Source organism: Talpa occidentalis, unplaced genomic scaffold (genome assembly GCF_014898055.3).
Source record: "Talpa occidentalis isolate TD23 unplaced genomic scaffold, MPIMG_talOcc4v2.1, whole genome shotgun sequence".
Classification (NCBI taxonomy): Eukaryota; Metazoa; Chordata; class Mammalia; order Eulipotyphla; family Talpidae; genus Talpa; species Talpa occidentalis.
Window position 1 is genome coordinate 81859799 of NW_026555331.1, and position 144179 is coordinate 82003977.

Sequence of the window (144179 nt, forward strand, 5' to 3'; positions counted from 1 at the left end):
TGCAGTGCGGGTTCAATTCCCGGCTGGCCAGGGAGATTCCCACATGGTGCAGCAGACCTCTCCTGTCATGCCCGCTGCTCCCCTCAGCAATGTATTTTGGTCCTTCTGCCTGTTCTGCTCCCTTCTCTATTTCTGGTGAATCCTCTCACCCTCCCATGCCTCTGGCCTATACCCCAGCTCTTGTATAAAAATAAATAAATCTTTAAAATAAAAAAGCAACAACAAATGTGGGCAAGGATGTGGTGACAAAGGAACTCTCCTACATTGCTGATGGGAGTGCAAACTGGTCCAACCACTGTGGAAAGCTTTGTGGAGGTTCCTCAGTCTACTAAAAATGGAGCGACCACATGACCTGGCTATTCCACTCCTAGGGATCTACCCAAAGGACACAAAAACATGAATTCAAAAGAACACCTGCACCCCTATGTTTATTGCAGCACTATTTACAATAGACAAAACCTGGAAACAACCCAAATGCCCAAAAATGGATGAATGGATCAAGAAGATGTGGTATATATACACAATAGAATATTATTCAGCAACCAAAAAAGATAAACTCATGCCATTTGCAGCAATGTGGATGGAGCTAGAAGGAATTATGCTCAGTGAAATAAGCCAGAAAGAAAAAAGAAAAATATCGGATGGTTTCACTTATAGCAGGAATATAGGGGAACCAAATAAGACATCATGTAAAAAATAATAACAGTACAAAACACAACAAAGCAAAAATGGACAATTATAAATCAGAGACATACTGCAGGGGAAGAGGAGGGAGAGGGGTCTGAGGGAGGGAGGGAGTAGTACAGGGGACTGAGGTGATGGTGCATGGGTGCCTTGGGGAAGGTAACTCTATGGGGACTACACCTGAGGAGGTGGGGGGAAGCAAATATTGTTTAAAAAGGTACAATGATGTAAAAAATAAAAAAATAATAAAAAAATTAAAAAAAATTTTTTCTTATTATCTTTCCCTCCTTCCAGTGCTCAAAATCTGGAAAGGCTAGAAGCCAAGGTGAGCACTAGCTGAGAGAGGGAAAATATACAACTTTCAATAATTATTATCTAGGGACCGACACTCTAGTTTCTGAGTCCAGGCAGTGTTTTGGGCTTTTGGAATGCTTATTATCTAAAACTGAGTAGAAAATGTTGGAACTCTAATTCAGAGATGAGGAAAAGCTTCCACCATTGAAAAGATTTAAAGAGATAAAAGGAAAGAAAAAAAAACATGTTTTATTAGGTCTCTTGCTTAGGGTTTTTCAATGTAAAAGTAACAAAAAAATTTACTTATATGCAAACCTTACACCAACTGCATCCTATAAAGCTTCTGAGAATAAACAATTTATTTTTTCACTTAATATAGATACATCCTCTCTTTTGTTCAATTACTGATACCTCTTTTTGCTTCATCAGAAACTCTATGAGGGCCTCCCTGGTGGTGCAAGGGGTTAAGTCCCAGAACTATCAAGCTATAAGCAGTTAAGGCAGCACTGATTTGATTCCAGGCCAGGGAGCAATCCACATGGCGCAGCAGACCTCTCCTGTCTCACCCGCTGCTCCCCTCAGCAGTGTATTTCAGTAGATCCACCTGTTCTGCTCCCTTTTCTGTGTCTAGTGAATCCTCTCAACCCCACACCTCTGGCCTATGCCCCAGTCCTTGTATGCATAAATGGATAAATCTTTAAAAAAAAAAAGACTTAAAAACTGTACTTGAATATGCTACTATAAACATTCATTTTCTTATTCTGAATTATAATTCAAATTAAGAATTCTATTTTACTATAAGTGATTATTGCTTTACGAAATGTCATTAATAAGCCACAAAAATGGTTAAGTAAATGAGAATCCCGAATACCAACTTTCCTGATGTATGAATATTCTTGTTTTGGACAAGCAGGAAGCATCATTATCAAAGATACTTCTGGCCATTTGAATTTTAGATGATCAAAAGAAAGTATAAAAAAGAGAGCAATCAGGGGGCCTTCCTGGTGGCACAAGGGGTTAAGGACCGCACTATGAAGCAATCCACTGCCTCTGCAGCACCAGTTCAATCCCCAGCCGGCCAGGGAGCAACCCACATGGTGCAGCAGACCTCTACTGTCTTGCTCACTGCTCCCCTCAACAGTGTATTTCAGTCAGTCTGCCTGTTCTGTTCCCCACTCTGTCTCTGGTGAATCCTCTCACCCCCCACACCTCTGGCCTGTACCCCAGTTCTTGTATGCACAAATAATTAAATCTTTAAGAGAGAGAGAGAGAGAGAGAGAGAGAGAGAGAAACCAATGACTCACAGTGTAATAGAAGCCCCTTAAAAAATTTATTCCTCTAGTATAAGAGGTCTACAAGGAGATCTTAAAAAGTGATTCAGCTAATTCTTAGGATTTCTATAACTATTTCTAAGAAAGTAACCTTTCAATGATATCCTTTAAACTAAAAATGGGGTGCACGAAGAGCACAGAAAAACCATGTTTAATAGATGTAAGTTTTCTTCATTCTCTATGAATTCTGGTTTGCTTCTGAATTAAACATTAAAATTTGTTTCTTTCTTCCCTTAACACCACTACTCTAAAAAAATTAAATAATAAATAAATAAAAACAAAAACACAACTACTCTGCTTCATTTATTTTTGCTTAGTTAGTCCAGAAATCACAGCAGTGTCCCAGCACATAATTAAGTGTGGGACAAATCAGGAACTCAGTAATTGTTATATGAAAATATGAATGAATGAATGAATGAATGAATGAATGAATGAACGAACTGTAAATCCTTGGGAATAAAAGCATTACAATAAATCTACTTCCTTTCCCTTCACATAGATCTGTTTTAGACAATTAATTATATAGCATAAAACCCTCATTTTGACAAGGCTACATTTTAATTTAAAGAGATGACGAGTTCGGCTGGTATACAGTCCTATTTATTAACTAATTTATCATGTAAGAGAACTTGATTTAATTGTAGAGTGCAAGACCCCATCTTAAAATGGGTCTCAGAGTCACAGTACTTTGAATACCATGAAACTAAAAGAATATTTTGTGTTACTTTTGGGAATTTAAGGCTAATGTGTGAAAATAATTCTGTTTCCCACTTAAGGTTATTCATATGTCATAGCGTTAGCAATCTAGCTTTCGTCTTTCTTAAAAATAACAAATATTCAGAAAGTATCTACTGAGTCTGAAGCCTGAGCAGATGGACCTTATGAGGAAATATGAAAAAGGAAAAGATGTAGGCATCCAAATAGTTGGAGATGGCGATGTACGTAGATTTTTTTTTTTTTAAAGAAAACGATCTTTTCAAGACTGAGGTGGTAATGAGATATCAGATGGAATGTCGAAGAAAAAAATTACTAAAGGTTTCCGTCTGGAACATGGATATGATGGTTGGAACTATAGCAGTTACGCTGAGAACGTAGGAAGATCTTCAATACACTGATATGATCAGATTTATATATTTAACAGGTGAAAACCAACTCTGAAGATAATATGGATAAAGGGTTATGGTGAACAGTACTTTTGGGTCATATTACTTTCTTTGTATATGACAACTGATGAAGCCTGATAACAACTGGATTATAGAATTAATAAAATTAAAAATTATTATAGAATTAGATAGATTATAGAATAGATTATAGAATTAATAAAATAATTAACATTAGAATGAATCCTAAAGAAGCTCTGTAAGCTGGCCCTTCTGTTGTACTAAGGATACTAAAATGGTCCCTCTGTTTCCACTTATTTTCCCCACTGAAGTTTTCCTATTCTAAAGATTGAAATTTTTTCAGTAGAAAGTAGGATCTTTTATCCACTCCACATTAGAGATTAAAAAAAACCAAAACAAAAGTAAATGCACTGAGATAGTTAGCACACTGACTTATACTCATGTCATATTATAAAACGCAGGCATCAAATCCATGACTGAGACCCAGTTTGATAGGTACTGTGAAATGACAACAGAAGGGGACTTAGTAGCTATAGCAAAAAGTAATTTTAAGTGGAAATGACGGATTGCAGAAAAGAAAGTTTATGTATGGGGCCTTCCCGGTGGTGCAGCAGTTGAGCCCGCAGTCTCTGTAGTGCCGGTTCGATCCCCAGCCACCAGTGAGGGTCCCACATGGTACACATGGTGCACAGACCTCTCCTGCAGCACCTGCTGCTCCCCTCAGCAGTGTATTTCATCAGTCTGCCTGTTCTGTTCTCTGCTCTGGCTCTGGTGAATTCTCTCACCCTCCAGTGCTTCTGACTGTACCCAGTGCTTGTATAAATAAATAAATCTTTAAAAAAAGTTTATTTATGATAAAAACAAGCTATTATTTTAACATTTTGTCTTTGGGGTGGCTCTAGCAGAGGAACTATGGAGAGGAAGAATTTTGTTAATTAGTACTAGCAAATCCAATTTAATTATTACCTCTTGCTAATCTATAATGGTCATAATAAAAATTGTAGATGTTGAAACATCAGAAATTAATCTCTTAGCAAATGCTGAAGTAAACTACCTCTTGAGCAATATATTAATAGCGACAAGTGGAATAATATAAGATAATAAAAATGTTTATGGTTCTCAATGCAGTGCTGTACTTTCATTTATATGTTGTATATGAAACTTCCTAGAATGTGAAAATAGTTGTTATCGCATAAAAAGAAACCTGATACTCACGTATCCTAGCTTATTTATTTATACACTTAACCTCCGTCTTTCTCACCTGGCTCCAACTCTTAGTTTAGGTCTATGGTCCTAATATTATAGGAAACATCTACCCTACAACATAGATGGAGCTAGAAGGGGTAATACTAAGTGAAATGAGTCAGAAGGAAAAAAATAAATACTAGATGGTGTCACTAATATGTGGAATATAGAGAAACCAAACTAACGGTCAGATAAAGACAAACTTAAAAACTAACACTTGAAAGCTGACTATGGAACTGAAGCATCCAGACAGGAGAGGAAATGGGGGAGGGATAGGAACAAAAAGGGAAGGAATCACAATGGACTGTGATGGTGAACTATGGATAATTTGGGTGGGTGCATTATGGTGGCAGGTGCACTATGTTGACAATACCTTATGGGGGTATTACCCTAATCAAAAATAAATTAATTAATTAGAAACATTTGCCCTAAATGGATATGAATTTATTCCTAATCTTTTTGGGCTAAGTTTTGATATGCTAGAAAAGGAGGGAACTAATGATGCCTGTTTAGGAAGAAAAATCACATGAGAACTTTCTTTGTGGGCCCTCGAACATGAGTGTTTGATGTGGCATGAAAGGGGTTGGCACTTGCAGGAAGTGAGTGAACACCAGAAGGAGCAGTATGAAACTGATGACAGACTTGACCTTTGCAGTTTCACATATGAATCTTCTATCTTGGTTATGTTGACTCCTCTTAGGTAGAACCAAAAGCATGGTAGACAAAATGTGGGAATCTAAGATGAGAAGACAAAAGATCAATTTAGTAGTCTACAGAGCAGAGAATCAATGTAAACAATTTATGTTTTAGGCTGCTGAGAAAATTAAACACTACAATATCATAATATATTAGAATTGTTAATTCTAAGCACTGTTAATTGTTAATTTTTAGGCATATTAATGAACACACACTCAAATGTTTATTAGATTAAATGTAATGGAGTGTCCAGGATTGGATTGAACAGATAAAAGTTCCATCCAGTTAATAAAGTCTAGTTTAGTTAATAGTATAGTTTAGGGGAGATACCATGATCATGGAGGTGATTTTCCCAGGGCAAGGCTTATCCACTGCACTCTGGATGTGCTGACCCCTGCGATTTCCCCAAATGTGGGAAACTCGACTGCATAATTTGTGGTAGTGGGGGATTGTGTTTGCGCTCTCCCCTGGTTTGCTAAAAATAAAAAAAGAAATAAAATAGTATAGTGCACTGGTTTTGATAAATGGTTACATAAACTGTTAACATTAGAACAAGCTGAGTAAAGGATGTATGGGAACTCTTCGGGTCACCTTTAATGTTTTTTGTAAATTTAAAATTTATTCCAAAATAAAATGTTTAAATTTTATTGAAACAACTCTAGTTGATAATTAAAAAAAATTGAAAACAAACAGTTATGTCAATGGCTCATTTAAAACTATCATAAATTTTATGTAAAATTCTTTAGTACCACTGACATTAATGGTTTGCCTCTACTTTATCTTCTGAACAACCATGAAGAGGGCAGTCTGTCTTCTCAGTGGCAGATGGTATTACTTTCTTCTAATAGTAACTTCTGCATCAAGTCTTTGTAATACCTTGAGTTATTTCACCTCATTCATTTTAGTCACACATTTTAAGGGGAACAATTTCCAGTTTCATGTTTTTTTACTATCTGGAAACCAGAACTGTAATAAATATTATAGGTTCTGACCAATGTTTTGTTCAAGGAAAATATTATGTTTTCTCCTTTGTTTATAGCACATAATGTTCCTCAATATTTTGGGATGCTTTTATATCAATGTCTCATTTATCTTTTATTTGCTATTATTTTCTCCATCTATTTATTATGGGAAAGAAAACAATTTGGGCTTGTAATAAGAAATAAATCTTAGAAAATAAATAACTTGGACTGAACACTATTCTGACATAATACAAGACCTAGTAAAGATAGTAATCCAAATGGCAAGGAAATATTACCAATATTTAGGCTAAATATCAACACAGTAACAATCTAATGTGTTGATTACGTAGTACATTTTGGATTACAAAATAAAGCCTCGCTCAACAACAAATTTTGGTGAGGATGTGGTGAAAAAGGAACTCTTCTACCTTGCTGGTGGGAGAGCAAACTGGTCCAACCACTATGGGAAAGCTGTGTGGAGGTTCCGCAACCTGCTAAAAATGGAGCTACCACAGACTGGGCAATTCCACTGCTAGGGATCTACCAAAAGGACACAAAAACATTGATTCAAAACACCACCTGTACACCTATGTTTACTGCAGCACTGTTTACAATAGGTAAAACCTGGAAATAACCCAAATGCCCAAAAATGGATGACTGCATCAAGAAGATGTGGCATATATACACAATAGAATATTATTCAGCAATCAAAAAGATAAACTCATGCCATTCGCAGCAAAGTGGATGGAACTAAAAGAAATTATGCTCAGTGAAATAAGCCAGAAGGAAAAAGAAAAATATCGGATGGTTTCACTTATAGCAGGAATATAGGGGAAGCCAATAAGACAGCAGTGTAAAAAAATAATAACAGTACAAAACACAACAAAGCAAAAACAGACAATTATCAGAGATATACTGCAGGGGAGGAGAAGGGAGAGGGGTCAGAGAGAGGAAGGGAGGAGCACAGGGGACTGAGGTGATGGTGCACATGTGTGTTGGTGAAGGAAACTATGGGGACTACACCTGAGGGGGTGAGGGAAAGCAAATATTGTTTAAAAATGCACAATGATGTAAAAAAATAAATAAAAATGAGAGATTTTTAAAAAATGATGAAAATTTAGAAAAAAATTTTAAAAACCAACAAAATAAAGCCTTGCTGATTGGTAGGAAGGTTTAGCAGCAGAAAGGAATTAAGACAGAGAGGGACAGTTTTCATATCATGTATTTTCAAGTAATCACTGACATAAGTAATGGAAATGTGAAAAAGATTCCAGAAATTAACAGTCTTGGTGGTTAAGAAAGACTGGTCGTGTAGTGCAGCGCCTCCGAGTCTGGCTGTAGACATTTGTCCCTGAATGAGGACCTGCGGGGAGGAATTGAAGACAGTGGACTGAGCTCTCTGGCCCTGCTGGTCCTGAACAGGCTGAGGAAAGGCCATCTCTAATTCTCGCAAAAACATACTTTCAATGAGAGCAGGATAAAGACTCATCTACTCGACTCCAGGAAGCTACTCTTTAACAAAAAGTTGAAAGTCAAGTTCCCTTTCCTACTAAACATAATGAAATTCGTACAGATTTCAGCTCCTAACCATTCGTATTATTCGTGTCTTGAGTTTTAAATTCATTGCTTTTACTAGAGATACGCAAAACTAGCGAATTTCCGTGGTTTTTATGCCTTTGGTTTACAGTCGGAGGTTTTTTTTTTTGTTTTGTTTTGTTTTTGCTTTTTGCTTACTCTGCATTCACTGAAAGACTAGTACTTTTGGTTTCCCCAACCAGTATAAAAATTCGTCCAAGGAAGTTCAGGCTCCAGTGTTGTTCACTCAAAATGGTGGTTTCTACGGCAACCACATTGCATCCCATCGCCCCTAGCCTCGCAGCCTGTCGGCATCTTCGCAGAATTTTCCGCTTTTTAACTCTAAACAGAGGTCGCTTTCTTCCACCTCCCATTGGACACATTGCACTGCGCACGCGCCAGCGGGCCCCTTGCAAGTGCACTACACGGCGCATGCGTCCGTCTCCGTAGCGCGCATCCCTGGGAAAGTAACGTCAGCAGCTGGAGATGACGTTAAAAAGCCGCGCGGGGCTGCTGCGTGTGCAGCTCCCACGAGAGGGACTCCTAGCCCGTCGCTGTCATGGTACACTGCAGTTGCGTGTTTTTGAGAAAGGTCTGTGACCAGTGCCCCTCGCCCTGCGACCCGATGGCGGGGTGTCGGGAGCCCCACTTGAGGGCTTGGATTTGTCTTCGTTTCCCTCTCTCCCCACTTTTTCTTCCTTGAGGCCTCTTTCTTGCTTGATTGTACCATAATTCTCTCCTCTCTGCCCCTCGCGTCGTCTGACTTGTCCTGTGAGGGGCGCCAATAGTATGGTTAGGACGGGTGTTTGGCTGGGGTAGGGGTTGAGATTTTTCAGGAGAATTGTGCGTGTGCACGTGGGATGAACAGCTGGGACAGCTACCTGTCGTTTGTTTATATATGCGATATGGTATACTTAGAGTAAAGCTAATTTTTCCTCTTGATTCAAATAATGTACTATATCTGTAGCCCGTTCTTACTGTTTTCCTCCAGTGCATTGTTTTCCAGAGTTTTCTAAAAGACGACTTTTTCATCAGTGAACAAAAATATGTCATTCGCTAGCCTCACAGGAAGTCAAATTTTTTTGTGTGTGCAGTGCTGGTTTTAAGAATCGTTTCTGTAAGAAATTTACAGCTGCTTCAGGTTTTGTTTTGTTTTTTAATTCTTTAGAAACCTATTGGAAATGTTTTTTGAAACCTACCAGTGTCATAGTTTTGACACTGGTAAAAGCAAGATTAGATATTTTTAAGTTTGGTTCCTAAGACCTCCGAATCTCATGAATCTAGAGCAGTATAGAATGTGTCACACTGAATGGCTCTTTAAAAATAGAAGTGTTCTTTTTATCAGAGGAAAGGCATGGTAAAATTGTACTTTGAGTAAAATTATACTTTACCTAACTATTTTCCAGAAAATAGTCAAAAGGAAAGGGACTTGTGAGGTAACTAATTCTCAGCTAAAAAATAAATTACTATTTCTTTGTGAATAGGTAATGAAAAATCGCTTGTGTTGCTTTACTGCCTTGAACACTCTCTTCCAATCAGTGTTGTTTGCCAGGAGAGTTTTATCTCTTCACTCTACCTGTGATGCATTTTTGATCTAGCCTCCCAGACAAACATAAGTACTTCAACCCAGGGAAAAATATTCTAGTTAGCTCTCAAGTTCATCTATTATATATTATTCCCATCCTATTTCCTTACAACACTATTTCATGACTGCATTTGCATACACAAATGGAAACCTACACTTTGCATCTTTGCTGTATTCTTATCCTGTCTACTGCAATCTCAGATCTAGACTGCCTCAGAATTACCAATGGAATTTTAGCCAAATATGCTTGCTGGCTTGACCCACCTTCATCACCTTTTCTTATCAGAAAGGTCAGTGGAGTGTATGTATTCGGAAGAAAGTTCCCAGATGCTTTTGATACAGCTATCTTAAATGACAAAAAAAGTGAAAATTGTGAGTTTTGAGAGATTATTCTATAAGGGATTTTGTTGGTCTGGAAGGTTCATACATAGGATCTGGGCCTGCAAGAAGTTCTTAACTTAATGAGGGAAACAGAAGTAAATACTAAATCCACTATGAAACGTAAAAGGTGTAATAATAGAGATACAACTCTGCTGCTGAAAGAATGCAGACAAGTCACCAATAAGTGTTGATTATTGATTAGAGGAATTAAGGAAGACATTAAAGGGCCTCCCTGGTGGCGCAAGGGGTTAAGATGCAACCTATGAAGCTATCTGCAGCCACTGCAGCACCAGTTCGATCCCCAGCCAGGGAGCTACCCACATGGTGCAGCAGACCTCTCCTGACTCACCTGCTGCTCCCCTCAGCAGTGTGTTTCAGTTGATCTGCCTGTTCTGTTCCCCACTCTCTCGGGTGAGTCCTCTCACTCCCACATCTCTGGCCTGTACCCCAGTTCTTGTCATGTTAATGTGCTGTGTTTGACATGACTATTATCCTTTCAACTAATACGTTAAGAAATTAAATACAGATCTTGCTCTCAGTTGTTTTAGACAGTTAGGCTTCCATCCTGTTGGAGATGGCCAACGTTTGATTGAATATCTCATAAATAAATAAATCTTTTAAAAAAAAGAAAGACATTAGAAAATAGATTTAGGAGGTTTTGTGATAGAAAAGAACAAATGGCATTGTAAGTAAAGGAAGAGCACTGAGTAGAGTGCCATGGAGACATGACAGTAGAGCAAAGAGGAAGAGAAGAAGGAGGGACTCAATGAATGAAAATGAAACTAGAAGGGTACATTAAAAGCTTTGAATAATACTCAGAATTTTATTTATTTATTTTGAAAGATTTACTTATGCATATAACAGCTGGGGTACAGGCCAGAGATGTGGGGGGTGAGAGAATTCACCAGAGACAGAGTGGAGAACAGAACAGGCAGTGCTGCAGAGGCTGCGGATTGCTTCATAGTGTGGTGCTTAACCCCTTGTGCCATCAGGGAGGCCCAATACTCAGAATTTTAAACTTTCTGTAATAAACAGCAAAAAGCAAACAAAATACATGATTGGGTTTTGAGTAAGGGAGAAATATAACTGGAGATCAGATCCATTTTCAGAAAAATAGCTCATGCAGCAGAACAAAGGATGTATTGAAGAAGATATGATTGAACTAAAAAGACAAGTTAGGAATTAATGTTATGGTGAAGATACTATGGCAGTTGTACCAGAAAGGAGAGCTAAGCCTTCACAGAAAGAAGCAGGTTTGTTCAAAGATTCCATAGGTGTTCTCAATGAATAGATAAAGTATGTTTCCATCATTTGAGAGAGCAATAGGGGAACAATTTTACCTGGGAAAAGTTTGTTTTTGTCATGTTAATGTGCTGTGTTTGACATGACTATTATCCTTTCAACTAATATGTTAAGAAATTAAATACAGATCTTGTTCTTAGTTTTAGACAGTTAGGCTTACATCCTGTTGGAGATGTCCAACATATTTTTTTTTAAAGATTTATTTATTTATTTATTTATACAAGCACTGGGTACAGTCAGAAGCACGGGAGGGTGAGTGAATTCACCAGAGCCAGAGGAGGGAGCAGAGCAGGCAGAAGGACCGAAGTACGCTGCTGAGGGGAGCAGCGGGCGGCAGGAGAGGTCCTCCAGTGGCCGGGGAGCAGCCAGGGATCGAACCGGCGCTGCAGAGGCTGCAGGCATCTTTGCAACCCAGCACTCAACTGCTGTGCCATCGGGGAGGCCCGTTGTCCAACATATTTGATGGAATATCTCATCGAGGTGATATCTACTGCTACAGGCAAAGAACACCCACAGGGAGAAAGTCAAGATTGAAAAGTGGGCCGATCACAGGGACATTTGGATAAGTAGGACAACTAATATTTTTATCAGAGGTCAAACAGGAAGTGACTATAAATTTGGCTACAGAAAGTGACTATTGAGGGTTTTTTTAAAAGGAGCTCAGTGACAGCAAAGAACTAGGAAGGAGTTATAAATCTGGAAGCACGTTTGATATACAAATATTCTCTCTTTATCTCTCTCTTTCTCTCTCTCTGTCTTTTCAGTATGCAAACTTCATCGATAACCTAAGAGTTTTCACCAGGGGAGGAACTGGTGGAATGGGTTACCCTCGTTTAGGTGGAGAAGGTGGAAAAGGTGGTGACGTCTGGGTTGTTGCCCACAACAAAATGACTTTAAAACAACTTAAAGACAAATACCCTAAGAAGCGATTTGTGGCCGGAGAAGGAGCAAATAGTCGGTAAGCATTTACTGAATGACTTTTGGTTTTGTAAAATTAATCTCTCCTGGAGGACAAAAAAAGTTGGAAGCTAAAATTGGTAATTTGAAGTTAATTCCTTTGTTTGTAACTGGGCAAAAGTCTGCAATATTTGTTTCAAGTCTAGTAAAGATAAACTGTAGGTAGAAAGAAATGTTTTAGAGTTTTTCGCTTTAAAATTTTTTTTTTTTTTAAGATTTATTTATTTATACAAGCACTGGGTACAGTCAGAAGCACGGGAAGGTGAGTGAATTCACCAGAGCCAGAGCGGGGAGCAGAACAGGCAGAAGGACCGAAGTACACTGCTGAGGGGAGTAGTGGGCCCGGGAGGAGAGGTCTGTGCACCATGTGGGACCCTCGCCCGGTGGCCGGGGATCTAACCAGCACTGCAGAGGCTGCAGCTTCGCAGCCCAGCGCTCAACTGCTGCACCACCAGGGAGGCCCGCTTTTAAATTTTTTATTCTCCCAAATGTCCCACTTCCAACTAAGATAACAAAATATTCAGCAGCATCACCTGCTGATAAAGGAATCCTTGTAAAAACTAAAAAAAATTTCATTTGAGTATTTTTGTTTTATGATTATTATGATTAGAAACATTTTATTGGGGGCCTTCCTGGTGGCGCAAGTGGTTAAGATGCAACCTATGAAGCTAACCGCAGCCACTGCAGCACGAGTTCGATCCCCAGCCAGGGAGCAACCCACATGGTGCAACAGACCTCTCCTGACTCACCTGCTGCTCCCCTCAGCAGTGTATTTCAGTTAATCTGCGTGTTCTGTTCCCTACTCTGTCTCTGGTGAATCCTCTTACCCCTCATACCCCCTGCACCTCTGATCTGTACCCCAGTTCTTGTATGCATAAAAATAAATCTTAAAAAAAAAGAAACATTTTATTGGGCAAATTTGAGAGCCCTGTGATTTTTAGAATTTTAATAGTAAAAGTATTGAGTTCAGAATGTTATTTTTTTTATTAAGGTAACATTGGTTTACAACATTGTTTATGATTCAGAGATATAGGTTCACATTTCTTCAGATGTATGTTACCAACCCACAGCGACCACCAAACCACTTATGCTCTTCCATCATTGTCCATTGGGCCTGTTATTATTATTATTTTTTTCATTTTGGTGTTACGGGTAGGAAAGAACAGAATTTTTCATCCTGAAGTAAAAACAAAAGTTATTTTACTATTTGTTTTGAAAGGTAATGTTGCTGTAGTTCCAACCTCATTCTGTGTTGCAATTATTTATAAAAGATGGTGTATAATTTCAAATTTTTTTTTTTTAAATGTCTGGGAGTTTTTTTTTTTTTTTTTAAGATTTATTTATTTATATAAGCATTGGGTACAGTCAGAAGCGCGGGAGGGTGAGAGAATTCACCAGAGCCAGAGCAGGGAGCAGAGCAGGCAGAAGGACCGAAGTGCACTGCTGAGGGGAGCAGCGGGCGGCAGGAGAGGTCTGTGCGCCATGTGGGACCCTCCTCCAGTGGCCGGGGTGCAGCTGGGGATCGAACCAGCGCTGCAGAGGCTGCGGGCAGCTTCGCAACCCAGCGCTCAACCTCTGCGCCACTGGGGAGGCCCTAATTTCAAATTTTTAACAAAGACTTAAATAGTATGTTCTCTGTGGGATTTTGTATTGCATATTTTAGAATATAGAGACAAGACTTAATTTTCATTCTTATTTGTTATGACTGGTGAACTTTGTATTAAACTACTTTATTAAAAATAATTACTGCTTCAGTCTCAAAATACCTTTAAGATATTTTGAAATAATTGAAATAATTTTAAAATAATTGAAGTGGTATTTGATTATTATGTCAAGCATTTAAGTCAGTTTAGCTGGGACATGGTTTTATGATGAACAAAAGTATTCTGATGTTAGTAGATGTTACTAGTTATCTGAAATTAATGTTTTCCTCAGCTACCTGTATTTTGAAAATGGTGCTTGAATTAAGCTTGAAAGGCATAAAGGACTTTGCTAGAAGTCAAGGCAAGAAAGGTTGTGTTGGCAAAGTGTGTGTGTGTGTGTGTTCACACATGTGCTCCCTCATGCATGTACATGCACAGTACATATTTATATATGACCTGGATTAAGATGGAACATCCTATTAAGTGAAATTATAGTGATTTCCAGCATAACCATGGTACAAGCGGAGTGGCATTTTGTGAAATAAAGACATTGTAGTTGGATCACGAAGAGCCTGATACACAATGTTAAAGAATGTTTAATATTATCTTAGAGTAACGGGGAATATTAAAGGATTTTACATAGGCAACTGACATTAAATAAATTGGTGTTTTAGAAAAATCACTCTAGAGATGGCTAAATAAGGAGTAATTAGAGGTGATTGAGACTGGAGATGAGATCACTTGGTGAATACTGTAGTATTTCAGAAATACTGATAGTCTGGATTAAAGTCTACTGCGTATCTTTTGGGTCTCATCTTCTCTAATTATGTGTTTGCTGAATTCCAGCTATACTGCCTTTTTTATAGTCTTTTATCACTGGTATTTGTCTTTTATCATTGCATATTTCTTCATGTTATTCCTACAGTGCTTTTTCCTCCACTCTGCCCAAATGGAACCTATTTATCCCTTAGTTCTAAGCTCAAGACTGCTGATTTCTCTCACCTAGGTCAGAATTCTCATACCCACCCAAATATATAGGCTCTCCTTAATAAGACTTGCCACAGTTATTATTTTATATTTTTCATCTGTTTGATTAACATCTGTTCCCCTATGAGACTACTATAACTTTCATGAGGGCAGGGAATGTATTCATTTTAAACCTTTTATGTCATACATCTAGTACATGATTGGCACATAGTAAGATACTCAGTAACATTAGTTGAATGAATGAATTGGATTGACACAAATGGATGGATTCAATCATGTTAGAAAAGTAAAATTTAGTGAATGATGCAGTATTGGAGAATGAGAAATAAAGGTTGACTCCTGGTTTGACTTGAGTAGTGCTAATTTGATAGTACCATTCTCTGAGAAAGATCATAGAAAGAAAATGGCAACTGGGTTGTAGAGTAAGGGTGTTTAAGGGAACTTTGGACATATCCAGCAAGCCCTGGAAATAAATGTTTTGTGGTTTAGAGTATGGTCTAGTTAGAGTCATGGTATTGTTTATCATATGCATGAACCAGGGGAAGTGGGTTACAGAGGAGGAAGGGGTTGAGTGTGAAATTCTGTTATTCACCAATATTTCAGGGGAGGAAACAGAAGGGATGAAGCAAAATGTAGAGCCAAGAGAGACTTGGTGTTGTGGAAGGTAGGGGAGGAAGAATTTGAATTTTATTTGTGTTGTGGCAATGATCTCTATAATCAAGTGTACAATATTTTTGTTAATTATGAGTTACCGCGACTTTGTGGTTATCTTGGTATCTTAAATCATTACTTCATATTATTTTCTTTGGGATGTGATACTCTAAAATAAATAATTAGGGATTATTTTATTTTTCCTCTACTCTTTGACTATTTAACATCTGCATTAGATGAGTTGGTCAGTAGTATTCTTGGTGAATCATTAAACTTGCTTGAATATAAATTATTCCATTTAGTGTATTGTTGTTATTTTAATTTGGCTTAATTTTTGTAGGGTTAGTGCACTAAAAGGCTCCAAAGGAAAAGATTGTGAAATTCCTGTACCTGTGGGTATCTCAATAACTGATGAAGATGGTAAAATTATAGGTAAGTGTACTTTAGATTCTGAGGTCGTGAAAAATTGGACATTTGGGGGAGTAATTTTTTTGAGTTTTGAATTTTTTAAAAAAACATTACCCTTTCCATTGCTAACTTATAAAAGTGCTTTTTAAAACTTTATATAAAAGTTATTCAAAATTAACTGCTAGATTCAAGATTTTTTTTTAAAGATTTATTTATTTATACAAGTACTGGGTACAGTCAGAAGCGCAGAGCCAGAGCGGGGAACAGAACAGGCAGGCCGACAAAGAAATACACTGCTGAGGGGAGCAGCGGGCACGGCAGGAGAGGTCTGCGCACCCTGTGGGACCCTCGCCAGTGGCTGGGGATCGAACTGGTGCTGCAGAGGCTGTGGGCAGCTTCGCAGCCCAGCGCTCAACCCCTGCACCACCCGGGGATGCCCTCAAGATTTTTTTTTTAAAGATTTATTTATGCATGCAAGAGGTGGGGTACAGGCCAGAGATGTGGGGGGGGAGAGGATTCACCAGAGACAGATTGGGGAACAGAACAGGCAGATTGACTGAAATACACTGCTGAGGGGAGCAGCGGGCAAGCCGGGAGAGGTCTGCTGCACCATGTGGGTTGCTCCCTGGCCGCCCAGGGGATCGAACTCATGCTGCAGAGGCTGCGGATAGCTTCTTAGGTTGTGTCTTAACCCCTTGCACCCAGGGACGCCCCTCAAGATTATTTTAAAGATAAGAGTATTTACTGGTTTTAAAACACTTAACTAGTCTTTTTCAATCACTTAGAAACTTGTTTTTCCAGAGTCAAACTTTTAATAGAAACAAATCCTATTGTTTAGCCATTTGGATTTGTGAATTGGAATTTTCTGGTATCTATTTCTGCAGCAAAAATCACTCATGATTACTTCCACTTACTAACATTTGTGCTAATCTTTCTTTTTAAAGGAGAAGTCAATAAAGAAAAAGATAGACTTTTGGTAGCTCAAGGAGGTCTTGGTGGTAAATTACTTACAAATTTCCTACCAATGAAAGGCCAGAAACGAATAATTCACCTTGATCTTAAACTGATAGCTGATGTAGGTCTAGTGGGGTAAGTAGCATTTTAATTTTTATTTTAATACTTTTGGAGAGATAGCTCATGAATAGGAAATTAATGGAAGTAGTAATTTGGAAACAACTTTATTTTATGGAATTTGTGCATTGTGTATTTTGAGAATATATGTCGTTATTTTCATATTGCCAACATATAGTTTCATAGCTACTACTCATTTGCCAAAGATCATAGTGATCGAATAGACCAGTAGAAATGTTAAAGAATGAATAAAGAAAGAAAAAAATCAATCATGTTTAGTAGTGTATGAAGAGAATAGACCATAACCGGATGTTACGGAATAAAATAAAAAACCCAAACAGACCACATCAAGAAGATGTATACAAAGAAAGAGAAAGGGAAAAAGTAATCGAGAAACTTTACAAGTATTAATAGAGGTAATGAGTTGTCATTAATCAGATGACTAAAGGCTGTTACAGATGTCTCAAATATCAGACTTACTCACTATTGATCACTGAGTTGGATCCTGCTATGACTCTTTCCCTATTGGTCATGTTGTGCTTAGGATCTGTCTATTTGTGGTACTGCATATTTTATGATATTGTCCTTTTCACCTACTTCCATTCTTCCATCAGTGTTGTTTAGCTGGAGGGCTTGTAGTGTTGACACCAGCTGGAGTAAGTTAGATAGCATGACATGTAGTAAATAAAATAAGGAAAAACTTCAACATTACATTTCCCCTTCCCTGCCCTACTGCGTTACACAAGTCATCAAATGGCAGGTCTAAGGAAAAGGTAGAGAAAATTGCCTTATTGCTGCATTATTCCAGACTGCCAGATCTATTTCTTGTCTTCCCATAACTTTTCTTCTAAGCTCTTTTCATCTCTTTTTTCCTCATCATCTCTCTAGCCTTCCTCACCTATCTTATCAGCATTGACTTAGTCCTCAGCGTGACTCCATTCTAGCTCAAGTTTTTGTTTTTTTTTTAATTTTTTTTTTTTTTTGAGGGGAGCAATGGGCGAGGCAGGAGAGGTCTGCCACACCATGTGGGATTCTCACCGGCCGACCGGGATCAAACCCGTGCTGCAGAGGGTGCAGACAGCTTCACAGTGCGGTGCTCAACCGCCTGCGCCACCAGGGAGGCCCATAGTTCAAGTTTTAATAGGGAAAGATGGGATCCTGGCATTCAAGCTTATCATTCACATTTAATTTTTTCCAATAAAATATGATTATGAAACAAACATATCGGTGATGTAATACTACATATTTTTCAGGAATATTATGAATTTAATAGGATTTTGTGGATAAGACTTAGAATCCAGCCATTCACAATCTCATTTGGTATAAAAATGTACTTCAAGTTCCCGTGGGGATGTCTTTACATGCTAAGAAGAGCCTAGCAAGGCTGAGAAATAAAGGTGATGTTGACATTGGGGATTCCATTGAGACTATTTGTGTTAGCATCTCAAATCCTCTGAAGGCTGCCTAGATAGTCTTAGTTAAGTTATATGTTCTTTCTATATCTGTTTTCTTATCTTTAATGGTGGTTGGAGATAGTTCTCAGTTTAAAATGTTATTTGATGAGTAAGATACGTTTGCAACATAATGCATGCCTTGGATTTATGAAAGCTTAGTGAATAAAGGGTGGCTGCTGTCATCATTATATTGCCAATCTTTTGGAGATTACTTGTCATGAACTGTTAAGCTTTTCAGAAGTGAGTTTGAAATTATAGTCAACAATAAACGAATCAAAAATTTATTTTTGTTTTAATGTTTTTTTTTTAATTTGTTTTTGTTTTTATTGATTTACCATTGGTTTACATCCTTGTTAGTATTTAGAACTATAGGATCCCCCTTTCAGGTGTTGTCTCCATAGTAAACTCACCCCCAAAGCACCCATAGTCCTTCCATAGTCCATTCTCTCTCCTCACTCTGATGTCACCCCTCTTTCTTTTTCTCTCACTCTCCTCCTTTATCTCATTAATTGCTTTATTTCTGATGCCTGCTATATTGCTTGTAACAAGTCAGTGTTCACTTATTTGTTGGGTAAACTTTTTTTTTAAACTATAATTGACTAATATTACTTTCAGGTTTACAACATAATGTCATATTGTATATATTGCAGATTGATTGCTACAATAGCCTAATACAGCCTACCTTAAAATGTGGCTTTTGTGAAATTGGCCAGAGACTCTGCTGCTTGTGGCACCAATGATTCAATCAGAGCTTTTCCTGCTTCTCTGTGACCTGAGGTTTCCAGTGGGAGCCCTCAGTGTATATCCATATGATTGCAAATGGGAAGATATCTTTTTGTTATGGCTGAATAATATTGTGCTCTGTGTGTGTGTGTGTGTGTGTGTATAAATAATCATATTTGCTTTATCCATTCATCCCCTGATGGACAATTATGTTTCATGTCTTTGTATTGTAAATAATGCTGCAGTGATGGGGATACTTACATACTTTTAAGTTAATGTTTTTGTTTTCCTCAGATAAATGTCCAGAAGTGAAGTTTTCTGGATGATATGATAGATCTATTTTCAATGTTTTTGAGGAACTATCATACTATTTTCCATAGTGGCTACACCAGTTTACATTCCCATTTGTTGAGTAAAGTTAATGAAAATATCTGAATGAAATTTAGAAAGTCATGTCTTAAGTGACTTCCATTCCTTGTACTTTTATTCATGCATGGTTGGCCTTTCATGCATGGTTGGCCTTTAGTAATCAAATCAAAGCTTTTAAAATGAGCATATATTTTAATCCACTATTTCTTCATTTAGAATTCGACTAAGAGTTTAAAGGTATGAGTAGAGGTTCAGGGATAGTCACTGCAGTGTTTAAATTTTTTGAAAAAATATGAAATAACAATTGTCATTTGCAGAAAGAAAAAAAATAGTTGCTTATTAATCCTACCTCTCTTTGGTAGGATCATTATATGTCTTTCAGCTGTATGGACATTTTTTGCAACAATCTATATAATAGCAAAATAGCCTAAATGCCTAACAACAGGAAATTAGTTGAGAAGATTGCAGTGCAACCTTAAAAGGTGTTCAACTTATATCATTCGATTTAAAAAAGAGGCCAACCATCTTTCAGGAAAAAAAAAAAAAAAGAAACAATCCTGAATCTGATCAAAGCTTTATATCTTACTGATTTATGGAAAATCCAGGACAGAGGAACACATTAAATGACATCAAGGGGTGCCTAAAGAAAAAAACAGATTGTAAAAGAGAAACTCTACGGGAAAAATGACCCCATTTCTTTAAAAATAAAATTGCAAAGAAAAACAAGATGATTGGGAGGCTATGCCAAGAGAAATTTAAGAGACAAATCCACCAGTCTAATACATGGACCTTATTTGGGTCCCTATGCAAATAAATTCACTTTTAAAAGCTGTGTTGCAATTGTATTAATATCTGTTGAAATGGGGTCACAGCTAAGTGGGATTCATTAATGTGTGTTCTCTAGATGCATCTACCCCCTTTCATCAACAGAACCTTTGTTTACATGCTGTTTCTTTTGACTAAAAGATCCTTGACTATCACTGTCTGTCAACTCATATTTATTCTTCATATCTCAGTCCTAGCATCACATTCCCCAAAGAAGTCTATGTTTGTGTATGTTTGGAATTGTCCATTTTTTTAAACCATAAAACAATATGAGTAATAGCTGTCAGTATTTTGCTAAAAATAGCAAATTGCAAGTATTTTTATTTTTTTTCTATGATACTTAACTTTTTAAAAATATAACTTGAATTATTTACTTTCTCAATATTGAAACATCTTCAGTGTTTTAGTATTTCAGTACTGAAATGAATGTCCAGAATGAGTCTTCCTAGCTTTTTCATAAACCTTCTTTATGTTTAAAATTTTGAAGTTTATTTTATATTTATATCCTACTCTTAATCCCAGAAATATTCAGGTCATTAAACCTTTCCTGTGAAATGTTTTGAATTCAGACATAGCAAGTATTAATAATAATAATGATACTTATTTACATAATTTTATTTTTTCATTTCAGATTCCCAAATGCTGGAAAATCTTCTTTGCTAAGTAAAATTTCTCATGCAAAACCTGCAATTGCAGATTATGCATGTAAGTGTAACTTGTATATTTTAATGTGTAGAGGTAAATTTTAAAAGAGATCTTTTTCTGAATATGAAAACTCTGAGGGTAACCTTAGTTTGAAAACTTCACGGATAGTATACATACATTGCCAATTACCTTTGACACCTCTGTAGCCCTCAGCAAAGCACCTACTGCTGGTTAGACACTTTGTTGCCTTAGTTCTCTGTTGCATAATCATTTATTTGGTTTAGCTGTGGTGTTATGAGCACCTCCCTTTATCAAGCAATGTGATAAATAATAGGAAGGCAGAGGTGAATTCTGTCATTCATTTAACAATTATTTATCTCTGATACCCACAATAGATTCTGGGGTTAGAAAGACTGATAAGCAGGAATGGATACTATTCTGACTTTCATTGAGCTTACAGACTAGTGGCAGAAGGCACATATATCATAATGAATATAAGGGAATATGATTCTATTAAAGTACATAGGTTATTGCTGTACATTTCTTTGGGGAACTGTGATGCCACGGGTGAGATAGGAAGAATAAATATGAGTTAATCAGTAACAGATAGTGGAAAGGTCCATTATAGGAAAAGAGGTGAAAGGTCTTTTATAGGAAAAGAATTTCACAAAGATTCTGTGGTGGCAGTGAGTAGATTAATGTGTCTGGGAACATGAGGAAATCAAGATGAGACTGGAAATGTAGGTAGAGACCATGTCATACAAGCAATATAGGTTGCATTTGATTTTATATCTTGTTTTTTCAAGTAACAGTTACCTGTTTTTATTTTTTTATAATTTAAAACATGTTTAATTTGGGGGTTACATTTTTGCACATGTTGTACTCACCCTCCGCCATGCCACTAGTTCCAATACCCACTCTGCTACTCTCCCTCATTGCCTTTACCTTTCCTCTGTTCACTCTGGTAACCATTAAATTTTTTCACTAAGTTCAAGATTATTATATCTTATAAGCAGCTGATAACCTTTTAAACAAGGGATAAATGATTCAATACACTTTTCAAAAAGATCTCTCTGCATATGAAAAAGAAAATGGATTGGCGTGGGACATAAGTGGGTCAGAGTAGAAAAGATAGTAAACTTGTAATGACTAGATTAAGTAGGGAATGATATGATAGAATTTCTGTAGTCATTAAACAGGGAGACATAGAATGATGTCAACCTCATAAGTAAAATGAAGGCATTCTAAAATTAGATTCTAATGAATTAGAGTTAATTTTGCACTTATAAATATTGTGGCTACTATTTATTGTTATAATGCAGGAGACTCCTGAGAAGGGAAAAAGAAGCTAGTAATAAGTCCCAAGAAGACTAGTGCAGGATTGGTGAGGCTTAACGAAACCGAATGAGAAAAGACTCAAGTGTTTCTACAGACCCAGTGATAGAAAATTAAATTCTCATACCCTGACATCTTTATCATGCTCTTTGAAATGCAATAGAGAAACTTTGAGACCCAGTAACTAATTAGACCTAGGCCTACAAAAATTACAAAAATATATTTGTCATTAAACCAAACACAGTTTTAGCTTCCATTTCAATAAGTGAGAACATAATCTGAATTATTCACAGAAAAGTGATACTGTTTATTTTATACATAATGCATAAGAAATTTGAGAGTTAATCATTCTAACCTTACCTTTATTGTTGTTTGTATTTTTTTCCTTCAGTTACAACATTAAAACCTGAACTTGGAAAGATAATGTATGAAGACTTCAAACAGGTAAGTATTTTTAAAATAAGATCCTTCAATAGAAGTAAAAGTACTTGCTTTTGGTATTTGAATTTTGTAATATTCAAATGTTTCTGTGGTGTTAGAGGGAAAGAAATGGCAAGATTTTATTTTATGATAAGTGAAAACATGATCAAATAAATTCTGCTGAGTGATAATGAAAAATTTTCATTATAATGAAAAATCATATAATAAACTTTTAAAAAAATGTGTTATTATTAAAGTTAAATTGGTTTATAATACTGTATATGATATAGGGATATAGATTCACAGCTCTGCAGATGTGAGAGAGCCAGAGCACTAATAATCTTCCACAGTAGTATACTGGCCCCTTACACCCTTGGCTCCCTTCCATCTTTCAACCTCAATTCTATAGTCAGATTTCTAGGTTTGTTTTGGTGTCCTCCCTGTTTTCTCTGTATTCCACCTGGTATTTGTCCTTCTGACTTACTTCACCTTTCATAATCCTTGCCTGGTCTGTTCATGTTGTCAAAAATGGCAAGATTTCATCTCTTTTTTTTTTTAATGGTTGAGCAATATTCATTGTGTGTATATACCACATCTTTTTAATTTACTTGTGTTTTTGGACAGTTAGGTATTTCCATAACTTTGCTATTGTAAATAGTGCTGCAGTGAACATAGGAGTGCATGTATTCCTTCAAATTAGTGTCTTTGCATCCTTTGGATAGATACCAAGAAGTAGAATTGCTGGATCATATGGTAAATCTATTTTTTTAATATTTGAGGAGCCTCCTTACTGTTTTTCCATAGGAGCTGAACCAGTCTACATTCCCACCAACAGTAGATGAGGGTTCATTTTTCTCCACACTATCACCAACACTTGTTTCTGGTAGTTTTGGCATGGAGCATTCTCAACAGGTGTGAAGTGCTATATCATTTAGTTTGGATTTGTATTTCTTTGATCATAAGTGATGATGAGTATTTTCCATATGCCTGTTGGTCATCAGTATGTTGTCTTTGGAGAACAGTTGGTTTTCTTTTGTTGAGTTGTATGAGTTCTTTGTAGATCTTTGATATTAGTCTCTTGTGGGATGTATGATGTGCAAATATTTTCTCCCATTTAGTAAGATGTCTTTTCATTTTAATGATAGTTCTTTTACTGTGTAAAAGCTTTTTAATTTGATATAGTCCCATTTGTTAATTTTTCTTTTGTTCCCCTTGCTATTGTAGGCATAGCTCCAAAGAAATCTCTGAAGCCAATATTTCAGAGTAATTTGCCTATGTTTCTTTTTCTATGTACTTTATGGTTACAGATCTCACATCCTAGTGTTTGATCCATTTTAAATTAAAATTTTTGTGTATGCTGTGAGGTAGTGGCCTCGTTTCATTGTTTTGCACGTACTCTTTGTTTTCTCAGAACCATTTGTTGAAGAGACTCTCCTTCCTCCATTGCATATTCTTCACTCCTTTGTCATAAATAACTTTCGTTATAAGTTGGATTGACTTCTGGGCCTCTCAGTTCTATCCCTTTGGGCCGGATGTCTCTTTCTATTCCAATACCATACTGTTTTGATTGCTATAGTTTTATAGTGTACTTTGAAGTCTGGGTATATGTATTTACCCAAATGAGTGGAAAATTTACATCCATACAAAAACTTGTACATGGATTTGTAGCAGCTTTATTTTACAAAAACTTGGAACCAAAGTTCCAACTACCAAAACTTGGAAGCAACCAGACATTAATAGATGAGCGGATAAACTATAGTATATCAAGGCATGTAATAGTTAGCACTAAAAAGAAATGACCTGTTTAGTCATGAAAAGACATAAGGAATTTTATTTTTAAAGATTTATTTTATTTATTTATACATACACAAACTGGAGTCTCGGCCGGAGGTGGGGGTCAGGGGGTAAGAGGATTCACCAGAGACAGTAGGGAGAACAGGCAGATCTTCTGAAATACAGTGCTGAAGGGACCAGTGGGCAAGACAGGAGAGGTCTGCTGTGCCATGGTTCAGCTTTGCTTCCTGGCCTGGGATCCAACTCATGTTGAAGTGGCCGGTGATAGCCTGGTAGCGCTGAGACTTAACCCCTGCACCACTAGGGAGGCCTCCGACATGAGGAATTTTAGATGTTTGTTACTGAGTGAAGTTCAATGTGAGAAGGCTATGTACTATATGATTCCAACTATACAACATTCCGGGGATCAAAAGCAAAGCTAAGGAAATAGCTAAAATATCAGTGGTTGCCAAGAATTGGGAATGTATGGAATGAACCAGCAGAGCACAGAGGAGTTTTAGATTAATACAACTATTCTGTTGTACTGATACATAATAGTTGATAAATGTTCTACATTTATCAAAACTCATGGAGTACACAACACCAAGAGTGAAACCGTAATATAAAGTATGGACTTAGGATGATAATATGTGTCACTGTAGTTTCATTTTTTTTTTTAAGAAGTGGGGTACAGGCCAGAATTGCAGGGGGTGAGAAGACTCACCAGAGAGAGCAGGGAGCAGAACAGGCAGATGTAGCAAAATACACTGCTTAGGGGAGCAGCAGGCGAGGCAGGAGAGTTCTGCTGTGTCATACGGGTTGCTCCCCAGCCTTCCCAGGATCAAACTCGCACTGCAGAGGCCATGGACAGCTTTGCAGTGCTGCGCTCAACCCCCTGCGCTGCCAGGGAGGCCCATTGTAGTTTCATTGAATCCTATGACAAAATTCAAGAGATGAAAGATTTTTATTTGATTATAATAGTGACATGACAGTAAAAAATATGAAGATCTCAACAGTTACATAGAATATTAAGTAAAATGTAAACATAGGATAATATGAATATAGAGAATAATATTTAGGGGAAAGGAGAACATTGTAATTCTTAAATCAGTAGAGAACTTCCAAGGAAAATTTCAGGATGTGAGATCTCTGTTGTATACACTGCTTTGTCACATAGCTACAACTTCCTTTGAGACTCAGAATTCCTTGTCCACATAGGGCAGTGAGTGTAGAGCAGTGCTTCTCATTCCTTACTGCACATCAGAATTATTGGCTTAAGAATAGTAATGATAAATGAAGCTGAGTCCAGGGATTTGAGACCTTATCTCTTGTGGATAGGACCCTGGGGATCAGTAGTTTATAATAAAGTTCACTAGGTGATTCTGATGTATAGTGAGATTAGAAAACCAGTGTAGAGTGATGGTTAGTAAATCTTAGGATCTCCAAAAGGAATTTTATTTTATTTATTTTTTTTAAAGATTTATTTTATACAAGAACCAGGGTACAGGCCAGACGTGCGGGGAGGGTGAGAGGATTCACCACAGACAGAGCGGGTAACAGAACAGGCAGACTGACAACGAAACACACTGCTGAGGGGAGCAGCGGGCGAAACAGGAGAGGTCTGCCACGCCATGTAGGACCCTCACCAGCCGGCTGGGTTCGAACCGGTGCTGCAGAGGCTGCGGACAGCTTCACAGCGCGGTGCTCAACCACCTGTACCTCCAGGGGAGGCCCCAAAAGGAATTTTAGAATGCTATATGCTTTACTTTTTTAAAAAATTTTATTTATTTATACAAGAGCTTGGGTATAGGCCAGAGACGCAGGAGGGTGAGAGAATTCACCAAAGACAGAGCGGGGCGTAGAACAGACAGACGGATAGAAAGCACTGCTGAGGGGAGCGGTGGGTGAGACAGGAGAGGTCTGCCACGCCATGTGGGTATTTCCCTGGCCAGCTGGGCATGCTGCAGAGGCTGCGGACAGCTTCATAGTGCTGCGTTCAACCTGCTGAGCCATTGGGGAGGCCCTATATCCTTTACTTTTTAAGAATGGTCAATAATAATCCTCTTGGTGGAATAGGAGCAATGGTGTGAAAAAATCAATTACACATTAAAACTTAAAAATTTTTTTGGCAGTATTTTATTTTCAATTATTTATTTTTCACATCATTGTTCATTTTTTTTAAACACATTTATTTATTTACGCATACAAGAGCTGGGGTACAGGCCAGAGATGCGTGGGGTGAGAGGATCCACCAGAGAATAGGCAGACTGACTGAAACACACTGCTGAGGGGAGCAGCAGGTGAGACTGCCTAGGTGAGAGGAGAGGTGACTGCCTAGGTGACAGCAGAGGAGAGATCTGCCTCACCATGTGGGTTTCTTCCTAGCCTGCCGGGGATCAAACTCGTGCTGCAGAGGCTGTGGATTGCTTCATAGTGCGGTGCTTAACCCCTTGGGCTACCAAGGAGGCCTCATTGTTCATTTTTAAACAATATTTGCTTTCACCCTCCCCCACAGGTGTAGTCCCCATAGAATTTCCTTCACCAATGCACCCGTGCACCATCAGCATAGTCCCCTGTGCTCCTCCCTCCCTCCTCCTCCCCTGCATGATGTCTCTGGTTTATAATTGTCTCTTTTTGTTTTGTTTGTTTTGTATTGTTACTGTTTTTTTTTTTTTTTACACTGACGTCTTATTTGGTTGCCCTGTATTTCTCCTATAAGTGAAACCATCCAATATTTTTCTTTCTCCTTCTGATTTATTTTACTGAGCATACTTCCTTCTAGCTCTATCCACATTGCTGTGAATGGCATAAGTTTATCTTTTTTGATTGCTGAGTAATATTACATTGTGTGTATATATATCACATCTTCCAGGTTTTACCATATTAAATAGTGCTGCAGTAAACATAAGGGTACAGGTGTTCTTTTGAATCAATGTAAAACTTAAAATTTAAAGGTGAAAACTATAGACCTAATTTTTAAATGAACTGAACTAATATACTTATAAACTTCTAAGAATTTAGATTTAAAAGTTGAAAATCGATGAAAAGATCATTAAACAAGATAATTTATAGAATTCCAAAGAGAATTTATGTGATCAATGAATGTTAAACTAATCCCAAAAAAACTGTTGTATTAATAAGTAAAAATGGGACTCATTTCTGTGAACAAAGAATTTTGATTTTTAATACATTAATTTTGTTCTAAAGGTATATTGGCTTTACCAAGATGTTGTGGTAATCACAAATTAGGGACTGTTTATATTTGAAATATGAAAATTTGATAATATGATCATGGTTGTGGTTCTCATATATTCTTTTATCAAATCATTTTACTTTGTATTAGATATCAGTGGCTGATCTTCCTGGTTTAATAGAAGGAGCACATATGAACAAAGGAATGGGCCACAAATTCCTGAAGCATATCGAAAGAACCAGACAACTACTTTTTGTTGTAAGTCATATGCATACCAATGTAATGTTCAAATGAATATGAAAATCAATGAATTTATTTTTCCTAGATGCCTTTTTTATAATAAGATTTAAAGTAGTAGCATATTTTAGTCCATTAAGTCTGTTTAGATGGGGAGTCAAATACAGTAAGTAATCTTTATTTATAATAAAAGGATGGATGTGGAATTTTTTATTATATCAGATGTAATTTTGACCATACTAGTCAAGGTTTAAATCCTTAAGGTTTTTGACATACTGCGATATTGTATAGTATCTTTCTTTGGCACTCTAGTTACATATGAAATTGTTTGTATCAGTGTAAATTATCTATACTGTTTTCTCATTTTATTAATGATTGCCATTTTATCAGAAAAATTCTCACTTCAATTTCTCTGATTCATTTTGAATTTTTAAATTAACAATATAGATTAAGAAATGGTTTTAGCTTGAGAGAATTAAGACGTTTCAAACATAGAAATGTATAGCTGTTCTCATGTTAAAGACTCTTTCCCTTTTTTTAGGTCGATATTTCTGGTTTTCAGCTTTCTTCCAAAACTGAATACAGAACTGCCTTTGAAACCATAATACTGCTTACAAAAGTAGGTCTTCTGTTTCATAAATCTTTATGCTGCATCTAGTCTAGTATATAGACAAGTAGAACTATATGAATTAACATGTAATAATTAAATATATACTCCACCTCCTTTTTTTTAAAGGTTTAGTGTCAATTTAAGAATTATCTAAACTTGCCGTTTTTAGATTCTCCATACTCACTTGCTCCTCAAATTATTATAATCAGTAAAACCCTCCAATTTAAAAAATCCCTTCTCAGACTTTATTTTGCTTAAACTTTGAGACAGTGGTTATTTCTGAAACATTCTCCATTCCTGGTTTCATAAATTGGTTTTACTTCTCTATTTTTCAATCTACTTCTTAAGCAGTTTTCTACTCACTCTTTAAGTAGCTTTCAGATGCTGTTCAGACTACTGACTGTCAAATCATTGTCTGATAACCAGATTTTTTTGTTGTGCTTTAGACCCACTTCCTATTGGGCATCTTTAATCGGATGTCTCATCTGCCCCCTCAAACTTAATATATATAAAACTGAACTCATTACAAAAAAATTTTTTTAACTCTCTGGTCTCTCCCAGAACTTAGTACTGAATATGGAAGCCAGAAATCTGGGTGGTGGTCTTTCCTTCTCTCTAACCACTTCAAGCCCAGTCAGTTTTATATCCTAAATCTCTCTGAAATCCATCTACTTGTCTTCATTTTCATTATTATAATCATTATAGTAGTTGTAAGTCCCTTCTGTCTGATCTCCCTACTTCCAGTCTCTCTTCTCTAATCTGTTTTTATGTGGCAGCTAGAACAACCTTTATAAAAGAGCTAAGATGATCTTTGTTCCTTGCCTAAAACACTTCGATGGTCCCCCATTGCTATTTGGTTAAATTCTAATCTGAACATGGTTTATGTGGTCTGGCAAGGTTTGTGCCTGCCTGGTAAATCCATCTCCACTCTAAATTCTATTATTCAACCATATGATTACTGTCTAATACACTTCAAAGCAACTTAGAGGTCACTTACCTCTAGGACTTTGTATATCCTATTTTCTTTTTTTTTTTTTTAAGTTCTTTTATTATTATTATTTTTTTTTTATAGAGGCATGTTTTATTTATTTTTTTGTTTGTTTTGTTTATACATGCACTGGGTACAGTCAGAAGTGTGGGAAGGTGATAGAATTCACCAGGACCAGAGCAGGGAGCAGAGCAGGCAGAAGGACTGAAGTACACTGCTGAGGGGAGCAGCGGGCAGCAGGAGAGGTCTGCACACCATGTGGGACCCTCCTCCGGTGGCCAGGGAGCAGCTGGGGATCGAACCAGTGCCGCAGAGGCTGCGGGCAGCTTCGCAACCCAGCGCTCAACCACTGAGCCACCGGGGAGGCCCTGTATATCCTATTTTCTTTGACACTTTTTGCCCATTAGAATAATAGTGCTGGGCTGGGCCTCCCCTGGTGGCACAGCGGTTGAGCGCTGGGCTGTGAAGATGCCTCAGCGCCGGTTCGATCCCTGGCCACCAGGGAGGGTCCCACATGGCGCTACAGACCTCTCCTGCCGTGCCCGCTGCTCCCCTCAGCAGTGTATTTCGTCAGTCTGCCTGTTCTGTTCCCCGCTCTGGCTCTGGTAGATTCTCTCACCCTCCCGCGCTTCTGACTGTACCCAGTGCTTGTATAAATAAATAAATAAATCTTAAAAAAAAATAAAAGAATAATAGTGCTGGGAACATTTATGTACAGGTTTTATATGAACATGTTTTCATTTTTCATGGGTATCTAATACCTATGGAGTGGGATTGCTAGATAATATGTTAACCATGTGTTTGACAGAACTGCCAAACTAGTTTTCATTGTGGCTGCACCATTACCCCATTTTACAGCCCCACTAGTATGAGGATTCCAGTTTTTCCACATCAATGTTACCATTTATTATTATCTATTTTATTAATTTTTGCATTCCTGGCGGTGATATTGTGGTATTTCATTATGGTTTTTGATTTTCTTTCTCTAGTGACTAATGACAATCATCTTTTTGTGTGCTTATCAGCCATTTGTATGTCTTTGGAGAAATGTCTGTTCATATTCTTTGCCCATTTTTTAGTTGGAATGTTTGTCTTTTTGTTGAATCAGATACATTATTTGCAAATATTTTCTCCCATTCTCTGAGTTGTCTTCTCACTCTCTTTATGATACCCTTTGAAACTCAAAATTTTAAATTTTGATGAAATCCCATTTATTTTTTTCTTTTGCTTGTGCTTTTGGTATTTTATCTAAGAAACTATTACTAAGCACATGTACTTTCTCCAAGAAAAATATAGGTATAACATTAGACTGTCATTATTCACTTATGCATTCACTTATGTACTTAACAGACGTCCACATTTGACTCTAGGTACAAAGTCATAACTATTTCAAGATGTCATGTGAACTAAAATATATTAACATATGAACTAACTAGGAAGCATTTTCTGAATTTCCTTTGTTAATTAGTTTTGTGGTTGTTGTTGGAGATGCGAGTGGACTCTAGATTACTCTGGTCTATAAAGTAAAGAAACACATTACCAAGTAGGTGATTTATATAAATATTTTAATAAAATTATTTGTTTTTTTCTCTTTTTTATTTAAAGGAGTTAGAGATGTACAAAGAGGACCTTCAGACAAAACCTGCACTTCTAGCAGTTAATAAAATGGACTTGCCAGATGCCCAAGATAAATTCCATGTACTGATGAATCAACTCCAGAATCCTAAAGGTAAACAATTTAATGAAAACTTGCAATGTACCGAGAATGCTAAGTTCAGTAATCAGTGGAAAAGAAAACTGACAGTTGCTACTCTTTAAAAATACATATGTTTAAAGAAAGAACACATACCATTTAAATAACATTATAATAATTCTCAGGTTTCAAAATAAATCATATGAATAGTAAGAGGAGACAAAAGAAAAATTAATTTGACTAAGGTTAATCTTCATGAAGAAGTAAAACTAAAAATGGACTCAAAAAATTAATGGGGGGGGAGCGCCTCCCTGGTGGCGCAAGGGGTTAAACGGCTGCACTATGAAGCAGTTACAGCCAGGAAGGTGACCCACATGGAGCAGCAGACCTCTCCCGGCTCGCCTGCTGCTCCCCTTAGCAGTGTATTTCAGTAAATCTGCCTGTTTTGCTCCCCATTCTGTCTCTTGTGAATCCTCTCACCCATCACATCTCTGGCCTATACCCCAGCTCTTGTATGCATAAATAAATAAATATTAAAAAAAAAAGTTAATGGGGTTTGAGTCAGAATTTTTTAAAAGTCAGCATCTACCTGTGAAGTCTTTCACTTTAATGCATATCACAAGTTCTAGAACTTCATTCCCTTAGTACACCAGAAATTTAAAAACAGAGTTAATAGTTCCAACTTGTATCTATCTTTGCAATGTGAGCTCTCTTGATCTCCAAAATACACAGATTTTCTAAAACTTCAAAACTGGAGTATCTGTGTATATGTCACAATGAATGATAGATTCTGTTACTCCTAAGGGATTTATTTGTTTGAAATTCGTTCCTAAATGAACCACTTTTTGTAAAGGAACTTAGAGGGATTCTCCACAGTTTTAGATATTGACCTTTGCAGAACACTATCCTCTAGTGCTGATGCTTTCATTTTTCTGAGATTAGTAGATGACTTCGCATTAAAATGAGGAAAAGTAGGATGGTAAATGTCTAAAGTGTTTAAATGGTACTTTCTCCAATTTAAAAAGTAATTTATCTCTTTTTATCCTTGGCAATAAAACTGAGGAAAATAAATTATAGTATACTAGGACTAGAAGGTGACACCAGAAGATCCTTTCTTCCCTCAAAATCTTTCCCCTATGTAGTTTACGTATTGGGGCTGTCCTTGAGTTAATAATTTACATTGAGACATAAATATTCCCTTTAAATTATGTTATATTAAAGTCATTGGATCTGTTTGCTACTAGGTTATGCAGAAAAGGACCTTTTCAGTTGAGGTAGCAGAAGGGAGGCTAACTTAGAAGTTTGTAGCTATTCTGGATTGTCAGCACCCACAGTGATCAGTGATCGTTCCTGATTAGCCTCTGAATTTCCTTTGGAACATATGAATCTCAGAAATCAAGCTCCATTTTGGCTTATTTAATCTTTCATTTCAGCCTTTTCAGTACATATTTTAACCCATCCCATCAGTATGTCATCCTACCTCCTACCACCTTAGTGTCAGGGTAAATGAAAAAGTAATATAACAGCTGTCAAGCTTTGTGGAGTGATAGATTGGAGTCATCTGAAATGAACTGCCCTTGAAATCTCTCATACACTTTCAATTTTAGTAGGACTCCTTTCACCAATGTTAAGTCTGTCCTTGAGGGCAGTTAAAGGCTATCAGTATATTGAAGCAAGCTAGGACATGCCAAATCATGAATGATATTATTTTTTTTTAAGATTTATTTATACATATAAGAACTGGGGTACAGGCCAGAGGTGCGGGGGGTGAAAGGATTCACCAGAGACAGAGTGGGGAACAGAACAGGCAGATTGACTGAAATACACTGCTGAGGGGAGCAGCGGGTGAGTCAGGAGATGTCTGCTGTGCCATGTGGATCACCTCCCTGGCCTGGAATGGAACTCATGCTGCAGTGGCTGCGGATAGCTTCATAGTTCTGCATTTTAACCCCTTGTACCACCAGGGAGGCCCCGAATTATGTTATTTTTATAGAAAGATCCTTTAAGAGCACCTATGTTGCCTCATTTTATTGAACTCTTCTCAAAAGCAACATTTATTGTTTCTATGTGTAAATCATCTTCTCTGATTCATATTTTATTTATACTTAATTTGGTTTTAAATATCATAATTTAACAAATATTTTGCAATCAAAAAAGATAAACTCATGCCATTCACAGCAACATGGATGGAGCTAGAAGGGATCATGCTCAGTGAAATAAGCCAGAGGGAAAAAGAAAAATATCGAATGGTTTCACTTAGAGGAGGAATATAGGGGAACCAAATAAGGGATGGGGGGGAATAATAATAAAACAACAAAACTAGCAGGCAACCATAAATAAGAGACATTCTGTGAGGGTGGGGAGGAAGAGGGATCGAAACAGGGGAGAGAAGAACACGAAGGACTATGGTGATTGTTCACAGGTGATTTGGTGGTGGGACTTCTACAAGGAATACACAATGATGTAAAAGATATAAATTTTTAAAAAATTGTAAAAAAAATATTTACTAAGCATCTGTCATGTGCTAAGAACACTAGCTAAAAGGTAAAGATATGAGTATTAGAGAGAAGGAAAAAGGGAATTAAAAATCCTAAATTTCCCATTCCTTGCAGTTTTGACTTATTTTCAAAGAAAGTGAAAATCAACTTAGTTTTGTATTCTTTGTTGCAGACTTTTTACATTTATTTGAAAAAAAATTGATTCCAGAAAGGACCATGAAATTCCAGCATATCATCCCTATTTCTGCAATTACTGGAGAAGGAATTGACAAATTGAAGGACAGTATAAGACAATCACTGGATGAGCAAGCTGACCGGGAAAATGATTCATACCATCAGAAACAGTTGCTTAATTTACAGACTTCCAAAACAATATCTTATAGTGAGCCACCATCAAAGAGTGCTACTACTAGTTCCAGAATGGATATAATTTAAAATTATTAAAAATGATATTGACATTATGTTCATTTGAAAGTTTTTCCACAGACATATTTTTTTTTTAAAGGTTAGTTACTCCCGATCTTCTGATATACATGCCATCGTTCAAAAACTACTTTTTGAAGTTGTTCTGTATTTAAGTGTATTAATAGTAAAAACCTGAGTGCTAAAAAGGAGTTTATAATTTTATGACCAATACACCTATAATAAATATCCTCCAATGTACTTGTACTAAGATATGTCTAGTGAGATAATTTCTAAAAATTATATAAAAGAATTCCCCAAATATTGTTGGAATGAGCAACTAGCTTTTGTTGCCTAGTGGTTAACTCTCAGCCCTGTCATCTCTATGGCCTGAGTTCTATCCTCACCCAGAGAGCTAACCCACATGGCACAGCAGACCTATCTTGCCTTCTGCTCCCCACTCTGTCTCTGGTGAATCCTCTAACCCCCTGAACCTCTGGCCTACACCCCTGTTCTTCTATGCAAAAGTAGAAATAAAAAAACACATAATAAATACTCAGGAATTTGTTTATTCATAGGTGAAATCTTTAGAGCACAGATCCAAATTCACAGTATGATGTATTTTAATATAATACTTAAGTGTCTGGTGGTATAAACTTGTAATTCATGATGGTAAATAAATCTGATATAGCAAGCTCTGGCACTTGGTAAAAAAGTTGTTATACATAGTGTACTAATACCCTACACCTCAGTTAAGTATTACCTAAAGTATATAATTTGAAAGATAAAAATGAAAAAGTCTTGCTTAAGGATATAAGGCAACTGACATGACCTTGAAAGGTTTATTTTAAAGTAAATCTTTAAGATTTTTAAATTTCTTTTTTTATAAAATAAAAAAGGAATCCAAACTTTCTTATTTTGTTTGCAATAAAAACCATCAACCTTTAGGAACAGCTACATAGAGTATACTTCCAATAACTAGGAAATACAAACAATGGGACATTTTAGTGAGTTACATAACAAAATGCTTCATTTAGTTTTGGGGTAGTAACTTGGGCATTATTGAGGAAGCATAAGATAAAACTCCTCTTAAATCCCAACACATATCTATCATTCTTTGTCACAGCAGAAAATTAGATTATGGTGTCAGCATTTCAGAAATTCACCTGATCAATCTGTCCTCATATTGTTACTTGATTATATTTAGGAAATAATAGAAATGAAAAAGAGAAAATAAATGACATATGGATACTATGATCAGCACAGATGTTCAAATTCCAAAGCACTTTGCTTACTCTTATTCCTTTGTTGTAAAGCAGAAGCAGACTATTTTAATCCCTTGTAGTTCCTGCTATCAAATGTGAGATCCATGCTAGCAGATCCCTGTGAGCAGCTTGCTGCTCTGTGTACAGGGAAGACACTCAATAAATACCTATACAATGGAGAAAAATACAAGTACAAGAAAAGCCAGAGATTTGGGAACTTGAGATGGGAGATGGGAACGGGATAGAAAAAAGAATAAATGAAAGTAAATAATGCACATAAAAAGTCATTTTGGGGACCTCCCTAGTGACACAAGCACTGCCTTATGAAGTGATCTGCAGCACCAGTTCGATCCCCTAGCCGGCCAGGGAGCTACCCACATGGTGCAGCAGACCTCTCCTGTCTCGCCCGCTGCTCCCCTCAGCAGTGTATTTCAGTCAGTCTGCCTGTTCTGTTCCCTGCTCTGTCTCTGGTGAATCCTCTCACTCCCACCCCCACCCCCGCATTTCTGGCCTGTACCCCAGCTCTTGTATGCATAAATAAATCTTTAAAAAAAAAAAAAAGGAAAAAGTCATTTTGTTATACCAAAAGAAATTTATGTCCAGAACAGTAGTGATATTTTTTACTTAATACTTTACAAAAGGATGAATACTTGAATATTCTTATGCAAAGCCTTCCATAGCATTAAATTCCAAAATAATTATTAATCTAAGCAGCATTAAAGAGTAATTTTTAAAGGCTCATTAACTTGCTATTATTTTGTTTTAAAAAACCTGAAAAATGTTTAAATAATGAACTCATTTGGGTAAAGACATACAAAAATTCTGTAAGAACATAAACTATCACCAGTGGTTTTCTTTGGGAATGGTGAGAGAACGTAATGCAGATAGTACTTGCTTTTTACAATGAATATGTATATTTTATAAAACTCACTAAGAGAAAATGTCTAATTTGTAAGTTTTTAAAACTGAGGCAAAAATTTAAATTGTATTCTCTAAATATTTAGAGATTGGTAATATTTATGTAAATATTTAGATGATTGGTAATACTGCTTAAAATTTGGACTTCCTACTTATTCTTCTTTATTAAAATATGAGATAAAGTAGGTTGTAAGAAAATAAGACATATATAAGTGCTGCAAAGCAGGGAAAAATACTTAAGAAAAATATCCCAAACTGCAAATTGCAAACATCTATCATCTAGTTTCCATTATATATCATTAGTGATCTTAATTATCACTGAACATATCTTCAAATTTATGATTTTGCATTTTTTTTTTCAAAAAGGGGGACTTGTTATAAATTTAGTAGACCCAGGGACAAGAAAGGAGAGGTCTGCTGCGCTCTGTGTTAGCTCCCTGGATGAGGATCGAACTCAGGCTATAAAGGTGACAGCACTGAGACTTAACCCCTAGGCCACCAAGGAGGCCAGCTATTATGTGTTCTTTTTATGACATATATCCAATTATTCCTATATATCATTCCTTTATGTAAAATAAAAGTTTTAAATGGAAAACAAGTATTAGTTCATAATTGGGGAAATGTTTACTTTCATAATGGAAAAAAATCGGGTCAATGGGTATTTTATTTCAGATTTCATTCAACTGTCTTGTAAAATTATGTGTTTTCTTTTAACTCAGTATTCATTTTCTTTGGGAGGATAGAGGTCAGATCCCGTTGAATGAGTTAATAAAAGCTACAGATTTTTTTCTTGCCAAAAATGAGCAACAATGAAACAGGGTTTGCAAAGTTCCCTCTAGAAGTTTTTACTTTTGTCAAAGTACATTAAAAATGTTTCAAAGTACCAGCATAAGTGTATTTACAAACTATAACTTAAAATTAGCAATAATATAAGTCATAAACCTACAGAGTTTAAAAATATGCCATTTTGTTGAAAGCCAAAATCATGAATTTAATGTGTATTTTTAAACCTTTAAGGGATATCTTGTATTTGGTGTAAGTCTGTCCTATTGAATAGGTTAGTAAGATAAGTCCATTTCGTTTGAGTACATGGTCTGTGCTGATAATCAAAATAGCTACCATGGTAAAGTTTCCATGTGCTGGGCATTGTTAGGACTTCAAATATGTTGTCTTTTAAACAATGCACTATGGTGCCTCTTAGTTATTTTTTAAGTTGAATGGTGAGTACATGAGGTTTTTAAAAAACCTTTTTGAGAGTGTAAAATATTTTTGTTAAATATAATTTAATTAAATTATAAAATATATAAATTTTTTATTAAAATATAATTAAAGAAGATAATCTTTGTCTTATAGGAATTTATACCTTAGGAATTAAGACAATTAAATGAACATTAACAAGGGGTTAAGCACCGCACTATGAAGTAATCCACAGCACGAGTTCGATCCCTGGGCCGGCCAGGGAGAAACCCACATGGTGAAGCAGACCTCTCCTGTCTTGCCCGCTGCTCCCCTCAGCAGTGTATTTCAGTCAGTCTGCCTGTTCTGCTCCCCACTCTGTCTCTGGTGAATCCTCTCACCCCCCACATCTCTGGCCTGTACCCCAGTTCTTGTATGCATAAATAAATAAATCTTTAAAAAAATTAGTTGATGAAAAATAAGCATCTATTTTTTTAAAGGATTTCAGAGGAGCATTTTGTTTTTTTCTGATTGGCGCTTAACAAGTAAAGAAAACGTATTAGAGGACTTTAGCATCAAGTGGGTGTCAGAAGCCAACTGAAGGTAATACGAAAGCAAGTAATAGAAATGAGAAAAGCGAAACGAAAAAATGTCTATTGGGAAGTTGTAGTATTTCCCTGTAGATAACTTCAGGAGTAGCAGATGGGGTTATTGCCTTCGTTGGCTATCATAAGGATGAAAGAGCCAGAGACAACTGAAACCACCATTTCTAGCCATAATCAACCATTCATGTTAGGTAGTTCTAATTTTAAAATGTTATAAATTCTCTTTATATGACAGTTGTTAATTAATAGTTGTTAGGTATTTGGAAGACTGCACAGGAAGTAGTCACCTTTGTATATATTATTAATGTCTTCATAATAGAAATTAAATCTTTGGGATGCCCAGATACTAAGCTACATGAAGCACAGCTATTATCTGAATCATGTACTTTGAAATACTTGGAATTTGAAAAACAGGATATGTAGTTTATATTCTAACTAATTTTGGAGCAATATATGGCCAGGTACTTATTTTTCTTTTTGTAAGCTCTAAGTGCATTGAAAGTTGAAAGCAAAGGACAAAAGCTTCCTTTATTCTTTGCACATATTTGAGTATATTTTTCTGAAATTGCCAATATCTTCTGACTTCATTTTCTTAGTGGTTGTCAAACATTATTTTGGGCATTATTTCTATGTAGAAGGTTTTAAGAAGACCATGGTATAATTTTCTTATATTAAGAAAAAGGATATGATTATAAAGCTAAAATATACCTTCAGTTTTATTTGTATATGGTTTGCTACAAATTGAGGGAGATTGGATGGATTTGAAACATGATTAAATGACAGTAAATAAAAGCCCCTGGCCAACTGAATCCTAATGGTAGGAAATAAATGTACTATATAATAATTGAGCCTCAATTTTAAAAACAAATCTCTCCATGAACTGGCACTACTTTGGAGTCAAGAGAAATTGTAAGAGCAATATAATGAGCACACATGGTTTTTCCTATAAACATACGAACCAGAAAAACTCATCTGCTTCAAAGAACCATTGATGTAACACCAAAATTGTAATACATTTATCAGAAGTTTGACATACAATTTCTCTTTAAAAACTGGGTGGGAAATAGTGGTGGTGGGAGAGGAAGGGGTAATTGACACAATGAAAGACAAATTAAAAACTGAAAGCAATTATAGGAAAAAGTCTTCAGTTATCCTACTTTATTCCAGTTCTTTTGTACAGTCTTTCCTCTTTCCCTCCCTTCCTCACCTCTACAGTAACAACTTTATTAAAGATAGAAACATACATTGTCATTCCACCTATTTTATAGAACGTAAATTTCTAACAATTTTTAAAGTGACATCTCACTCAGAACCTTCTTCCCTTATTTCCTATGCTAGTTTGCTGTGCTCACAGTAACAAAGTATCACAGACTGGGTACTTAACAACAGAAAGACTCAAAATAGCCATTGCTGGATCTTAAGGTGTAAGGGGACCAAGGAATACAGATGTTCTTAGACAACTGGAGAGGGTAAATGCAACCTCCAACAAAAAAAGTCCTTCTGACACCTTGATTTTAGCCCACTGAGATCCTGCCAGGTTTCTTACCTCTAGAACTGTAAAATAATAAATCTGTGGTGTTTTAACCACTGTTTTCAGATTAGTCGTCTCTGTTGAGAAAAACTGGAAAGCCAGGATTCTTAATTGCTCTAAAGTCTTCCTTAAGGTAGTTCTGACAATGATATTCTAATGATAATCTAGCCCCAATAGGGGCACATAAGTATTTCATTCCATCTGCACTATACCAAAGACAGGCTAACCACAGACAGAACTTGATCAAAAAGTCTAGAAATAGGGTTGTCTTCCCTTCCTTTTGGAACTGTTATTATTTTTGTTGTTGTTTTTTAAAGATTTATTTATTCATGCATACAAGAACTGGGGTATAGGCCAGATGTGCGGGAGGGTGAGAGGACCCACCAGAGACAGAGCAGGGAACAGAACAGGCAGACTGATGAAACACACTGCTGAGGGGAGCAGCGGACAAGGCAGGAGAGGTCTGCTGCACCAGGTGGGCATCTCTCCCCAAACCCACCCCCACCCCCCCCCAGTCAGGATTGAACCGCACTGCAGAGGCTGCAGGACAGCTTCACAGGGCTGCGCTCAACTGCTTGCGCCACCAGAGAGGCCCTATTATTTTTAAAATTATAGTCAACTACATCTATATCCCAACTAAAGTCTGCTAATCAGGTAATCAATGTTTGGGAAGTAAATTATGAAATAATTTTGTACATAGTATTAGATTCAATTCAGTTATTTTAGATGACCAAACTGAATGAAATTCAGTGCTGATCACTCTGTGACTCAGGAGTCACATTGCTATCACGCATCTGGTATTCCCAGAAATGACCTATAGCCCAAGGCCTATATGTGCCCAAATATCCTCTTACCACTTAATGCCCTCCTCATTATTACATTTCTAGGTCTAACTTTAGGATCATAATGTTTCTGACCCTACATAACCTTACAACCTCTGAAGCATGGTAGATAAGAAGATGGCAATAGTGGACAGAGATCAGCCTTTCTCCCTTCCTTTTTCCATCACGAACAAAGAGTCTCATTGTTACTGGAGCATCACAAAATGAAAACAGTGTAGTGCTCATTTGTGTCAGATACTGTTGTAAATATCACTACGTAAAATTATGCATTTTAATGCTCACCATAATTTTTTAATGTAGAAAATTATCATACATGAAATACTGAGGTACAGCAGCTTACTTAACTTACCTAAGGTCATACAGGGACAGACTGGAATAGGAGTGGATGCCATTCTTTACTCTTGGTTAAACTGTGATGCTTTTCTCAAATTCTATTAAAAAATTCAAAGGTATAGAAAGTTTGAATAGTACAGTGAACACCAATATAACTATGGTTACTAGACTCAACTATTAACATTTGCCACATTTACTTTTATCCCCATGGCATTTGAAGTTGTAGACCTCATGCCTAATAAAGAAAAAATAGATCTAACTTCTGAATTCTTTATTTTATTTCAGATATTCAGAAATACAGGATATCATGTTTCAAGAAGCCAACAAAGAAAGGCACAGGACAATTGAAATTTTGAGGAAGAGTAAATTAAAGTTAGTTCAAATAGTTAATAGCTGGCTATGTGCTCTACTTGACACTTCAGCTATATTAAGTGTATTTTCAAGCAAAGTCAGTAATCTAGGTAATCTTACCATCATTTTATTTTTTTTAAAGATTTATTTATTTATGCATCCAAGAGCTGGGGTACAGGCCAGAGATGGTGGGGTAGGGGTGAGAGGATTCACCAGAGACAGAGCGGGGAACAGAACAGGCAGACTGAAGAAATACACTGCTGAGGGGAGCACTGCGGGCAAATCAGGAGAGGTCTGCCTCACCATGTGGGTTTCTCCCTGGTCGGTAGGGATCGAATTCGCGCTACAGAGGCTGCAGATTGCTTCATAGTGCGGTGCTTAACCCCTTACCCCACCAGAGAGGCCCTATTCGAGAGATAACTTGCCCCCATCCTACTCGTGTTTAGCAGACCGCCATGTAAACCTAGGCAGTCTGGTTGTAGAGTTTGAACTCTTCGGCTTTGAGTCCCCTTAAAAACTTCGTGTGTATGTGGGGGAGGAGGGCTTTAAGGATGTTTGCTAACCTTCTTCTAAGTAAATCACTCTTAATAGGAAACATTTACTTGGGCTCCCAACTTAAGAGTAGTTTTAGTTTAGTTTTTTTAACTTAAATATACATATTTAAGTTAAATATATATATATATATATATATATATATATATATATATATATATATATATACCCCAAATGTGGACGGGAACAGAAGGCGCAGGGGTGATAGGGTCGGTGAGCAGCGGGGAGAGAAGGGCGCGAGGCGGTCGCAGGATGTTGCCAGCGGCTGGTGACCCCGGGCATTCTGGGAATTGTAGTCTTCCAACCATCCAGGCCATTCCCGTTTAGGACCTCAGGGGAACCTGACTGCGCTCCCAGAAGCCTCCGGTGCGACTCGCTGGGAACGCACTTCCTGGGACGCTGAGGAGGAGACGGCCGGGCAGCTCCTCAGTGTGACCGCGTAAAATGCCTTGGGTGTGAGAAGCAGGTAGGTGCGGACCAGGTTTCTGGGTCTTCTGCATAAGTAACTGAGGATTTTGTGTACAATTGCTAACCCCTGGGAAATCGGGAACGCTGACAAATGCTGACCACATTTGTGGACGTGAAAATTGAGTGAGGCGATATTTGATAAAGCTTTTAAAGATTATTTTCTACACAGGGTAGGGGAATGTCAGGAGGGCTTGCTGCAGCGGCCGGGGGCCGGGGGCTCGGTGCCGGCTCTGCTTTGTGGAGCTGCTAGTTGCTATTTTTGAATCAGTAGCTGATGATGCTGGTTGTGTAATGATGACCTGCTTGCGGTTCAAACCACTCAGTGTTGCAGGGATGAGCTTGTTCTGAGAGCGGTTGCCGCCTTTGTTGCCGTCTCTTTCCGTGGGCTCTGACCAGGAAAGTTTTCCCCCCTTCTCTTTCTGCTGGCTCGGGTGCTCCTACGGACCCTGCTCGGAGGAGGAGGCGACGGAGGGGTGCGGCTTGCTCTCGAAGCTTGTTTCTTTTCCTCTGAAGCCCTTGTTTTGTAGTACAGCCCTGGGATGGGCCCCTCAAGTTAAAGAAAGGCCAGACTCAGTGACCCTAGTTAAAATGATTGCTCTGAGATCCCATTGTCTGTTTTTAATTGTAAAACGATTTTCCTTGACTTTGGAGTGAGTAATTAATTATGCTTGATACCAACTCAAGAAACACTTTTGGGGCAGGGGCTCGATTTAAATCTCTTCTGGGGGACTGTTGTGGACCTTCTACGTAATGATCATAATAGGGCTAGTGATAAACGCCTTAATCCAGGAAGCTCTCAGATGTTTACAAGTTTTCATTCTCATCCTGTTCATTTGAGATAAATAGTATTTGAAGAGGAAATTACTGATGCTTAGAAAAAGATACATGAAAACATTTAAATGGCAGGTTGAGCCATTGGTGGAGCTATAAATTTAAAAAAAAAAATTCTAGATGCAAATTTTAGTATGCACAGTGGCTATATCAACTTGGCCTAGTTATGTTAGTATCCTTTTAAGAGGTATAAAAGAAGTATAATGAATTGTTTGTACTTCCAAGACAACTAATTGCATATTGTTTCCTTGGCCCTTTTTATTCTTTCACTATAGTCGAGAAATTAATTAAGTATTGATCATTTATTCCAAAACAATAAATTGATTTTATCCTTATCCCTTCATCTTTCAAACCACAAAATGAATGATTTTCTCTTTTTATTTTACGTATTGGCAATATGTGAATTTAAGAATAAACTGCTTTTTCATTTTAATTTACTGGACATCTTTTTTGTATATTTCATTGGTGTTAGATAATTGGTGATTATCTTGTCAAAGTCCATATACGTTAAAGTGGAGTTTTTAGAAAAGTGCTATAGTAACTTGGGGGTATTTTTCCTATTTCTTTAGACCCAGAACATCTCTACTCTGTTCAAATATGCATATATTCTTCTAAATTGTTAAGAGTTGTCTTAGAACTACCGAGAACCTCAAAGAGTAAGTATGTATTTTGATTCTTTCTTATTTCCCTTTCCAGCCATGTGTCAGACAACACATTTTTCACTTTTTCAACAAAGTTGTTTTAGGACGCTTTCCTTGTGAGTGCAATGATTGATGACCTATAGATTCTAAGAAAACCCAAGTTACGGCTAGAGGGTATCTTTTTGAAAATACTTCTACTCATTATTATATCTTTGGTAACATGTAGTTTTATACCAAATTTTATCCATCTGCTTCTCTGAAAGTCATTGTAGAAACAGATAGTCAAATGAGAAATGTGAAGTGCTTGTTTTGAAAAGTCCTTTTTTTAAAAAAAAAAAAGATTTATTTATTTATTTATACAAGCACTGGGTACAGTCAGAAGTGCGGGAGGGTGAGAGAATTCACAGAACCAGAGCGGGGAACAGAAAAGGGAGACCAAAGAAATACACTGCTGAGGGGAGCATTGGGTGTGGCAGGAGAGGTCTCTGCACCATTGGGACCCTCGCCTGTGGCCGGGGATCAAACCGGCGCTGTAGAGGCTGCCGGCAGCTTCGCACCCCAGCGCTCAACTGCTGCGCCACCAGGAGAAGCCCTGAAAAGAGTCCTTATTTGAACTTGGTCAGTTACTGCTCCAAGGAGATTGCTCTGTCATTATTATATGACCGTGATCATCTGTAATTGCTTGCTTAGATATCTAGAAGGAAAGCATGATCCTAGCTAAAGAAAGTAAATAGCCTAATAATAATTATTACAAACTTAAATTTCTGACCATATCTATTTAACAAAGGGCTTCGCTATTCATCATCTCACAACTACTTTGGGAGACTTTTTTTTTTTAATTTTTTTTTAATCGTAATGTCTTTTTTTTCATTTATGCAAGAACTGGGGTACAGGTCAGGGGCGTGGGAGGGTGAGAGAATTCACCAGAGACAGAGTGGGGAGCAGAACAGGCAGACAGACCAAAGACACTGCTGAGAGGAGCACGGGCGAGGCAGGAGAGGTCTGCTGCGCCATGTGGGTTTCTCCCTGGCCAGCCGGGACTCGAACCCTCACTGCAGAGGCTGCAGACAGCTTCCCAGCGCCGTGTGGGAGACATTTTTTACGGATGAGAAATTTGATGTTGAGAAGACATAGGTGACTTGTCTAGTTTGTAAATAGTAGGTGATGGCTGGCAACAGAGATTCTGGTGTCCTGGGCTACAAAACCAAGCTACCTCTGAAAGGGAAACAAGCCCATACATCTATATGTAAGCCCCAGCTCAAAGCTGTCACGCAGCTAGTGTTCATGAGTATGTCTCAGATTTGTAAAGATGTTTTTCAGCCTTGCACATTTACAAGGCTGAAAAGGTTTCCATATGGGAAAAGATTATTACTTTTCCCCATTGCTATTTTTAAAATGAAAATAAAAATATAAATAAATTATTTGGCTTTGTAAGCAAAAATTAATTTGATATGTTAACCACTCTCGGTGAAAAGGGTATATCCAATATGTAATGTACCTAATAAATTGAACACATAAGAATGAACCATCATAATAGATCGATTCTGAAAGTTAGCCAGTGATGCCAAACCTAGATATGTATTCGCAGAAGCATAGTCTGTGTGTAAATACATACTAAGAATGGCCCTATCTTTTTTTGAGAAACTTCTGGAGGAGGAAAATGAACACTGTTTATAGAAATGGAAGAGACTTTGGCCAATAAAGAATAGCAAATAGCTATTCTTTAGGAATTCTAAAGAATAGCATTCCTCTAGAAGCTATTTGGAGGCTTGAGAACATGGGATATGAATGAGTGAACAAAATCAAACATAACTTTCTGTATCCATACTATGTTCATGTGGACCTTCTTTTGGTTTGTTCATTCATTTACAAATAGTTGTGGCCTTCTGTGTGCCAGTGTTGGACACAATGGGAGAGAAAAAAAACCAACAGAAGGCTCTCTGTCCTCATGGAATTCAGAGTCTGGTAGGAAAGATAAACACTGAACAAGGAATTATAAGCATAATTGTTGCTACCAAAGAGAAAGTACAAAGACGTTACCAGAGCATAAACCAGGGCAGAGGAGAGATTAAGGGCCAGGGAGGAGAGGGGAAGTTTAGAACCAGCTCCTTCCCTTTCCCCCTACCCCCCTTCCTGAATGTTAGTTAAACAAAGAATGAAATGGGATTAAAAATATTCTAGGAGGAAGAATGACAGGAGGAAAGGCCCATAGCTAGAATAAATGTAGAAAATTTGAGAAGAAAAGCAGCATGTCTACATAGACTGTAGTATGTGGGTAGGAGAGTGACATAAGAAGTTTGAAAATTTGCCAGAAACCAGATGGCTGGGTTTAGAAACAGTGGAACGGATTTTAAACTTTATTCAGAGGGAAATAGGAAGCCATTGAATATAAGTTGAAGTGATAGTAAAGGTGTTACAGGGCAGGGAGAGGGGCAGGCCAAACCCCACAAACCTGCCTATTCTAAATGGGTTATGCCATCTGCCGCATCAACACAAAACATATGAGACTTTAATGGGAAGGAACTTTAATACAACTAGGAAACAAGACAGGAAAGGCAAAGAATCTAGTTTCTAAATGAAGCACCCAAAGTTACCCGTCCCCTCGTGGGTAAAACTCCATCCAGATGGGATTGGCCCAGAGCAAGGCCCCAAAGCCTGCCACAAGTCTAAAGCATCTTCTAGTGGGGACCCTCAGAAAAGGGTCAGAAACAACCAGACAAAGCCTGGAAGGAAAAGAGCAAAATCAAAATCAAGATAAAAACTGCCATTGTCACCACCCCACAGATCTCACCCACATCTGTGTCACCCAGTCTACGACCAAAAGACAAGCGCAATTTCTTCACGTGTCTAGGCTCCAGGCGCCTCCTCCAGGTCTCCCTCTTGCTCTCCATCCTGCTTTCTTCCTTCCTCAGTCTCCTCTGCAGCTTTGTTCTCTCCCTGCTCAGCTCCACCCTCCATTTGGGTGGGGCAGGAAACCTGGAACCTCCCCCTTTCCTGGGGACCACCCTGTTACAAAAGGATCAGGTTTGCATTTGAAAAAAATTATCCTGGATTCAAAATTAATTGGCATAGAGCATAAGTAGAGGTCTTTTACCCTCTCAGAATGAACAAATCCTAACCTGAGAGTCAGCATTATCTGACTCTCATTAAATATAATCTGTCTCCCAGTTGTCCCTATAAACTGTTACTTCATTCCTCTAGTGAGATATATGACTTATCATTAAATTATATGTGTGTAGAGTTAAGAACAGGAAAAGTAAAAGCAAAAGAAAGTTGTAAAGAGCTAGCACATTACTTCCAGCATCAAGGTTGAAATTTAGGTAAAGTGTTGAGGTTAATTAGTATTTCCTTTCCCCAAAATGCCAATATATCCTTGTGGATTATATAAATAGGACTGTTAGTCAACCTTTGGGCTTTTCTGCTTAAGCATAATAAGCAAGTTCAGGGAACAGATAGAACACTTGCTTTGATTTAATAAAGGATACATTTGAACACACTTGATACTGAAATAAATATTAACCTACCTCTGTTCATTAGTACCCTTTGATAGACTGTCATCTAAGAACTACTAGAATTTATAATAGTAAAGTTATCATCCTGATCTTGTTTCTCATTCCATTTACAATGTAGGAATCAGAGCTACAAGGCAGCTTGACTGCAGAAATACCAGTTACAATGGTAACTCCAAGTATTTGACTCCTACCTCTGAAAACAAAAAGAAATTGTGCTTGGGTTAGGACTCTAAGTAGGTTAGCTGAATGAGTTCTGAAGCTTTGAAAGTAACAAGAACCTTTTTCTTTTGTCTTCCAACTTGGATCAAATCATCATTCTCTTTCATTGTTTAGTCTTTTTCTAATCCTGTATTGATACACTTCTATCAGGTATCTTATTGGTTTGCTTTGCTTACTTAATATATAATAATCACTTGATATTTGGTAGTTATGTAGCTGATACATTGCCAGCATTTTGAGTTTGCATAGAAGAGCATATTTTTTTCCTCAGTCTGTTAACACATTGGGGCAAGATCCAGTCCCTCTAAGTGTCCCTCCAGGCTAAACGGTTTTGCATGTACTAGATACTCAGTAAGTACTTGTTGAATGACTGATTGCTTAGAAATATCTGCTTCCTTCTCCAATAGTCCACCTTTATAAATTGTCTACCTTTGTGGGTTACTGTGGTCTTGAATAGGGTCCAGTACTCATTTATTCAAATATTCCTAGGATGATGTGTATGCCAGGCACTAGCAAGTTGTTTACAGTGTATTGGGAAGACGGGAAGGAGCAAAATCCAACATGAAGTTGAATTCTAAGCTTATCGTCATTAGTACCTTTCTCAATGTAAACATTCTCAAACCTGCACTATAGTTTCTATTGCTGGACCAAGATGGTTGTTCACTAAAATTAAGAATGTTGATCATTTACTCCTGCCCCCAGTTTGCATAAAAAAATAAATTAGGACTATAATTTCATTATTTTAAGAGTTTTTATCTGTCATTTTTTTAAACAATTGCTATTTCTGAAAAAATTGACAGAAGAAAACATGATAAATAAGTAGTAAAAAATAATTAATAAGGAAACTTTAGAACTACTGTGCCTAAGTTGAGAACTTTTAAAAATGACATTTGTGGGCCTTCCCTGGTAGCGCAGGCGGTTGAGCGCCGCGCTGTGAAGCTTCCGTAGCCTCTGCAGCACTGGTTCAATCCCGGCCTGCGGGTGAGGGTCCCACGTGGTGCTGCAGACCTCTCCTGTCGCGCCCACTGCTCCCCTCAGCATTGTATTTCATCAGGCTGCCTGTTCTGTTCCCCACTCTGTCTCTGGTGAATCCTCTCATCCTCCCGTGCATCTGGCCTGTACCCTGGTTCTTGTATAAGTAAATAAATAAATCTTTAAAAAAAATGACATTTTTGCTTAAACTCTGATTTTATATTCTACACGTGTATATGTATATATCTATCTCTGTATAAAATATGTAGTATGTACGCATGCCTGTATATTTTCTGCTAGCAAAATTGTTCCTTTCTTTATGATTGGATTAAATATTGTTTTCTAGAGAGCATTGTGTCTTCTCATTCACATTTGAATTTGTTTGAATCATGTCTAAACTCAGCTTCCTAGTATTTTGGTCTTTTTTCAGAGCTCCCAGGAATTCTGTTCTACCATTTTAGCAGATAATATTTGACTCTGCAAAGGATGATGGATTCTTTCAACAGATGAAATAAGAATTTTCCCAACCATGCCCCTTTGTCATGATCTGACTAAAAGAAGTAAATGTGTTAACTCATTGAAGTAGTGTGTCTGTTGCCTCATAAGGTGCCTTGGTAGAGAAAATACATTTGAGTGGTGTTTGGAAAGTGCATTTCAAACCCTTGAAGAAATTAAAACTAAATTAGGCACTAATTTTCACAGTTTGTCATGTACAGAAAAAGAATACAGTCTTTCCATTTGGAATGGGAGAACAACCTGGCTACTTTTTTCCTTTCCCGTGTAACATAAGCATTAATAAAAAGAGGTTGTCATTACTTAAAAATCTCTGCATTCATCTTATATGAGTGTTAGTAAGATAATAACCTGAGAAGCAGTCCTTTCATCTTGAATCAGCCATGAAGTAGTGAGCAGAAAATTTCAGGAACACTTGCTGTCTTCTTGTTCTTCGGAGAGGAGTCCATTTATGTTTAGTAACTTTCCAGAGCTCCTGGTATATAGGGATGAGATCAGGTTAATTTTAACTTTTCTTCAAGATTAATTCAATGTTTTCTAAACAGCAGTTTGCCAAGTATGCCACGCCCTGAGCTGGTCACATTTGTATTACACTCGCACTGTGCTAGGCATTTAAGTACCTGACATTATATTATTTCATTGAATACTTAGAACAACTAATGAGATAGGCAGTTATTCTCATTTTGCAGATGAGAAAAATAAGACCCAGAAGTTCTGTAGCTGACCCAAAGTCACTTGACTCATAAGTGTGGAAGTGGGCATTAGAACCCTGCCCTCAGCCACTCACAGTCCTGTAGGGCCTTTTGTCCTGCACCTTTGTCTTTTACGAGCCATCTTCCCCTCTGTTGTGTGCTCTCATTTTACATTTACCTGAGCCTTTATATTTATGTTGTATGTACTTGATGGTCGCTTTGTGCATTGACTCTTACCATCTGGGTGGCCACTACATGAAAGTACTTGGTATATGTGTGTTGAATGAGTGATTATTGACAACTGAGAGCATTTTCAGATGTGATGTTAAGAGAATTTGAAATTAATTTGGTTGTTCTTCTGATTCACACTGAGGAAGAATATGCTTGGCTAAATATGCTTATTTGCTCTGTGACCCCGTCAGTTGTACTGAGGGTATGCGTGTGCACCTGTGACCCGGGGTCACATGTGGAAGTGTTTATGTACATTCTTCTTGCACATAGAGATGAAACTAGAAGCAGGATTTCCTTCCTTGTATTGATATTTCATTATTAGTAGTATTGTCAAGCGGCACCACGCTTTCTACTCTCCTATTGTCCCCTCATGATTTGTCCTTTTGTGTATCACCTCTAGTCTGACTGACAGTACTGCACCAGCCTGCCTGCCATGGGCTGTCGGGATGTCCATGCAGCCACTGTCCTCTCCTTCCTGTGTGGAATTGCCTCAGTGGCAGGCCTATTTGCAGGCACTCTACTTCCCAACTGGAGAAAATTACGACTGATCACATTCAACCGAAATGAGAAGAACCTGACTGTTTACACGGGCCTGTGGGTGAAGTGTGCACGATACGATGGAAGCAGTGACTGCCTGATGTACGACACAACTTGGTACTCATCAGTTGACCAGCTAGACCTGCGGGTCCTCCAGTTTGCTCTGCCTCTCAGCATCCTGATCGCAATGGGTGCCTTGCTGCTCTGCCTGATTGGAATGTGTAACACGGCCTTCAGGTCCTCTGTGCCCAACATCAAACTGGCCAAGTGTCTGATCAATAGTGCAGGCTGCCACCTGGTGGCTGGGCTGCTGTTTTTCCTGGCAGGTACTGTGAGCCTCTCCCCATCCGTTTGGGTCTTCTTTTATAACACCCATTTGAACAAGAAGTTCGAGCCAGTCTTTACATTTGACTATGCAGTGTATGTCACTATCGCTAGTGCCGGGGGCCTCTTTATGACTTCCCTTCTGCTGTTTATCTGGTATTGTGCATGCAAATCTTTGCCTTCTCCCTTCTGGCAGCCATTGTACTCCCATCCTCCCAGTATGCATACTTACTCACAGCCCTATTCAGCACGCTCCCGCCTCTCTGCCATTGAAATTGACATTCCAGTAGTTTCACACACCACCTAAAGGGGATATAGTTAAAGAAAACTTCTTGTAGCCTCACATATTCCTTGTGCAAGGAGCTATTTTGGACCTGTATACATTTTCTTTTCATTTCTGACCAGTCAATGAAGCCAAATTTGTATGTCCTGGTAGAATGAAGTGCTGCTAGTTTTTATGAGAAGTACATTATTTTCAATGTGAATCATTCCTTTTATCTTGCTTCTTACACTAGAAGGATTTTTAACCTTCATATTGATTTATGATAAGTTTAAGTGGAAAGGTCGTTCGTCTCCACTGAGGTTGTTTAGAGCAACAGGGTTAAGTCAGAAATGATGGCTAAGAGAAGGTATTGTCCACAATCTTTGTGACTATTTCAGAATATGTAGTGTACTTTTTTCTATAATACCTTAAAACTGGAAAAAATGTAATTTCAGCTATAAGAAATTTCTGTCTGGTAAGGGTAATATTTTAACATTAATCAGTCTGCCAGTTTAAAGCTATAACTTCTCTCTTGATCTAATTGTACTAAATAGGGTTTGATATTTTGAAGATTATTTTCTTCTGTGAGTTCCTTATCTTCTACCTCATGACAGTGTTTTAAAAATAAAACGCATTTTAAATGATGTTAGAGAATAAGCCTAACATTTTAAATATCTACTACTACAACTAATACTTAACACAATTTTAAAAGCTAATGATTCTATAAATTGTATTATTGGAGTTAAAATATGCCAATATAAATTGGTGCTTCCTCTGAGGCAGAAAAGTCTTTTTTTCCAGATGTAATCTGCCAAGTGGTACTCATGTCCATATCAAATCTCTTAGTGACTAAGAGAAATAAATAAAGAGGCCGAAGAAATTCATTTTCTTTTAGATAGTGGTTGGGGGCAGACATCTGTTCTTGAGTAACAACTTCAGAGGAACACTCTGATGACTGCCTTTGGAGTGATGGGTGAAATAAGGCAAGACTTTGCCATGACCACATTCACCATTGATTCACTTCCTGCCCCCATCACAGATTATTTCCTGAGCATTTATCTTTGCCCAACACTTTAGTAGGTGCTATAGAAGATATATGAAGAAGTATGAGATCTGGTCCCATCCAGTGAGCAATTTTAATCTAATAGAGATCATCAAATTCTGTTATCTGACATGGAACTGTCTGACTTCATTGGCATCTGGTCTTAATTTCTCAATCATTGATGCAGTAACGTATTTCAATTATAGAGACATGACTTTTTGGCAGCTGACTTATTACACAATACCAACGTTATGCTGTGACTTAGAAGTTTAATTCATTGGATCCTACTTTGTTATTTGAACACCTACTTTAACTGTTTTAATAATTCTATGTCATATTCATGAGAATGGGCAAAAGTGATAAGGAAATTAAATTGTTCATTTTTATCTGTGAAACTGATGTATTAAAGAGGGAAGAGTATTTAAAATCTCTTTTCTAATGGGGTAACATTTAGTTGAAATCATGTTAACACTGAGATGAAGCTTAGAAATTCAGGGATATTGGATATTTTATTAATTTGAGCTGCTTAATTGATGTAATTTGTTCCATATATTCGTAAGGATTTTGTTCTGTTAACCATTACAGATTTCACAAATAGCTAGTTGCATGGTAAACAGATTATGCTTCTTTTGCAAATCTGAATATGATTCTAATACTTTCGTAGATGTGATACTTTCTCCCCCCTAATTCCAACACTAGTTTGTGTATATAACAAATAAATCCATCTGTGTAACTTTGACATGCCATCAGTAGAAAGCATGCAAGGCTATGGTGATTTCTTACTTCTAGCTTCTGATTTCTATTAGTTCTGTCCCTTTAACTCTTCTTAGAAAAACTTGAGTTTTGATCATCCCAAGATGATGGCAGGTAGGATTTTGAGATTAATATTAATTTGCCCTCTTCACTAATTTTAGTTCCCTCTCTCACTTGATTTGTCCAGAAGTATCAAGAATTCCACCTTTCTCCTGTTCCTTGTATAATCAATATTAAAGAAAAGTGGATTCAGCCATTAAACACTAGACATGAGATCATAAATATTAATGTTAAGCTCTCCCTGTAGGAATCTTTTGGTTCCTAATCCATAGCCTCAAATTCATATTTATTAGGGATTTGCTTGGAAAAAGAAACAGAGTTTCCCTTATTGTCTTTAATATTTCAGATTTGCTGTCAGCAGCTTTCTTCAAGGCCATCAAAGGAAAGCAAGTATTTATAATTCTTTTTAATAACTTTTGAGCACTCAAGATCAAGCTATTCTTGTGATGGGGTAATAATCTTTTTTTGTTATTACAAGCCTATTAATATTAAGGGCCTTTTACAAAAGCCAGCTTGGAAAACAACCCTAAATGTAGTGTGATGTACCAGATTTGGTTTACCCAGCCATGAGAGGAAAAAAATCCTAAGTTTACTTTACTTGTAAATATACACTATAACAGATTATATGTTTGCTGTAAACCACAATGTAAAACCTCACTGTACTGTACTGTACAATGTAAAACTAAACTGCACTGTACTTCTTGATGTTTATTAAAAGATGTATTTTTACAAGTTTCTGTTTCTTCATTTTCCATGATGTTTTAAGGTGAAATATTTTGAGATATGTTTCTCAAATATATGTAAATTGAAGAAGACACAGTCTCATTTAAAGTCCTCAAAATAACAATTGGAAAAGAGTTGGAAAACACGAATTTACTATTCTAGTACCATTCTAAGAGTGATCCTAGGTATTCACTGAATCATTTTAATCACAAAAAAAAGCATTGAACGAAATCAGGTGTGTTGGATTTACCTCATCAACGGGGTTTCCAATGGTCTATGATCTTGGAGAGTGGGAGTTCTCAGTTGGTTAAGTAGCAGGACCTTTCTTGCTCTTGAGCTAATCAGGAAAAGTGGTCCTGTCAGGTAAGTTACCTCAAAGTTTTTGAAACCTGGGAGGAGCTTTTTAGTTCTTGGGTTATAGGAGTGCGTAGTTCTTATATGCACTTTTCACTGAACCCATGGCTTTTTGACAGTGCCATAGATGTCAGAACCTATGTTGCACTGAAAATCTGAAACTGCTTCAGGATAGGCATCCCCAGCTGATTACACTAACACATCACAATCCAGAGTCAACCCCTTAGTTGGGCAGGCTCGCTGAGAGTGACTAAATGCTAGGGAATGTCTTCATCCTAACCAAATTAACAAACTGATATACCAAGAAGTACAGATTACTTGGAACCACTATCTGAGATTAGTTTTCAAAAATACATCCTATACATAGCTCCTTGGAGAAAGAGATTCCAGCGCTGGGATAGAAAAGTACAAGTACTTTCTTTTTCTAGAAAATAAAATGCTCAAAGATGATAGGGCTTACTGTGTTAATATAAAAAACAGGAAAGAAAAGCTGTTTTTTTTCTTTTTTTGAAAAGCAATTTCTTATAGTAAAATGCCAAATAATGAAAAAGATGGATTTAGGAAAAAATTAATAGAACTAAACTAGCTGGTCAAAGTTTGATGAAAAACAATGTATTAATCTCAAAATACTGCTCCACAAATGAATTACTAATTTCAGGAAAAAAATAGTAACTTGTAATGGATAAACATTATTAATAAGAAAAAGTAACATCATGTACCTCCCGATAATAGGCATTGAGAAGGCCACACCATTGCTTTTGTGGTATTCTATTAAAACTACATAGACTGAGACTAATCTTGAGGAAATGAGCAGCTTGTCGGTTCCATGTTTTTTTTGTTTTTGTTTTTGCTTCCTTCTCTGTCCTGATCTTGCTACCTCTTCATTTTTCTAAAAAAGCTTTAAAAACTTAGTTTAAGTTGGCACCAAAATAATTTTTAAGATAATACTTCTAGGAGGTATTTTGAAGAGATTGTGTCAGGTCTACTGTCCTGAAAAAGGGAAGATCCCCTCAAAAGATGTCAGTCAAGATCGCCGAACCAGAAAGTTGGTGGGATCTTAATCAACTGTCCTGTTTCCATTGGTCAGCAATATTTTCAATCTTAAAGCATGCTGACAGGTTGACCTAAGGGCTGCCTCTCTTCTTCCTCCCCTCCCCACCTTGGAGGAAACTTTCAAGGAGAAAGTCATTTCTTCCTGTTCTGCTGGGTGTGTCCACACCTCATCCCAGAAAGGTCCTGTGTCAGTGCCATAGCCTGGAGAGCCCTTTAAGCCTTACTGCAGGATTGTGGAACTAGGTAAGAGTAGGCTCAACTGTGTCCTACCAAGCTGTCATCTGAATCTGCTATCAAAAGGGAGCTTGGAGTTGTTGGTTGCATTTTTGTTGGAAATACGCTAATTTTTCAAACCATTCTGCTCAGAGAACTTCTTCAATAAACTGTCCTTATTTTGTGTGACTAGAGCCTGTATAGCCAGAGTACAGTGATCATAATTTTGAGTGGTTCTCATTCACCAAAATCTTTTATAGAAGGAATATATGCTCATGTTTCCAGGGTTTTGCTTTGTTGAAATAGGTGTAACAGCTTCTCTGTAAGAGAAAAGGCATTATTGATATATATATATATATATATATTAAGATTTATTTATTTATTTATACAAGCACTGGGTACAGTCAGAAGCGCGGGAGGGTGAGAGAATTCACCAGAGCCAGAGCGGGGAGCAGAGCAGTCAGAAGGACCGAAGTACACTGCTGAGGGGAGCAGCGGGCGGCAGGAGAGGTCTGCGCGCCATGTGGGACCCTCCTCCGGTGGCCGGGGAGCAAGCCGGGGATCGAACCGGCGCCGCAGAGGCCGCGGGCAGCTTCGCAACCCAGCGCTCAACTGCTCTGCCACCGGGGAGGCCCTGAAATTGATTCTTAACTGAGCTCCAGCATTGCTCTGTCTTTCTCCCTGCTGTGAATATATCTTGTACATGGGCAACAGAATAAATACAATGAAAAACAAATGTGACCTGATCTCCTCCCTATTTAAATATTTCAATGACTTCCTCTCAGAAAAGAGACCAAGCTTTGCTTTGTGCCTGAATGGAAGATCTTGTTTAGTAATATACGTGAGTACATCAAAGGCTATAGTACTAGGAAAAACAAACAGCCTGCTTGGCTTCATAGAGCAACAAAAGAATTGTCTAGAAGATTTTTCTTACTGTGTCCATAGGTATTCAGTCTTAGTGTTATTGACACTAACAATATCTTATAAGTCTAATGTGTAATAGAATCCAAATTCAATAAAATAGGAAAGATCCCTTTTCAAGTGACTAGATTGGTTAGCATTCCTTATTTGAGGAATTTCTGTTTCATGTATGAAGGAAAGAATGGCTTGATGAATGTGGTAGTTAACTTCTAAGGTGACCTGCAGATATTCCTACCCTTGTGTGGTTCCGTCCCACGTTGGGCAGGGTGCCCAGTGTGACCAATAAGAATTCATTGCCAGGGCCTCCCTGGTGGTGCAAGGGGTTAAGTCTCAGCACTGTCAAGCTATAGCAGCCACTGCAGCATGAGTTCTATCTCCGTCCAGGGAGCTACCCACATGGCGCAGCAGACCTCTCCTGTTTTGCTGCTCCCCTCAGCAGTGTATTTCAGTGGATCCGCCTGTTCTGCTCCACACTCTGTCTCTGGTGAATCCTCACATCCCCCCCACCCCCGCACCTCTGGCCTAGACCCAAGTTCTTGTAAGTATAAATAAATAAAAATAAATCTTAAAAAAAAAATTCATTGCCAAAGTGTGGTACACTAATCTGAAGTATGTGTGTTGAGAGTAGGAGATACGAAAGATAGGAGCTTACATTGGTAACAGAATTCTTTCTAATTTTGGTTAGGTTGTGAGTGACTGCTTTTGTTACCAGAGAATTAACTGAATTATCAAAATATATGAAGTTTGGAATAGAAATTAGATACATTTACAATCAAGTGAATCTGATATAGTGATTATGTTGTTGTTATAGCATTCATTCCTACAAAAAGGAGAATATTTTTACCTAACCAACTGATTATTTTTTGGACCAGTCCTTCAGAAAGAAAGACTGATAGTTTCCCAGGTGGAGAGGAAATAGTTGATTTTAAAGCGCAGAAGGCAATTGAGCTGACAAGCAACACCTCCGTATAGTAAAACAAATAGCAAGATAAAAAGCCCGTGGCAGCAGTTGTGAGATGAGGATTGATAGAGGGAAGCTGAATTGTATTGCTGTTTCAGTGCAGAGAATTTAATCTGATTGTTTTCCCACCACTTGACCTAAAAAGGGGCCAAACTGGGCAGCTTGGGACTTCTAGAATGGAGCAGCCTAAAGATACTGAGCTCCTTGGTGGGAGAATAAAAGAGATTCATGGAAGAAAATGTGACCTAACTGGGGGGTGACATAAAAATGGGAGCCTGAAAAGCCAAACCCTCCTCTTCTTAAGTTGCATTTAAGTGCAGAAAGCTGTAAACGCTCAACTAGAGTAGGGAGAGATTCGTACGTTTTTCCGAGGTAAAACCAGAATGCCTGTGAAATTAAGCTAGCTTTCACAGGGAAGAGAGCAGGAATTAAGGAGGTCCTAATACCATGTGTGGTAAATGAGAATTACCAATACAGTTCAGCTCAAGTCAAGTGAAATTCTATGCCTTTTGAAAAAAAAATAGTAGGAAAGAATGAACAAGAATGCCATTTATTCAGAGAACAAAAGTATGTGTGATTAAAGAGGTAAAGGAATCAAACTTTTAGGATGCTCCGAAGAAAAATGGCAAAGGAGAAAAAAAATATCATCTCATGTTTTATTTAAAACCCTGTTATTGTCAGTCACACATCAAAAGACTGGCAGCCTGTCTTTCTGTGTTTATGTATTTGTTTTTGTTTCTACAGATGTCTCTGAATTTTTTGTTAAAAGCAGTCACTCGCACTGCCAAGAGAAATTAGCAATGCTTCCACAGTGGCGTAGACATGACTCATAGCACAGACAAAGCAGAAGCTCTCCTCCTACCTCAATTCCTGCTGGATCTGTGCTTTTGGAAGCTTTTGTGACTTGAAGGCAGGAGACTGTATGATCACACAAGGCCTGTGACCATATGATCACACAAGGCCTCTGAAAGGCCCTGCCCTTGGTTTACTATTCTGTGCTTGCTGCCTTGAAATTCTTAATAATTATTATTTTTTATTTTTTGATATTAATTTTTTATGTAATTATTCATTTTTAAACAATATTTGCTTTCCTCCAACCCCTCAGGTGTAGTCCCCGTAGAGTTTCCTTCACCAATGCGCCTGTGCACCATCACCTCAGTCCCCTGTGCTCCTCATCAGTGTGAAAAAATAATAACAGTACAACTACCTCACACCATGCACAAAAACCAGCTCAAAATGGATTAAAGAACTAGACATAAGACCTGAAACCATAAAATATATAGAAGGAAATATAGGTGAAACACTACATCACATGCACCTCAAAGACATCTTTACAGATATCTGAAAAGTGAAGGCAAAGATAAACAGCTGGGACTACATCAAATTAAAGAGCTTCTGCATAGCAAAAGAGACAATAACAAAAACAAAGAGAAACCCCACCAACTGGGAGAACATTTTTGCACACAACGCTAATGATAAAGGACTGATGACAAAAATCTACAAAGAGCTGATGAGACTCAACAAACACAAAGAAAATAATCCCGTCAAAAAATGGGCAGAAGAGCTAAAAAGAAACTTCTCTGAAAAGGAAATGCAAATGGCCAACAGGCATATGAAAAAATGTTCAACATCACTTGTAATCAGGGAAATGCAAATCAAAACTACCATGAGATACCATCTTACACCAGTGAGAATGGCACATATTAAAAAAACTAGCAACAACAAATGTTGGCGAGGGTGTGGAGAAAAAGGAACTCTTCTGCACTGTTGGTGGGAGTGCAAACTGGTCCAACCACTATGGAGAGCTGTGTGGAGATTTCTGGACCTACTAAACATAGAGCTTCCATATGATCCAGCAATTCCACTCCTAGGTATTTACCTAAAGGACACAGAAACATTAATTCCAAAGAGCACCCCTATGTTTATAGCAGCACTATTTACAATAGCTAAGCTTTGGAAACAACCCATATGCCCCCCAAAAATGACTAGATCACGAAGATGTGGTACATATACACAATGGAATATTACTCAGCAATCAAAAAAGATAAACACATGCAGTTTGCAGCAACATGGGTGGAGCTGGAAGGGATCATGCTCAGCAAAATAAGCCAGAAATAAAAAGAAAAATACCGGATGGTCTCACTCATAGCAGGAATCTAGAAAATCTAAATAAGGGACCAGGAAAAAGAATAACTATAAGAAAGAAAAAAATCAAAATCAACAAACAACTATGAACCAGAGACACTCTATGAGGGTGGGTGGGGAAAGGAATGAATGGGGTCAAAATAAGGGGGTTGCAATTGTTTTGGGAATATAAAAATAAAAATAAATTAAAAAAAATAATAACAGCACAAAACACAACAGAGCAAAATTGGACAATTATAAATCAGAGACATACTGCAGGGGAGGAGGAAGGAGAAGGCTCAGAGAAATTCTTAATTTTTAAACAAGGAACCCCGCATTTTCATTCTGTGTTAGGACTTCCAAATTATGTAACCAGTCTTGTACGAGGGCACACTGGACAAAGCCATACACTTTGAAGGCAGGCAGATGTGGGACTCTTTCCTAACTGCTGCTTATTTGCTATGCAGTGAGAAAATTATCCTCTGAACCTCAAATTTCCGTCTGCAATGAGGAAAGTGCTGTCTACCCTGAGGGGTTATTACTGTGAGTATTAAACATTGTTGTATAAAGGAATGCAGATAAAATACCTAATAAAGGATGCCTGACTTCACTATGATTGCTATTCGAAAAAGCCAAGTTGGGCCTCCCTGGTGGCCCAAGGGTTAAAACACAGCACTATGAAGCTATCCACAGCCACTAAAGCGCAAGTTTGATCCCCAGCTAAGGAACTACACACATGACACAGCAGACCTCTCCTGTCTCGCCTGCTGCTCCCTTCAGGAATGTATTTCAGTCAGTCTGCCTGTTTTGCTCCCTACTCTGTCTCTGGTGAATCCTCCCACCCACACCTCTGCCCTGTACCCCAGTTCTTGTATGCATAAATAAATATTTTTAAAAAATCAAACAAAAAAAAAAAAAAAACAAAAAAGCCAAGTTCAGAATCAAATCACAACTGATGTGTAGTTCTGGTCATAGAAAAAAAGTATCTTTATAAAAGCACATCTCTATTTTTGTTTTATAGCTTAAAGGTCACTTACTGATATACATTGCCGGTGCTGTCACTTTCACCAGGATCCACAGTAAGACAGAGTCATAGTAGAGACTAATAAAATTAACAATATTCTTAAGTAATACCTACTTCATGTAGTTCTGTTCTTCATGAATCTACTTCAAAGAGGAGGCCAGTGAATTTCCCTGATTGTTCCAATTATGAGGGTAACCAGATTATAAAATTTAAAAATAGCTATATTATTGTGCCCTTTCTGATAACCCGGGCCAAAAGGTTTTCCCACTGTTTCTATTACACAAGCAGCCAGACCCCTTCTCCGGTTGGAGGAAATGCAAAGTAAAAACCTTATGAAGTAGCTAAATTGCCTTGATCTTTAAGCCAGGCCCAAATAGGTGCAGTCTGGGAAACATTTCCTTGTTTTTTATTTTTTATTTTGGAAGAATGTGGCATTGAGCCCTAATTTACCAAATCCAAACCACACTACAGTACTGCCTGGTAAGCTCAAGTGGTCGCACTGTTGGGAGAGGAGTTAAGACAAGTACTGACATAACACAGGATTGAAGTGATGTATCTCAAACCAACACAACTCAGACTATCTAAAGGTGGTTGATTCTCACTATTCTTAGTAATTGATCTATGAGATCACCATAAATACTGGATACTAAATCATTGCTTCTGGGAGAAATTAATTTTTCTGGAAATTTCCAGACATATTTTAATCAATCAATGTTCCTTGTTCCATGAAAACAACATTCAGCTGTTTTATGTTTTTTCCTGTTTTAAAATGTTTTGTTATATGTTGCTGATTCCTTAACATTGAACTCATGGCCGGCAGCACTGTTACTCATGCTTGAACACAGGGTATCTAATGGGTTTTCTCCAAGAAGCACATCATAGCTTTCTTGCACTGAGGAACAATGGACAGTATTTCAATATACTTGCGGATGGCGGGGTGAGGGGGTGGCTTTTAAACAAAATCACCAGTAAAAAGCACAACAATGTGAAAGAGACAAGTCACTCAATAGATGTGAAAAGGACACTTATTTATAGTATGAAAGTTGAAATAAGCAAGTATAGTGTTGCCTTGCTGGACCTCAGCTGGGAACAGGCAAGTCTGCTGCTCATCTGCCTGGGCCCACAAGTGACTATGAAAGCTTTTGAGTATTGATTTGGGAGTTACACATACATTTTAGTGAGTAGGTGAATTTACAAATAAGAAACCCACCGATAATGAAGGATCAATGGTGAAAGGTGAGAGTATGTGATTCCGCTACCTCATTGGACTTAAAGAGGAAACAAATCCAGAGGGCTGGTTAGACATGAGCACAGATGTGAAATGTGGCTGTTTCTCTCATCTCCTTTTCCAATAGCTGCAGCAGACCATACCCTGAATATGGTGTTGGGAGACCTTGAATCTCTGTAACCCTGGGTCTTGTTTTACTAGCTGGGCAACCTTGGATAGGCATCCGAAACTCCCTGTTCTTATTTCTCAGTTTCCACATGTATTCGTTGTAACAGTAATGCTAGCCTTCTTCCAAACGTGGTTCTGAAAGTATCGTTTTGCTTACTGTTACCTAATGTGGGGGTGTCAGAATTCAGGAAAACACAGTATAAGGATAAACATTCTCTGATTAAGTTGACATGCCTAAATAAGATAAAGTAATTGAGCCAATAGTTTGAAGACCTGCCCTTCACTTACTCTAGGATTTTAGAGGGAATAAGGGAGTGGGAAATAACACTTAAATTCTGATGTAACAGCTCTGGGGGAGGGTCCAATGAAAAGGTGACCGTCATGATGGACAGGAGTTGGGCATGTAGAGGAGACATTACAAAAGACCAAGCTCTTGGTGGTTGCACAACATCAGGAACATATTCAATACTACTGAATCATACATTTGAAGATGATTAAGATGGTAAAATAAATTACATACATTTTACCAGAATAAATCAGGAAAAAAGTGGACTTCATTTGGCTGGGCTGGAGTTTGCTCACTCTTGTGCTATAGGATTTTCATGGGTGCATCCCACTTAGGAGATCCCTGGTCTGTCAGAGAAAACATTATAATCTTATGATACAGAATATTTTTTTTTAAAAGACCCAGCTCTTGGCCAAGAGCTACCAGAATATAGTATCCTTCCACCATGTTAGGGTAAAGGCATAGCCCCAACTCGTTAGGTCTATGGCAGGAAGTATGGAATATTCCATAGTGAAGGAAGAGGCATTCTGATTTCATCTGTTTTCAACCATGACCACCCAAAGGAGATGCGTGTCAGAACTGTGAGTGGGTTCTACTTTGAGGCCAAGAGGAGAGGCCTAGGGGCTGGGCACTGGTATCATTTCTATCTTTTAAAAATTTGTCCAATTTCAGTAGCCAGACTTTTCTTGAAGTGCTTAATTAAGTTAAATGTATTTAATTTAGTTGGGCCTATAGCTGGACCAGAGAAAATTTGTCATAGGCTGTTAGTATTTTTTTGGCATTAATACAGAAGGTAATTCTTTTTTTTTTTTTTAAGATTTATTTATTTATTTATACAAGCACTGGGTACAGTCAGAAGCGCGGGAGGGTGAGAGAATTCACCAGAGCCAGAGCGGGGAGCAGAGCAGGCAGACTGACGAAGTACACTGCTGAGGGGAGCTGCAGGCGGCAGGAAAGGTCTGCGTGCCATGTGGGACCCTGACCCGGTGGCTGGGGATCCAACTGGTGCTACAGAGGCTGTGGGAAGCTTCGCAACCTAGAACTCTGCCGCTGCACCACCGGGGAGGCCCCAGAAAGTAATTCTTCAGGTGAAAATTAAATAAGGCTTGTAAATCTGCTTTGACGATTGTTGAATATACCATGGGCAGACGGTATTAGGAAATCACAGCTATCTGATAGCTAAATATACCACTCTGTTAATATAATTCCTTTCAAATGAAATCTATTCAATAAATTGCTGTATCTTCTGGTTTGATATTCCACATTTTGTTTTGCCAAGATTAGATCTTTTCAGCTCTTTGCATTATTTTTAAAAAATATTTATTTATTTATGCATACAAAAACTGGGGTACAGGCCAGAGATTGGGGGGGGGGTGAGAGAATTCACCAGAGACAGAGTGAGGAACAGAATAGGCAGATTGACCAAAGTACATTGCTGAGGGGAGCAGCAGGTTAGTCAGGAGAGGTCTTCTGTGCCATGTGGGTTGCTCCCTGGCCGGCTGGGGATGGAACTCGTGCCGCAGAGGCTGCTGACAGCTTCTTAGGTTGCATCTTAACCCCTTGTGCCACCAGGGAGGCCCCAGCTCTTTGCATTATGATTTTATTTTATAAATATTTTACTAATATAATACTAAATGAGCAGATATTTCTAGAAGTTGTCACTTAATATTATTGATTCCTTTTCCTGCTTAATTTTCATTCTTGCTTCTTTCTTTGAGGAAGAAATTCTTATTTTAAAACCAAACATTTATTTAGCCCTATGTTTATATACAATTCTTACATTTAGAACTCCTTAATCAGAAACTAAACATGAATTTGGTTTCAATATTTGCTTAGCAATTTATGAGTACAAAAATAGACAATATATATTTCCTAATATATTTATGCTTATTTACTTTAGATCAACCCAAAGTACTCAGCCCTATCGAAAAGCATTACCAGATAACTGTGACAATGTGCATTTTATAGGTGGAGTATTGCCTAGGATCTTAGGCTTCCCAGAATACCCATACTTCTAGGTAGTAAGGTCACACTGAACCGTGTGGTATTTAGCTTAAAGCACAATAGAGTGGACATGCAGAGTTCTGGTTAACAGCCCCCTCTTCCTAGTATGCGGTCACAGCATCCCATCTCTTTTCCTAGGCACCCCTCTTTTGTCTCTTTTATGGGCTTTGTTTTTGTTTAAAACCCAGTTTAGGGGCCTCCCCGGTGGCGCAGCGGTTGAGCGCTGGGTTGCGAAGCTGCCCGTGGCCTCTGCGGCGCCAGTTCCATCCCCGGCCGCTCCCCGGCCTCCGGGAGAGGGTCCCACATGGCGCGCAGACCTCTCCTGCCGCCCGCTGCTCCCCTCAGCAGTGTACTTCGGTCCTTCTGCCTGCTCTGCTCCCCGCTCTGGCTCTGGTGAATTCTCTCACCCTCGTGCGCTTCTGACTGTACCCTAGTGCTTATATAAATAAATAAATAAATCTTAAAAAAAATAATAAAAAAATTAAAAAATAATAAAACCCAGTTTAATACGATTCAATAAGAGTGCTTACAGGGCCACTCCATATTGAGGTATTTTATAACTAATATTGCTACACCTAGAGTTCAGAAACTTTTAAACTTCTCAAAATGAATCTTCAATATTGGACTTACAGGTAGTGTGCATGTTAGGTGACAATCTTTGAAGCCCAAGTCCCTCTTGGAAGGGACTATGAGCCTACCCAATTTTAGTGCATTTTAGGCAAAACCTTGTAAAAGCATATGAAAGCTCATTGTGGTACTGAATATTATTGAGACTTCTTTATGAGAAAAATATTTTTAAAAAGATACACTGAAAATAACTTTGTGAAATGCTGTCTGCAGAGAAATTTGTGATCTGATAAATTGTCCTTCTTTTAGAGTTGCACTGGCTGGCATGTAATGTGACAAAGTGAAGGACTACTTATGGAAAGAAATTTGCAACCGTCTATTAATAATGCCAATAGCTATAGCTTCATTTTTGTTGAACAATTGTGACATCTAGTGGTTCATCTAAGTAACTCCAAGAAATCATTTCATATGCCATGTTATTAAATTCATTTAAAAGCGAGAACCTGGGCCTCCCCGGTGGCGCCGGTTCGATCCCGGCTGCTCCCCGGCCACCAGAGGAGGGTCCCACATGGCGCGCAGACCTCTCCTGCCGCCCGCTGCTCCCCTCAGCAGTGTACTTCGGTCCTTCTGCCTGCTCTGCTCCCCTCTCTGGCTCTGGTGAATTCTCTCACCCTCCCGCGCTTCTGACTGTACTCAGTGCATGCATAAACAAAACAAAAAACAAACAAATAAATAAATAAAAACATGCCTCTATAAAAAAAATAAATAAAAGCGAGAACTTGCTATTGAAACATTTTTGTAACAAATGTCCTCTCATTCATATATATATATATATGCTTATAAGTAGTGGAACTCCTAAGTAAAAGAATGGATTTACTTGAATGTTGATATTGCCAATTCACCCTCCAAAGAAAGTTGTACCAATTGACACTTTTACTAATTGAGATTTTTTATATCATTCCAATAATGAATATTATAAATGCATTCACTTTTGTTTTAATTTTCATTTCCCTATGAATGGAGAAGTCCATCTTTATTATGACTTCTTTCTTTTGTTTTTGGTGTTTTGTTTGGCCACTTGAAGTTTCAAACCATACCATTGTCTCATTTTTAAAAACTTCCTAGTTCTTGGGCCTCCCTGGTGGCGCAGAGGGTTAAGTGCAGTACTGTGAAGCTGTCCGCAACCTCTGCAGCATCGGTTCGATCCCAGCCGGCCTCGGAGCAACCCACATGGCAAGCAGACCTCTCCTGTCTTGCCTGCAGCTCCCCTCAGCAGTGTATTTCATCAGTCTGCCTTTTTTGCTCCCCGTTCTGTCTCTGGTGAATCCTCTCACCCTCCCCCGCATCTGGATTGTTCCCAGTTCTTGTGTAAAAAAAAAAAACAACTTAAAAAAAAAACTTACTAGTTCTTGAGCATCTTTTTTTTATTTGTAAAAGGTGTTTACATATTGGGGAAATTCATCATTTATCTGCCCTTTGCAGTGAAAATATTTTTCCAGTTTGTCACTTATCATTAATACTTTTTGACTGTTTTTTTGCTTTGCAAGATTAAAATATTTACATTGTTGGATGTATTCATTTTTCTCTTTATAAACTTAGTTTTTTGTCTTATTTTAAATGGCTATCTCTTCTCCCAGAGGATAAAATTTTAAAATAGTGTAAGTTTATTTATGTTAACATAATCATGCATGTTATTTATACTTCATTTTTTTACATTTGTCTTTCATCTCTCTGGCATGATTGCAAAATAGATAAGGTAGGGCTCAAACTTTGTTTCCTCCCAGCAACGTAAAGGAAATTGATGTAAATATAATTTTTAAGAAGAGACATGAGAAAAAATATCAAGAATATGCAAATAGTAAAATGGCGATGACTCCTTTTGTGTAGAAAATAATGTTCCTGTAAACACACAGAAAATATCTGAAAGCATACACACATATGTGTATATGTGCACACACACAGCTATGAACAGCAGAAACTTCAGGTTCATATTTGATAGTGGTGAGATAAGTAGGCTCTTAATTTTGTCTATACAATTCTCTACTATTTGAACCTATTAACACAACATGAATTACATGTTATAAAATTATTTTAATGGAATCTTTAATAATATCAAGGACTTAGAGTCTGTAATTAATTGGGAAAGCTAGTTATAAAACAATAAGCAAAACCTGATTCCACTTTAGAAGGGAATCCATACAAAGAAAAAAGACTGGACAGATACACACCAACATGGGTGAGATCATTATAAACATTTTGATGGATATCCTCCTAAACTAAATTCCTGTGTACAGATCTCTAAAGTAAGATACTTCAGCTATAATTTCACGTAGGTGATGTTTTACTTGCCCAAAGACTTAGCACTACCTTCCTCTCCCCAGAGGGCACTCTTCCCTACTCCAGTGACCCTTTCATGCTTAAAAAGTTTTATTCATCAGGCATTATGTAATAAGATAGTATACTACATTAATACCTTTAAAAGAAGAAATTTCTGGTTCATGAAATCAGAAGATAATTGGCTACAAATTCTTCCCTCCAATTTCAGTGATATAAGGCCTCTTAATCCTTGGACTTCTCTGTAATTGACAGGTTTCATTTACTTTCTATGTGGAATAAGTAGCAAATACTCGGACATTCTTTGAATTCTTTGTTCCAGAAAGGATTAAAGTAATTAATAAAAAACACAAAGTTTGAAAAGAGATAAAATGTAAAATAAATGGTTGAAGAAATCAGGACAAAGAAAATGTGAGGGGAAAGATGAAATGAAATCACAATATGAAACTATCCCTGGGGGACCAACACTCTTCTTGAGTGTGGTATTAACTCTTCTAAGGAGCTCTAGCATCTTCCAAGAAAGAGGCCAGATTTGGGGTGCGGCAAACTGTCCTAAGATGGGGTTCAGAGGGAAATTCCTCCAGTGCATGAAGGTTATGTATGATGATAACAATGACAACAGCATCTACTGAGGCTACCTATGGGTCATGACTTAAAACTCTTTAAGTCATGGTTTTATTTTATCTTTACAACAACCCCAGTATTACTGGGCAAAAAATTTACTCCTGCTTCCCTTATTTCATTTGATTCTCTAGGAGGGGACTATTTGGGAGAAGCCTTTGGGCTTTTCAAGTATACCTCTTATGTACATCTTACTGCTCAGTATGAGTTCGGAGTAGCTGGTGATTGTAAGAGAAAGACAAGCAGCTGCAGCTCCTTCCACGGAGGCCTGTTCTCCAGCCCAGGGACTTTCTGCACTTTCTCACTCTAAGCTCACTCTGGAGACCTTTGCCCTGTACTGTTAGGGTTTTGACATGTTCCTCAATTTAGTTTCATCAGTAACGACATAGTTCTTTATCTGAAACTCCTGAGGCCAGGTGGGTTTCGAAATTCAGAAATTTGTAGATTTTAGGAGGGTTATATTTTTCATTTGCAGGCTCTAAAACAACTCTCCATCATTAAGCACATTATTATCTGGACAGTTAAAGGTAGGAATAGTCACATGGGTCAATTAAGGTTGTGTCATGTCAATTCAGGTCAGATTTTGTCAAAAGAGTTACCATGCTGGGAATTTTGTTGTCAAATGAATTACAAAACACATTTGCTTTTTAGAATTTTATGGATTTCTGAATTGTAGATAAGGGATTGTTTGGCTATACTTTGGCCTCCTACTGTCTAACTCCTTTGTCTGCTTTCTCCGTTGGTTCCTGGCTGAGAGAGAGGAGGGCACGCTATTGTAAGTGGCAAAGTCTGAACTGAAACCCAGTCATTAGGAGTACTGCATTTGTGCCTTTAACCACTGTCTTTTTATAAAAGTAGATAAAAATAACTAAATAAATAAAAATTTAAAAAAGTAAAAGTTTGTTTGTTTTTGGCAGTGAGGGGCATCTTAATTTCTAGCAACATCTCGTTCTGATTAGAGAAGAATGAAATTCTTCAGAAAAAGAATTTCTATAACATAGAAAAAGCAGCACAAAAAATGTCACCTTTGTGCAGTTTCTTCTAAAGAGAATCCTCCGCATTAAATCCTGTTTGCACAGTATCATTCTCCTGATACAGCACCTTCAACATTAGGCAGTGATTGTGTTTGCACTGTCCTGACTTCTTAACTATGGTTGGCTTTTCATGGAATTCAATCTGGAAATCAATGAAATTTGCACACAGAATCCTCCAACATTCCTCCTATACTGGTAAACAGTCTCACATTTGCATTACCTCATTTATTCAGCACAACAAACCTGTGAGAAAGAGAAACATTTTACAAATGAAGAAATTAAGGACAGGAGTAACTTCTCCAAGGTTACTAAGTTGTGGCAAAATTGGCACAAAGACACAGAACATTTCTTCCTGTCCCTTTCCCTCTCTAGTCCCCCCAAGTCCAGTGCTGCTATAACCACCTCTGTTTTTTTTTTTCCTAAATATTTATGTATAGAACAACTGGGGTGCAGGCAAGAGGTGGCAGAGGTGAGAAGATTCACCAGAGACAGAGTGGGGAGCAGAACAGGCAGATTGACTGAAATACACTGCTGAGGGGAGCAGCGGGCGAGACAGGAGAGGTCTGCTGCGCTATGTGGCTAGCTCCCTGGCCGGGGATTGAACTTGTGCTGCAGTGGCTGTAGATTGCTTCATAGTGCTGTGCTTAACCCCTTGCACCACCAGGGAAGCCCATAACCACCTCTATTGTGTAAAAGTTGGAGGGATAAGTTCCTGCATACCAGGAAATGTAGAAGTTTGTTCATGTAAGGAGCATCAGGTCAGGCCATGCCGATTACAACTTATTTCATGTATAGCTGCATTTGCTTGGCTAAATTGCTGGTGAAGTTTCCCCAAAACAGCAAATTCAAGTTGATTCTTATTTCATTCTTAGATTTTCCGCTTGCTATAAGAGAACAAAGAAAATTTGTGTTCTGTTTCTTACTATTACAATAGTGTTTCAAAACATTTCATTATAAAGTTTTAAAGAATAATAATGATCACTTGAAGAGGATAATATTGATTATATTCACCACCCACCTAGAATAAGCTTAAGCTATATGTTTGCTTCAGATTTTAAATAGTAATATCACAGTGAATGTTTCCCCAATCCTATTTGTCTTTTGCACAGCTCAGAAAAAAAAAAAAAAAAGGTTGCTGACTAGCAATGTAAATTTTTTATTTTAATCTATATTTGTATAGTACTTTAACATTAAAATTTTTTAAATACAAGATTTTTTATTTTTATATAAAAAGATACATTTGGGCCTCCCTGGTGGCCAGGGGTTAAGTCTCAGCACTATTACGCCATTGCAAGCCACTGTGGCATGAGTTTGATAACTGCCCAGGGAGCTGACATCTCTTGTCTCCCTCACTGCTCCCCTCAGTATTGTATTTCAGTAGATCTACCTTTTCTGCTCCCCACCCTGTCTCTGGTGAATCCTCTCACCCCCTGCACCCCAGGTCTACACCCCAGTTCTTATATGCATAAATAAATCTTTAAAAAAAGAAAGATAAATTCAACATTTAGATAAATATATCTATCATTTTGCAATTTGGTTTTTACACTCAATTTTGTTTTGGGATTTATGTTGGTATGTACAGCTAGTAGATTTATACCTTCAGTTTTTTTGATATTGTGCATGGAATCTTCATTTCAATTATATTTTTAATTGGTTGTGACTGGTTTATGAGAACACTATTTTTTTTTTTTTTACATTTTATCTTTTTCTCTCATTCATAACTCCCATCATATTTCATGTGTTTCTGCTGTTTTCTTCAGATTGAAAAATTATTTTTAGTCTAAAAAAATCTTCAGTCTAAAAACAGAACCAAAATTTGGTCTATTTTTCTTTCCAGTCTGACAATCTTTCTCTGCCTTTTATGTGTAGTTTTTAGTCCATTTGTATTTAACATAATTATTGACATGTTGAGTTTAAATTGACCATTTTACTATTAGTTTTCTATTTGTTTTATTATGGATCTATATCTCTATCATCTACCTATCTATAGATATAGATTTAAATATAGATATATCTTTATCTCCCTACTAATTATTGATTAATTGTGTGTGCTTTTTATTTATTTATTTTTTTAATTTTATTTTTATATTCCCCCATACAATTGCATTCTGACCCCAATCCTTCCCCTCCCGCCCCCCACCCCCCAAAAAGTGTCTCTGGTTCATAGTTTTTTGTTGATTTTGATTTTCACTTTCTTATCTTCATTTTCCTGGTCCCTTATTTAAGTTTTCTAGATTCCTGCTATGAGTGAGACCATCCGGTATTTTTCTTTTTCTTTTTGGCTTATTTCGCTGAGCATGATCCCTTCCAGCGCCATCCATGTTGCTGCAAATTGCATGTGTTTATCTTTTTTGAATGCTGAGTAATATTCCATGGTATATATGTACCACATCTTCTTGATCCAGTCATCTATTTTTGGGCATTTGGGTTGTTTCCAAAGCTTAGCTATTGTAAACAGTGCTGCTATAAACATAGGAGTGCAGGTGCTCTTTGGAATTGATGTTTCTGTGTCCTTTGGGTAAATACCTAGGAGTGGAATTGCTGGATCATATGGAAGCTCTATGTTTAGTAGGTCCAGAAATCTCCACACAGCTCTCCATAGTGGTTGGACCAGTTTGCACTCCCACCAACAGTGCAGAAGAGTTCCTTTTTCTCCACATCCTCGCCAACATTTGTTGTTGCTAGTTTTTTTAATATGTGCCATTCTCACTGGTGTCAGATGGTATCTCAAGGTAGTTTTGATTTGCATTTCCCTGATGACAAGTGATGTTGAACATTTTTTCATATGTCTTTTGGCCATTTGCATTTCCTCTTCAGAGAAGTTTCTTTTTAGCTCTTCTGCCCATTTTTTGACTGGATTATTTTCTTTGTTGTTGCTGAGTCTCATCAGCTCTTTGCAGATTTTTGTGATCAGTCCTTTATCATTAGTGTTGGGTGCAAAAATGTTCTCCCAGTTGGTGGGGTTTCTCTTTGTTTTTGTTATTGTCTCTTTTGCTGTGCAGAAGCTCTTTAATTTGATGTAGTCCCAGCTGTTTATCTTTCTCTTCACTATCACTGCTTTGGGTGATGTGTCTGTAAAGATGTCTTTGATGTGCAAATCCCGTAGTGTTTCGCCTATATTTCCTTCTATGTATTTTATGGTTTCAGGTCTTATGTCTAGTTCTTTAATCCATTTTGAGTTGATTTTTGTGTATGGTGTGAGGTAGTGGTCAAGCTTCATTCTTTTGCATGTAGTGACCCAGTTTTCCCAGCACCATTTATTGAACAAACTTTCTTTGCTCCAATGCATAGTCTTTGCTCCTTTGTCAAAGATTAGTTGACCATAAATCTGTGGGTTTATTTCTGGATTTTCTATTCGATTCCATTGGTCTGTATGTCTGTTCTTGTTCCAATACCATGCAGTTTTGATGATTATGGCTTTGTAGTATAGTTTGAAGTCTGGGAGTGTGATGCCTCCATTTCCTTCTTTTTTTTTCAGTAGAGCTTTGGCTATTCGGGGTTTTTGGTGATTCCATATGAATTTCATCAATAATTGTTTATGAGAACACTATTGATTTGGAATCAATGAAACTTTCTGAACTCATTTATTAGTTCCAATAGTTTGTGAACTCTGTTGGAGTTTCCATGTGGGTAATCATCTGAAAAACAAACAAACCAACCAACAGGCAAGCATTTTTAAAATGATCATATTTCTTAGTGTGACCTGCTACTTGACATAATAAAAAGCTCCCAGGATATCTAATTTCTAATGTGAAATCACTCTCCAATACCTACAAGCATATGTTCCAATGCAAGTATTCAGGAAGTTCCTCCTATTCCCCATCCTGAATGTTTTTTAAGAAACATAATTATAACCATGTTCTTTTGCTGTGTCACCCAAACACCTTATTCCCTGATTGTTGGTGTAATTTCAAATAGGACACCACATGGTCAAAGAGTTAGGAGCAGATGGGTGGTTTTTATTTCAAGAAGCACATATTACTCCTCTTAAGAATATCTGTAATTTAATAGAACTGTGGATTTTTTTGGAGAAATAACCTTTAGATTCAGAAACCTCCTAATCATGATTCTTTGTAAGAAGATTGGAAGAAAGGTGGTTTTTTTGGTCAATAAAATGGGTTGGAGAAGAGTTGTGAGTTCAACATCTTCTGTTCCTTTTTCAGAGAAGAGTAAAGTGTCACATAATGAAAGTCAAGGTCAAAGGCTCATTATATCTATGGCCTTTTATTCTGATCATCTACCAGTGCTGGGAAAAAAGATCAGTAGTCCCCTGGGAAAGCATAGCCTGGTTTCCATGTGAACCAAAAGCCAGAACTTGAACTGGATGTCCTTTCTCATTATTTTGAATGAGCATTGTTGAAGGACATTTTTCCAAAAGTCAGTTCAATAGAAGAAATATCAAATAAACTCTATGTGTCAATTAGGGTTCTATGAAAGCAAACAGTAGAAAGTAGCTTATTTAAGCAAAAAGGTTATTGGATATATTCTAGGTAGCTCAGAGTCAAAGAAGATGTTGAACACTTAGGCCTCAGGAAGAGATGAAGGCACCTGTGGGAACCTGGGTAACAGGAACAAGAGGGCAGTCTGTTCAGAGATGCCACATGGCAGCTTTACTCATATTCCTGTCTGTGTCACTCTAGACGACATCCGGACTTCTGAAACAGAGTCACTGACTTAAGGGGGCCTCCCTGGTGGTGCAGAGGTTAAAGTCTTAGAGCTATCAAGATATCCACCAGCCACTGCAGTATGAGTTCGATCCCCTCCCAGGGAGCTACCCACGTGGCATATTAGACCTCTCCTGTCTCACTCTCTGCTCCCCTCAGCAGTGCATGTCAGTCAATCTGCCTATTCTGCTCCCCACTCTGTCTCTGGTGAATCCTCTCACCACCACCCACCCCCACTCTCTGGCCTACACCACAGTTCTTATATGCGTAAATAAATAAAATATTTTTTTTTTTTTTTAAAAAAGGGAGTTACTGACTTACTTGACTTGTGCCATGTGGTCCCTACTTGGAACATGTATTGATGGACTGAAGGAGAGTGTCAGGAATAACATCTTTATTTCCATGTCCTTCTAGGACTACATGTCTTGAAGAAGGGGAAGTTCCCAAGGAAAATCAGGATTTCTTACGCAACACCCAAGAAAGGGGGAGAATTACTATACAGGAAGACATGACAGATATGTAACAATAGTCTTTTTTATCAAAGTTTAATACAGCAGTCTCCTGGTAGAATCTTTGGCAGTGGCCCCAAAGGGATTTAGGACTCTAGAAAGATGACTCCATGAAAGTACATTTGAGAATGCTGGGGAGGGAACATCCATCAGGTCCACTGGGGCCACTGGGCTGCCAGCATGGACCTAAGTTCTCTTGGAGAAAGTAGCTTATCATACAGATGCGTAATGAGGTGGCACCTTTTGAGAAGAGTGTGACTGTGGGCACTACTGGGTAGATTGACCTAGAAGATCCAGCAAAACAAAAAGATCCCCTGAATTTAAAAAAACAACAACAAAAGAAAAACCAAGAAAACAAAAAAACTTTTAGACTATTGTTTGAGTAGTTAGCTCCCCCTGTCTTCCACTTTGACACTTCATTGTGACTACATAGCCAAAATTTCCTCCTAAAACACCTCTCCCATCCTCATTTTGCTGCTCCTGCTGCCTTTGCCTGTAGAGCAGGTAAATGTGCTGGGCCTCATGGATTCAAATTCTGATTCTTCCACATACTTTCTGGATAACACATGCTCTAATCTTGGTTGGTATGCATGAGTGCTGCTGCTCTACAAGTGCAACGCTCTAATTTTCCCTCCTTTTTATTTTTTTAAGATTTATTTATTTATACAAGAGCTGCGGCACAGATTAGAGGCACGGGAGGGTGAGAGGATTCACCATAGACAGAGTGGGGAGCAGAACAGGCAGATGGACAGAAAGCACTGCTGAGGGGAGCGGCGGGTGAAGCGGGAGAGGTCTGCCACACCATGTGAGTATCTCCCTGGCCAGCCAGGAATTGAACCCGCGCTGCAGAGGTTGTAGACAGCTTCACTGCACTCAATCCACTGCACCACTGGGGAGGCCTAATTTTCCCTCCTTCTACATATGATTTATTAAGATCATAGAATTACCCCCATTTCCTGATAGCATCCAAGTCAGAGAAAAGTCCTGCTTAACCATCCCCCAAATCATTAACAAGATCAAATCTTTTCATAAATCCAAACACCTTGATTTTTAATTTTTTAAATTTTATTTTATGTTTATTTTACATTCTTCATTTTTGTATAATGTATGCTTTCTTCTCTAAGGTGTAGTCGCCATGAAATTCCCACCACCAATTCCCCCATGTACCATCACCATAGTCTCTTGTGCTCTTCCCACCCCTGTTTTGATCCTTCTCTTTCCTCCTTCCCTGCAGAATGTCTCTGATTTATAGTTGCCTGTTGATTTTCAATTTTAATCTATTATAATTACTTTTCCCCCAATCCCTTATTTGGCTTCTCTACATTCATCCTATTAGTGAAACTATCCAGTATTTTTCTTTTTCCTTCTGACTTATTTCATTGAGCATAATCCCTTCTAGCTCCATCCATGTTACTGCAAATGGCATGAATTTTTTTTGATTGCTGAGTAATATTCTATTGTGAATATATAGTACATCTTCTTGATCCAATCATCTATTTTTGGGCATTTGGGTTGTTTCCATAGCTTACCTATTGTAAAATGTGCTGCAATAAACATAGGGGTGCAGGCGTTCTTTTGAATTAATGTTTTGTGTTCTTTGGGTAAATTCCTAGGAGTGGAATTGCTGGATTGTATGGAAGCTCCATTTTTAGTAGTCTGAGGAAACTCCACAGAGCTTTCCACAGTGGTTGGACCAGTTTGCATTCCTATCAGTGCAGGAGAGTTCCTTTTTCACCACATACTCACCAACATTTGTTGTTGCTAGTTTTTTAAATATGTGCCATTCTCACTGGTGTAAGATGGTATCTCATTGTGGTTTGATTTGCATTTCCCTTATTACAAGTGATGTTTAACATTTTTTCATATACCTGTTGGCCATTTGCATTTCCTCTTTGGAGAAGTGTCTTTTTAGGTCTTCTGCCCATTTTTTTTTAATTTTTTTTTAATTTTTTAAAGATTATTTATTTATACAAGCACTGGGTACAGTCAGAAGTGTGGGAGGGTGAGAGAATTCACCAGAGCCAGAGCAGGGAGCAGAGAAGGCAGAAGGACCGAAGTATACTGCTGAGGGGAGCAGCGGGAGGTAGGAGAGGTCTACGCACCATGTAGGACCCTCCTCCGGTGGCCGGGGAGCAGCCGGGGATCAAACCGGTGCTGCAGAGGCTGCGGGCAGCTTCACAACCCAGCGCTCAACCGCTGCGCCACCGGGGAGGCCCTGCCCATTTTTTTTTTTTAAAGATTTATTTATTTTTATACAAGAGCTGAGGTACAGGCCAGATGTGCAGGAAGGTTAGAGGGTTCACCAGAGACACAACGGGAAACAGAACAGGCAGACTGACAAAATACACTGCTGAGGGGAGCAGTGGGCGAGACAGGAGAGGTCTGCTGAACCATGTGGGATTCTAGCTGGCAGGCTGGGATGGAACCCGCACTGCAGAGGCTGTGGACAGCTTCACAGGGCGGTGCTCAACCACCTGAGCCACCAGGGAGGCCCTCTTCTGCCCATTTTTTGACTGAATTGTTTACTTTGTTTTTGTTGAGTCTCATCAGCTCTTTGTAGATCTTTGTGATCAGCCCTTATCAGTAGTATTGTGTGCAAAAATTGTCTCATAATCGGTGGGGCTTCTCTTTGTTTTGGTTAATGTTTCTTTTGCTATACAGAAGCCCTTTAATTTGATGTAGTCCCAGCTGTTCATCTTTTCCTTCACTATCTTTGCTTTAGGTGATGTGTCTTTAAAGATGTCACTGAGATGTATGTCATGTAGTGTTTTGCCTCTATTTTCTTCTATATATTTTAATGTTTTAGGTCTTATGTCTAATTCTTTAATCCATTTTGAGTTGGTTTTTGTGCATGGTGTGTCAAAGACCTTCTTGCTGACGGTATTTCCCCATGCAGATCATTCTCCCTCTCTATAATCAGTAAGTCCAATTTGTTCAACTACAGGTGTTTTTCTGTGGTCTTTGCATGGAATGATGACATAATCATAGATTTTCAAATTTGAGTGACCTGGTTTGGCATCCTGACTCCACAAGTTGCCAACTAAATAGTCATATAGGAATCTTAACCTCTCTGTGTCTCAGTTTGTAAAACAGAGATAATTATAGCGCCTTCCCCACCAAACTTTTGTTGAGTATTTACGTGTAAAGAACTTAGCACAGTGCCTGAATGATAATACATTATCAGTAAATATTTACTACTATTGTTACCTATGTTTTAGTGTCATCTTCATCTAAAGGACATATTAACTCTAATATTTCCATTTGATTTTGCTTTAAAGATTGGTGGAATTGGCCTTGATTTTATTCTACAGTTCTTCCAAATTATATAACCTTGAATTTTAATGTATTTAAACAAGTGTGTGCTAAGAAGAACACCTAGTATTTAATGAACATTATTAACAGGCACTTTGCTGGGTTTTTTTTTTTTATATAGTGGACAAAAACTAAGGAGATTATTTCTGAAAAGTTTCTTGAGGCTAGACATGAAATTTTGCAGCAAACAATTCTGCTGAAAGAGGTCATTCAGCCATCCTCCTGAGGAATTGGAACCTGAGTTAAATCTGAAGCAAGGGTTCAGATTTAATTTTCCTTCTCAGGGTAAGTAAATTCTCTGCCAAAGACAGACCTTCATTCCCTTCCCTTCTCCTCTAAGAAATGTCTTTTATTGTCTGCTAGACAAATTCAACTCATAAGACTATAAAGTTAGAATATGAAATCACATACGCTTTTCACTATCTCCAGCAGAGTTTAGGCTTGTAACAAGCTTCAAGATACCTGAGAAGACCTTTTGTTTCAGGGCATGAAATGATTACATTAAAATTGTTCTTTAATAATTAAATGTGCCATCTGTGTGAGGCAAAGTATGACCTTTCACCCAGGATCTCTCAGCCTGGTCTAGAATTTCTGCAGTTGGCACATATGGTATCAGAAATCCATTGCTATTCTTCCTTTGAAATATTAGAGGAGAGGACTTAGAGCAGCTGTTTTTGCGCTGCCAGATTTCATTGAAACATGGGTTTTAAAAGCTCTTGGCTTGTCATTTTGAGTTAGCCTACCTTAATCACAAATCTCACCATAATATAATTCCATTGATGCCTGAAACTCAATATAGCGGAACATTTGCTGAACAATGCACTTAACAACAATAACCAACCAGAATGTACATTTTCTATTGAAATGTCCTTTTTCATGTTCTTCATACCCTCAAAAATCTCTAAGAGATTACAAGCACCCCTTTTTGTAGAACAATGAAATACCAAGAAAACAATCGCCATCATACTCTTTCTCCTGGTGGCTATGTAAGTAAAGGGACTGTGACATTTGGAGAACTCTGCTTCACTACAGCAGAAGTACTGAAAAATTGATGCAACCTTGTCATTAAGCCAGCTGTAGTAATTAGACATCAAGTGATGAAATCACTTGCATGTTTGTCTTAATGGACAGCTATGTCTTTTTTTTTAAAGATTTATTTATTACATACAAGAGCTGGGGTACAGGCCAGAGATGTGGGGGGTGAGAGGATCCACCAGAGACAGCACGGGGAACAGAACAGGCAGACTGACTGAGACACACTGCTGAGGAGAGCAGGGGGCAAGACAGGAGAGGTCTGCCTCGCCATGTGGGTTTCTCCCTGGCCAACCAGGGTACTGAACTCGTGCTGCAGAGACACGAGTGGATTGCTTCATAGTGCGGTGCTCAACCCTTTGCGCCACCAGGGAGGCCCATGTCTTAATGGACAGCTATGTCTTAATAGGAAATGTTCACAGCCCAGAGATGTACAGGTACAGTGAGTGATCAGAATGAAGGAATATCAGTTACCATAAAGATAATTTCTCTGTGTGTTTGGGGGAAGAGAGCATAGATTGGCATTAACAGTGCTCACTAATTAATCTGTAGTGTCCTGGGAATGTTCATTTGCTCACCTTCAACAGGATGTTTAGTTATTAAAGTTCAACAATTAGACTACATTTGAAAGTTTTAAATGTTGACTTTAATGCTTCTTTTGGAGATAGTCAAGTTTTTACTTCCATCTTAAAATGTCGACTTATAAAGTCAGAAGCAAAGATAAGTGAGCTTGCTTATTTAAAAAGTATACTGCAAATGTTATTTTTAAAAGTCAAAATGTGGGGAACTCTGAGTTCGGCTATCTGAATTTGTTGCTCACATAAACTTATAACTGGGAATTAAGAAAAATTATCCTGTTTGCTTTATTTTAATTTTTTAAAGATTTATTTATTTATGCATGCAAGAACTGGAGTGTAAGCCAGAGGTGTGGGATGTGAGAGGATTCACCAGAGACAGTGGGGAGCAGAACAGGCACATCAACTGAAATACACTGTTGAGGGAAGCAGTGGGGGAGGCAGAAGTCTGCTGTGCCATGTGGGTTGCTTCCTGGACTGCTGGGAATTGAACTCATGCTGCAGTGGCTGGCAGTAGCTTGATAGTGCTGTCTTTAATCCCAGTGCCACCAGGGAGGCCCCTGTTTGCTTTATTGATGCATTTATTTTATTCAGGAGCCAGATGGAATTCACTCCATTGACACAAAGTTAAAATAGGATATACTCGCCCATTTGTCCCCTTAGCAAGATTTTAACCCATGGGGACAGATCATGCTTATTCACCCATTCATTTATTCATTCAAAAAATATTCATGAGTTCCCTTTTAATGGGTACTGGAATACCACCATGAATGAGAATGACATTTAGGAACTCAATCTTGGATGAATACAGGGAGCCAAATATGTAAAATAAATATCTATAATACAATGTTTATATAGAATGTATATATAGCGTATACCTGCAAATATATGTATATTTATATAAAATATATATTTATATAATATTTATACATTTGTAAAACAGTGGAGAGGGTTATTCATTTTGTGAAAGGAATGCTGATTATTTACCAAGTTACCCTCCAAATCCCGTCTCCACCCTTCTCTGCCCTAGTCTAACCAGTATGGGTTGCAATGGCTGAGTTTCTTTACCCCTCTGACTTTGGGAGGATAAATAGAAGGAAGAGATCAGGGATTTATTCCCACTACTTCCTCAGTCAAACTATTTCCTCTATCTTATTACCACAGCTCCTACCAGGTAGCCCTTTTTCCATTCTCTCTGGATTTCAAGCTCTGCTCTTTGCTTTGCCCCTTTAGCTCCAGGACTGACAATACCTTCCCTTAGTCCTTGGGTGCTTCACTTGGGTTCTTATTACTCCTGCCCACACCTCTATATTTTAGTCCTTTCATTGAATTCTCTTCAGTTAACCCTTGACTAACACAGAGAAGGGAATACAGAAGATAATCTGGAGGAGGTTCCTTTACTTTTTAAATGTTCAACATGTCTCCAGTGAATCCTCTCACCTCCCTCACCTCTGGCCTAAACCCCAGTTCTTGTATGCATAAATAAATAAAAATAAATCTTAAAAAAAACCAACAACAACAAAAACTTGGATAGGTCTGAGCAAAGCTATACAGATTAAAAGCATGCCATTTCCATGGCCACCAACAGATGGCATTAGCAGTCATGTTGGTCATTTGGGCCTTGCATTGTTTTTCACTTGAGTTTACTACAAGTCAAAGACAGGGGCCTCGAAAGAAACCTACACTTCTAGCACCTTGAGCTTGAACTTCCATCTTCCACAGACTTTTGTTAAATCACCAGTCTGTAGTGTTTTGTTATGGCAGCCCAAGCAGACTAAAGCAATAACTAATGAACAATAATACACAAGACACTAGGACAGGTGACTGAGGCAATGAAAAAACAAATGTGTGGTGTGTGTATATGTGTGTGTGGCTAAAGGATCCTAGTTAATATCAAATGTCTGTCAGCATTAGTAGAGGGCTTAGAGGTTATTCCAAAACTTAAAGTGAAGAATAACCTAGCCTTTCTAGGTTATTTGGATTTGGATTTGATACTATGAATCAAATTAGGAAAACAGGAGGAATAGCAAATCTGATCTTGAGCATACTAAAGTTGAGGTGTCTGAAGATCATTGAAAGAACTTGGAATATGAGACCAGAACTAAGGTGATAACTGATTGGAGCATACAGATTCAATTAAAAATTCGGGGCCTCCCCTGGTGGCGCAGGCGGTTGAGCGCCACGCTGTGAAGCTGTCCGCAGCCTCTGCAGAGCTGGTTCGATCCTGGCCGGCTGGCGAGGTCCCATATGGCACAGAAGACCTCTCCTGTCTCTCCCGCTGCTCCCCTTAGCAGTGTATTTCGTCAGTTTGCCTGTTCTGTTCCCCGCTCTATCTCTGGTGAATCCTTTCACCCTCCCGCATATCTGGCCTGCACCCTGGTTCTTGTATAAAATAAATAAATCTTTAAAAAAAAATTCATTGAGCAGGTACTAATGTGCTAAGCACTGTTCTAATGCTTGGGTTATATTAGTGAATTAAGGAGACAAAAATCCTTACTGTGTGGAGCTTAAATTCCAGGCGACAGGAGAAAGGATAAAAACAATAATGGAAGCATGCAGGTATGGACAGTCTCTGAAAAGAGCTGGCAGCTGAATTACTAAAAATTCACAGATGCTGAAATGTTTTTCACCTAGAAAAAATGATCTGGTAGAGGAGAATACCCCAATAGGTATAATAATTAAATCATTTGAAAGATATAGGAAAACAGTACCTACAAGAGCTGCAGGGTTGGTTGGCTATGGAATTATATTGCTATTGTACAGACAGGTAATTAGAAACTGAAGGCTGAGACAAAATGTGAAAGCTAGAGGACCTCTTTGGCAGCTCTTATCCTCTATAGTGGAAGAACAAATACAGCTAAGTAGCAGACTGAAGACCTGATAGTTCCAGAGCTCCAGAGTAATTTACATCCCAGCCAGGCAGGGCTCATGTTAAGGTCTAATATTAAGAGCTCTGTCTGGGACGACTTGGAACCTTGAAACATGGCTTCTGTGTGTGTCATCACCTGGCCTCATTATTTCTATGGGCACTAATGAACCCCACTCTGTGACTGTGTCTATCAGTTTTCACCGATGGAGCAAAGATACTAAACTTCTTAGTGATGCTGGTGCCTTTCTTACCAGTACATTCCTGATGGCCTTGGTGATTGGATACATGCTCCTACAGATGTAATGTTGACTCTGTAGGTCCCTCTGAAATCTCAGAGCTTGCAGAGGTGGCCTCCCAAAGTGCTGGAAAACAAGAGTATTTCAATAGATATTCCCACAAGAACGCCCCCTTTCTCATACACCTACCATTTAACCCCATTCCAACACACACATGCACACACACACACACACACACTTTGGGGCAATATGGCTCAAATTTCAGTTATTCTGGAAGCTCCTTCAAAGTGTATCTTATAGCCTTTAAATAGTGTACCATTATTTGCATTTCTCAAAGTTGTTATTTTCACATAGACTTATTTTAAAATATAAGTTTATGTTGTTTGATTATATCATTATAACTGCTAGTCATATTTTTCTAATGTCCATTTAAAATAAATGTGTAACTATAAAAATAAGAGATAGTCATCTGCATACCACTAAAACACACCATAATTTGGTAAACTACATGAGAGCATGTCATGGGGCCACAGACTTCTAAAGAACAAGATCAAGGATTTACAGAATTTAGTGACCTCACCACTTAATTGCACAAAAAGCCCACGGGGTGGGTTGACGGCAGGTTCATTTACATCTGATTAAAGGCAAAGCAGAAAGGCACAACTGCTTTACACCTATCTAGGGGTGGAACTTAGAATCTGGACCTTTCTCCTCCAAAACAAAAACAAAAACAAAAGTATTAGCCGATAGATCAAGTTCAGAGGAGCAACCGAATCAGTCCCCAGATTCCTAGGAAACCCGAGGCCAGTGCAGACCAGGAGTGCTTCACAATATTCTATATTCTGGGTGGAGCATTACGGGTTCTAAGGTTCCGTGAATTATGCTTGGAGCAAGGGCACAGTGGAAGGGGTTGTCTCAGAATCCTGGGCTGTGAGTGTTCACGGTTCCCGACAGGGCTGCTTGTCCAAGCTGGCCCCTACCCCCTGCCACAGCCTCACTGGCCGGGGACCAGCGCAACCCCGGCTCAAGGAGCCATGTGCCGGCTGCGGGCTTGGAGCCAGATCCTCCTGCCAGTTTTCCTCTCCCTCTTTCTCATCCAACTGCTTATCAGTTTCTCAGAGAATGGTTTTTCCCAAATCTCTACACACAGGAACAAGCAGAGACGACCGGCAGCTATAGAGGATGGTGAGGCATCCTGGGCCCCGGGGCTGGTGCCTCCCATGCACGCGTGACCTTGAGGAATGTCGTTTGGTTGTGGCGCCCCCACATGCTGAGATTTTCATCGTTTAAGTATTCCTTTGATGTTGGCGGAAAAACATATTTAAAGACTATGTTTTTTTTTTGTGAAATCCAGTTAAATTGGACTTGAATTAATTTGCCTTATTCGAAATGTGAAAAGTGAATAAAATGGTTTAAAATTGGGACAGTATGACCATCCCCCCCCCACTTTTGGCCTGACCTACAGTACATAAGCTTATGCTGTAAGCTGTTGGGTTTTGTTCTAATCAGATCCCGTCGTGGCCATAACTGGTCTTAGTGTTTTAAAGTCTTAGCTAATAAATTGATTAATTTGGATCTTATATTAAGAAATAATTGCTTTGGCTTGGAGACTTCTCTTGATTCCATTCCCCAGATGAAGAAATTTTGAAACAAAAATCATGCTGAGTTGAATTCATGAACCTGAAAGTAAAGAGTTTTACTAGCCTGAATTGGAATTGTATAGATAAAATAAGGACAGGGTTTGAATTACTTGGAAAATGCCCTTTAAAGCCAAGATTGCCATTTTTTATGAAAACTATAAGACAGAGTAATTACTGCTGTCTGGTTTCTAGAGTCGAAAGAGTCCAAAGGAATGTTAGTATCTGTAAGTGAATCAGCCTTCCTTAGTGAAACCAAACTCAAAGCTGTCAGTTTTACACTTGAAATGAGGCTCTCTTTTGACAGGAAGGGGGGGTGGGGAGAAGCTGAATCAAAAGGCCTGGCTTATTTCCTTTGGTCTCATCTTTCCCATGGATTTCTCGATCACTTCCTCTCCTCCCCCACCACATACATACTCCAAGAGAACTAACTGTTCTAGTCCCTGCTCCATTTTCCCTATAAATAGTGCTTAATAATACAGACTAAGTATAAAAACAGATCCCTTCCTTTGTTCCTAGCAAATAGGAATCATTCTGGACTTTTTTAAAATACTGAGAAGGGATAAAAAGGGAGTAAACAAAATAAATCAAGCATCGTAGATAACAGTCTGGCTTCTAAAGAGTGAAGTTTCTGATTCTACCTTGCCCAGTTCTACGGCTGACCAGCTCTGTCAGTGCTTCCATTCATTCTTCTACTTAAAGACATTTTTAAAATTTGAGTTCTATTTTTATCTAATAGTAGCATTTGCAAGGTCTATATACCTTTTGTTTTCCCTTTTACTGAGCTCCAACTAAGCCTGAAGCCAGCTGTCCATAACTGAAGCAGTAGAATCTTTACCATTTACCCTGCCTTTTCCTCCTCTCAACTTTATTTTGGGGACCTCCAGGATACTTTGGGGAAGGAGGAAGTAACATTCACTAGTACTTAATTTATTAATAGAAACTAGTTTGAGATTTTCCCCAGTCAAATCATATCTCTATCCAATCAAATGACTTGAAATTAAATAGAATGGTCTCCTAGATCTGAGGCAGCCTAAACGTCCCTAGATAGATAATTGGATCAAGAAAATGTGACATAACTACAATGATGTAAAAAAAAAAATAATTAAAAAAGGAAATGTGGTATACATACACATCATGGAATCTGATATAACCATAAAAGAGGGTGAAATGCAGCCCTTTTCAATAAAATGGAGGAAATTTAAGAAATTAGGTGTAGCAAAGTAAGTCAGAATGATAAAAACAATATCTGATATTTATATAGCAGACAATTGATAACGTAAAACACTTTCAAAAACAAGCGAACATCAAAAAACATCCTGAGGGCTCCGAGATTAAGAGGGAGAGGGAGAGAAAGGGACAGGGGATGGATGCAAGGGGATTAAAAAACAACAACAGCATTGAAATACCATCGTGGGTAGACTATTAGGCTGGGCCTCCCCGGTGGCACAGCGGTTGAGCGCTGGGTTGCGAAGCTGCCTGCAGCCTCTCTAGCGCCGGTTCGATCCCCGGCTGCTCCCCGGCCACCGGAGGTGGGTCCCACATGGCGCGCAGACCTCTTCTGCCGCCCACTGCTCCCCTCAGCAGTGTACTTCTGTCCTTCTGCCTGCTCTGCTCTCTGCTCTGGCTCTGGTGAATTCTCTCACCCTCCCGTGCTTCTGACTGTACCCAGTGCATGTATAAATAAATAAATAAATCTTAAAAAAAAAAAAAAGAATATTAGGCTGATTCCTAGCAGGTGGAGGTGTGGGGATATAGAAACTCGTCTATTGCTTATTCAAGTAAAATTTGCTAAAATCATTTTGAAGAAAAATTATATATTTGGGAAAATTGAAGATTCAACAGTTTTACTTTAGGAAGCTGCTCTAAAAAACAACTCCACGTATGCAGAATGAGAAATATATGTTTTCCTTGCTGTGTTATTTGGGGGAGAAAAGATTATAGTTTATTTTGCTACAAGTAGTTCTCTGTGTTTGAAAAGTTCAGAATTCCATTTGATAAAGAAAATTCACCTCTCTAATTTATATGTATACATAAAATATACTAAATATACATATGTTAAAAAGATATGAAAAGGATCAAAGAAATTACTCTTATATTCATACACAAACCAGGATTTAAAACTTATCTATCCACATTCTACGGGGAGGGGGAGGAAAAGGGATCAAAATGAGGGCAGGAAGAGCACAAGGGACTGTGGTGATGGTGCACGGGTAATTGGTGGTGGAAATTCTATGGGAACTACACTTGAGAAAAGAAAGCAAACATTGTAAGAATAAAAATTAAATTAATTAATTAAAAAAACTTATTTCTCCCACTTAACTGAAAAAACATACCAGCAATAGAAAAGATATTTATTGAAATAAAATACTATGCACTAAAAACACTGTCAAAAATAAATTTAATGGCTATAATAAATATGTTGTAAATGCTTAAATACATTTTCTTTCCTTGGGAAAAAAAAAGATAAATTATATATTAAAAGATAAATAAACAATAAATTATATTGTTTATTTTTTCACAAAACAGTAATAATGGAAATCCTAATTTGTGGGAAAGTCTCATTGCAAACAAGATGTGGACTTAATTTTTTTTTTTAATTTAAAGGACTTGTTTAACAGGAATATCTTGGCAAAACTACTCTGAATAACAAAGAAGTTACTAAAAGAGGTTTCAAATGTATGTTTTAAATATACAGTGACATTGCCAATTTGTTTTTTCCATATTGTTTTTTGCAAGTTATTTTCTAGAACATAGTTGGCTAATCAAAGCTGGATGATGCATTTCATATTTTTCCGAGTAATAGGAGAAAATAAGAGTTAGGATTGAAATAGTACCAGTGGGAAAAGTGTCTAGATATATGAAAATAATGAAGTAAAACCCTGGAGTATGGATGAATATTTCATGAAATGGGAATGACTAAATGAAATGTACTTTTGTATAAAATTGAGCAATGTATAGGCTTTGCATTTACATTTTTGCACTTAATCTTTTTTTCTCGTAGTGTGTGCTGGAAAGAAAAATTGTCATTTGTGCACAGAAAATAAAAAAGTAAGTTAACTTCCATTAAGTAGAATTATCTTGGGAATGTTATAAAATCACGCAATTTACAATTGTAGTCTAAAAGACATGCTAAACTTTGTTTTCCATTTTTTTTTTTAAATAATAAGAATGACTAATAGTAGTGATTAAGATGCATTTCAAACCATTCTTTGACATGGTTTCTAGAAATAAACAATGGAAATAATTTAGCACAAACATGTACTTCCTTCCAGAAAATTATACTGCAACAAAACAAAATTTTGCTTGAAAAAATGTATGCTGACTTTGGAAAGCACTTTTTGTCAGTCAAGGAAAAGATAGGCCCTTTGAGATGCAGTGAAAATTTCTTTGCCATTCTATTGCCTAAAGACTAGAAGGAAGGCATGCTGTTCCTTGACCACAGTGTAACCACGATTTCCCTTCTGTGATGATTAGAGGTCTGACATCATTATTTTACACTTCAGATTTAGAAGAAAGCTGAAATCTTAAGTATTGAGGGAAATGGTGTTACTTGTACAGCACAGAGCTTTGCCACCACCCTCACTGTAACATTTTACTCTAATCAGTATCAGAGGACCGATAATTAATACCAAAGACACAGACATGAAATCCTAATTTGAAAGGGGGGCCATTCTAGTAATTGTAATTTGTATCTAATAATTGTAGTAACTCTATTATTATAGTAACTGGAATTGACATGTATATAAAGATATGGAAAGAGACTTTGCTTTAAAATATTTTGTCTATAATCATAACTAAAAATTAATGACTTGCTTCCTTAATATCATCAAGCATTCAGGAAATAATCACCTTTCCCTTGTTTCATGAATTTTTAAAGTTCATTTTAATCAAGTCTGTGCATTCCAATTGTCTGATTATCCTAAAGTCTGTTTATATGTTCCTTCTCTCTCTCCCTATTTTCTTTTCTTGTTGCAACTTAGTTGTTGCAGAAATGGAATTGTTCATCCTAGAAGGTTTCCCACGGTCTGAATTTTGCTGGTCACATTTCTACATTGTACTTTATCACTTGCTTCTTTTCCTTGTTCTTCTGTTCTTGCAAAGTGGTCATTAGACTTAACCTGTAGACTCTCCACAGACTTAACCCAATTCAGTTTAATTTTTTTGTAAAAATGAGGTCTACTGTCCAGCATTTTGTGATGTTAGCAGACTTGTTGATCCTTGCCTAGATCTATTATTTCACTGGGTGTTGCAAAAACCACCACTTCTTTAATGCCCTCACCTTCTTATCTTGAACTGTGTTGGCTTTAATACCCTCCACCCCCAGCACTGATTGGTCCTTTGGTATAACTTTTCATTTGCAATGTATTGTTAGCTGGTTACTATTGGAACCTAGTACATCAAAATCCTCATTAGTTACAACTATAAATTTACAATTTCTGTTCTCACCTGAGCCAAAATATTACTTGCCTTTGGTAAGTAACATTTCCTAAAATTTCTGACAGTGGCAATTCCAAAATTTCATTACCATCCTCAAAATTCCAGTATTCTCTTATATTCACTCATTCTCAATGGATGACTTTGTCTCCGATTTTATAGATAAAAATAAGGGGATCTAGCTATAAACTTCAGTTCCCTAACTGATGTCATTTCTGTCATCCTTACTCATCCTTAGTATTCTTACCCTTCCTCTTAGAAGAAGAATACAGTACTTCTTCCAATTCTCCTTAACCTTTGTTTTGGATCTTGAACATGTACATTTTAAAATTAGAACGCATATCATATAAATTGTTTGTTGTTCACCTTTCTCCCATTCTCAGTTTCCTGAGGACAGATGCATGTTTTATTCATCTTTGCATATTTATCTGCTCACCTGTGTCCCAGCCCATGGCAAGCCTTCAGTGTCTATTTGAATTATCACCTGAGTCATTAGAAGATTAAATTATATTCAATATACTTTAGTATGTAATGAGTTAGAGAACTTTAAAAAATTACAAACATAAGCCATTTTGGCAATTGTTGTGATATACATAGTTGAGTGTAATCTTAAAAATATCCCCAGTTACACATAGAAATGAATAAATGATCAACACAGAATCAGGATATCATCTTTTGTAAAAGATCTCCTCACTTCCCACTTCCCTACTGAGGAAGGGAGAAAGGGAACACATTAGAATTTAAAGAAACCACCAAGATCATTTGAGTTTTTCTTGGACTATAAGGAAGATGAACAGTTGTCTTGATGTGCCTAAGTTATAGTGGTGCTACTACCATTGCTTTGGCAAAATTTTTTATGCTAACTCCTTTTCATTTTCCAAAATATTCCAGTTTGAATGTTAAATTACATGCTTATCTATCTTAATTGTAAGGAAATCTTCCTCATAATCTGACACATTTTCTTGTGAATAATATTACTAGTAACCTTCCTGGACATAGAAAATAGTCTTACCCAAAACAAACCTATAAATAGCAACTCATTTACAGTACTAGTCCCATAACACACAAACATATAGCATAAACACAGCATATGAAAAACATTTTATTTTGTTGACTTTTCTCTTCCATTAGAAATAAAAATTCAGAAGTCATGCTATGAAACTTAGCACTTTTATCTGGCATTTCATTGCTGTTCAGAGTCATTATTTGCATTGTTGAATTATAGGGTTGATAGCTTTCAGTCATGGTGTTATGATGATGAGACTTGTTACATCACAAAAATTTCCTCTCTCTCTCTCTCAGTAGTTAAATGACATAGTTCAGGTATTGACTTAAAAAATAAATCAGAGTACATTCTAGGTTTTCACCATAATCAAATCTTTCTCATTTTGTTGCATCTAGATATAATTTATTGGTTGGACTGGTTGAGGCAGAAAGGAATGAAGTAACAAGATCAATGGATTTCTTTTTACCACCCCCTCCACACCCCAGCCTACATGGATGACCCTACTCTGACGGGTTCAGTTTTTCTTTCTGGCAATTCATTTCCCATAAAAACCTGGCTAAATATCATGGACTTAATTCCTAGAATCTCTGAGTAGAAACCAAGGCCAGATGTCTCTGGGCTGTAATCCTTGAGTCTAGGCCTTGACATTGCTGTTCAAGTCTTTAAGCAACAGTCTAAGAGGACAAGGACCCATTCAACCTTAGTGAATTCAATTGTAAACTTACCCTCAGGGTTTCATTTGATGTTTAGTCTTGGTTAATTTGGTAAAAACTGGGTTATGATAGATCGTCTACTCTCAATGTTTAAGGGGTGGTTCTTTATACTGGAGCAAGTTATCATGGCAGCAAGTCTCAAGATATATAACAAGAAGTGATTTGGAGGGAGTTGAGGTCAATTTTACAGGCTTGGTTATCACTACAGAACCATATTGATTAGTTTAGAACCCAAACTCTTTTACTATGTGTAGGACCTTATGTAAGTCATTTGATTCCTCTGTGCCTTATTGTCCTCATGTATGAAGTAGACATAATAGTACTGGTTCACAGGATATTCATGAGGATAAAATGAGCTAATGTATAAAGGGCTTAGAATGGTATCTGTTACAAGGCAGGCCTTGAGTACATGACAGCCATTTCTACCATTGTGTCCTCATTTTTTTTTTAAAGATTTATTTATTTATTTATACAAGCACTGGGTACAGCCAGAAGCACGGGAGGGTGAGAGAATTCACCAGAGCCAGAGCGGGGAGCAGAGCAGGCAGACTGATGAAGTACACTGCTGAGGGGAGCAGCGGGTGGCAGGAGAGGTCTTCGCGCCATGTGGGACCCTTGCCAGCTGGCCGGGGATCGAACCGGCACTGCAGAGGCTGCAGGCAGCTTTGCAACCCAGCGCTCAACCGCTGTGCCACCAGGGGAGGCCCGTTTTTTTTTTTTTTTTTTTTTTTTTTAACTCTGCAAGTTTCTAGTCTTTTCTCCCACAGTAGTTCCCATCTTTGTATCTTGTTTTTGCTTATTTCAACAAGGAACTAAGAATTTACTTTTCTTATTTGCACATGATTATCTGACCACCAGTGGGAAGAAAGGGGAGGGGATTGAGACAAGGCTGGTTGACAGCACCACCAGTTCCATTAGTAACAGAGGAAAGAAAGAGTATAGGCAAGGAAAAGAGTGGAGGTGGGAGGGTACCTATCTACTGAAGTTCTTATTATATTGGGTCAGATTTATTTGGATTTATTCCCCTAAACACACAGCCTAAAAGGTAATTCAGATGCATGTGGTTTCTTGAGTGACTGCTTTCCAGCAAAGTTCAAAGAAGGACTAAGGAACAAGATCCACACAAAGATGTGATCTCAGCTAAAGTCTACACTTGGTGTGAACTATGGGTAGTGATGGACAAAAATCACATAACAGAGTTGTCATTGCTTTGAAGCAACGGTACTCCACATATCAGTCAGTCACTGGCAGTGAGGGAAATAATCTCAAGGGCCAGGTGGTCCCCATCCATTGAAGACAATTCCAGAAGAAGGCAGCTTGAGCCATTGGTAGCTAGCACTCACTACAGCTCAACTTTGGGTGGATGGGCCTGAAAAAAGGGGATCTGGGCAAGATATTAACTGCACCTATATCAAATAATGATAATGCTAGAATAATAATAATAATAATAATGGTACTGACAACAACAACAACAACACAATAGTGATGGTGATGATGATGGGTGTTATTTGTTGAATACTTATTGAACTAAGACTAAAAACTTACTGGGATAAGTTATTACACTTAGACACTGCTTTTATTATTTTTCCCCAAATGCAGTGTATTTGGTGCAGTGAAGAAAAAGCTTGCCTAAAGTATTGTTTTCCATATTTTGGGTGTCGAATGAGTGCTATATTTTGGTTGAACTGTAGAGGTGAGTTGTCTTTATTTTAATCTTATGTAATTTTTTTAATTGACTACATTTTGCTATAATTTGCTACATTTGAAGGATATAAATTATATTTGCTTTATTAAAATATAGAATATCTGTTTATCCTGGAAATAGGCTTACTGATTTTTCTAACCAGTGTTGGTTCAAACCAGGTCAATCTTCACTCTGATTGGTGGTTATCTTACCACACCAATTATTAAATGCTCTGTTTTGTCTCTAAAATTATTTGATGTATAATACCCATAACCATGTGAAAGCAGGTTTTGTTTTCTATGCTGTTTTAAGTATGCCAGGTATTTCTTATCAACTAGATCTAGAATGAGGACATTTTGAACCCACTAGCATTACTGTAACATATTTCCTCAGTAAATGTATTTGTACTGAGAATGAGATTTCAGAAGAAGGATGTGTCCCTGTAACTGAACAAATATCAACTGTGAAAGTCTTTATAGTGTATCTATACTGTATCTTTGGTTTGTTATATGGTAAAATACTAGACCATCCTAAGAAAGTTCCAAAATTTGAAACAAAAGGTTTTCCAGGTGACCCCTAACTGTAGGAGAAAATCCCATCTTAAACTATCAGTGGTTTATGGGTTTTTTTGTATTAACTGAATTGAAAAAAATGCATGATTTTGGTTCTCAAGTTCCTGTTTTCTTCAGGTGCTAACAAGTGTAGTTAAATAATAATAATTTGTAGTAAAGAGCTTATAAATAATTAACATTCATATATTTAGTATGGATGGGGATTCTTCCCTCCTGTTTCATGTCTGCCTTTCTAGTTTCATTAACAGGTACACCAGATTGATGTTACAAGGTACTTGGGGTGGAGGTTGGAAGTTTACAGGTACTAGAAATCTACTTTCCTAGTGAGCATTGGCTGTCTCTTTGAAAATGAACTGCTGAAATGGAAACAGCACACCTCTCTTTTATCTCTTGAGATATCCTGGGGTGAATTTAGTGATAAAGCAAAGGAAATAATAAGTCAGTGGAGACAAAGGACTCTAATGCTACTTCAGTTTAGCTACCCAGATTATTTCCAAACGTTAGTGATCATTGTGGTAATGGTAATTTTATTGGATGTGATATATGTTATTGTATCATTTTCAATAACAACTTGTGAATTTGTATTTAGAATCACACTGCATAGAAGTGCTAGAAAAGTATAATAAATTATTAATCTTCTAACTTACTATCTATCTCTTTCATACATTTCAGTTGACCTGTTTGGAATCCTGATGATTTCACTTGCTATACTATTAGTTATAGCACTTATTTGGTATTGCTGCATGTGGCACTTGCACCTGACAGCGTATGTTCATTTTATCCTTAGTAAGAATGCGCTTTGGGATAATATCATTGAAGAGAATGCTAAACTAGTCATTAGGAAATGCTTTTTTTTGTAATAAAAGTAATATAGCCATAGAATGAAAAAATTCTAAATGTACAGAAAGTTGTAAAATAAAAAGTTTACCTTGTCCACTCTGCATTCCACCCCTGACACCTCTTCACCAAAAGAAATCCTTTTAATATGATTCTGCTTGTAGTTCTTCGGTTATTTCCATTATTTTAACAACATGGTTATGTCTCCTTTTCATGATTTATTAACATTAGATGTTATTTATTAATCACCCATCATGAAATCTGAAAAATTTGTCTTCCACTGTCATTTTTTTGTTATTTTGCTATAAGTGGATATCATTTTATTATTTTTGAATGATGACAATTATTTTTTATTATCAGCTCTTAAGATTACTAGTGTTTCTTCTGTTAATATCTTTTGAACTTTGAGTAAACTATGTCGTGATTTGTTCCTACATCCATCAATACTTCTTTTACTTAAGATAAAAAGATTTGGAAGCCTGTTCTTCTATCTATCCTCTTTGCTCTTTCCTAATATAAGTTTTCTCACTCATTTGACCTTGTCAAGTATATAATAATTACACTCTATTTTGTAGCTGTTAATTTATCTTGAAATGTTTATAGTTTGAAACTAAAATTTTAAACTGATAAAAATGGTAAAACATATTATGATTATATGTTTATATATATTATACTGTACAATAAAAAACAAGGTCAAATAGAAAATATAATTCTATGTCACAAACATGTATTGCTTGAAAGAAAATTACCTAGTGTCAAGATCAAATAGATTCTCTTTCCTTACTTCCCATTTCTCAGATTGTTTACATTGTGACTTTTCTATACAGTGTTTGCATTTTATTTTTATTATTTTTTAAAGATTTATTTATGCATACAAGAACTGGGGTATAGGCAAGAGTTGTGGGGGGTGAGAGGATTCACCAGAGACAGAGTGGGGAGCAGAACAGGATGATTGACTGAAAGACATTGCTGAGGGGTAGAAGCGGGCAAGTCAGGAGAGGTCTGCTGTGCCATGTGGGTAACTCCCTGACCAGGGATCGAATTCATGCTGCAGTGGCTGCAGCTAGCTTCATAGTGCTCTGTCTTAACCCCTTGCACCACCAGGGAGGCCCAGTGTTTGCATTTTATAGAGTGTTTAATTACCTTCTTTTTGTCTTGTCTAGAGGACACATATATCTTTATTCCCATTACTGTGCTCTTTCATTTGATAAAATAAATTCATTTCTTCCTTTAAAGGTCCTTTGCCTTTATGTTCCAATTTATAATATTTAATGTCATGTAGTTCCTCAATCCTGTGAGAATTTTTTATTTCATATCTTCCTCTTTGTAGGATTTATTCTTTTGCTTCTGGTGTACCTTCTCAAGTAACTTGCAAAAGGAGCTCACAGAAGATATACAAATTATTTCTATATTCCATAATGTCAAGAGATTTGTTTTTCTCTATATATTCTTTCAGCCTAGCATGGTAGTTTTCTTTCTTCAGATAGTACATCTTTTCTAAGAAGGACTTGATAGACAAGATAGAAGGACCCATAGATAAAATACATGTATACTAATCTGTAAGTAAAATGTACCTGTAGAAAGACAATGGTTCACCAAAATGTTGTTTGTTTGCTTTCTTAAGACCTCTACTTTGTCTAGGACTTTGTATTTTTCTGGCTCCAAGATTTTTATTATCTTTCCTTATTAATATACAAGGATAAAAGAACGGATAAGATAGAAGATAATTCCTTATTCTTTACCTCTACAACAAAAATATATTCATAAGGGAGACTCTTTTCATCCTGGCATCTTATAAGTGTCATCACTTTTTTGTGCATTATATCCATAAGAGAGTAGGACCCTGAACAAATATCCATCACTAAAGTTTCTTTTATCTGCAGTTTAAAGGACAAACCCTGAAGCCTCTCTGCAAATGTGGTCCAACAATTGTATTCAGTTCTGGTTTAGCTGTGCTATTTACCCACCATCTTCCATCTTATTTTTTTCAATTTCTTCCAAAGATCTCCTAGACCTTTTTGATTCCATGACCACTGTATTGTTAGAAGACTTTGTGTTATTAAGGACTTATTGCACTTCATAATCCAGGGATTCTGGTTGGGTCCCCAAAACACCCCTCTCTTTCATCTACTTCAACAAATATTTATTGAATAATGCCTTAGTGTTGTTGTCACTAGTGATATAATTGTAAACAAGATCAAATCCTTGCCTTCATGGAACTTACATCCTATTAAGGGGAAACAGACAAATAAATAGCAGTTGTTAATTCTATTGCTAATTTATTGATATTTAAAATAATAGTCCATTCACTTTTTTTGTTCTTAATCAAACACTGTAGTGCTGGTGTATAAAGGGAGAATTTAATAAAGCATTGATTATAAAAAATTGTGCAAATCTTTAATGAAATAAAATGATTTTAACTATAGCCTTAACTATTCTGAAAAATTAATCTCACTAATTCTTAATTCACCATCATTTTGAATAGACCTCGAGTCAATGTTGGTGGAAGACAACAGTCAATTTATCTTCACCGTAGCAGTCCTAGTAAGTGTTTTAGTTTATTTGATTGGCTTTCCTAGTGTCCTTCAGAAACTAATAACTGGAAGTCTTTCCTTACTTGTTACAGGCTTCAGAATTAAAGTATGAGTAGGAAACAAGCAGCATATTTTATTGTTATTTCTAAGACACAATCATATGCTCAAATATTGTGAGTAAAACCACAATATTGATAGGGAAGAAGCAACGTTGTTTCTTTTTAATTTTTTTTTCCTTAAAGATTTATTTATTTATTTATACAAACACTGGGCACAGTCAGAAGCGCAGGAGGGTGAGAGAATTCACCAGTCAGAGCGGAGAGCAGAGCAGGCAGACTGACGAAGTACACTGCTGAGGGGAGCAGCATGCGGCAGGAGAGGCCCGCACCATGTGGGACCCTCACCCGGTGGCCTGGGATGGAACCAATGCTGCAGAGGCTGCGGGCAGCCTCGCAACCCAGCACTCAACTGCTGCGCCACCGGGGAGGCCCAAGAAGCAACATTTTTTACTTAAATTGGATATCGATAACTTTTTAGTTCCCCCAAATCCATTCCACAAAATAACTCAACAAAAGATGATATTTGTCTTAACAAATCCTTTCAGGCTATCTCCCAAATAATTCATTTCATCTTACCCAGTGCACTGGCTGACCAAGAATCAAGTTGAGAAGTATAGTTATATGCTATTGACCTGCTGCTCCTCACACACAGAACTATTTTCTAGAAGGGGTAATAATTTTGCCTCTCTTTATCCATGTGTCTCTAGAAAATGAATTTAGAAGATGATTTGCTGGGATAACGGATTCATTTGGCATCCATAGGCTTTCTGTCACTGGAGACAACTAACCTTGTAGTCACCACCAAATATTTTAACTTTTTCTCTTTGTCTAACTCATATTCAAAGTTAAGTCACTTGAGTTCTAAGTATTATAATAGGAGTAACCAAATAGTAATAATTATAATAGGAGTAACATAAATCACATGATCATTTATAAATATTTTGTATTCAACAGTTAAATATTCAGTAAGTCATCATGAGTTCTCTTAGACAGACTTTGCAAAGGTTAATTGATTGTCTTTTCTCATAGTATATGATGATACAGAGTTAACGTAAAAGATAGCTCTTCCAGAGAGAGAAGGAAGGTACTTCAACGGTAAGTTTTCAGTTTATTGCATGTATTTTCTGCATTCCTTCCCCCATCCTATTAAGTAACTTTTCAGAAATGCAATCAGGATTATTAAGAAAGTAAGAACAAATCAAATATGTGAAATGTGGATAGATTTTCAGTGCCTTAAAACATGTAGTAGAAGACAGCAGAAAACAGAGCTCATCAGTGAGGCTGCCTTAGCTGAAATCTGGACTAAATTTCAATTTACAAAGCAGGTTATACTGGACATCTAAGTTAACCTGTCTGTGCCTTAGTTTAGTCATCTTTCAATAAATGTAATTTAATCATTAAGCTACTCTGAGGACTTACTATGAGTATAGTAAGTAAAATTTTTAGAATTGTTCTTGACAATATGTCCTCAGTAAGTGTCAACAGTTTACTACTGTTGTCAAAGAATCTCAGTTCTTGAAGGCATATAAAGGTCAACAGGCATTATTATACCCTTTAATCCAGTGCCAAGACTCTCTTATTAACATTGATGACATGCTTGATGTGAACAGCTAATGACTTGGATTAAAACACTTAACTAACTTGGCTTTGTGTATGTGTGTACATGTGTGTACACTTACCTATGCTTGATTTTCAAAGAGATAAGCACGCAGACACTTTTGTTGGCATCTACACATAAGAAAGCCTCTATCTGGAATGGAGGGCAAGTAGAATGTGGTACCACCCAGAAATTTGTATGTTCCCTACTGGAGAGGTAATACAATTTAAAAGATCGGTCACACTAGGATAACCATATGTCTTCCAAAACTGGAACCATTTTGATAGTGAAGGGGGTGCTATTAATAATTATGCTGGGAGAACAGGTATAAACCAAGACTACTTTTGACCAAAGGAGAGTGTGTAGTCATGTTATTTAACACCTAGACTTGTAAAGGGAAGTGAGTATATTTATTTGTTATTGGAGGACCTGAGTATCTATACAAACTTTTTAGAAGGCAATCTGAGAGTATCTGTTAAAATTTTATTTCTTTAATACTCTTTGACCTGACAATTCTACTATTAGATTTTTCCCCTTATAGAAACACCATGAATCATCAAAATCATGTGTTTTAGTTGAGACATACCAAATTCCTTGATTTGTCTATTTGTGACAAATGGGAATTTGTCTACTTGTTATTAAGTGGGTATATCAATACTAAAAAACAACTATAATGATCAGGAGTTCATCAGGAGTTTTGTGGGTCCTGAAGTTTATAGAATTTTTGAACCCTCTTTAAAGTTTTCTTTATCAATACAGTATTTATTTGTCCTTCTTGTCAAACCCTAAGCCAACAACTTTCACCAGGCTCCCTGGAGAGGTACCAGGAAAGGTACAGGGCAGAGGAGACATGGGAGAAAGAACTATGGAAGGCGAGGATGAGAAAGGTTACCATCAGACAAAAGAGCCCCATGGCCTCTGAGAGGGCAAAGCCTAGAATGTTGCTTTGGAGAAGGGTTCCTGGCAAAGCCAATGATGAGACACTGGAACACTATTCCAATTCCAGCCTCAGAGCCAACCACTCCTACCGTGCAGTCCAGCCCCAGTGAATGCGGCTGCAGTATCGCTGCCCTTTGAAATGGCTCTGCTTTGGAAGGTAGGCCAGGAATAATGACGTGGAGCTACCAAGTTGCCTGGCTCTCGTCTGTCAGCGTCTGTGGTTGTTTCAGCACCACAGCATTGACCTTCTCGGCAGCCGAGGGGTGCTCCTTACTAAGGAGAGGGTAGGGGGGACAAACCTATAGACACACATTTTCAGGGGATGATGGGGTGCAGCAGGAGAGCAGCTTCTAGTGCAGTGAAGACAGAGAGGGCTAAATTGTTCTAATCTTCTTGTTAATATTATAAAAATATTTGACTCTGATAACATATTTCCAAGGCTTTAGAATGGATAGGGAAGATAAGGGTACCTAAAGCTTAACTGTTTGACAGGTATTTTCTATTAAATATTTTAGAAGTGAGAACACACATTCTTGACTAGACTTAAATGAGAATAGAACTCTCTGCAAACTGTGCTGATGTGTTTTAGAAAACCAGAAGAGAATTTCTCCTATAATGTAAGATTTTGAAGTGTTCTACTGTTCACTCTGAGCACACTCTTCTTGTGTCTCTTTGGGTACTTTTTTTACAACCAAGTAAATATTTAAATTTCTTTGAGTTATTTTTTTTATTGTTATTGAATGGACTATTTTGATTAAAAAAAAATCTGCATTGTCACCAATGCAGAAATTGGGCCACATATGACCAGTTTATTTTTAGGTGAAATGAATTTTGGAATAGAATTCTGATGGTGATGGAATAGAGAAAGATATGTAAACAGAAGATGGAGATTTACTAGAAAAAGAAGGCAATTGAGAACCAGAGGGGCGGAGCAACATGGCGGCGAGACGCTGTGAGTAAGATCTCCCATTTAAAAAAGTTAATAGGGAGGAAAAGCGGCAGGCCCCAGTGAGAACTGGGACACGGAAGATAAACGGGTGACGCCAGCAAACTGCCCGAAGAAGAAAGTGGCCATAAAAGAGGACCAGAAGGGAGGGAAGCGCAGAACCCTGCTCCCCTCCCCCGCCCACAGAGGCGGCACTCTCCCACCGGCAGAGAGGAGGAAAACAACAAACTGAAACGACCAACAAGAACAAACGACGCAGCAAGCGGGACTGTGAGTGGAAAGGAACTATTGCAGCCACCACACCCCGTGAACGGGAGCTGTGGAGAACCCTGCAGGATTCGCCGCGGCGGTGAGCGAACGGCTCCGGGCGCCATTAGAGAAGAACAAAGACCCCGGGAGACGCGCACACAGCCCGGGCCGGCGGTAAGCTTGCGCGGAAAAGCAGCGCGCTTGAAAGCAAACGCGGACCGGGATCGCGGCTGCCCAGGTCCCCGCGCCTGCGACCTAGGCTTGCGGGGAGACGCGCGGAGGCCCTCACGGGGGTGAAAGTCCCTCCCTGAGTGAGCAGGAACCAGGCGCCCAGGCACAGGAGCGGTGCAAAAGGCGCCATTCCCGCGCCACTGAACTGGGCTACAGCCCGCGTCCTGGAACTGAGGGCTTTGAACTGAGACCCGGGGCACGAAATTCTGGGCGTGGGTTCTCCACAACGGTGGGGCACAAGGCAGACATAGCACCCCAAAGCCGTTGAGGTTTACCCTATCATTCTCGCTCTCTGTTCCCTTTCCCACGGGGGTGGGGGGATTGAAAAACAGCCCCCCAAGGACAATAGGAGAGATCTCTGGCGCCACCTAGCGACCAGAAAAAAAGTCACTAACACCCCATAGAACAGGAAAATTTCTTAAGAAAAGACTTCTTGAAAAGGGCAGAAGGCTTCTGGAGGACCCAGTGGCCAGCTGGGAAGTTAGCCCACGCCAGGCCCCTTCCAACCAGCAGTCTGAGCCCACAGAGGGAGCAGGCATCCACGTCCGGGGCAGACCGGGCACGCAGAAGAGTGTGCCTGAGACCGGATGCGCAGGGACTGCGTCCTGCTTCGCCAGTTTAGAACAGGGACATTTCTTCAGTAAAGACTGCCTAAAACCAGCAGAAAGCTCCCCCAGAAGCCAGAGATGGTTCCTGGAGGAGCCAGAGGGGAGCGGAGAAGTTCACCCAAGATGCCGGCCAGTCTGAGCAACACAGTGTCCCAATGCATACGACAAATTAGAAAACAGACAGTAGGGAGTAGAAGAACCACACACAACCTAACAACGCCTCAGGAAAGAAGCACACCACAAAAAGAAAACCACCCTCCAGATTGCAACAACAGTAACTTGGAAGAACTTCTGAGCCTTCCAGAACGAGAATTTAAAATTGCCCTGATTAAAAAAGTGACAGAAGTCATAAAGGAAAACAATGATCAGAAGAAGGAAATTGAGTCCCTAAAGAGGGAAAACAATGGTCAGAAGAATGAAATTGAGTCCCTAAAGAGGGAAAACAATGGTCAGAAGAATGAAATTGAGTCCCTAAAGAGGGAAAACAATGGTCAGAAGAATGAAATTGAGTCCCTAAAGAGGGAAGTAAAAGAAATGCAAGAGATCAAAGAATTAATGGAGGAACTAAAGAACTCTGGGAAAAGCAATGAAAGCAGAATAGATGAAATGGAAGAACGAATAAGTACTCTTGAAGACACAGAAATAAAAAGAACCAAAACAGAAAAGGAAAGAGAAGTACGAAGGAAAAAGAACGAAGAAAGACTTCGGGAACTATCTGACTCCATGAGGAAAGGAAATATAAGAGTTATAGGAATTCCAGAAGGAGAGGAGAGAGATGTAGGAACAGAGAAAATATTCCAGGAGATAATTGAAGAGAACTTCCCAAATGCGAAGAAGGAGCTGAAAATTGATATACAAGAAGCAAGAAGAACACCCAACTTCCACGACGAAAGGAAAAACACAGCAAGACACATAATAGTAAAGCTCCCAAGAATCCAGGACAAGGAAAAAATAATGAAGCTGACAAGAGGGAAGAAACAGATAACATTCAAAGGAAAACCAATCAGGCTGACATCAGACTTCTCTGAAGAAATACTACGGGCAAGGAGAGAGTGGAGGGACATAGTCAACAGAATCCAAGAAAACAGATGCCAACCAAGAATACTCTATCCCGCAAAGCTCTCCTTCCTCTATGAAGAAAGAATATGGACCTTCCCAGACAAAGAGAAACTCCAGAATTTCATTACGACTAAACCCCCACTCCAAAAAATACTTCAAGGAATCCTAAAGCCAGAACCTCAGAGGGACGAATAACAACGAAAGAAGACCAAAACAAAAAAAAAAGTTATTAAAAGAATAAATAAAATCAAAGGAAAGACAAACACAATGGCAAATACAGATGCTAACATATCAATATTAACTCTAAATGTAAATGGACTAAACTCTTCAATAAAAAGACACAGAGTTGCAGCCTGGATTAAGAAACAAAACCCAACCTTTTGCTGTCTCCAGGAAACACATTTAGCTACAAAAGATAAAAATAGGCTCAAAGTTAAAGGATGGAAAACAATCCTACAAGCAAATGGACCAAAAAAGAAAGCAGGAACAGCTATACTTATATCAGATAAAACAGACTTCAAACTCAAAAAAATAAAGAGACCCCAATGGTCACTACATCATGATCAAGGGGACAATACTTCAAGAAGAAATAACACTCATTAACATATACTCACCAAACGAAGGAGCACCAAAATATATCAGACAACTGTTGTCCTCTCTGAAAACAGACATCAGAGAAAACACATACGTTGTGGGAGACTTCAACACACCACTATCAACAATGGATAGATCAACAAGACAAAAAATAAGTAAACTAGAGGTCTAAATAAGGACCTAGAGCATTTGGGCTTAACAGACATCTATAGAACACTAAACCCAAAAAAAACGGAGTACACATTTTTCTCAAGCGCACGTGGATCATTCTCCAGGATCGATCACATACTGGGGCACAAGACAAACATCAACAGATACACCAAGATTGAAATCAGACCAACCATTTTTTCTGACCATGAAGGCATCAAACTAGAAATAAACCATAAAAAGAAGGCAAGGAACTATCATACCTCATGGAGATTTAAAAACCACACTACTGGAAGACCACTGGACTAACGAGGAGATCAAAGAAGAAATTAAAAAATTCTTTGAATTGAATGACAAGGAGGACACTAATATCCTAAATGTATGGGATGCAGCAAAAGCAGTAATAAGAGGAAAATATATAGCAATAGAAGCTCACATCAAAAAACAAGAAAGAACTCAAAGAAACAACCTAATCTCGAAGCTCAGAGATCTAGAAAAAGAACAACAAAAAAACCCCGAAACCAGTAGAAGAAAAGAAATAATAAAAACCAAAGCAGAAATAAATGAAATTGAAACTAAAAAAACAATCCAAAAGATCAATGAAACCAAGAGCTGGTTCTTTGAAAAAATCAATAAAATAGACAAACCCCTAGCCAGGCTCACAAAGGAAAAAAGGGAGAAAGCACAAATAAACAGGATCATAAATGAAAGAGGAGAAATCACAACGGACACAGCAGAAATCAAAAGAATAATCAGTACCTACTATGAACAGTTATATGGAAACAAGTTCAACAATCTAGAGGAGATGGACAAATTCCTACAACTCTACAATCACCCAAAGCGAGATAAAGAAGAAATAGAACACCTAAACAGACCAATTACAAGCAGCGAAATCGAAATGGTAATCAAAAACCTTCCCAAAAACAAAAGCTCAGGACCTGATGGATTTACAAATGAATTCTACCAAACATTCAGAGACGAATTAGTGCCTATCCTTCACAAACTCTTCCAAAAAATTGAGAAGGAAGGGACAATACCAAACACGTTCTATGAAGCCAACATTACACTAATACCAAAACTGAATAAGGACAACACAAAAAAGGAAAACTACAGGCCAATCTCCCTAATGAACACTGATGCAAAAATCCTCAATAAAATTTTAGCTATCAGAATCCAACAATGTATCCATAAGATAATTCACCACGACCAAGTAGGACTCATTCCAGGGACACAGGATGGTTTAACATCCGAAAATCAATCAACGTTATCCAACACATCAACATAAAGAAATATAAAAACTATATGATAATATCAATAGATGCTGAGAAAGCTTTCGACAAAGTGCAACACCTATTCATGATAAAAGCCCTTGAAATTCTTGGGATACAAGGAACATACCTCAACATCATAAAGGCCATCTATGACAAGCCAACAGCCAGTATCATCCTCAATGGTGAAAAGCTGAAAGCAATTCCATTAAGATCTGGAACAAGACAAGGATGTCCACTCTCACCACTGCTTTTCAATATAATACTGGAAGTCCTAGCCAGAGCAATAAGACAAGAGAAAGACATACAAGGAATCCAAATAGGAAAAGAAGAAGTCAAACTATCACTATTTGCAGATGATATGATAATATACATAGAGAACCCCAAAAACTCCACAGAAAAACTAATTCAACTTATCAATCAATTCAGTAAAGTGGCAGGATACAAAATCAACACGCAAAAGTCAGTAGCCTTCCTATACACAAACAATAAATCTGAAGAAGAAGAAATAAAAAAAAAACATCCCTTTTATTATCAAAACAAAAAAAAATCAAATATTTGGGAATAAATCTAACAAAAGAGGTAAAGGACCTATACAAAGAAAATTATAAAACACTGTTAAAAGAAATAGAAGAAGACAGAAAGAAATGGAAAGACATCCCCTGCTCATGGATTGGAAGAATAAACATTATTAAAATGGCCATCCTACCAAAAGCAATATACAGATTCAATGCTATTCCAATCAAAATTTCAATGTCATTCTTCAAAGAAATAGAACAATTATTGATGAAATTCATATGGAATCACCAAAAACCCTGAATAGCCAAAGCTCTACTGAAAAAAAAAAGAAGGAAATGGAGGCATCACACGCTCAGACTTCAAACTATACTACAAAGCCATAATCATCAAAACTGCATGGTATTGGAACAAGAACAGACATACAGACCAATGGAATCGAATAGAAAATCCAGAAATAAACCCATAGATTATGGTCAACTAATCTTTGACAAAGGAGCAAAGACTATGCATTGGAGCAAAGAAAGTTTGTTCAATAAATGGTGCTGGGAAAACTGGGTTGCTACATGCAAAAGAATGAAGCTTGACCACTACCTCACACCATACACAAAAATCAACTCAAAATGGATTAAAGAACTAGACATAAGACCTGAAACCATAAAATACATAGAAGGAAATATAGGTGAAACACTACGTGATTTGCACATCAAAGACATCTTTACAGACACATCACCCAAAGCAGTGATAGTGAAGGCAAAGATAAACAGCTGGGACTACATCAAATTAAAGAGCTTCTGCACAGCAAAAGAGACAATAACAAAAACAAAGAGAAACCCCACCAACTGGGAGAACATTTTTGCACACAACACTAATGATAAAGGACTGATCACAAAAATCTGCAAAGAGCTGATGAGACTCAGCAACAACAAAGAAAATAACCCAGTCAAAAAATGGGCAGAAGAGCTAAAAAGAAACTTCTCTGAAGAGGAAATGCAAATGGCCAACAGACATATGAAAAAATGTTCAACATCACTTGTAATCAGGGAAATGCAAATCAAAACTACCATGAGATACCATCTTACACCAGTGAGAATGGCACATATTAAAAAAACTAGCAACAACAAATGTTGGCGAGGTTGTGGAGAAAAAGAACTCTCCTGCACTGTTGGTGGGAATGCAAACTGGTCCAACCACTATGGAGAGCTGTGTGGAGATTTCTGGACCTACTAAACATAGAGCTTCCATATGATCCAGCAATTCCACTCCTAGGTATTTACCCAAAGGACACAGAAACATCAATTCCAAAGAACACCTGCACCCCTATGTTTATAGCAGCACTATTTACAATAGCTAAGCTTTGGAAACAGCCCAAGTGCCCAAAAATAGATGACTGGATCAAGAAGATGTGGTACATATACACCATGGAATATTACTCAGCATTCAAAAAAGATAAACACATGCAATTTGCAGCAACATGGATGGCGCTGGAAGGGATCATGCTCAGCAAAATAAGCCAAAAGAAAAAGAAAAATACCGGATGGTCTCACTCATAGCAGGAATCTAGAAAACTTAAATAAGGGACCAGGAAAATGAATAACTATAAGAAAGTGAAAATCAAAATCAACAAAAAACTATGAACCAGAGACACTTTTTGGGGGGTGAGGGGAGGGATTGGGGTCAGAATGGGGCATGTGCATTTGTATGGGGGAATATAAAAATAAAATTTATTATTTAAAATAAATAAATAAATAAATAAATAAAAATAAAATGAAGTACCCGAGATCATAAATGTAGTCTACATGAAGAAATAAATAGCACCAGTAACGGTAACTAAATAAAAAGAAAAGACAGCATAAAAAAAAAAAAAAAAGAAGGCAATTGAAAAGTGGCATGAGGGCCTCCCTGGTGGCGCAAGGGGTCAAGACACAACTTATGGAGCTGTCTGCAGCCTCTGCAGCACAAGATCGATCCCTGGCCAGGAAGCTGCCCACATGGCACAGCAGACTTCTCCTGACACGCCCGCTGCTCCCCTCAGCAGTGTATTTCAGTCAATCTGCCTGTTCTGTTTCCCACTCTGTCTCTGGTGAATCCTCTCACCCCCCACCCCACACCTCTGGCCTGTACCCCGCTCTTGTATCCATAAATAAATAAATCTTTTTTAAAAAAAAAGAAAAAGAAAAGTGGCATGACTTGTCGAAGTAGAAACAGAACTAATGGTACTGAGAGGGGGGAGTAGAAGTCTGTGGCCAAAGAGATAATTTCCTCCAGAACCACTAAGAGATGGAACCATTTACATCTGAGACTGGCAAACATTTTCTATAAGTGAACAGTTAATTAATATTTTAGGTTTGGGGGGCCTTACGGTCTTTGTTACAGTTACTCAACTTGGCTGTCATTGGGTAAAGGCAGTCACAGGCAATGCATAAATGAAAGTATGTAACATGTGTTACAAAAACATGCAGAGGGCCAGATTTGGTTGGCAAACTTTAGTTTGTGGAACTCTAGTTTAGATGATAAAAAAAAAAAAAGACTACTGAACCACTAGAAGGTATTTGCCTAACTTGTTACACCACTTTTTGAAAAAGATTTATTTATTTACACATACAAGAGCTGTAGTGCAGGCCAGAAGTGCGAGGTGTGGAGTGGGGTGCGGTAAGAGGATTCACCAGAGACAGAATGGGGAGCAGAACAGGCTGGACTATGGAAATACACTGCTGAGGGGAGCAGCAGGAGAGACAGGAGAGGTCTGCTGAGCCATGTGGGTCAGCTCCCTGGCCGTGGATTGAGCCCATGCAGCAGTGGCTGCGAATAGTTTCATAGTGCTGAGATTTAATCCCTTGTGCCACCAGGGAGGCCCTATTACACCAATTTAAAAATACCTGCACCCCCATGTTTATAGTAGCACTATTTATAATAGCTAAGCTTTGGAAACAACCCAAATGCCCAAAAATAGATGACTGGATCAAGAAGATGTGGTCCATATACACCATGGAATATTACTCAGCATTCAAAAAAGATAAATGCAATTTGCAGCAACATGGATGGAGCTGGAAGGGATCATGCTCAGTGAAATAAGCCAGAAAGAAAAAGAAAAATACCGGATGGTCTCACTCATAGCAGGAATCTAGAAAACTTAAATAAGGGACCAGGAAAAAGAGTAACTATAAGAAAGAGAATATCAAAATCAACAAACTACTATGAACCAGAGATACTCTATGGGGGTTTGGGGGCGGGGAGGGGAAGGATTGAGGTCAAAATAAGGGGTTGCAATTGTATGGGGAATATAAAAATAAAATTTATAATAAAACAATAAATAAAAATAAAAATACCAAATAAAATAGTCAAAAGAAGATGCACGGGCAAGCGACAGTAGCCATTTTGCAACTCAAAATCCCATCACTTTTGTTACATGGTTGTTCATGTATGCACAGCCTTACATTCCATGTTTTTCTAATTTTTCTACACTTCATCTCTATATTCTTCAGAAATACTATTGTATGAGGAAGAGACGATGACTAATTCAATCAACATAGCTACTCTAATAAATCCAAATCATTTTTGCTAAAACACATTAGTTAAGGAATAGCTAGCCTCAGGATCAAAAAAAAAAAAGTAGCAGTAACTCAAAAGGAATAGATTAGACTTCTGAAATACACATGTCAGAGAACAGGTTTTTTTCCTCTTTGTGTGATTCTTGACAGTTCTTTCACCCTGTACATTTTATTATGCAGCAATTTTAACACATTTAAAACTTTTACAGAGTTTTGAAATCTACATGACAAGTTTTAAACTCTTTTGAAAAAGATGTTCAATTTTTTGGGGAGGGAGGGGAGAAGTAAGGCAACATTTTCCACATCCAAGTTGCCGTTCAGCCAAATCTAAAAACAAGGGTATTATTAGCAAAAGCCTTCATTGGACTGTAGGTGAGACAAGATCACCTTAACCATATGATTACAGCAACAAATAGAAATTTACTCCAAAATTTCATTTACTGTAATAATTATATATTTCTATTAAAAGGGAGAATTAAGAGAAACCGTTATAGTTGTGTTACGGTAAATATATACTGTTGGATTATATATTGAGCACGCCAAAACCTAATAAATCAATTGTGACTGAAAATCAGGGGGATAGATTTAACCTGTGGGTTCTTTCTGGGAGGGGAGCACAACAGTTAAAAGGCTGAGGGTGAGTGGCAGAATGACAATAGCTTTGTTAACCTGACTCTGTAGATTAAAAGATCATTGCCAGAAATGCCAGCTTCTGGTTGGCTGCAAGAAAATGCCTTTTTTTTTCATTCTGCTCGCCTGTTTTTCTCCCTCCATTTAAATGGTAATTACGCATTCATAATACATTGCTAGTGTGTCTAGTTTTACTGAGAATCCTCTGTCTGGGAGATCTAAAAACCAATACTTTCATAAGAAGGGATACTCTTACAGAATTATTTCTTAGCTTGGGAAGATTTTGTTTACATTAATTTTTTTCTACTTTCTCTTGCACATTTTTTTCTCAAAATCAGTAAGATTTTTCCAGTCAAATAGTGAGCACTGGCAATGGTGAACAGTGATACTCAAGTTCTGTAACTTTAAGTAGTATGTTTAAACGTTTTTTAATTAGTTGGTAGTTTCTGCAAACATGCTAATTTGGTATTGAGTGTTACTTTTCAAACTATTTATTTAGTAGAAGAACTGGGGTATAGGCCAGAGATGGGGGGGTGGTGAGAGGGCTTAGGGGTTAAGTCTCAGCATTATCACTGCTGCGGCCTGAGTTGGATCCCCAGCCAGGGAGTTAATCCACATGTGGCACGGCAGACCTCTCCTGTCTTGCCCACTGCTCCCCTCAGCAGGGTATTGGGTGTTATTTTCTCACAAATTAGTCAGGCTAATTTCCAGTAAACTCACTTCTTCCCTTTTTTTCTTTTAAAAAATTATAAAACAAACAAACAAACAAAAAAAGAGTGTTCTGCATCTTTCCTTTCCCATCTTTTCTCTTTGTGCCTGGTAATTAGGTTAAGATTCATTTTGGTGTTGTTAACTGGAAATAAAGTCTTAATGATTGTTAGACAAAGAGTTTGTTAGGCAAAGTGAGAATTCATCCAAAGCAAGGAAACAGTTCAACATTAAAAATGTAATTATTTTTGACAGATGGACTTCTAGTTTTAAATCGTTCCAACCTAAAGATATGCTGGTGCTAGGAAGACAGTGCAGTATTTAATCTCTTCCTTTTTAAAGAAAGCACTGCAGAGAGGCAAAGGATGGATATCCATTATTAAGTCTTCTTTGGACACCTTGGTCATTAGTGAAAGGTTGGTTTACCTTCAGGTAGCAGATCCCGCATTGGCAACTGGGTGGGGTCCTTTCTCAAGTCTGCAGAGAGCATTGTTCTCTTGCCCGCTAGACAAGGCATAAGGTCTGTTGTGCCAGCGAACACAGGGCTAGTTTCACTTTCTACTCAGGCAGACGGATAAAGGAGCGTTCCCGAGCTCTCAGTGGATTTTCCACACTTTTTTTCCACTCTCAGGGAACCAGGTACACAGGCACACCAGACAGGGAGGCTGGCATGGGCAGAGCAGGGGTGAGGGGCTGGGAGGCAGGCAGGCAACTGAGCCTCCCAGCCCCCCAGGAATCTTTATTCTTTTTTTGGGCTCTCTCTGGCATTCTCTCCCAGTTTCACCTCTTCGGTAGTCATTCGTCCTCCTGTAGCCATCCTCATATCCCTGGCCTCCAGGCTCAGGCGTGCATACTTACGCATGCGTGCGCACCCAGGTGCCAGGTGTCCACCATCAGGCATGAGTGCTTTAGCCCACGCTCCCGAGTGCCTCCTGCGTCAACACGATCAAGGCCACAGATCATGGCCACAGAGGCTAGCGGCTAAAAAGCCTGATTAGTTCATTTACCTTACAGGGTCCCAGGAAATCTTTATGCTCACATATCAGTGCCTACTTGCTTTTTTTGTCTTGACCTTCCATCTAATTTGAATGCAATAGAAATACCAATAAAACCTAATGATTTGGCAGAATTAGTAATATGTATTAACTATGGATCCCTCAACATATTCCTGACAGACATAGTGCACATTTTGTTACCAGGAAACCCCCAGGGGGAAATGGAAGTTGTTTGGGTTGTGAGTCCTCACTGTCAAGCTTAAGAACTTGGGACAAAACACAAAAGTTCCTAACTGCTTATCTTTTGCCCTTTTACTCTGCTCCATTCCATTCTACACATAAACAAAGTTTCTTTTAAAATGAAAATTAATGGTGTCACATACTCGTCAATATTTTCTTTCAGTACCTTGTTCTTTTCCTTTATAGCATTTTCTACAATTACAATTGTCTATTTTATTTTTTCAACATTTGCTTCTCCTTGATAAACTCCAGGATAACAGGAAAAAAAGAAACAACAAAAACACACATGCAGAGAGAAATCAAAAAAGGTTTATTTACAAGGGAAATGAGAAGAAAGCAGAGAGAGGGAGGGGTCAGAGAAAGATATTAATTGGTCAACATGTCCTACCAGCAATGCCATCTGAGCTGAAACACCAGGGTGCAAGTTGAAGCCTGACAAGCAAGAGAGTGAGAAAATGCATGTGTTCCATTATTAAGCCAAGCGTGGCTGTTTCTCTCTGCCACTACTTCCCAGCAGTGTCTGGGGAGCTGGGGGAGTAAGGGTTGGAAGGGCAGGAAAAGGGACTGTCACTGGGGGAATCAATTCATGGCTGATGTCTCACACCTAAGATCTTGTTAGCATGAAGGTGCGGGTGGAGTCCATAAAGATGTCAGGGAGTGAAGTTCCTTCAGGATGCCATTCACTGCCTTGGAGTTAGTGCCTTACTGCCGCTAGCAGTATAAGCAATGATTTTGTATCAACAACTTTCATCTTTTTAATTAAAATCATTTTATGTAAAACTTGATCAAATTTTGAGGAAAACATTTTTTTACCATGTTATTTATAAATAAGTAGGATTAAGCAGTAAATATAGAGAGATAAAAGTTGACAATGATTTATATATACATTATTGTTAGTGTTCTTGTTTCCAAGACAACATGCAAGGGGACGAAGCAAGCACGTCTGAGATGTCCAGGAAGCCTGGTCTTATTATCATGTACTTGGCACTGAGCAAAGGGCTTCACATGTATGAATTCATTGAATCCTCACCAGCACATGGGATAAACCTTGGGATTAGCCTCGATTTATAGATAAGGAAACTGAGCCTTTATACTACCTTTGTATGAGGTGGAAAATGTGCCACTTACACTGATTCTGTAGCAGTTGTGCTGCCATGCAGCTTGGCCAGTGGTTTAAGGGCGACCCTACCTCTTGTGCCCACTCCTCTCCCTTTAACTACTAGCACGTGCATGGCTTCTGCTTAATGTCACAGAGCTGGACAATGTGGATCGAGTCTGAGTTTCTAATCGCAACTCCACTGATGTTCCTTATTTATGAAGAACCTTAAAATCCATACTTATGAATTTGATCTTTAAAGGAATTGGGAGACATTCTTTAGTTTGAAGGACTATAGAAGCACTTTTAACATGGGTAGGGAATGACAATCACATTTGTAAGGAAACACACCTTGATGGCTTTATTGACAAGGGGAGATTGGGAAGTGGGATATGTGGGTGATATAGAGAGGGGAGATTCAGGCTGCAGACGAGTTAGGAGGAGGGCACTAGGCACTAAAGTGAGCACAGATAAAAGTAGCACTGGAGGGCCTCCCCTGGTGGCACAGGTGGTTGAGCGTCACTCTGTAAAGCTGTCCGCAGCCTCTGCAGCGCCGGTTCGATCTCGGCCCAGCCGGCAAGGGTCCCACATGGTACAGCAGACCTCTCCTGTCTCTCCCGCTGCTCCCCTCAGCAGTGTATTTCATCAGTCTGCCTGTTCTGTTCCCTGCTCTGTCTCTGGTGAATCCTCTCCCACGCATCTGGTCTGTACCCCAGTTCTTGTATAAAATAAATAATTTAAAAAAAAGAAGCACTGGAAATTGGGAGAAGGGACAGACTGATGACATTCCAGAGTGGAATTGACAAGATATAGTGATCATGTAGAAGCAGGGAGTGAAAAAGCACTGAAAAAGACCACAGACTTCCAGTTTGGGTACTAGAAGATTATGATGCTGTTAATATAAAGAAGAAAAGCAGGAGGAAGAGTTAGGAAATTTGGGTAAATAAATGACATTTTCATGTTGAAATTGTAGTAAATAGCAAGATATACATGTAGAAATTCCAACCAAGGTTGTAATTGTGGGTCTGGAGCTGGGGAAATTTGGGTTGGAACCCTACATTAGGAAGCAGTCTACTGAAACCATAGGTATGTAAGTAAGTGATTATGAAATGTGTCAAGAGAACAGAAAGCTAAGACTGGAGCCTTCAGGACAACCTAACTCTAGGGTATGAATGGAAGTTATGGTGCCCCCCTCTCCAGCCCCAGAAGATGGAGTAGTTCAGTGTAGGTGAGCCAGAGACAGCAGGGCTGAGGTACAGAGTCAGCGTGATCAGGAGCACCAAGTGCATGGCACAGGCAAAAGCCACTCATACATATAGTCTATTTTGTAAACTACAGTAATGCTTTTAAACTATTAGGAAGTTTCAGGAGTACTTTATTAAATAATAGGTACAATGGTAGCAGAAACTAGATTGTAGCTTCCAGAGTCCCTTGAATTGCAGTATACATTTTATATCTTACAAGAAAGGTCATTTGTCCTAAACGTTTTATCTCACCTGGCTGAGGTTGCCTGAAGCATCACGTGGAGAGGTAGTATAAGTCCAGGTTCAGTAAGAAAGAGCATTGGGATCAACAAGCAATATCTATCCTCTGTATCTAAGTCTGTCTTCCCGTAACTTCTATTCATACGCTAGATTAAGGTTGTCCTGAAGGCTCCAGTCTTAGCTTTCTGTTTTTCTCTTGACACATTCCATAATCACTTACATACCTATGGTTTCAGTAGACTGCTTCCTAATGTAGGGTTCCAACACAAATTTCCCCAGCTCCAGACCCACAATTACAACCTTGGTTGGAATTTCTCTACATGTATATCTTGCTATTACTATAATTTCAATATCTGTCCTCTGTATCTAAGTCTGTCTTTCTAAGGTATTGTTAAAACTAATGTTTTCCCTTCAAATAATGTTTACAATTTCTCTCCAAATTTGTTATTTTCTCAAAATTACACAGATTTGTAATTTTTGCATATATCTCCAAATATGCAGATTTTGATATTATTCACACACACAAAAGTATGCATGCAGATATTATGTATACATGTACTTTGAAGCTGAAATTTTATCTAACTCAGCTTTTAACTAACAGTAAAATTAAGTACCAAAATTAATTTTCTCCCTTGAGATTATTCAATATTAGAAATTATTCACTTATTTCAGTGCTGCTGAAAGATTACTTAAAATGTCTTTGGCTCTCTTCCTTTGGAATGTCCTTGAAAACCTGCAAAACATTTAAAATACATCTTCAATGATGACAAGTCATCACTTTTTTGGATGCTGAGGGATGGGACAAATGACTTAGCAGAAAGGTATTCAGAGCCATATGTGATAAACAGGTAACTGACTGTTTTAGATAAAAATCTGTAAGAACCTCTTGCCTTTCCAAAAATCCATTTCAATATGCCTTTCATCCCATTGCTTCGCTCATTTTAATTATGGCTTATTAGGAACAAGAACAGATTAGAGTGAAAAATGAACAAAAGAGAAAATGAACTCTACACTGGGTGTACATCTGTTCTGGGGATTATCGGTTGAAACCTAGTGCCCCAACATTGCTCCACCATGGTCCATTGGGCCCCTTCCCTACTCCCACACTTCCCCCTGGTTGCCTCAGTTTTGTGGTCAGATGTTAAGAGTACATTATTGTTTGGTAAAACTCTAAATTTCTATGGTTATCAGAACCTTGTTTATATCAGCCTCAAAAAAACAAAAGGGAAGCAAATGACTTCTTATGATTTTGTAGCACAATTTTCCAGTGTCAGGACTGATAAAGTGAAGCAGAATGTCAGGCTCTCTAGAGTTAATAAGTGAAAACACATTATGTGGCTTCAACAGGGTAAATAGGGAGAATCACCACACATCCTTGTCTTAGCCCTATCCTAGAACAATCTTTAGGTGTGTATTTTCAGTTATTTGGGACTTGAGGTAAATGTTCTAATGGGAATAGTGGGGGCATGTGAAGGGAATTGAAAGTAATTGCTTTTTGCCAAAAAGGGGGAAAAAGTTGTTTAAATTTCTCCAGTCAAGGACTTTGATTATAGACAGCCACAGGCAGGAAACATACAAGGCAAATGCTGAATTGGGTTATTCACTGAGGAGAATTCACGGTAACTACTTTTATAAAGTTTTAGAGGAGACTCTCTACTATTCTATGTAAATAACTATTGCTGAGAAACTTATATTTCATTATTTATTTCATTACTTATTAATTTTAATTTTTTTTAATTTTTTGATCACTCTTTATTGTTAAACAATATTTGCTTCCCCACAACCCCTCAGATGTGGTCCCCATAGAGTTTCCTTCACCAAGGCACCTGTGCACCATCACCTCAGTCCCCTGTGCTCCTCCTTCCTCCCTCTGATTCCTCCCCCTCCTCCTCCCTTGCAGTAAGTCTCTGATTTATAATTGTCTGTTTTTGCTTTGTTGTGTTTTGTACTGTTATTATTTTTTTTACACTGATGTCTTATTGGCTTCCCCTATATTCCTGCTATAAGTGAAATCATCTGATATTTTTCTTTTTCCTTCTGGCTTCTTTCACTGAGCATAATTCCTTCTAGTTCCATCCATGTTGCTGCCAATGGCATGAGTTTATCTTTTTTGATTGCTGAATAACATTCCATTGTGTATATATGCCACATCTTCTTGATCCAGTGATCTATTTTTGGGTATTTGGGTTGTTTTCAGGTTTTACCTATTGTAAATAGTGCTGCAATAAACATAGGGGTGCAGGTGTTCTTTGAATCCAAAGCTTTCCATAGTGGTTGGACCATTTGCACTCCCACCAGCAATGTAGGAGAGTTCCTTTTTCACCACATCCTCACCAACATTTGTTGTTGCTTGTTTTTTTGATATGTGCCATTCTTATTGGTGTAAGGTGGTATCTCACTGTGGTTTTAATTTACATTTCCCTGATGATAAGGGATGTTGAACATTTTTTCATATACTTCTTGGCCATTTGCGTTTCCTCTTTGAGAAATATCGTTTAAGTTCTTCTGCCCATTTCTTGACTGGATTGTTTACTTTGTTTTTGTTGAGTCTTGTGAGTTCTTTGTGTATCTTTGTTATCCAACCCTTATCAGTTGACTGGAGTGCAAAGATTTTTTCCCATCAGTGGGATGTCTCTCTGTTTTGGTTAATGTCTCTTTTGCTGTGCAGAAGCTTTTCAGTTTCATGTAATCCCAAATGTTTATCTTTTCCTTGACTTTCCTTGCTTTGGGTGATGAGTTTTTAAAGATGTTTCTGAGATGTATGTCTTATAGTGTTTTACCTATATTTTCTTCTAAATATTTTATGGTTTCAGGTCTTATGTCCAGTTCTTTTATCCATTTTGAGTTGATTTTTGTGCACAGTGAGAGGTAGTGGTCTAGTTTCATCTTTTTGCATGTGGTGGTCCAGTTTCCCCAACACCATTTATTGAACAAACTGTCTGTGTTCCATTGCATGTTCTTTGCTCCTTTGTCAAAGATCAGTTGTCCATATAAATGTGGCTTTATTTCTGGACTCTCTATTTGGTTCCATTGGTCTGTGTGTCTGTTTTTGTTCCAGTACCAACTGTTTTAATTATTATGGCTTTGTAGTTTAGCTTGAAGTTTGGAAGTGTGATACCTTCTTTGTGATCTCCTATGTGTTCATCAGTAGGACTTTGGCTATTTGTGGTTTCTTGTGGTTCCATATGAATTTCATCAGTATTTGTTCTATTTCTTTGAAGAATGTCATTGAGATTTTTATTGGAATAACATTAAATCTGTATATTGCTTTTGGTAGGATGGACATTTTAATAGTGTTAATTATTCCAATCCATGAGCAGGGGATGACTTTCCATTTCTTTGTGTCTTCTATTTCTTTTAACAGTGTTTTATAGTTTTCTTTGTATAGGTCTTTCACCTCTTTTGTTAGGTTTATTCCTAAGTATTTGATTCTTTTGGTTTCAATTATAAAAGGGATGGTTTTCTTGATTTCTTCTTCTTCTTCAGAATGATTGTTTGTGTATAGGAAGGCTACCGATTTTTGAGTGTTGATTTTATATCCTGCTTCCTTACTGAACTGATTGATTATTTTGAGTAGTTTTTCTGTGGAGTGTTTAGGGTTCTCTATGTATACTATCATATCATCTGCAAATAGTGATAGTTTTACTTCTTCTTTCCCTATCTTGATTCCTGTATGTCTTTCTCTTGTCATTGCCCTGGGTAGGACCTCCAGTATTATATTGAAGAGAAGTAGTGAGAGAGGACATCCTTGTCTTGTTCCTGATCTTAAAGGAAAGGCCTTCAGCTTTTCACCATTGAAAGTAATATTGGCAGTGGGTTTGTCATATATGACTTTTATCATGTTAAGTTATGTTCCTTCTGTCCCAAGAATTTCAAGGGCCTTCATCATGAATGGATGTTGGACTTTTGTCAAATGCTTTCTCAGCATCTATTGATATGATCATATGGTTTTCATTTTTGTTTTTGTTGATGTGTTGGATTACACTAATTGATTTTCATATGTTGAACCATCCTTGTGCCCCTGGGATGAATCCCCTTGATTGTGGTGTATTATCCTTTTGATGCATTGTTGGATTCTGTTGGCAAGGATTTTGTTGAGGAATTTTGCATCAGTGTTCATTAGGGAGATTGGCCTATAACTTTCTTTTTTTGTGCTGTCTTTGTTTGGTTTTGGTATTAGTGTAATTTTGGCTTCGTAGAACGTATTTGGTAGTATTCCTTCTTTTCAATTTTTTAAAAGAGTTTGTGTAGGATAGGCACTAATACACTGCTAAATGTTTTATAGAATACATTTGTGATGCCATTTGGGCTTTTGTTTTTGGGAGGTGCTTTGATTATGACCTTAATTTCACTGCTTGTATATGATCTGTTTAGTTGTTCTATTTCTTCTTTGTCCAGCTTTGTATGATTATATTGTTCTAGGAATTTGTCCATCTCTTCTAGGTTGTTGAATTTGTTTGCATATAAGTGTTCATAGTAATCTCTGATTATTCTTTTGATTTCTACTGAGTCTGTTGTGATTTCTCGTCTTTCATTTATAATCTTATTTATATGTGTTTTCTCCCGTTTTTTCTTTGTGAGCCTGGCTAGAGGTTTGTCTATTTTGTTTATTTTTTCAAAGAACCAACTTTCTTTGATCTTTCATTGATTTTTTGGATTGTTTTTTAATTTCCATTTCATTTATTTCTGCTTTGATTTTTATTATTGCCTTTCTTCTACTGGCTTTAGGGTTTTTTTTTTGTTGTTCTTTTTCTAGTTCTTTGAGATTTGAGATTAGGTTGCTTCTTTGAGTTCTTTCTTGTTTCTTGATGTGAGCCTGTATTGCTATATATTTTCCTCTTCTTACTGCTTTTGCTGCATCCCACACATCCTGGAAAGTGGTGTCCTCCTTGTCATTCAACTCAAAGTATTTTTTAATTTCTTCTTTGATGTCCTCATTAGTCCAGTGGTCTTCCAATAGTGTGGATTTCAATCTCCATGAAGTGAGAGTGTTCATTGTTTTCTTTTCATGATTTATTTCTAGTTTGATGCCTTTATGAATGGAGAAGATAGTTGTAATGATTTTGATCTTCATGTATCTGTTGATGTTTGTCTTGTGGCCCAGGATGTGATCGGTTCTGGAGAATGATCTGTGTACGCTTGAGAAAAATGTGTACTCAGATTTTTTTGGGTACAGTGTCCTATAGATGTCTGTTAAGTCCATGAGATCTATGTCTTTATTTGGGGCTCTAGTGTCTTTGTTTATTTTTTGTCTCGTTGATCTGTCCATTGGTGAGAGTGGGGTGTTGAAGTCTCCCACTATTTATGTATTTTCTTTAATGTCTGTTTTCAGAGCTGATAATAGTTGTCTAATATATTTTGGTGCTCCTTCATTTGGTGAGTGTCCATCTTCGTCTCTTTTTACCTTTTTTAATATGAAGCCTATTTCATCTACTATAAGTACAGCTGTTCCTGTCTTCTTTTTTGGTCCATTTGCTTGTAGAATTGTTTTCCAACCTTTTACTTTCAGTCTATGTTTATCTTTTTTGGTTAAATGTGTTTCCTAGAAAAAGCAGAAGGTTGGATTTTGTTTTTCTAATCCAGCCTGGTCCTCTGTGTCTTTTTATTGATGTGTTTAATCCATTTACATTTAGAGTTAGTATTGATATGTTGGCATCTATATTTGCCATGTTGTTTGTCTTCTTTGTGATTTTACTCCTTGCTTTATCTATTCTTCTTGTTCATTTTCTGTTGGTTTTGGCTTTAGGACTTCTTGTAGAATTTTTTGGAGTGGGGGTTTAGTTGTAATGAATTTCTGGAGTTTCTGATTGTCTGAGAAGGTCCATATTTTTTCTTCATTGATGAAGGAGAGCTTTGCAGGATAAAGTATTCTTGGTTGGCATTTGCTGTCTTGAAGTTTGTTGAACATGTTACTCCATTCTCTTCTTGCCCTAGTGTTTCTTTGGAGAAGTCTGAGGTTAACCTGATTGATTTTCCCTTATAAGTTATCTGTTTCTTTCCCCTTGCCAATTTCATTATTTTTTCCTAGTCTTGGACTCTTGCAAGCTTTACTATTATGTGTCTTGCTGTAGTTTTCTTTTCATTGTGGTAATTGGGTGTTTTTTTTTTGCTTCTTGTATGTCTATATTCATCTCCTTTTTCATCCTTGGGAAGTTTTCTTCAATTATCTCCTTGAATAATTTCTCAGTTCCTTTGTCTCTCTCCTCACCTTCTGGAAATCTTATATTTCCTCTCTTCATAGAGTCTGATAATTGTTGAAGAATGTCGTCATACTTCATCCTTTGCACTTCTCTCTTCTTTTCTCTTTTGGCTCTTTTTATTTCTGTATCTTTGAGAGTACTGATCTGTTCTTCCATTTCATTGATTCTGTTTTCATTGCTTTTCCCAGAGTTCTTTATCTCATGGAGTTTATATTCTAATGTGGAGCCAAAAAAAAAAAATGTGGTGCAAAGGAAAATCATTAAATATGTGTTGCTACTGGAAGAGGGGGCTGAAATTGGTGGAAATGAAAATGGAGAACTTTGACATAAATAGGAAAGTCCTTTATGAAGGAGTGGGGTTTAAGCAAGAACCAAATTATGATAAAAAGTCATCTAGGAACAGAATGGAGGAAGAAACATAACAGATGGTGATCTGGGGTGAGACAGAGCTTGCGATATTGGAGAACTTGAGTGTGTCTGGAGTAATCAAGGGGATGTGCTGGAAAAACAGGCAGGCATCTGATTCTGTAGGGAGTGACAGGCCTGGCATTGTAGATATAATGTGAGCAGGGTTGCTTCAGCGACTGAGAGGGTGTGATTTTCAAGTAGGCCTGGACTATGTTAAATGTAGAGAAATATTTGGAGTAGGCATTTTAGATGGATGCACAGGGTTGTGGGATTGTGTAATCACAATCTAGAGGCAGGAAATAGTTTGGGAAGTGGAGGAGGAGTTGCACTGAGACTCGTGAGGACCATGCTTCTTTGGAGCGTATACTTCTACCCAGCAGCTGCTGCCTTACAGTAATGGGCTGTCACAGGATTTTTCTTATAACAGGCAAAAAGTAGAGCTGATGTGGTGAACTTTTGGAATAGATGATTTCTTTCCTGCCAAGTTGAAACTTTTCTGGGAGTATTTGTGCTGAGTGGGCTCTCTGACCTCAGTGCAGGGAGGATAAATGCTATCCTTCACAAGCATTCAACTCTTTCCCTTTCATGTTGGCAGAGGAAATAAATCATTTATGTTCATTGGATAATTGAAGATGCTTTTCATTTCCGATTTACCCCAGTGCGTGTGACTAATTTGAGTTGATAATCGTTATTACCCATGTATAGCTTTTCAAAGGTGGGCCATGAGCTGGAAAATATTACATTTCTATAAAAATTGGTATAATGGCCTTAGACTTAAGCTAAATGTGAAACCTGTGAGTTAACAATGTATTGCATTTCCAGTAATGACTGTGTCCTTTTCCTTTCAGGCTTCCTTCAGGATTTTAATCATCTTTACAGCCTCTTTGAGAATGACTGAACTTCTAAATTTCCTTAAGTTAAAATTTTAAATTCTACTGAACATTTTTTTTTGGTAGAGTATTTCATCACTTTTACATTATGACTTGTGCAGTAATTTGAGGTCATAAGGGTAGAAAAGCTCTTGAAACAAGATCTTATGTTATGGCTAAATTTTTTTTAACTTTTAAATAATCTCCTTCCAAGTTAGTTTTTCAGTCCAACTGTTCTCCCTCTTGAACATAAAGTGGTCTAAATATAGAATGTTCAAGCCCCTGTTATGTAAATTTATATTTGGCACTAAGATTGGCACCTATACCCTGTGATTATGTCTGATATTGTTATTTCTGATCAGTGCTACTAGATAATAAATTCTCTAATACTAATTTTGCTCATATTTCATATTGCAAAAAAAAAGCCTACAGCTCAAATTCTTCCCTGCAATAGTAAATTTGAAGTAGCGGTTGATATTATTAGAATTTGTGTTGATGAAATTTTGAATAGCTCAATGGACAATATTTTTTTCTTTTTCTATTTATTATAATTTTATTGAGGTAATTCTGGTATACAACAGTGTATATGATTCAGAGGTATGGGTTGTACGTCTTCAAATGCATGTTACCATACCACACTCACCACCAAAGCAGCAACAGTCCTCCAATATATTTCTAATGTGACTGATAAAAGAGGTGATGACTTTAATAATTTAGGAAAAATACTAGAGGATTTGGTGGGAGGCATGATACTGTTTTATTTTAATCCTCAAATATAAAAAGATGACAACTTCTGATGTTAAAACATGTAAGTAAAGATCAAGGAATGGACAAGATATTACCCCCAAAAAGTATATCATTTAGAAGTATTTTACATTTCACAACAGTGCTTTAGTATTTCTGGCTAATAACTTCTGACAACATGGGTCTGATTGAAGCTCCTGATCTCATCAAAAGAACAATTACACATAGTCCCTCATAGTTTACATTGAGTCACTACACACCACATTGCTCCACTCACCAGTGGTAAACCTCATCTTAAGCTAGGACTCATCAGTAACAAGATAAAGTTCATGATCACAATGAAAACTTAAAATAAGACTGGTAGAAAAAAAATTGTCTAAGTTGAGGTGACTTTAACTCTAGCAAGTCAGAGCTTGCTTTGGATCAAAGATTAATTTTTATGCTAGGGAGAAAAAAATCACTTTGGTTGAAGAACTGAAACAGCAATGCAAAAATAAGTAATTTGATAAAAATTCCAGCTAATATAACAAGAACTTCTTGTGTCTCTTCTCCTATGAAGTAATAGGCCATCTAGTCAACTGTGGCTCCCTGCTATTTTTTTTTTCACTTGAGCTTGTTTCCTGGAGTTTGTCTTTACTTCTTTCCACCCCAGCTTTATTGAGGTATAATTAACAAATAAGATAGAATACATTTAAAGTGTACATTATAAAATCATTGTAGTGATTGCATATACATATACACTGTGATATGATTAGCACAATCAGGTTAGTGAATACAGTCATCATCACCTCACTTATTTCCTTTTTGGGGGTGTGAGTGGAAATGGTTAAGATCTACCTTCTCAGCAAATTTCAAGTATAAAACACTGTACTATTAATTTTAGTCACATGCTGTACATCTAATCCCCAGAAATTATTCATCTTATGACTGAAGTATTATACCCTATAACTAGCATCTCTCCCATCCCCCCCAAACCTTAGTAATCACCATTCTACTTTGTTTCCTTGAATTTGGCTTTTTAAATTTTTTTAGAGTCTATTTATAATTGAGATGAGACAGTATTTGTCTTTCTCTGTCTGGCTTATTTCATTTAATATGATATCCCCCCAGTTTCACTCATGCTGTAACAATACATGTTGTGACATACACATTGTATATGTGTAAACTTTAGAGTAGATACTCAACCCCTCTGTGGAGGAGTGTGTTTATAGAACGCTCAGTTTGAATATAAAAGAAAAACAACAGCAAAAGAGACAAAAGAATGTTTAATTTGCCTTTATGGTTTTTTGGGTGATAGCTTTTTAAATGGTTTTCTTGGGGCTTACACATGCCATGTGAACTCAATTAGCCTCATTCTTCATTTGGAAATATAATGTTGGTATTAAGATAGAGTGAATAGGTAGACTGGGCCCAGGAAATCCAAGTTTTGTTAAACGTTACAGAATGGAGTTTTATTTTTATAATAATATTAGTCTCATAATAATTCTCACAATAAAGATGAGGTGCATATATAGAGAAAAATTAGGAAGAATAACAAGGAGTACTTGCTTGCATATTATAAGATTACTATTGCCAGTTTAAATATATCATTTTTATTAGATTAGAGGGATTCATATCTCAAAAAACATGCTAACTTTTAGAATGTTAAAAAATAATGATTTTATGTTAATTCTCTACAGACAACAATTTTCGCAAGCTTTTTAAAATCTCATTAGTTGATGTCTTCAGGAGATTTTTTTTTCCTTTCACGATAACAATTCCAATTTAGTTTCTTCATTCAAAACAAGGCAGTATAGACTGTTATCTGTGAAGAATGTCATGTTACCTCCAATATTTTTTTTAAAATATCATCTTTTAATTACACAACCTGAATATGCTTCTTGACTTGTTATCACCAGGAAGGGACTCCTGTAAATAAACACCAAAGGAAATATATAATGTTAAGCTGTGTTTAATTTATTTAAAATGCAATAGAATTTTTCCAATTATTTTCTTCATTATCAACCCTAATTAATTCATTTTAGAATAAACTATGACTTACAATAATCATTCACTTTTTTCAAATCCCTTATTTTGTTTAGCTAGATTGAATAACTATCCATATATCATAATTCTAAATTGCCCACTACTATGTCTAAAAGATGAGTGATTTTGGAATTGTTTGGAGTTACATGGAATCATTTATAACCTTGTTCTCTGTGCTATTGAACTTTTTTCTCTCATCACCTATCAGCAAATCTAAAAAATAAAGTGCAACTCAACTGGCTGTCTTCGAAGAATAACAATTTGAGATGAGAGTAAGTTGATAGTGTGGTAATAAGGTCTGGCGATAGCTTTCCCAGGAGGAATCTTATGCAAAAATGATGGAGGTCTGCCTATCACCACACACAGAATGCTGACATTCTTGATTTTAACAGAAAAGCATTTATCTTTTGCACCTGCTCCAGGATATGAATAGCTGTCATGTATCCCAACAAAAGAGAGGAAAATCTGTCACTGTGATTTAAGAAATATGCAATGGCATAAGAAAAAGAAAATATTTTGAGCACTTAGAATTTATTTTTCTTGCTCTATTCTGCCTACTTTATACAGTGAATTATTTGTTGTATTTAATAGTATTAGAATTTTCCTGTTCAGTTCATTGATATGACTTCACTATTCTAGCAAACTCTTTGAATTATTAAAGTGATCCTCTCTGTGTGCTTTAGGAATAAAAGGTTGTGCATTTATGATTATTGAATTTTTAGTGGTAATGACAAAATGAAGCACTTAGAAAAGTGGGAATGCAATTTTTATATCAGTAAGACATAACATTTAAAGTTAAAACTTGTTCCTAATAATTCATAATTAAAATAGAGCAAAACAATGGAATAAAATGTGTAGTGAAATGGATTTTTGGAACAGCAAGAGGTTCTTATAGATTTTTAGATTCCTGAAATGTTGACTATGGAGTCAGAGCCTTTAAATGTGTTAAAAATATTGAAGTGCTGTTGCTTTTTCATGACATTCTTATTCTTAAATATTACTGCTTGACAGGGTAAAATGATGAAGGAAGCCTATCAGATCTCTTTCACATTTATATATTACCAGCAGGTGTTTCCTTCCATGGCATTTTACATGCTGATTTTTCTCCTCATGCTGTCTTTTAATTTTAACTTTCCTTTAAAAAAATATGCAGAGATTTTGATATTATTCACATACACAAAGTATGCACACAGTATTGTGTATACATGTACTTTGTAGCTGAAATTTAATCTAACTTAGCTTTTAACTAACAGTAAAAATAAGTACCAAAATTAATTTTCTCCTTTGAGATTATTCAATATTAGAAATTATTTACTTATTTCAGTGCTGCTGATAGATTACTTAAAATGTCTTTGGCCCTCTTCTTTTGAAATGTCCTTGAAAACCTGCAAAACAGGACCTCCCTGGTAGCACAGGGGTTAAAGACAGTGCTATCAAGCTATCAAGCACCACTGGCAGCACTAGTTCGATCTGGCCTGACAGGTAGCAATCCACATGGCACAGCAGACCTCCCCTGACTCTCCCGCTGCTCCCCTCAGCAGTGTATTTCAGTAGATCTGCCTGTTCTGCTCCCCACTCTCTCTGGTGAATCCTCTCACCACCCTCCCCCTCAGCTCTAGCTTACACCCCAGTTCTTATATGCATAAATAAATAAATCTTTAAAAAAATGTGCAAAACATTTACAATACATCTTCAATGATGACAAACCATCTTTTTTTTTTTTTTTTTTGGATGCTAGATTAGGGGAACAAAAGACTTAGCAGAAAGGTTTTCAGAGACATGTGATAAACAGGTAACTGACTGTTTTAGATAATAGAGTTTAGGTCAAAGTTAGAGATATGCAAAGAACTTACGTATATTAGGGTAGAAAAATGAAAATATGGGGAGAAAAAGGATGTGTCCAGACTAAGTGTAGTTACAATTTGTAAAGGAAAAGCTTTGAGTTTTCCATGGTCATTATTTTGAAAGAACAGTGGAAGTACTGGGACAACCCAAGACACACTGAGGTTTTATAAAATTTTCATTTGTATTTTTAAGATCATTTTGTATTCAGCATTAAATTGAAACAGAAATTGATTAATTTTTCCTAAGTTTCTTCCATCTGTCTGTTATCAGTTTGGCCTAAAATTTCACTTTCTACCATACCATCCCATTTCTTACTAGGGGGACATCTTAGCGTTTTTGAGTCTCTGAAAACTCTTGAGTTGCACAGATAATGCTGAATCAAGATGGCTCCAGGAAATCTCAACTTTGGACAGGGGGAATAAAGTAAATTTAGAGGGGGCCTCCCCAGTGGCCCAGCGGTTGAGCGCTGGGTTGCGAAGCTGCCCGCAGCCTCTGCAGCGCCGGTTCGATCCCCGGCTGCTCCCCGGCCACCGGAGGAGGGTCCCACATGGTGCGCAGACCTCTCCTGCCGCCCGCTGCTCCCCTCAGCAGTGTACTTCGGTCCTTCTGCCTGCTCTGCTCCCCGCTCTGGCTCTGGTGAATTCTCTCACCCTCCTGCGCTTCTGACTGTACCCAGTGCATGTACAAACAAACAAACAAACAAACAAATAAATAAATATACATGCCTCTTAAAAAAAAAAAAAAAAATAAAGTAAATTTAGAAAAGAGGGCAGGTGTCCAGATTCAGAGAGACTTGCCATTCTAACCAGAACTTTGGATGGTTTACATACTGAGAAACTACAATTTGGAGAGAGATCAAAATTAATCATTTTAATACTAGCCATTAGCTGAAAGTTCACTCTAGTTATCCAAACTTCTCTATCTTTCCTTATGAAGTTGAGTGGTATATTTGGAAGAGGAAATGTATTTTTCAATATAGGAGTCCTGGTCCTAATTCAGCTCTGACCCCAAGCTGTGATCTTGACAAATTAATTTAAGAAAATGGTGTTTTTTTCATTTACTAAATGAGTTAGACAGGCACTAATGCCTCTGTTTTATAGATACGAAATTTAAAAGCAAGACAGCCATGGCAAAATGAATTGCCCAAGATCATATGGCCTTGAGCCATAAAGCTAGAGTTGGAAGGATGCAACTTTTGTCTCATAGGAAGCTACTTCTCTGTGAGAGAGATCAATTTTTTTTTAAATTTGTCTAAAAGAATACAATAAATTGGTTATTGATCTAGAAAAGACTTGTCAGTGAAACTGAAAGATTCTGAAGGAAAATGCATTTTCAACTGTTCACCAGTGAACCAGAAAAATCCATGCTTGTTTTAAAAGGTAAGGATAGGTTTGTATTTTATTATCCTTTTATTTGGTTCAAACATTTCAAATGATTTCTAGCTCAAATGTTTATTTTGCTCATTACTCTGAAAATCGCAAAGCACATAAGATTATATTAAAGGCAGTCTTCTAGTCATTGGAAAGTAAAATACTAAAATCTTAGGGAATCAGATTCCATTTTTAAGAATGGCTTCGAGTCCAATGTTTACTCCTAACCACATTTAGTACCCTATGATGTACAAAACATTTTAGGTTTTTCAGAATTATTGCAGCAACAACATTGCACATAAAAACATGACATAATGTCTCTGATCCTTATGCAGAGCTTCTAATAGAATATATTTATGTCTTCTTAGCTACTTTAGCATTTGGATAGAAGTTACTTCATTTGAAAAGATGATTACAATAGAATAAAATTAAGAGTGTCCATAAAAATCTGCAATTGCCAATATTTTGTTTTGTTTTTCTATGAAGAGGGTGGAACAAAACATCCATGATTTAAATGATTTACTTCAAATGTCTCTTATTCTCTTTGACCATCTCCTAAAATATGCCTGGCAAAGTTTCACCAAAAGAATCCTCAGTATTATAAGCTTACACATTCTGATTTGTGCACTAAGGAGAAAAGAAAGGTTAAAATTCCTTTAAGAGGAAAATCATTTTTACAATATTCTATGAGGCATATTAAGTATATTGAGGCATATTAAGTACAATGTAATAAGACAGTTACTATATTGTGCTATTTCGTATATACTCCTTGAAATGTGTGTATGAGTGTGTATCTATGTGTGCATTAAATGTAGCATTTTGCTCTTTTCATTTTCTTTTTCTTGAGGTGACATTAGTTTACAACGCTATACATTTCCGGGAATACATTTTCTCTCCTCAGCAATGCATTATCTACCTTTTATAAAAATATTGACTCTCAGATTCCCCCTTCAGGAATAAAACTTTTGACATGTTTTTCCCTTGAGAGGGGGGAATCAGATTGAATGATTATTATTAGCTTATGTAGTAACAGAAATAAAATTTTATGGAAACAAAACACTGTCATGACCTATCACTCACTGAGAAGCTTTTTCTTCCTCTAATATTCCTCTCCCTTCACCTCCTCCATTCCCCACCCCCAACACTCACAATTGTCCTGAAATATACTGGACATATAACATTGTTTTAGTTTTAGATACATAGCTTGGCGATTCTATACAAGAATCCTTGGGTCCATGGTACTGAGTGTTATCTAGAAAAATATGAGCTGATTCCAGGGAGTATGTGCTTTTGGATTCAGAAGAATATGGCTGGAAAGAGCTAGAGAAGAGCTCCCTATAGGGAAGGCCCAAGGGAGGGTCCTTTTGCCTGATCTAAGGGTGGAACTTAGCCACAGGCAACCGTGTCACAAACACAAGAGCAGAAACTGTCTTAGAATAAATTCAGCAAACCAAAGAGAAAAAGCCAAACCAACAGATGAAGAGAACTGGGTTATGCTTGTATCACATGATTCTCCACATAAGCCACACCTAAAACCAATTCTATCCTGGGACTATCCAGTTTTATGAGCTAATTCGTTTGGTTTTTTTTCTCAAGCCAAGTTGGGGTAAACTTTCTGTTCCTTGCCAACTGAAAGAATCATGTCTGGTAGACTTCTTGTTGGTGTGGTACAAATGACTCATGTCTGGGCTTCTGTTTCCTAAAACTGTGGGATTAATCTTGATCTAACTAATCTCTGCAAATTAAAGATTTCTCCCACCCCCTTCCTTACACCTGGTAGGGAGGAAGTTTTTGTCCAGTGTAAAGTCTGTCAGTCCTAATTTGTCCAGGCACCAGCCTGCTTCGTGCCTTTGACCTCCTAGTTTATAAGGAGAAGGAGTTATAACCTGCCAAACAATAATCTACTCATTAAAATATTCCTAAATTCTTAACAGTCAACAGTTGAATCTCTTGAAAATATGATAATGTGCTAAAACACAAAACTCCATCTTTATATCTTTTTTTCTTCCAAGCACCTCTGTGTCCAGGCCAAGCCCCTGGCAGGGCTCTGCACCTACACTGTATATTGCCCCCAATGTTTTTTCCCTAGAGTCCCCCCTTTAATGCTTCTAGAAATGTGAGCACTTTTATATTTCATAGTCTGGGTATCAGGGCTTTCAGCAAAAGCAGACTATGACCCATGTTTTCTTCTATATATTTTATGGTTTCAGGTCTTATATCCAAGTCTTTTTCCCATTCTGAATAGATTTTTGTGTATGTTGTGACATAGTAGTCTAGTTTGGTTCTTTTACATGTTTCAGTCTAGTTTTTCCAGCACCATTTATTGAAGAGACTTTCCTTGTGATGGTGCATAGTCTTTGTTCCTTTGTCATAGATTAGTTGACCATATATGTGTGGATTTATTTCTGGGCCTTCAATTTAATTCCATTGGTCTGTGTGTCTGGTTTTGTTCCAATACTATGCTGTTTTAATTATTATGACTTTGTAGTATGTCTTGAAAGCATTAATTCTTCATCACCAGCTTCTCCAGTACATGCAGACTGAACATGTGGGAAGAAAATAAATACACCTACTTGGAAAAGTGCTTCTGTTTACTGACAGGTTGAATTAATAATTTAAGAAGATGTGTATTTTAGTTTTATTTATTCCTCATCTCTGATGACCTGTCCAATTTTAGTACCAGTTAATAAAGGTTCAACTCAGAATTCTGACTTCCAAGCGGAGATTTTAAACTTCAGAAATTAACTTATTGAAGTCACATGGAACATTATATGATAATAAGGGAAATAAGTAAGTAAATAAGTACAAAAACATAGAAGCATATAATGTGTTATCAATTTCAACTGATATATCATTGTTCCCTATGAAATTATACCCTAATGAAGTATGTAGTTTTTTTAATCAAGAAAATGTTGACGGGTGTCCCTGGTGGCGAGAGGGTTAGACACCATACTGTAAAGCAATCCGCAGCCTCTGCAGCATGAGTTCGATCCCCAGCCGGCCAGAGAGAAACCCACATGGTGAAGCAGACCTCTCCTGTCTCCCCTGCTACTCCCCTCAGCAGTGTATTTCTTTCAGTCTGCCTGTTGTGTTCCCCACTCTGTCTCTGGTGAATCCTCTCACCCCCTGCTTCTCTGGCCTGTACCCAGCTATTGTATGCATAAATAAATAAATCTTTAAAAAAAAAAAAAGAAAATGTTGAGGACGAGAAGTCATGCATGTGGATATTTTAATAATATAACAGTTTTTTAGGGTAATAGCCAAAGAATAACTCATCCCTAGTTCTCTAAGAAATAATTTCTCTTGCTCCTGTTAGCTTGATTTGCACAACATATCTCCACACCACATTTTCCACCTTTCACTACGGAGAGAAGGAGAGAAGGAAGGGGATGGGAGAGAGAATAAGTTGATGAGCAAAGAATCTGAGATAGAGACCAAGAGACTCAGAGAGAGTCACACTCAAAGTTAGACTGAAGGCCAGGGCCTTGACAGCATTCTGTTCCTGGTTTTCCTCTCACCTGAAGCCCACCTTCAGTTTCTGCCTATAGATTCTGAGAGAGTCCTCAGAGCTTTCCAATAAATTATGTTTCTTTTTTCTTCTTTATGCCAGCACAAGTGGGTTTTTACTACTTTAAATGATAATTATTAATAAATTCTTAGAAGAATTTGTCCCCTAACATGTACAGTCATGCGTTTTCAGCTCATTAAACTTTATTTTGTTTTTTTATATTAATTTTTTAATTTTTTACAACATTGTTCATTTTTAAACAATATTTGCTTCCTCCTACCCCATCAGGTATAGCCCCCATAGTTTCCTTTAGCAGTGCACCCATGCACCATCACCTCAGTCTCCTGTGCTCCTCCCTCTCTCCTTCTCATCCCTCTCCCTCCTCCTCCCCTGCAGTATGTCTTTGATTTATAATTGTTTGTTTTTGCTTTGTGTGTTTTGTACTGTTATTATTTTTTTTACACTGATGTCTTATTGGCTTCCCCTATATTCCTGCTATAAGTGAAACCATCTGATATTTTTCTTTTTCCTTCTGCCTTATTTCACTGAGCTTAATTCCTTCTAGTTCCATCCATGTTGCTGCCAATGGCATGAGTTTATCTTTTTTGATTGCTGAATAATTGTGTATATATGCCACATCTTCTTGATCCAGTCATCCATTTTTGGGCATTTGGGTTGTTTCCACATTTTATCTATTGTAAATAGTGCTGCAATAAACATAGGTGTACAGGTGTTCTTTTGAATCCATGTTTTTGTGTCCTTTCTAGATCCCTAGGAGTGGAATTGCTGGGTCATATGGTAGCTCCATTTTTAGTAGACTGAGGAACTTCCACAAAGCTTTCCATAGTGGTTGGACCAGTTTGCACTCCCACCAGTAATGTAGCTGAGTTCCTTTTTCACCACATCCTCACCAACATTTGTTGTTGCTTGTTTTTTGATATGTGCCATTCTTACTGGTGTAAGGTGGTATCTCAATGTGGTTTTGATTTGCATTTCCCTGATGATAAGGGATGTTGAACGTTTTTTCATATGCCTGTTGGCCAGTTGCATTTCCTCTTTGGAGAAATGTCTTTTAAGTACTTCTGCCATATCTTGACTGGATTGTTTATTTTGTTTTCATTCAGACGGGTGAGTTCTTTGTATATCTTTGTGATCAGTCCCTTATCAGTTGACTGGAATGCAAAGAGTTTTTTCCCAATCAGTGGGGTGTCTCTCTGTTTTGGTTAATGTCTCTTTTGCTGTGCAGAAGCTTTTCAGTTTGATGTAATCCCAAATGTTTATCTTTCCCTTGACTTTCTTTGCTTTGGGTGATGAGTCTTTCAAGATGTTATTGTAATGTATATCTTGTAGTGTTTTACCTATATTTTCTTCTTTTATGGTTTCAGGTCTTATGTCCAGTTCTTTTATCCATTGTGAGTTGATTTTTGTGCACGGTGAGAGGTAGTGGTCTAGTTTCATTTTTTTGCATGTGGTGATCCAGTTTTCCCAGCACCATTTATTGAACAAACTGTCCGTGTTCCATTGCATGTTCTTTGCTTCTTTGTCAAAGATCAGTTGTCCATATAAGTGTGGCTTTATTTCTGGGCTCTCTATTCGGTTGCATTGGTCTGTGTGTCTGTTTTTGTTCCAGTACCAACTCTTTTAATTGTTATGGCTTTGTAGTTTAGCTTGAAGTTTGGAAGTGTGATACCTTCTTTGTGATCTCCTATGTTTTCATCAGTAGGACTTTGGCTATTTGTGGTTTCTTGTGGTTCCATATGAATTTCATCAGTATTTGTTCTATTTCTTTGAAGAATGTCATTAAGATTTTTATTGGAATAGCGTTGAATCTATATATTTCTTTTGGTAGGACGGACATTTTAATAATGTTAATTCTTCCAATCCATGAGCAGGGGATGTCTTGCCATTTCTCTGTGTCTTCTTCTATTTCTTTTAACAGTGTTTTGTAGTTTTTTTGTACAAGTCTTTCACCTCTTTTGTTAGGTTTGTTCCCAAGTATTTGATTTTTTTTGGTTTCAATTATAAAAGGGATGGTTTTCTTGATTTCTTCTTCTTCTTCAGATTGATTGTTTGTATATAGGAAGGCTACTGATTTTTGAGTGTTGATTTTGTATCCTGCTTCCTTACTGAACTGATTGATTACTTTGAGTAGTTTTTCTGTGGAGTGTTTAGGGTTCTCTATGTATACTATCGTCTGCAAACAGTGATAGTTTTACTTCTTCTTTCCCTGTCTTGATTCCTTGTATGTCTTTCTCTTGTCATATTGCCCTGGGTAGGACCTCCAGTATTATATTGAAGAGCAGTGGTGAGAGAGGACATCCTTGTCTTATTCCTGATCTTAAAGGAAAGGCTTTTCACCATTGAGAATAATATTGGGGGTGGGTTTGTCTTATATGGCTTTTATCATACAACCCCCAATATTATTTTCAGTGGTGAAAAGCTGCTCGTAATTGGTCTGTTTAGTTTATTTCTTCTTTGTCCAGCTTTGCAGGATTATATTGTTCTAGGAATTTGTCCATCTCTTCTAGGTTGTTGAATTTGTTTGCATATAAATGTTCATAGTAATCTTTGATTATTCTTTTGATTTCTACTGAGTCTGTTGTGATTTCTCATCTTTCATTTATAATCCTATTTATATGTGTTTTCTTCCATTTTTTCTTTGTGAGCCTGGCTAGAGGTTTGTCTATTTTGTTTATTTTTTCAAAGAACCAACTTTTGGTTTCATTGATCTTTTGGATTATTTTTTAATTTCCATTTTGTTTATTTCTGCTTTGATTTTTATTATTTCCTTTCTTCTACGGGCTTTAAGGTTTTTTTTTTGTTGTTGTTGTTGTTTTTCTAGCTCTTTGAGATTTGAGATTAGGTTGCTTCTTTGAGTTCTTTCTTGTTTCTTGATGTGAGCCTGTATTGCTATATATTTTCTTCTTCTTACTGCTTTTGCTGCATCCCACACACCCTGGAAAGTGGTGTCCTCTTTGTCATTCAGTTCAAAGTATATTTTAACTTCTTCTGTCCTCATTAGTCCAGTGGTCTTCCAGTAGTGTGGATTTCTATCTCCGTAAAGTGGGAGGATTCCTTGTTTTCTTTTCATGATTTATTTCTAGTTTGATGCCTTTATGATCAGAGAAGTAGTTGTAATGATTTTGATCTTCACGTATCTGTAGATGTTTGTCTTGTGGCCCAATATGTGATCCATTCTGGAGAATGATCCGTGTGCATTTGATAAAAATGTGTACTCAGGGCCTCCCCGGTGGCGCTGCGGTTGAGCGCTGGGTTGCGAGGTTGCCCGCAGCTTCTGCAGCGCCGGTTAGATCCCCGGCTGCTCCCCGGCCATCGGAGGAGGGTCCCGCATGGCGTGCGGACCTCTCCTGCTGCGCGCTGCTCCCCTCAGCGGTGTACTTCGGTCCTTCTGCCTGCTCTGCTCCCCGCTCTGGCTCTGGTGAATTCTCTCGCCCTCCCGCGCTTCTGACTGTACACAGTGCTTGTATAAATAAATAAAAATAAATATTTTTAAAAAAATGTGTACTCAGATATTTTGGGTGCAGTGTCCTGTATATGTCTGTTAGGTCCATGAGTTCTATGTCTTTATTTAGGGCTCTAGTGTCTTTATTTATTTTTCTGTCTTGTTGATCTGTCCATTGGTGAGAGTGGAGTGTTGAAGTCTCCCATTATGTATGTATTTTCTTTAATGTCCATTTTCAATCAGCTCACTAAACTTTAAAGAAAATCTTAAGTTTGACTAATTTTGCCAATGCATATCCTGAAAATTTTTTTTATTATTATCACTCGAACAAGAATTTGCTCTTCTGCTACATTAGAAAGTTCTATTTAAAGCAGTCACTTTTACTATTGATAATATAAGTGGTATAATTTGTAATGTCTGGCATTTTTTAATATAGAATGATTTTTTCTCTGAATTTCTCAGCAATAATTTGGCTCTTATCAACTGATAAAGTCCATAGTGACTCAAATTATTTGCAAACTTGAGAATACTGAATGTCATGTCTTGATTTTAGTGGTTTCTGTTTACTTTGCATTTATTGATCAGCACACACTGAAGTTATTGGATAAAACAAAATTTTTTATCTACTGATTTTTTCCTAAACTTGATAAAGTTTTCTGATTTTATTAATTTTTTTTTTTTTTAGAAAACCTTATCATTTAAATACCTGTATTAACTTGCTAGTTCTGCCATAACAAAATACCACCACTGGATGGCTTAAGACAGCAGAAATTTATTTTCTCACTATTCTGGAGGCAGAAAATCTGAATCAAGGTGTCAGCAGGTTGGTTTCTGCTGAGGCCTCTCTCCTTGACTTACTGGTGTCTATTTTCTTCCTTTGTTTTCACATGGTATTTCCTCTCTGCTATTTATGTCCACATTTCTTCTTTTAATTTATTTTATTTTATTTTTTTAAAGATTTATTTATTTTATTTATACAAGCACTGGGTATAGTCAGAAGCGCGGGAGGGTGAGAGAATTCACCAGAGCCAGAGTGGGGAACAGAACAGGCAGTCTGATGAAATAAACTGCTGAGAGGAGCAGCAGGCGGCAGGAGAGGTCCGCATGCCATGTGGGACCCTCGCCCAGCGGCCAGGGATCGAACCGGCGCTGCAGAGGCTGCGGGCAGCTTCACAACCCAGTGCTCAACTGCTGCGCCACTGGGGAGGCCCAGATTTCTTCTTTTTATAAGGATACTGGTCATATGGGATTAAGGCCCAACCTCATGACATCAGGCAACCTTAATTATCCCTTAAAAATCTCTATCTCCAAATATACTCACATTCTGAGGTTCTGAGGATTAGGATTGCAACATGCTAATTTTTGGGTGGGGGATGAGGGGATATTTCAGCCCATAGCAACATGTACTAATACTTATTGAGTGCCTAATATGAGGTGTTCTACAGTTGGGACAACTGTGACAAAGAAAAGTCCTTCTACCTATCCTTATAAAGGTTCAAATCTAAAATTATGTCTTTTATTTAAATGCTTTTTAAGTCTGGTGACAAAGAGATAATACAAAGCAAATGTAGAAACTTGACTCAAGTCAGAGCTCCATGGTGGACAGCCCAGTCCACAGCATATCATCTTAGTGCCATCTTAGTGCCAAATTTCTCTCTGGGCATAGGAGGGGTTTATCTGTCTCTCAACATCTCCTCCACATCACAACTCTAAATGCACATTCCTTTTCAGGGAGTGACCTGGAAGCTTCACTTGTTATTTCTGGTCAAAATAAATCCACAGATGAGTAGATGGAATGTTAAAAAATGTAGTGTGTATCTAACTAGTCATGGAACTTCACAAACCATGACTTCCTGTGACTAAATGGGCAAATGTCTATTAGGGCACAATTACTGGGGGCAGAGATCATAAACAGGCAATAGCTTACATAGCATAATAACTGAGAAAGGGCATGGGTACAGAAGCAGCAAAGATTGGCATAAAGAAAGAAATGGAAAAAGGAGAAGATGCACAAGAAAGTAGAAGGCAGATGTCAAAGATCAGAGAGTGGCTAAGTGAAAAAAAAAAAAAAAAACAAAACTGCCTGAGTTCCTGGAACATTTTAGATCTTAATTCTAATTTCTTAAGTTATGGGAATACTTTCTCCTCCCCTATATTTAAATCCTAAATTGTTTTAAAAATCAGGTTTTAGTGTTTTTTTTTTTAAAGTGACTTTCCTATATACAATGCCCACTTACCTGCCAAACAAATAGTTGTTTTCAACCAGCAGTTCAGAAAACTTTATCTTTTTGCTTATTCTTATTGGAAAGTAATTATCATAATAGCAAGTAGAGAAGTCATCTTCACAATTACTTGACAATTATTTGGACTGTGCAACCACAGAAGAAGGTATGTAGTAAAAAAAAGGTATGTATAAAAGATACTAGTTTTTCTCTTTTTTTTTGGTTAAGGTTTGTTGTTAAACCTGTTAAATCCTTGTATCTTTTAGTAAAATGTCCTTTTAAAGAAATAGTTCTCATAGAAAATGTTTCACATATATTAAAAAATTGCTGCCACAGATTACATAGTTTTTCCACAAAAAGTTTTTCCCATATAGCATGATAAAAACATGCAAACATCCCAATAAAAAGTCTCTACCTATTAGTGGTTGTTGCGAGCCTAAAGCTCAGATAATCTTATTAAAGTTTAAAAGGGAAATTCACTTTTAAAAATTCTGTTTATTTCCTAGCTGGATTTCTTTTTTTTTTTTTTTGTGGTACCCCCGCTGCTGGCCAGGGAATGAACTGGCGCTGCAGAGGCTGTGGGCAGCCTTGCAGCCCAGTGCTCAACTGCTGCTCCACCAGGGGAGGCCCCCTAGTTGGATTTCTAAATTATGGGTCATAAAATATTTGTAATTAAGAAATAAGAGATTCCAAAATGTATTCACTCTGTCATGAATGTCTGAAGATTCAGCTGAGACTGTTAGATTTTTTTTTTTATTTTTCCATGTTTAGTAATTTTAATGTCATTTTCATGATTTTTGCTTTCTACACCAATCTTATTTTTTTTAATAATAAATTTTATTTCTATATTCCCCATACAATTTCAACCCCTCCATTCTGACCCCAATCCCTCCCCTCCCTCCCCCCACCCCACAAAAAGTGTCTCTGGTTCATAATTTTTGTTGATTTTCACTTACTTATAGTTATTCAATTTCCTGGTCCCTTATTTAAGTTTTCTAGATTCCTGCTATGAGTGAGACCATCCGGTATTTTTCTTTTTCTTTCTGGCTTATTTCACTGAGCATGATCCCTTCCAGCGCCATCCATGTTGCTGCAAATTGCATGTGTTTATCTTTTTTAAATGCTGAGTAATATTCCATGGTATATATGTACCACATCTTCTTGATCCAGTCATCTATTTTTGGGCATCAGGGCTGTTTCCAAAGCTTAGCTATTGTAAATAGTGCTGCTATAAACATAGGGGTGCAGGTGTTCTTTGGGGAATTGATGTTTCTGTGTCCTTTGGGTAAATACCTAGGAGTGGAATTGCTGGATCATATGGAAGCTCTATGTTTAGTAGGTCCAGAAATCTCCACACAGATCTTCATAGTGGTTGGACCAGTTTGCACTCCCACCAACAGTGCAGAAGAGTTCCTTTTTCTCCACACCCTCACCAACATTTGTTGTTGCTAGTTTTTTTAATATGTGCCATTCTCACTGGTGTAAGATGGTATCTCATGGTAGTTTTGATTTGCATTTCCCTGATTACAAGTGATGTTGAACATTTTTTCATATGTCTTTTGGCCATTTGCATTTCCTCTTCAGAGAAGTTTCTTTTTAGCTCTTCTGCCCATTTTTTGACTGGATTATTTTCTTTGTTGTTGTTGAGTCTCATCAGCTCTTTGCAGATTTTTGTGATCAGTCCTTTATCATTAGTGTTGGGTGCAAAAATGTTCTCCCAGTTGGTGGGGTTTCTCTTTGTTTTTGTTATTGTCTCTTTTGCTGTGCAGAAGCTCTTTAATTTGATGTAGTCCCAGCTGTTTATCTTTGCCTTCACTATCACTGCTTTGGGTGATGTGTCTGTAAAGATGTCTTTGATGTGCAAATCATGTAGTGTTTTGCCTATATTTCCTTCTATGTATTTTATGGTTTCAGGTCTTATGAGACTGTTAGATTTTGCTTATGGCTATTTGAGCTTTGGTTACCCAACGTTCATCCCCTATTCTTAACAACACCCCAGTTTCCTTTGGGAAATTACTCCTTCTGCTTTGGAAATATTCTTGGTAAAGTAGTAAAATTGGTCCCTTTCCTTCCACTATAGATCAGAAAGGGGCCTTTGAAGGCTCTTTCCACCTAGGATTTTACTCATCAAACAGATGGAGATAGAGGTCAGTACATGATATAAGCTCGGTCAGGTTAAAGCTTACTCCTGAGAATTATTTATTTATTTATTTATTTATCTTTGCATAGAAGAACTGGAGTGTAAACCAGAGATGCAGGGGGCTGAGATGATTCACCAGAGACAGAGTGGGGAGCAGAACTAGCAGATCTACTGAAATATACTGCTAAGGGGAACAGCCAGCTAGACAGCTGACTCCCACATATGGCTCAGCATATATGGGGGATCAAATTCAGGCTTTATCAGTGATAGTACTGAGACTTAACCCCTAGGACATCAGGGAGGCCCTTACTCCTGAGAATTTAAATCTTGAGTACAGTGAAAATGAAACTAACATTGGTAAGAGATATTCATTTCTGCATTCTGCTCATTGAACCTAGGCCTCGAAAGATTTACATATATTTTGTGAGTTCCCATATGATTCCATTTTCTTTAAATTCAGCAGCTTTGAAAAAAAAAAAAATAAAAATAAAAAAAAAAAATAAAATAAATTCAGCAGCTTTGATTTCCATTATTTTCAATACAAAAGTCCCAACTGATTGACCTTCTATCTATTGATTTGTAAACTGCCCATATCAAGAATATCAAGATAAACACACAAACATACACAAACAACAACCACCTTACAACCTATCAAGGAACATAGGAGGGAGGAACTGTCAACTAATGAAAAGAAGGACAAAAAAACAGTGTGAATAAAATTGCTACAATGATTTCTCAAATTTTTCAAAAATCTTTACAAACAGATAATTGTCACCAGTAGGAAAAAAAGGAGGGGCAAGTATCACAGAAAAAAAGTTCAACATCACAGAAAAAAAGTTCAACATCATCAATGATAAAAAAAAAAATTCAAAGTAGATACCAACTTTTTCCCATAAAATTGAAAGTGATTTATTTATTTATGTATTTATTCATGCATGTAAGATCTGGGATACAGGCCAGAGGTGTGGGGAGTGAGAGGACTCACCAGAGACAGAGTGGGGAACAGAACAGGCAGATTGACTGATATACAGTCTAAGGGGAGCAGCAGGTGAGTCAGGAGAGTCTGCTGCGCCATGTGGGTAACTCCCTGGCTGGGGATCAAACTCGTGCTGCAGTGGCTGCAGATAGCTTCATAGATCGCATCTTAACCCCTTGCGCCATGAGGGAGGCCCTGAAAGTGATTTAATATATCAATGCTACTGAGAGGGTAGTGAGGATCAGATAAATTTGTTGTGAAATCATTCCAATTGCACTCTAGAAGCACCAGCACCTAGTAAGCCAAGAAGTTCTCCATGGCTACTCTCTCATGATCACCCACCTTCCCTTTGGAGACATGGATAGTCTGAAAAATTGCTAAGACTGATACCAAAATTTTTACAACCATAAAATTGAACAAAATAAACAAGGTACAAGCTTTATTGTCTAAAAAGTAATCTGTAACACAATTTCATTTTGCCACAAAATTCACAGGAAGCCACATTAGCACAGAATAGGCCGGGCTCCTAAGTTATAGGCCATCAAGTTGTCTATTTTTCTACCTTCCCTGGAATTCCTGCTAGCTGAAGATAATCAAATGCTGTTTGTGTTTTAGAGATAATAGGATTTCCTCCTTCAGAAATTTTTATGTATTATGACTGTATTGAAAAAATATTGATGGTCATTTGTGCATATTTGCTACATGAGAACAAAGAATGACTCAAGTATGAGTCAAGGATACTTTTTTACTCCTAATTTCCTTTTTTCAGTATCCTTTCAAAAATTTCCTGTTTCTTGACATGGTTTCAATGAAAATAAACGTGATTTCATCAATCAGTGATGAAACTTGATATTCCTACGGGAAATGAATTTCAACTCATGTCTCATGGGTTAAAGGCCTAAACAGAAAATCTAAAATTATGAAACTTTTAGAAGAAATGACAAAAAAATATTATCGCAGTCTTGAGGTAGGCAAAGATTTTTAAAGGAAAAGACAGAAATCACAAAGAAAAAAAATGGGTGAATTGGACCTCATCGCAATTAATCTTCATGAAAAGACACGATTAGAATGATGAACCAGACTGGGTGACAAACCAGACTGGGAGAAAATGCAACATACATATATCTCTGCAAACACTTGCACCCAAAACATGTAAAGAACCACCTACAATCTAATAGTAATTTAAAAAATTCCCATTCTAAAATGCGGCAAAAGGATTTGGATACATCACCAAAAAGATACATAAATAGCTAACAGTCATTTGAAAATATTCCCAAGGTCATTAATTTATATAAATATTCAATTTTAAACCATAATGAGGTACTATACACCATCTACAACGGTTAAAAATAAATACAGTAAAAACTCTAAACCCTCATATATTGCTAGTGGAAGTATAAAAATGATATAATTTCCATGGTTAGTTGGCAGTTTCTGATAAAGTTATATTTACACTTATCATATAATTACACTTACCATTCCTAAATATGTACCCAAGTGCAATGAAAAGATCTTACACAAAGATCTAAATTCAAATGTTCATAGAAGCTTTATTTCTAGTAGCTCTAAATTGGAACGAGCTTAGGTATCCTTCAGGTAAACAGATAATCAAACTATGATATATTCATACAGTGGAACACAATTCAACAATATAAAGGAACTAACTACTGATACAAGGATGAATCTCAGAAATGTACTGAGACAAAGAGGCCAGGTTCAAAAGTGTATATACTGCATGACTTACTTGAAGTTGAAGAATAAGCAAACTTTATCTATGGTTACAGACATCAGAATAAATAGTTGTGGATGGAGGAATGGGGAGTGACTAGGAAAGGGCTGAAGGAACTTTCTGCTGTGATAGAGCATTTTAAATCTTGATAGGAGTGTGGATTAAACCTCTGTGTCAATTCTGTGAAAAATGATTCAATTATATATTAACCTCTGTGCATTTACCACTATGTAAAGAGGGAAACTTTTAAATACTTCAACTGCTTAGTTGTAATAGTAATTGCATTTAGTCTCTGTTATAACCATTGATCCATTGATCCACTGATCTCACTAGCACCAATAATGGTCAATTGCCCAGCAATGGCAGTGAATAAACTGGTTTATATGTGTTGTCTAGCTAGGTAAAACTATGATTCCTATAAATCTTCTGTATTTTGCTAAATGCTATTGCAGATTTGTTGATTTGTTTTAGAAAAGAGTAGATTTTCAAACAAGTTTCCTCAATGTATGATCCCTTCACATGTGTATGTTCATCTTTATTTTTTGATCTGAAATAAATGTCTTCAATATGTTATTGCTTGCCTTCAAAATCCCATCAATCCCAATTTAAGCGCCATCTTTCTATGAAGCTTTTATTACCTGCTCCACCCTCCCCCTGCATTACTAACACACAGCTCTTGATTCTCCTCTGAACCATTGAAATACTTTTTCTCTCAAGTGCTAATTCCCATGGTGGTACAACAGCTTAAAATATATTTGGAATATATTTTCTGGAATGACCTTTGTTTCTAGAGTGCTAGTCACACAGGGTTAGTCACACCAACAGTACTCAAATGAAGAGTTGATATTTGAGTCTCAAAAATGTTTTATCTGGTGTAATGTGATATCCTTCCCCTAAACTCAGAGCGTGAATATGAGAAGATAAATAATTAAAATTTGTTTAGATTTTGTTTTCTCTAAAAAGAATTATAGGTAAATTTGAATTATACCCTAGTTCTTAAATCTTATGCTTTAAATATGTTGTTTTAATAACTAAGGGCATTTTACACATTGTAATCATCATACTGGAGAAAGTTCAGCAAAATGAATCAAAAGTGATTGACAATTTCCAAGTATTTTCAAAAGGCAAGAAGCTGATTTAACTAGAACTAGAATCTATGCTTATATTTAGCAGGAAATTAAGACTGTCCTATATGTTAAATTATTCAGGGGTAGTGACAAACTTTAATGAAGAAACTATACTTTCACTGCAAAGGTCAATTGTATGGTTTTGTGTGACGTGAGATGTATTAGGGACTATCACTAAATAAATACAGGTTTTTAGGTGTTTTGGATTGTGATACTCTTTATCACCAAGGCTCATATCACTCAGTCATTTACTATAATGACAATAATAAAAATGATGTTAGTAACTGATGATTCATTACACTGGATATACAGCTCAGTTTCTTGAATGTGCTAATTACTTTTCCCTGTTCTAGACAATAGCCAGTGTTCATTGATATTAAATGCATGAATTTCAAAGGCCCTACCAAATAAGTACATACAGAAAATAGGATTTAATATAGCATTAAATAAACTATAGTTTTAAATATACTGCATATCAGATACTAAGAGAGTTAAAAATATTTACTAAATTAAAAACTAGTAGTGGGCAGCTAAATACACTAGTGATACAAAACCTGAAAGGGTATGTAGTATTTTAAGTATTTCCAATAAGTTAGATACTAGAGGTACAAAGGAAACAGAGTGACAAGAAACAAATTTAATAAAATATTTGAAAGTTTCAGTTATATTAGATGCTTTTGAATTTGGCCTGTTTGCTTTATGTTTTATATTTGGTATAATTTTTTAGTTGCTCATATATGAGTATGAATTCAAATTATCACCCTTTTGGCAGCAGCAAAAGTTGGCTGAAATGGCAAGCGACTTAGTCAATATTAATTTTTTTTTAAATGTGAATTTAGATTCCCTCCTCTCTGTGGTGATTAGTGCTCCTTATCAACAAGAAGAAATTGGTAGCACTAACTTGGTCCTTTCAATTTAATGGAATTAAAAATAAAAATTAAGATGATGGTGATAATTCTTTTCATACAGCACTTTTCATTAATTTAAATAAATTGTATTAATTTGTTTTTCTTTGTCTCTTTCTTTAGTGCAAATGTTAGATCCGTGAGGTCAAGGACATACACATCAGAGAACTTGTCAAACACAATGTCTAGCAGTTGACTTTTATTTATTTATTTGTTTGTTTGTTTATTTATTATTTATACAAGCACTGGGTACAGTCAAACACAATGTCTAGCAGTTGACATTTATTTATTTATTTATTTATTTATTTATTTATTTATACAAGCACTGGGTACAGTCAGAAGCGCGGGAGGGTGAGAGAATTCACCAGAGACAGAGCGGGGAGCAGAGCAGGCAGAAGGACCGAAGTACACTGCTGAGGGGAGCAGCGGGCGGCAGGAGAGGTCTGAACGCCATGTGGGACCCTCCTCTGGTGGTCGGGGAGCAGCCGGGAATCGAACCAGTGCCGCAGAGGCTGCGGGCAGCTTCGCAACCCAGCGCTCAACCGCTGTGCCACCGGGGAGGCCCTAACTATAAATTCTTAAGGGACTAGTCTTTGTAGAGACTCTCCCATGTCTTCATGTAGTCATTATGCAAAGTAAAATATGTCAAAAGGAAAAAAAGACAAATACATATAATTTCACTTATTTGTGTAAAGAAAGAAAAAAAAAAAAGCAAACAAACAAAACCCCTTACATTCTCATAACAGAGTGGTGGTTACCAGAAAGGGAGTGTGAGGGGAAGAACAGGTAGAGGGAGTCAATTATTTGGTGGCTAATGGAGACTGGACATTTGACAGCGGGCATGGTGCAATGCATACAGTTGCAGAGGTGAGAAACTTTACACTTGAAATATACACAATGTTTTAAACCTGAGTGACCTCAAATGGAAAAAAAAGGAAGCAAGATTTCCAGGGCAATTTCACGGGTGAATATAAGCTGACTCTAGTTTTATAAGAAAAGATTAGGTACTCAATTTTTTTTTTCCGTAGAAGAACTGGGGTGTAGGCCAGAGGTGCTGGGTTGAGAGGATTCACTAGAGACAGGGTGGGGAGCATAACAGGCAGATCTACTGAAATACACTGCGGAGGGGAGCAGCGGGCAAGACAGGAGAGGTCTTTTGCGCCATATGTGGGTTAGCTCCCTGGGTTCTAGAGGTGATCGTGCTGAAACTTAACTCTTAGTCCACCAGGGAGGCCCCAGTACTCAACTTTTAATGACTTTTACAGAAATTCCTAAACTTTCTTTAATAACTATTTCATGACTTATAAAGTTTTCCCTTAAATAAATTTTTTAAAAAAATTATTTCTCCTCTTTCCCGCAGAGATTCACTATGTGCTATGACTCTACACAATGCATATTCTGATAACTCAGTGTTTGAGATCCCCAGACATTTCTTAACCCAATGTTATATTGGAATACATTACAATGAAAAGTTAAATGCCATATTTGACTTTTACCTTGCACTTTTTTTTTTAATAGAAATGTTACATAAAATTGGCACTGTGCATTCATGCTGGACAGTCATCACAATTGTTGATTCCTCCAGAAGAACGTTTACTACCAGCTTCTAATTTTTGTTGTTACTCAACACTCTGTATATAAAAATTTTGACTCCCTATCACTAGGGAGTAGGTTGTTTTAGCCATTGTTTTGACTTTTAACAGCCTTCGGAATAGAATTTTGTTAAATGTTTAAATTATGGTACTTCCAAATTGCTTAGCAAACACTTATTGGATTTATTGACAGCAACATTGGATTTATTGACAGCAACGTTAAACGACTCCAGTTGATTAATCAAATGATTTTTCTCTTACTGGTAAGAGCACTTAAAAGTTGTGAGTGAGATTAATTCAGGGATGTTGCTCCTGACAGATAAGCCAGTCGACCTGCTGATGAATGGCGTGCAGAAAAGCAAGGGAGAAGAAAGTTATTTAAGTCAATTTTTGTATTTATTGAGCAAATTTGATATTTGTGGTTTTTTTAACATTAAAAAAATTCTTACAAGAACTTTGGCTGTTAGTCTGGACAGAACTTTCCTCATGATTCTTCTGCAGATGAGATGTGGAAGAGAGAGAGGCTAGGTTATGGGATGTACTTGCTCAGAGGGAGGAATCCAGAAATCCTGATCCTTAATGTTTTATTTCTTCTTGATCACAGAAGCAAACAAGACTGATGAACTCTCCCTACATTATCTAAACTAATTTAATCTAACCTGGTTCTAAGTTAAAGTTTTCTCTAATGAGGAAAGAGCCCCACTTACCTATTTCCTCAATGGGTTCTGGTATGTCATCTAATCTTTCTGTGTCAGCGTATAAATTGAGCAAAGTTAAAAAAGAAAATTAAGGGCCTCCCTGTTGCGCAAGGGGTTAAGCACAGCACTAGGGGGCTATCTGCAACCACTGCAGCATGAGTTCTATCCTTGGCCGGCCAGGGAGCTACCCTCATGGCACAGCAGACCTTTCGTGTCTCGCCTGCAGCTCCCCTCAGCACTGTATTTCAGTCAACCTGCTTGTTCTGCTCCCCGCTCTGTCTCTGTTGAGTCCTCTCACCCTCTCCCCACACCTCTGGCCTATACCCCAGTTCTTATATGCATAAATAAATAATTTTTTTAAAGGAAAATTCAACATTTCTCAATGTTTGTAGATAGTAGAGTGGGACAATTTATTTGCAAGGCAGAAAAAAGTAAAGTGAATCTCTGCTTTCTGGTATTGAAAAATTCAGGTATGACAGTGCTTCGTTTATGCAAGCTTCATAATATTTCTTTTTGAGTAG

The 144179-nt window shown here is 37.5% G+C and overlaps 2 protein-coding genes, 1 long non-coding RNA gene and 1 other non-coding gene across 8 annotated transcripts; 3 read left to right on the top strand and 1 right to left on the bottom strand.

The window, feature by feature from the left end:
• The first annotated feature begins 5683 nt into the window (after positions 1-5683).
• On the top strand, positions 5684-5841 carry LOC119252024 (U1 spliceosomal RNA). Its single transcript, XR_005126699.1, has one exon. It is a non-coding gene; the product is annotated as a U1 spliceosomal RNA (small nuclear RNA).
• Positions 5842-8374: 2533 nt separating this feature from the next.
• GTPBP10 (GTP binding protein 10) lies at positions 8375-37494 on the top strand. 2 transcript variants are annotated; one of them, XM_037507518.2, is made up of 11 exons: positions 8375-8500; positions 9695-9783; positions 11941-12134; positions 15755-15846; positions 16767-16911; positions 20896-20969; positions 22636-22688; positions 27781-27888; positions 28409-28486; positions 31071-31194; positions 33829-37494. In XM_037507518.2, the coding sequence occupies exons 1-11, from the start codon at positions 8395-8397 to the stop codon at positions 34089-34091; spliced, it is 1326 nt and encodes a 441-aa protein (XP_037363415.1). In that variant the 5' UTR covers positions 8375-8394; the 3' UTR covers positions 34092-37494. The 2 variants fall into 2 exon arrangements, with proteins under 2 accessions (XP_037363415.1, XP_037363425.1); XM_037507528.2 differs by lacking the exon at positions 9695-9783 and having other exon boundaries at positions 8416-8500.
• A 4464-nt stretch (positions 37495-41958) lies between these two features.
• Positions 41959-119688, top strand: CLDN12 (claudin 12). Of its 4 annotated transcripts, XR_008550674.1 has the most exons (8): positions 41959-42097; positions 43500-43586; positions 86142-86188; positions 90893-90986; positions 92222-92315; positions 94872-94930; positions 96009-96074; positions 119294-119688. XR_008550674.1 is itself a non-coding variant. In XM_054692318.1 (4 exons), the coding sequence occupies exons 3-4, from the start codon at positions 50144-50146 to the stop codon at positions 53106-53108; spliced, it is 504 nt and encodes a 167-aa protein (XP_054548293.1). In that variant the 5' UTR covers positions 41959-42097; positions 43500-43586; positions 50111-50143; the 3' UTR covers positions 53109-53736. The 4 variants fall into 4 exon arrangements, 3 of the variants coding, with proteins under 3 accessions (XP_054548293.1, XP_037363443.1, XP_037363436.1); XM_054692318.1 differs by lacking the exons at positions 86142-86188; positions 90893-90986; positions 92222-92315; ... (1 more) ...; positions 96009-96074; positions 119294-119688 and adding exons at positions 50111-50573; positions 53035-53736; XM_037507546.2 differs by lacking the exons at positions 86142-86188; positions 90893-90986; positions 92222-92315; ... (1 more) ...; positions 96009-96074; positions 119294-119688 and adding an exon at positions 50111-53736 and having other exon boundaries at positions 41960-42097; positions 43500-43590.
• Positions 68504-82298, bottom strand: LOC119245849 (uncharacterized). The gene is made up of 4 exons (XR_008550675.1): positions 82081-82298; positions 81516-81626; positions 69024-69187; positions 68504-68546 (listed from the first exon to the last, which is right to left on the bottom strand). It is a non-coding gene; the product is annotated as an uncharacterized LOC119245849 (long non-coding RNA).
• Positions 119689-144179: the final 24491 nt, after the last annotated feature.

Bases quoted from the DNA above. Each gene is read 5' to 3' on its own strand.
- CLDN12 (XM_037507546.2), top strand. From the start codon at position 50,144: ATGGGCTGTCGGGATGTCCATGCAGCCACTGTCCTCTCCTTCCTGTGT.
- GTPBP10 (XM_037507518.2), top strand. From the start codon at position 8,395: ATGACGTTAAAAAGCCGCGCGGGGCTGCTGCGTGTGCAGCTCCCACGA. The intron at 20,970-22,635 runs GTAAGTGTAACT...TTTTTCCTTCAG, and splicing joins TGCAATTGCAGATTATGCAT to TTACAACATTAAAACCTGAA. The intron at 28,487-31,070 runs GTAGGTCTTCTG...TTTTATTTAAAG, and splicing joins CCATAATACTGCTTACAAAA to GAGTTAGAGATGTACAAAGA.